Source organism: Impatiens glandulifera, unplaced genomic scaffold (genome assembly GCF_907164915.1).
Source record: "Impatiens glandulifera unplaced genomic scaffold, dImpGla2.1, whole genome shotgun sequence".
In the NCBI taxonomy this organism is placed as follows: Eukaryota; Viridiplantae; Streptophyta; class Magnoliopsida; order Ericales; family Balsaminaceae; genus Impatiens; species Impatiens glandulifera.
The window spans coordinates 61,521-182,843 of record NW_025919459.1 but is presented as its reverse complement, the minus strand read 5'-3'; the positions used below and the strand labels follow the sequence as shown (position 1 = coordinate 182,843).

Genomic DNA, 121,323 nt, shown 5'->3' with positions numbered 1-121,323 from the left:
AATGAAAATAGATGTAATGAGAGAAAATTAATTAGGAAAATATATTGTAGATAAGAGAGAATATATATATATATATATATATATATATATTATATATATATATATATATATGATTATTATTTAAGAAAAAAAATTATAATTTTATTATCAGTTTAATAAATCATATTAAAGGTTATTAAATATATATTATATAAGATTATTTTGTATATTATAAATATTTATATATAAAAATAATTAAATATTTATTATTAAATATAGTGTGATTGGGATGTGGTTTGTCGAAAGATAATAGGATGGTATTAATTGAGAGTGGTTAAAAAATATGAATCAAATATTTGATTGACCAAAATGTGAGATCACGATGTTAAATATTAAAAAATATAAATCAAAGATTTGATTGACCAAAGTGAAAATGTAAGGTCACAAAATGAGAAGTTCATTCGAAAAAATATGTGATGAGATTTGTGAGAAGATAAGTTGTTTTACCGAAGTGAATAAAATATAAAATGAGAACGTTCTATTTTTTATTTTAATATATTATTAGTGATTTATTAAGAATTTTAAACATTAAATACATATTATTATTATTTTTTTATTAAATTTATTTTATTTATATTTTTATCTGTGTGCATCGTACGAAAATCTTCTTAGTAATAAGTAATATTAGACCCTAGTAGATAATTTATATAATTATTCAAAATCTCACTTACAAAATATACACAAAATTATAAAATTATTTCAACAATCATAAGTGGTCTAGCGGTTAAATTGTCAAAATCATTATATATATATATAAACTTAAATGAATTGGTTAGCTGATTTTTTTATATTTTTAAATAAATAATATTAGTCCTAGTAGATAATTTATATAATTATTCAAAATTTAACTTATAATATAAATATATATATATATAAATATATATATATATATATATAAAATTATAAAATTATTTCAACAATCATAAGTGGTTTATTGGTTAAAGTGTTAATATTTCATATTAAAAATCAGTGTTCGAATCCGTCTAAAAAAGTAATTATTATATGTGAGTGCGTGAATATTGGTAGATAAAGCGGATGCGAGAATGTTGGCTCGAATATCGCAAACATTGGTGCGAAAACCTAAAGGCTCGTCCATGGAGGGAATGTTGACTTGAGTAACACAAACTTTGGTGATAAAACCTAAGGGTTTATGCCTAAAGGTGTTTTCGAATGTTTAAGAATGCACCCTCGAATTTGATTATTAAATAATCGAAATCATTATAGATATAAAAAGAATTTGTTAGATGATTTTTTTTAATATTCTTATTTTTTAAAATAAGTATATAATAATAAGTAATATTATAGTAGAATTTTATATTTGATTGGTAATTTGATCCAAAATTCAATGTTTGAAGATTTATTTTTCGAAACTATTTTTATTTTCACCTAATGAATGTTTTTAATTTATATAATTTTGGGTAGGTTAAAAAAAATAACAAAATAATTTTAAATAAAACGATTATATAAATGTAAGTTTTGTCATATTTTTTAATAATTATATAAAAAAATATTGAATTAAATTATAAAATCATATTATTTTAGTTAATTTTTTTTTGGATTTTTATATCATTGCAATGCACGAGTACACGCTAAGCTATTGAGAATAAAGTCTAAGGATGAGTGATGAGATGAAATAAAAGACTATTTAAAATAATGATTAAATTGTTGTCAAAATTTTAGTCAAAGCGAGATTGTTTAAAAAATCAAGATTGTGATTACAATCCAAACAAGCCCTCATGATGATTATCGATTATATTCCTTAATTTCACATTTGACATGTTATTGGTTGATTGGTCCTTTACAGCTCATAGTTTATATATTATGTCATATTAAAATTCATCATTGTGTATGATATTATTGTTAGATAATTCCTACAAGTTTTTAACAGTGTTGTTTGATTTTGGTAATTATAATTTATTTAGTTATGAATTTATATTAAGGTTGCAAATGAGTGAAGTCGAGCTCGAACGAGTTTATAAATTTTTTGAAGTTGAACTCGACTATTTATCTATAAGCTCGATTTCACTCGAAAATTTTGAATAAAATTAAATTTTCAAATGTTTGTATAGTAAAAAATTATTTATTTTAAATTTTAGACTTTAATATTAAAATATATATATATTATTTATTATTAAGCACGAAAAAACTCGACAAGCTTTTGAGTAAGTTTATATGAGTTCGAGCTCGACTCGAATATTAAACGAGTCGGGTCGAGCTCGACTCGAATTTGGTCAGAGTCAAACTCATGTGGGGTTTTAACCTAGCGGCTCACGAGCAACTTGACTCATTTTCAACCTTAATTTAGATTTAAGATCGGACTTGGGCGAGGCGAATTAGGGTCGGAAACCCAAGCCTTTATGAATTTGAATCTAACTATGAAATTTATCGATTGTATTATATTGTTTTTTTATATTTTTAATTATAAAATTCTTAGAAACTAGTACACCGAATATTATAACGAAAAACTTACTTTAGAGTACCGAAAAGACTAAATCGACGTTCTTGCTTTTAAAATCGATTTTTGGGGTTCTAGGGGGTTTGGGTTGTCTTTATTTCGAGGGTATCTAGATAATAATATTTATAAACGAGAAATGATTGGAGGAGTGAATTTGAGAGAGAATGATGTGGCGCAATCTGATTCGCTGAAAAATAACAAATTTTCTCTTTCTTCTCTCTTTCCTCACCCTTTATCATTTTTACCGTAGTGATATAGTGACACGTCATTCCCTCCCTTATTCTCCTTCCCAAATTCCCTCCCTTATCACTCCTCATTTATAAATTACCATAAAAGTTTCAGCCGAAAATTCGAAGCACAACACTCAAATTGCTGGAAAATGTTTTAGGTGACCACAGTTGCTTTCGACTTTGTTGATGGAGTTGTGGTTCTCCTTTAATTGAAATTGCTGGCGAATTTGTATTCTACACACCTATGCGGCGGATACCAGAGCTAAATTCAGAGTTATAACGAGGAAGAAAAACGCGTTTTAAGAAATCGTTGAAGTTTCCACGCGGTTGTTTGTTATTTTTCTAGAAATCAGTTGAAGAACACGAAGAAGAATTGAAGAACAAGACTAGGCTTTTCTCGGTCGAAAACCAGGCCACGAGCCTAGGTGGTTGCTAGGCATGTGGCTCGATCGTTGACTAGCCCGTTGACCGACCTGACCCAATGGGCTCAGTCAGCTGTCCGCCGACGACTCTGCCAAAACCCTCACTTGCAGGCGAACTTTAACCCAATTTTTTTTAAAAATTACCTAAAAGCAAATAAAACCATATTAATATCAAATAAATTGATCAAAATTTATCTATATATCAACATATCATTTATCTTATATATTTTGGTTTATTTTATACAAAAATAATTTTTTCCAAAGCTCGAAACGACGGCTTAAAAATTATTAGTTATTTAATAAAAATACAATATATCAAATATCTCAATTTTTTTCTGTAAAAGACACAAAAATATATTTAAAAATAAAATTGACTATAATATTTAAATATAAAATTGAAAGAATCTATCTATTTAACTAATAACGTGAAGATAAATTAGAGTTGACATAAGGGTAGAATTTTAGAATTTATCGATATGATTGTGATGATATAATTATTGAATTATTCTTAGTTTTTGTTATAATAATAATTACTAAGCAGACAATGGTGTCCTTTATTTAGACTTTAATCTCCTTCAATTTGACATATTCCCACTCTCACGTGTTATTTGTGTTTTTCAAACAAATCTGATAATCAATATTATTGATTCACTTATGAATTTTAACTAATTTTATTTATTTATTTATTTATTAAAATCATGATAATTTTAATCCTCCCTTTTTATTTAAAGTGTTTGAGAATTGAACTAATTTTCATTCATCTAAATAAATTTTTATTAAGATAAATATGAACGAATACATACTTAAGTTAGTATTTATTATCCAATTCTAGTCCGGACTGCCATGGGCCAAAAATTACTTAAAACTTATTAAATGTATAATAATTTTTGAAATATTTCTTATATTATGAAGGGAAATAAAATAAATAGTGATAAGACCCAACTATAATGGTTAAATTGATTGATAGTTAGAATCTCAATTAAATAAAAGTTATTAGACCACTTATTGTTCTAGGTTTCCAAAAAAATGGATCACAAGACCTTAAATTTTGTTAATGGTAAATAAAAGATTGTATTAATCACATAAAACAAATTTAAACGGAATAAAAATATTATTTAATAAATCAAAAATTTTAAATTTATATAAAAAAATAATTTATAAAACAATTATGTACTTGTAAAAATTCAATTCAAATTTATAAAGCAAATTCGGTTTTTTCAAAGACAAAGAATAAAAAGCCGAGACAAGAATAAATGCAAAAGGACTAATGCAATTTATGTATTTCCACTTGAATTTCTCATTCTCGATGGTCCAATCGGTCTCTTTATCCTTGAAATATATTTGTTTCAACCCTTTCTTAGCCTTCTCCCTATCTAATAACATCCATAGACATCCAATTATTTGTAATCGAATAAGATGAGGACACTATTGAGCTCGTTTGAATTCAAAGCGTTGTGGCAACAAGATCAATATATATTTGAAGTTTGATTACTAGGGATGTAAAGATGTTATCTAGTTTCTTATATATCACTCTTACCTTTTTTTGTTGTTGTTGCCCTAATATTGTATTAATGTATTTATAAATGTTGCCGCGTGTTCATAAATGTTTGATTTGTTCTTGATCTATGAAGCTGGCTAAGTGTTGTCTCTTTTAATGTGTCATCTTTACATTTATGTATATTATATGTAAAATTTTCTTATATGTTTACTAATTTGGCAAGCATGCAATATTCTTTAGAAATGTAGGTTTACGAGAGTAACAATGTCCAACGATATAGACCTTACAGATTAAAGGCGTCGTGAAATGCAAAGACGAATCTATATAGTGACTATACTCAAATAAAGTTCAACTCAAAATAATTTTTATTACCAATCAAGTGTGTATATTGTATATATATCAATCTTTTAAAAATAACAATAGTTGTATTAGTTGTCTAGTTGTTAATGTGACAAATGTTTTAAATCATACACTTGTTTGATTCTTTCTAGTTAGATATAATTTTTTTTTTTTGTAGGAGCCTAAATTTTTTCATTACTTCTTTTAAGCCCCCACTAACTTTATTTATGTAAAAGTTAATTAGAAGATTTAATTCCTTTTAAAAAAAAGTTTACAGTGAAGCTCTTATTAGTCTACAATTTGTTATAAATTACTTTGGAAAATTTTGTATTGACCTTCTTTTTTATTGGTCATTTGTGGCCATTTGGATGGGGGGTATGTGCAGGCCTGAAAATTAAGGTCAATTCAAATAAAAATTTGATGATAGACAAAATTAAAAAATATACTAATTATAAATTTTAATAAAAATAAAATATATAAATATGATATCTACTATGTAACAATTTTTATAATATATATTAAAAATATTAATATGATTAAGAGAAAAATATGGTAAATTAATTCATAATATATATTTATTAATTGATTGAATATGAATGAAAAGATACATTTAGGGAGAATAATTCCTCAATGATTACTCTCTAAATTAAATATATATATTTTTGAATATAAATGAAATTTCTTACTAATACATAATTGTGACATTTTTTCATTTAAATATTTTTTTTTTAAATATGTGTAGTTAATTTGCAAAATCAACTTCGTACTTCCTTTTGTTGTAAGAGAACGACACTGAACGAAGATTGGCGGAAGAGAGAAATCAAAAATTAGGTCGGGAGCTTGAAGATGAGATTGAAGGAAGGGAGAATGTATTTTAATGAGGCAATAGCGATTGGTGTGGGAACCAATCACTACTATGTTAAAGGTATAGCGATTGGTCACTTATCCAATCGCTACTAACATTTCAAAAAGGCGGTAAAACATGACGCCTATTTTTCGCGGTTTTTAATTAAGTTTATAGCGATTGGTTTTGTAACAAATCGTCGTTATGTCAAGGTAGTAGCTATACCAATCGCTATTATCAATATAGTAGCGATTGGATTTAATTCCAATCGCCACTACATTGATAATAACGATGACCTTTAGACACCAATCGCTATGTTTACTCATTAAAAGGCTTTTTTTACTAGTGTAATACTCCGACTAAAAGTATTTAGTCAGAATGTTTGTGACGATTTTTCCAATATAGTTTTTTTCGATTTTTCATATAATGTTGTTTTATTTATAAATAGTCTAATTTTAATTATTTTAGAAATCTCGTTTTCAAACTAATTATTGTTTGTTTTAATCTCATATAACGAGCCTATATGAGAATTTCTAAAATTAAATTCTTTGACTTAATATATTTAAAATTATAAAATTTATTGTACACAATTATTGTTATAACATATTTATGTAGGTAGTCTAGCTAGTTGATTATGTGTCTTATGCTTGATATAAAATAACATGGAATATCACTTTTACAAAAGAAAATATATATAAATCTATTTTATGATGTCTTAGTAATATATAAATTAACATTTTTTTAATTCATAAATATAAATTTGAACCTAGATTGCGACTAATGAACATTTTTTTTTTATTTGCCAACAGCCATTGAAAAAATTTACATTCAGACTAAGCAGGCCAAAGCTTATTATTTTGACCCATTTTCAAATAGAAAATCATATCCATTTTGTTTTAAAAGAAAATAACATTGAAACATATGTTTATTCCAATCATACGTTACATCAAACCCTAAATTACAACAAAACATGCATTAAACAATTAGCAAACAGGCACTTGATTTGGAAAATGTCAAACAAATCTAAGTCTTGATATAATCTATTATAAAATATTTAGTAAGAGTTTGTTCTATTTAAGTACCTCCCTAGCTCCAATCTAAACTAAGACAAATCCATTTTTCAAAATGCAGACGAAAAGAAATTCGATTGTCTCGAGTGTTCTTCAATTATGTATTTTCTTTGTCATTCTCCTTAACTGCATTCATGCGCAGAATCGACAGGCAAGTGATTATACTATATACTTTAATTTTAATGTTTTTGATTTGTCTATAATTTCTTTGGTCTTGTGTCAACTGAATTCTATGAAAGAATATAGGAAATAGTATTTGTAATTCTTATTAAAATCCCTTAAAGATAAATCATTGTAAAAAGGTATATTGATTAGCCAAAAAGATTAGGAAACAAGGTATATTAGGCTACAATTTTGTCTTTAATAAAGAACAATCCATGCATGTTTAAACAAAATGGATCAAATTTACAACAATTTTAGCATTTGTGGTCATTACTTTTGATTTGGTTAATTTTTTGACTGCTCCCCCGAAACTAGAAGACGGAAAGATTTGTCTCCAATCGCCAATTAACTTGGTCCAACCAAGAAAGAAATAGGAAAAAGATTACCATCATACCCTCCTACAAAATTTATATTGGAGTTTGTCACTATTTTTAAATCTTTATTTGGCAATAATTTTAACTGGATATATTATTCGTTTTTGTTACAAAATTTATTTGAATTTGTAAGAAAATTATTTAGAGTATTGAAAATTAAAATATATGTTACTAATTACCAATAAACTCTTTCAGTTTTGATAAACAAATCTTCTTATTTGTTTTCATGGCTCAATTAAAGGTTTTTCCTAATAAATAAAGCTATTAAATATTAACATTATTTATTAAAATTGGGTCTTGTATAATTATGGGGAGTGTATAATTTAACTAACACTAGATTAAAAATAATTAAATCATTTATTGTCCCTCCAGAGATCATCTCTAAAATATTTGGTTTTCTTTTTTTATTATTTTTTTTTTAAGTAAAAGACATATCTCAGTATCTCAGAATTTGTTGGGTTAAGATTAAAAAATTATAATATAATTAAACTTTATTTATTTATTCACATTAATCAAATAATTTAATTTATTAATTAAAATAAGTTTTTATTTAAAAAATATATATTTTATCATTATATATTAATATATTTAAATTCTTTTATATCAAAAATTTCCTCTCAAAATTAATACCATGCATCAATAAATCTTAAATAATCTAAAATTTATTCAAATCATTGGATTCAATCAATCCTCATCAACAATTTATATATAATTAAAATTTTGTTTTACACTAAAATTTATTTTAATCAAACATTAATAATATAAATAGTCTAATAAATTAAATAATTCACTATAGTAGTTCAAATAGTATATTAAATTTAATTATCATTTAAAATATTTTAATTTAAAGGGAAGGTAGTGATTGTGAGTTAATATTAACTTTTTAATAAAAATAAATATAAAATATATAATAAATGAGATACAATTAACCATGTAAAAATAAAATAGATAAGAGAAAAAGAGTAAAGAAAATAGATAATTTAGTTGAATAATCAAAATAGTTATCTATTAGTTATTATATACATTAGAATAATATAAATATACAGTCATGTTATATTATTAAATAATAAAATTTTCAATTTTTTGTTTATAAAAATATTTAAGTATTTGATATACTTATTTAAGAAAATGGCACAACAGTTGACCAGATTTTTTTTTTATTTAACAAGATTGTTAATAATTTGGATTAAGAATTTAAAGAATTTAAGTAATGTTATTACTATTAAATAATAATAATATTATTTTTTTATTTATAAAATTCACATATTTAAGAGACATAATTAAAAAAATAACATAAGAGTTTGACATAATTTTTTATTTTAAATAATATTTTCTTGATGTAGCTTCTTATCTAGTCATCATATCCTTCATAAATTTTAACATTATAAACCACATAAATCAGTATAATAATTGATAATACTGATTTTAAAATAACATTATCCAAAAATACTCTAATTAGTCGATTTATTTACTTTAATTTTAACACACTTTAAGCAGTTATCGACGACACGTTTGATGTTTAGTCGTGATAGTTTTGCGTAGTTAATTTTGTATTGTTATGTTTTAAAATGAATCTTGTAAAAAAAAAATATAATTATAGTGTTATTAGTTTCAATAATATTCATTGTCAAATTAAAAAAAAAAGTTATTATATTTGTGCAGGAATATATAGTATACATGGGAGACTTAAAACCAATATTGGACATTTCTCCATCCTTAGTGCATTTGAGCTTTTTACAAAAAGCTATTGGCAGGTAATATTTATTTTCCTTTAAAGAATTTTTATTTTTATTTCTACTTAATATAAAAGTAGTTCTAAATTTAAATTTGTATTTTCTCTTTGTAGCACATCTTCTGCATCAATTATTCACAGTTACAAAAATAGTTTTGATGGATTTGTCGCCCTACTAACAATTGACGAAGTTCATCTGATTTCATGTAAGTTCGTTGATTACTTTTCAAAGATATACAAAATTCGTAACAAAATAATAAATCGAACATTTATATGTATCGGTTTAATTAATTATCAGCAATGGAAGGAGTGGTGTCAGTCTTTCCCAATAGAATCAACCAACTACACACTACAAGATCATGGGATTTCCTCGGATTTCCTCAATCAATCAAAAGAATACCAACGGTCGAGAGCAACACCGTTATTGCCGTTATTGATACTGGAATTTGGCCCGAGTCCGATAGTTTCAAAGACATAGGATTTGGACCTCCACCGAGTAAATGGAAGGGATCATGTAAAGGTTTAACCAGTTTTACATGTAATAAGTAAGTACTTTTTATCATTTTTCAAATAAACCAAATTCAAACAAAATTTGAACAGAACAATAATAGCTAGGTCTTATGATCTGAATACAGCAAAATTATCGGAGCAAAGTATTACAAAATCAATGGAGTCTTCGGCCGAAATGACATCCAATCTCCAAGAGACTCTGAGGGTCATGGAACTCATACAGCTTCAACGGTCGCCGGCGACCTTGTTACTTCGGCAAGCTTTTCCGGTTTCGCCAGCGGCACAGCTCGAGGAGGAGTCCCGTCTTCGCGGATCGCTGTATATAAAGTCTGTTGGTCCGACGGTTGCTCAGACGCGGACATCCTCGCAGCATTCGATGATGCAATCAACGATGGGGTCGACATGATATCAATTTCTATCGGATTCAAAGTTCCTAGACCCTATCTCATCGATTCGATAGCTATTGGGAGTTTTCACGCCATGAGAAAAGGAATTCTTACGTCAATGTCTGCCGGAAACGAGGGTCCGGGAACTGGAACTGTCTTTAATGTTTCTCCATGGGCACTTTCAGTTGCAGCAAGCACGATTGATCGTAAATTCTTAACCAATTTGAACTTGGGTAACACTGCGACTTTTCAGGTAAAGCATGGATACTGTGTTTTTCTTTTTTCTATTGATTTGATTATTCATTCATCTCTATAATGCAGGGAGTTTCAGTGAACACTTTTGATCCGAATGGTTTCTCCCCTATAGTGTATGCTGGTAATGTTCCAAATACAACAGGGAATGTTCCTAGTAATGTATCCAGGTATTACAAAAATTGCATTCAAATAGAATCACATTACAATAGATATAATCATTTGAAAGAAGAGATGTTTTGAGGAGTGAATCTTGTCAATTCACTTATGAGTTATGTTCTGTTTTGTATAAATGAAAGTTATGAGCAAGTGAATGGAATCATTTGTCTTTCCTTAGTCAAATGTTCCATCCCTCTACCCCAAAACAACCATTTTTGAGGAGCAATCTCCACTTATATATAGTTTTCACTGAACCCTGGCTATCTCAACTAAAAACACATATACATTGCAGGTTGTGCGAAGAGAACTCACTAGATGCTACATTGGTAAAAGGTAAGATTGTTTTATGCGACAAATATAATTTAGGGGAAGCAGCTCTTTTGGCTGGTGCAGCTGGTATGGTTGTACGAGGAGATGGACCCAAAGATGCAGCTGACGTGTTTGCACTCCCTGCAACTTATGTTGATCTTAAGGATGGGAGCAAGATCCTTAGCTATATTAACACAACAAGGTACACATACTTGATTCTACTGCAATATTTGGAAGAATTATAAAAGTTTTGGATTATAATTTTGTTTCTTGATTATTTTTTTTGTATGATACAGAAATCCAACTGCAATCATATTGAAGAGCAATGAAGTTCTTGATAAGTTTGCACCATATATTGTATCCTTCTCATCTAGGGGACCGAATCCTGTAACATCTGACATCCTCAAGGTTGTATAAATGTTCCAATTTGTGTATAACTTTCTTTTATTATAGTGTTACTCGATCATAATTTGTGAAAATGATTTCTATCTTTAATAAAATGGAACAAATGTCACTCACTGGAAGAGGAGTGGGGAATTCGAAGATCTGATTTGTTTTTGAGTTTGCTTTAAGTTCAACCATATTTGAATCTGTGATAGATGTGATACAAGGAGAAAAGAAGCGTGTTTTTAAATGTGGATTCTAGTTGAAGCTAGAGATTATAAATATATCTATCTACCATACAAGAAATTATACCAAAATTTTTGCTCTTCATGTAGCCGGATTTATCTGCGCCTGGTGTATACATTTTGGCAGCATGGACACTTGCGAATTCTCCTTCGGGAATACAAGCTGATAATAGAAGACTCCCATTTAACATCATATCTGGCACATCAATGGCCTGCCCACATGCTACTGCTGCAGCTGCTTATGTCAAAACCTTCAATCCATCATGGTCTCCAGCTGCTATAAAATCTGCTCTTATGACCACCGGTATATATGCAATTCATAACTCATTTACTCCCCTCTTTTCCTAAAAGCCTTTTTCATTTTTTTTAATGTGTTTATCAAATCATTCAGATAGACAATGTTAAATTTTAAATGATTCTCTTGCAGCCTTCGAGATGAGTCCAAATACAACTCCGCTAGCAGAATTTGGTTACGGAGCAGGCAACATAAACCCTGTAGGGGCCATTGATCCCGGCCTTGTTTACGATGCCGATTTAACCGACTATGTGAAGTTCTTGTGTGGGGAAGGCTACAGTGACAAGCAGTTACAAATTATCACAGGTGATAAAACCACCTGCTCCAATTTTGGGAGTGAGACTGCTTGGAATCTGAACCTGCCTTCACTTTCCGTCAGAGTACCTGTTTCAACTGCTTTTAAGGTCACCTTCAATAGGAGAGTTACCAATGTAGGAGCGGCATCATCTACTTACATTGTCACGATTCTTGCACCACAGACACTGAAAGTAAAAGTGGTGCCCAACATACTTTCTTTCTCTAGTGTCGGACAAACTCAATCATTTGCGGTGACTGTTGAGGGAAAAATTGTTCGAGGGTTCTCCTCTGCTTCTCTATCCTGGGTAGGTGCCACACACAAAGTGAGAAGCCCCATTGTTGTTTATGCTATTTGAAGAATATGATGTCATGGCATGGGGAATTCTGGTAATAAACCTTTGTTGTGTGAAATAAAATAAGGAAAAATCTAATGAGGGGACTTGAAAATATGTAATGTTAATAGATCCCTCAATGTTTGTGGTGTGTTGTGCTTTGTCGTTAAGTGTTCCCATCGTCGGGGATGTTTTAATCTAAACTGTAAGATGTGTTTTCTTACATTTGGATTGAAGATTGTACGTTTGTAGTCACGTTATATGTATGCAAGTTATGTTATAAAAAAAATTGTGTTCTAAGATGTTACCTTTGTTATTATGTCTTGTTAATTAAGATATGAGTTGTAATTCAAAGTAAATACTAATACTTGGCTATTTGTTTCAAATGGATTCTTACTAAGAACCATTTGATTAAAAGAACCTCATTACTAATATTAGCCACCTCGGATTAAATACACATGTATTAATTGGACTTATTTTAGGAATGTTACTAATCTAAGAATGTTAATTAATTAACTCTACTACTAAGTTATGTGTTTCTATTGAAATAATTTTGGTACAAATTTCTTGTAATTATTTGAAACAGTTTCCTCGTGATAATGTAATGGTATACACAATTTTTTTTATTGAAATTGGAACGATTTTAAAAAGTAATGCTCCTACAAACACAAGGCCATCTTTATTTTATCATTACTCTAAATTCCAAGATATAAAACATAGTTGTTTTTTATAATTTGAAACTTGCATAGACATAAAACAACCACAAATGTAAGAAAACAATGAACTTAACACATCTTAAAGTGTCCCGAAGACAAAGCACAACACACCACACCATGAACATTGGTTCTCTAGGAACCAAGCTTCTTGTTTATATACTAGAAAAAACAACAATGGGGCTTCTCACTTTGTGTGTTGCATCAACCCAGGACAAAGAACCAGAGACGACAGACCCTAGAGTAACTATTCCCTCAACAGTCATCGTGAATGACTGAGTCTGTCCGACACTATTGAAAGAAAGTATATTGGGCACCACTTGTATTTTCAGTGTCGCTGGAGCAAGAACCGTGGCATTGTAAGTAGATGGTGCCAATCCAACATTGGTAATTCTCCTACTGAAGGTGACTTTAAAAGTAAGTAAAGGAAGGACACTGGCAGAAAATGAAGGCATGTTCAAATTCCAAACAGTCTCATTCCCAAAACTGGTGCAGGTGCTGCTGTCACCCGACACAATTTGCAACTCCTTGTCGGTGTAGCCCTGCCCACACAAGAACTGCAAATAGTCGGTTTGATTGGCATCGTACACAAGACCAGGATCAATGGCTGCTACAGGGTTTATGTGACCTGCTCCATAACCAAATTCTGCTTGTGGAGTGGTCTTTGCACTCATCTCAAAGGCTGCAAGAGAATTATTTGAAATTTAAGATGAGTACTTAATTAAGCTTCTCAAAATATGAATATATATATATATATATACCTGTAGTCATAAGAGCAGATTTTATAGCAGATGGAGACCACAACGGATTAAAGGATTTGACATAAGCAGCCGCAGCTGTAGCATGTGGGCAAGCCATTGATGTGCCCGATATGATATTAAATGGAAGTCTTCTATTATCTGCTTGTATTCCCGTAGGAGAAATTGCAAGTGTCCATGCTGCCAAGATGTTAACACCAGGCGCAGACAAATCCGGCTATAATTGAGGTTTAACAAAATCATTTTTACAAAGATCAAGCACCATATATAACATTACAGTAAAAGAGGAAAACTGATAAAAACCTTGAGAATGTCAGATGTTAAAGGATTCGGTCCCCTAGATGAGAAGCCTGCAATATTTGGCGCAAATTCATCCACAACTTGATTGCTCTTCAATATGCTCGCAGTTGCATTGCTGTTTCATAAAAAATAAATTACAATTTCAAAAACGTTTTAGAATTCTTCTATATATACATATATATACCTTGTTGTGCTAATATAAGCCAGGATGATGTTTCCATCGTTAACACTAACGTAAGTTGCTGGTAGGGAAAACACGATAGCATAGTTTTTGGGTCCATCTCCTCGTATCACCATACCAGCTGCACCAGCCAAAAGAGCCCCTTCCCCTAAATTGAATTGGTCACAAACAACAATCTTTCCTTTTACCAGTGTAGCATCTAATGAGTTCTTTTGGCACAACCTAGCATATATAGAAGCAGGCTATCACTCAACTTTACTAGTATTAAAGTACAAGGAATTCACATCTTCTTCATATTTTTGTAATACCTAGATAAAGAACTTGAAACATTTCCGGTTGTATTTGGAACATTAGCACCATACACTATAGGGGAGAAACCATTCGGATCAAAAGTGTTCAGTGCAACTCCCTGTGTTATAGAGACGAATGAATAATCAAATCAATAAGAAAAATAGAGAAAAATCTGTGAATGAAGAAAGGGTTTACCTGAAATGTTGCAGCGTTACCCAGTTTCAAATTGGTAAAGAATTTGCGATCAATCGTGCTTGCTGCAACTGAAAGTGCCCATGGAGAAACATTCGAGATAGTCCCAGATGCAGGACCTGCGTTTCCAGCAGCCATTGACGTAAGAATTCCTTTTCTCATGGCGTGAAAACTCCCAATAGCTATTGAATCACTGAAATAGGGTCTAGCAACGGAGAATGCGATAGAAATTGATATTAAGTCAACCCCATCATTGATAGCATCATCGAATGCTGCGAGGATGTCGGCGTCTGAGCAACCGTCGGACCAACAGGCTTTATATATAGCGATCCGCGCAGACGGGACTCCTCCTCGAGCTGTGCCGCTAGCGAGACCGGAAAAGCTTGCCGAAGTAACAAGATCGCCGGCGACCGTTGAAGCTGTATGAGATCCATGACCCTCAGAGTCTCTTGGAGATTGGATGTCATTTTCGCCGAAGACTCCATTGATTTTGTAATACTTTGCTCCGATTATTTTGCTGCATTCACATCGTAAAACCTAGCTATTAGTTCTTGTTCTTGCTTGTCTTTTATATTTGGTTGTTTGATCTCGGTTTATTTCAAAATAACACTTACTTATTGCAAGTGAAATTGGTTAATCCTTTACACGAGCCCTTCCACTTAGTTGGTGTTGGTCCAAATCCCGTATCCTTAAAGCTATCGGACTCGGGCCATATTCCGGTATCGATTACTCCAATAATGGTGTTGCTCTCCACTGTTGTTGCTCTTTTTACTGTTTGTGAAAATCCCATGAAATCCCACGATCTTGTTGTCTGTATTTGATTGATTTTGTTTGGAAATACTGACACCACTCCTTGTATCGCTGAAAATGAAATTGATACATTTAAAAAACGTGTTTATCATTTTGTTAGATAATTTGTATATCTTTGATAGGTTATGAATGAACTTACATGAAATTCGTTGAACTTCATCACTAGTTAATAGAGCGACAAATCCATTGAAACTAATCTTATAACTGTGAATAATTGATGCGGAAGTTGTACTGTTCAAGAAAAAGAAACAGTAAGAATGTTTTAACAAAAGATAAAATTAATTTTTAAATGAAAAGAAACTATTATTAGTAACATTACCTGCCTAGAGCTTTTTGTAAAAAGCTCATATGCAATAAAGATGGAGGAATGCCTAATGTTAATTTCAAATCACCCATATAAACTATATATTCCTGCATAAATAAAATGAATATAGTAACTTTAGGTTAAACTAGAATTCTTAAAAAAATTGTGATTAGCTTTACATCCTATATACTTTTAAAGCTTTTTTTTTTTGACAAATCAAAATACTTTCTCAAGACATTTTGTTTTCATTCTACATAAATTCTTAAATTTAAAACGTATTTTGAAAGGATAAAAAAGAACTCATTTTACTAATAATGTCTAATAGCGACGATTTATTTATTCGTCGCTAATGAGAAAAGACATTGCATTTGTGTATTAAGCGTCGCTATTGTTTAAAGTACCGTCGTTAACAACGATAATACTATCTAGGCGTCGGTATAAAACCCGACACTAAATCTTTCTAATCGTCGCTATTTCTCAACGTTTTGATAAACATTTATTTAAATAAATTTTCCATGGGTTAATTGCGACAAGAAAGAAAAATCATCGTTAATTTTCGTGGCTTCTTTTTCAAACCAAATGGTAAATGAATTTAAAAGTTGTATTCATGGATTTAATAAAAAAATGGGATGAATTTTAATATACAACATGAAATAAGATTAAGAAAAAAAGAGGATGTTTGATAATCGAATTTAGTGATTCGAAAAAGAATCACTAATTCTAGTCACCCTTTGAAACTCAAAGAACAATAAGTCTATGAAAATGATTCTTTCATAGAATTCAGTTCAAATAACGCTTGAAAAATTATCGTAGATTAAGAATGTTAAAATTTGAATAAAGAGAATAAACGTGCCTTTCGATTATGTGATTCCTGTCCACGAATGCCATTAAAAAGAATGGCTAATAAAATACATAATTGAAAAACACTTTGAACAATTGAATTTCTTCTTGTCACCATCTTTGGAAAATGTTTTTGCTTAATATAGTTTGAAACTTGGAAGGAGGTATTTATAGAATTCTCACTAAATATTTTAAGCTTTATAATAATAAAGAAAGATTCTTAACATTATAAATTATGGAGGCTAATATTTTAGTGGGTATTTTGCAGTTCAAATGATTTTCTTTTGTGGTTGAATAGTTTAGTTTATTGGGTTGTGGTTATATTTTAAAATAATGAATTATTGTTAATTTAATTTTGAAAGATCAAATTAATTACATTTTCAATTTCTTTAACAATTAATTAGTAAACACAAATTGAAAGGAGTTTCTAACCATAATGCTTATGTTATTGAATTGGTCTATTCTATATATATTTGGTGCCTAACAATTCAATTAATATTAAAAAAAGAAGATATGGTCTTTTATTAAAAGAAATGACTTACATTTTTTTTATAGCTTAGAATTGTTTGACATTTTAAATTGAATTATGCAAACATGCATGTTAGTTGTTATTCTTTGATTCAATTTATTATTTGATGTGACATATGATTGGAATAAATATCAAATTAGAAATAAATATTGAAACTAAAATAGATATGAGGGAGTGTTTACTTGTATTATTTTTCTAATGGAATTACTTGTAAAATTGTAATTAAATGCCCATTTGTGTAGTCAACAAAAAAGCTTTTGAAAATTCTAATCGGTACTCTTATTTCTTTTTTTTTTCTAACTAGATAATAATAAATTTAAGAAAAAAATATATTCAAATAAGTTTAATAGAAGCAAAGGACAACCTGGTTATATTAAGTAAATGGAAATTATTTACCTTGAATTAGTCCTGTTTTCAAATAGTCATTACATGGTATGGTATTTATTATAAATAAAAAAAGATCTATATAGATTAGGATGAAACTTAAGAAAATACAAGTCATGAGATTTTTTATATCATTTATTTTTTTTAAGAAAAAAGTATAATTTTATATTGGAAGTAAACTTTGGGTTTTCTCATCTGCTTTTTGAAGAAAAAAATATTAAACAAAGATATTTGTTTAAGTATTATTTTATAATTTTTTTATTTTAAAATTTTATAAATAATATAATTAAAATATTTTTATATTTTAATTGATCGATTTTTAAATAATTTGAAAAAAGAAGAATGATTTATATGGGTCGGTCTAGATTATTCCTAGCCAGATAATTCTGATTTTTTTCAATATCAAATTTGGGGTAAACCCAAAAAGTATAAAAAAAAATCACTCCAAACGCGATTTAGACTTCTTTCATGGATTTCATGTATAAATTAATGAAGAAATAAAAAGTATAAGAATGTTATTATTAGTCCATTACAATAAATTATATATATATATAAATAAGACAACTCGAACTCAGGAATTTAGTTCACCTCTCTTATTGTTGTTAGGTTAGAAGATGAGATAAATTATATATATATTTGAGATGTTAAAATTTTCTAATATATTTTATTCATCAGCCAAATTTAAGAAATGAGAAAAATAAAAAGAATGATGAATTGTTTTCAGAGTATTATTATTATTATTTAAGCTCAAATTCAAAACAATTAATACAAAGAATAAACAAAATAAAAACATACACAAAGTCAAGTAAAACAATCTTGCAAAAAAGACAGTTATAATAACTATATATAAGAATATTCTCAAGAATGTCCACCATACCACTTATGCAAAATAATGTCAAAAAGAGTTCAATATCATCGGAGGCCGGATAGTCTTTACATTTCAAATGATCTAACATTCGATTAAGTCAAATAATTCACCATAAAATAATAAGGGATCGATAATATTTATTGTCTATGTGATTGTTTTAAAAGATTATGTTAATCTTTTTATATATGTTTTTCGACCATGAACACAATTTATTGCCGAAACAAAATTAAACTGAATGGATTTGAATAATTAAAACTTAATTCAAATATTGAAGAGCAACTTAAAAAAAGTCATAAAGAATTATGGTTGAGTTCATAGTTTAGTTTATAAGGTTGTGGTTATATTTTAAAGTAATTAATGTTGTTAATAATTAATTTTAAAAGATCCAATTACATTTCAATTTCATTAACAATTAACTAATAAAGCAGAAACTTAATAAATAAATAAAATAAACACAAATGATAAGGAGTTTCTAACCAATAATGCTTATGTTATTGAATTGGTTTATTCTATTACATATATATTTGGTGCCTAACAATCAAATTAATATTTAAAAAAAGAAGATATGGTCTTTTATTAAAAGAAATGACTTACATTTTTAATTTATTATAAAAACTCATAATTGTTTGACATTTTAAATTAGTTGTGCAAACTTGCATGTTAATTGTTATTCTTTGATGTAATTTATCATTTGGTGTGACATGATTGGAATAAATATCAAATTAAAATTAAAATATTGAAACTAAAATATATATGATTGTTATTTGAGAAGTCAAAATAATAAGGGAGTGTTTATTCTACTTGGTTTTTTTTTTTTTGTCTTATGTCATTATTTATAAATTTGTAATTAAATGTCTCATATTATAATATTTTTGGAAGGAAAAGAGGTAAATTTTATTTGAAATACAAAAACATATATGCTTTATTAAGAATTTGTCAAACTACTTGAGTTTAATTTAAAAAATGATTCATACTATAAAGAAGTAATGTTTAAACACAATTAAAAAAAGTTCAAAATCCTCCACTAAACCCGGAAATCCAACAAAATACAAAAGAATAAATCATGAAATAGAAATAGATAAAAACGAGGGACAATCGAACTCTACTACAAATCAAGCCTAATGAATACGCATTATTTATCCGATACACCATAAATAATAAGATAATTTTTATCGAGATTATGAAGAGCGGTGAAGAGAATAAAAAATAGAGGAAACAAATCCCTTTCATGAAATATTCTCTGGTTTAATTCTCATAAACGATCATGAGTCATCAATTAAATAGAAATTAACATTCTAGAACCAAAAACACTAACCAAAATTACAAATTATGAACAAAATTACTTGATACTAAGAACCACAGCCAGCAAACTTATTTATCCCTAATATCGTCAAGAAAAATCACAATGCAAATATCCGGAGTAACAATGTTTTTCATCCAATTTCCGTTAGAGTAGTCTACAAATATCTATTGAGAATTCTAATTGGCCAACTCTGATTTTTAAATATTTTATTTTTTTCTAACCAAATAATTGATAATAATATAGTTCTAATAAATAAACAAAAAAAAAAAAATCAAATAAGTTTGAACTAGAAGAAAAGGATGAGGATGTGTGAAGGCATCCATATATTTATTAAGTTTGACAACCTACTTAATTATATTAAGTAAATGGAAATAATTTACTTTGAATTAGCCCTGTTTTCAAATAGTGACTACCTTGGTATGGTATTTATTATAAAATAAAATCTATATAGATTAGGATGAAACTTAAGAAAATAAAATAATAAAATCAAAGTCATTTTATATTGAAAGTAAACTTAGGGTTTGTTTCATTTATTTTTTAAGAAAAAAAAATATTTTTTTTATATTGGAAGTATACTTAGGGTTTTTATCATCTATTTTTCTGAAGAAAAAAAATATTAACCAAATTAAGTTTAATTAAAGAAATGATATATTCTGTATATATAAATAGTAAATGAATTGATATATCAAAATAATTTGGGATTTATTTTCAAATGCATAAAATGAGACAAGTTTGATATTATTTAGATAAAACTCCATTTATTATTATTATTATTATTATTATTATTATTATTATTATTATTATTATTATTATTATTATGAGAAATGATATTCTCAACGAATAACTAGCGAAAGCAAGGCCACGAATCTACGTGGCCTTGCCAGCTAGGAGAGAGAAAAAGAAAAAAAAAGAAAAAAAAGAAAAAAAAAGAAAAACGTTTCAGTTTCCTCTTTCTTCTTTTCTCTCTTTCTTCTTTTCATTTACCATTTTCGGCGATTTTTCTCAGGCGATTTTTCTTTGGCGATTTTTCTCTCCGGCTGCGGCATCCCCGACTTCTTCAACTTTATTCATCTTCTTTCTTTCGATCGAAAATGATAGGTCTTCTCCTTCGGGTATTTCCGTTCACTTCACTGTCTGCATTCGTGAATATCTTTTCTCTTTTTCAGGTTGGTGGTCCAGGTACATCTCCATGCAAGACTCCAAAATCTCTAAGGACAAGGTAAATAACATCTCCTTTAGAATCCTAAACATTTTGATGATTTGAAGACCGTTTAGGTTTTTGCGGTTAGGGTTAGGGTTAGGGTTATGGATTTTTATGATTCTGCTGATTCTAATGATTTTAACGATAGAAATGGTTGATTATTTTGTGTGTATTTGCTTCTATGTGATGATTTATGTGATTTTTGATATGTTTGGCTGTTATGGGTCCCGAAAGTGTTATTTCGGGGACCCGAAAGTATGATTATATAGTCCAGAAATTTGATTTTGATATGTTTTTTGAATGAACGGTCCCGAATGTGTGATTTCGGGACCCGAAATGTGTTGTTTCGGGACCCAAAATGTATAGTTTCGGGACCCGAAATGTGTAGTTTCGGGACCCCAAAATTGAATTTTGATATGTTTGGCTGTTATAAGTCCCGAAAGTGTGGTTTTGGGACCCGAAATGGGTGGTTTCGAGACCCATAAATCGGATTTTGTAATGTTTGGCTGTTATGGGTCCCGAAAGTGTGGTTTCGGGACCCGAAATTGGATTTTGATTTGATTGGCTGTTATGGGTCCCAAAAGTGTGGTTTCGGGACCCGAAATGGAGTGTTTCGGGACCCGAAATGGGTGGTTTCGGGACTCGAAATGTTGTTTCGGGACCCGAAATAGGGTGTTTCGGGACCCGAAATGAGTAAATATTTGATTTTAAATGTTTATCTTTATCTGATTATCTGTTTCATGTTTTTTAAATGTTTATCTTTTGTTTTTGTAGGGCAAATAAACGTAAAAGGAATGCCCAAGAAGCATCATCTCCCAAAGCAGTTCCCAAATCCCCAAAAGCTCCCAAATTAGTTCCGAAATCCTCCAGAGCAGCAGCTCCCAAAGCAGCCCCACACAACCTTTTTTTTAACTAGGACATCTTCTTTTGGGCTTTATAATCTTCTGCAACTGCTGTCTAATGATCAAAAGGAGGCTGTGAAGTCAATAGGCTTTGGCCATCTACTTTCATTATCGCTTTCAAAATGCCCCGGGGAGATATCTCGTTATCTAGTCATGCAGTTTGACTGTGATAAATGTTCTTTCACTCTAGAGAATGGCGAGGAAGTGAAAATCGAAGAAGAAGATGTTAAAATAATATTGGGTCTCCCCAGAGGGGAGTTGGACATTGTAGAATATCAGAATAACGAGACTGATGACAAGCTGAAGGCATTTAGGACTCGATGGGGTAACCCTCTTAATGACGCTCCTTTAGTGACTGCTATGCCGACGAAAATGATTGAGAACAAAGCTGCTGACAATAATTTTAAGATAGACTTCGTATTATTTGTTGTCAGCTGCTTTCTCTGGTGTGATCACCTAGGTCAACTATCCAGGTATATCTCATTTCTGTTATTTCATTTGCATGACAACTTATATGACATGTTAATTAATCCTCAAATATGTTTTTTTCACTTGCAGGTATAGAATTCTGAAATCTATTTCAGATGTTCATAATATCAAGAAGTTCAATTGGTGCAAATTTGTACTTGAAGGATTAGTTCAATCATGCGCAAAAGTGAAGGAGAATGAAAAACGACATTTCCAAGGACCACAGACGTTCCTTATTGTAAGTTATCAATAATTAATTTCTCTGTTTACAAAAATAATTGGTTTTAATTAACATATGTTTGTTTTCAGCTGTGCTACGTGTATAGGGTGAGCAACCCTCAACTGGGAGGAGTTAATGACCGTCGATTTCCAATACTGTCATGTTGGAATGACACGACCTTGAAGTTTAGGCTGAATACGGAGTTGGAAAATGGAGGATTCGGACGCGGTAGAGTTGTGGGACGAATTCCACTACCAGGGATGTGGGGGGAGAACGATGAGGAGGATAATGATGTGGGAGAGAACGAGGAGGAGGATATGAATGAGGGGGTGTCTGAGACCCCAAAGGCGGCGGAGGCAGCAGCAGCAGCAGAACCTCGGAAGAGGTCACCACCTCGGAAGAGGCCACCAACTAGGAGGTCAATACCAACGAAATCAACACCTATGAATCAAGGCCTACCACCTATGAATATAACACCTATTAACACGGCAGGTCTGGACGTTGATAAACTGAGTTTTACAGAGAATTTGGCGTGGATTGCTAAATGTACGTTGTTTATTGAAAAAGCCACGAGAAGACTGGAATCTTTAACTTCAGGCTGGGATGCAACGCCAATGTATGACAACGCCATCCACATAATTTATAGAGCAATGGACAGTAATAAACCTTTTAGGGATGCCATGCACAGATACTTCAAAGATCGAACACCCACTGAGGATGATGGGGTAAACGATCAGGACGCTCACAGTGAGGGGACTCACACTGAGCGTGCTCACAGTGAGGGGCCTCACACTGAGGTGGCTCACACTGAGGTGGCTCACACTGAGGTGTCTCACACTGAGGTAGCTCACACTGAGGTGGGTCAAAAGGGTGTTCTCGAAGAGGAAGATGAAGATGAAGATGAGGATGAAGTACCTGAAAAAGATGGATCTCCAAGAAAAAGAAGGAGAAATCCAGTGCGACATATGAAAATTCCAGCACGCCTTCAATCTCCATACATGACGCAGAACAAGCCGACGAAGATCATCGAGTCTGCCCAAATTAATGATGTCGCGGGAAAAGAATTGGTTGCTTCCAAAAAACAGAAGAAATATCCCATACATATCATGGAACTTCCAGCACGCCTTCAATCTCAATATCTGAAAAGAACAAGCAAAGAAATATAGAGTTCTATCATTTTGTCAAGATGGAATACCGAGATGAAGTCGTTGTGGGATTCATTTATGCAGTTGATTCGAATGCGAGGTAAATCAAGATTTCATAGTTTCATGCTTGTTAAATCATGTTTGTTTGGCTGAATTAATGGTCCCGAAAGTGTGGTTTCGGGACCCGAAATAGGTGGTTTCGGGACCCGAAATACGTGGTTTCGGGACCCGAAATACGTGGTTTCGGGACCCGAAATACGTGGTTTCGGGACCCGAAATACGTGGTTTCGGGACCCGAAATACGTGGTTTCGGGACCCGAAATACGTGGTTTCGGGACCCGAAATACGTGGTTTTGGGACCCGAAATACGTGGTTTCGGAACCCGAAATACGTGGTTTCGGGACCCGAAAAGGGTTGTTTCGGGACCTGAAATCTGGTTTCGGGACCCGAAATAAGGTGTTTCGGGACCCGAAAAGGATGGTTTTGGGACCCGAAAGTTTGATTTTTAACTTGTTTTCTTCTTTATCTGGTTTCAGCAAGGAAGTATTCTATGTATCCGAGCTTACCAATATCAACATAGAGCAATGATATATACTGTATATATAAATAGTAAATGAATTGATATATCAAAATAATTTGGATTTATTTTCAAATGCATAGAATGAGACAGGTTTGATATTATTTAGATAAAACTCCATTTCTTTCTATATTATTATTATTTTTCTATAGTTAAAGAAACTAAGCTAGACAAGGAAGGATTAGAATACGAAAATTAACGGTAGTTGAAGTTTATAGTTTAAATGTGCATACTTCGTAGCCATATTTACTTATTTAATTCGAAATATGTTTAATCATATGTTCAGCACGTCGTTGTAGTATAGTGGTAAGTATTCCCGCCTGTCACGCGGGTGACCCGTGTTCGATCCCCGGAAACGGCGTTATTATTTTTTCGTTCATATCTTATTTGATGTTTCCCGCCTGTCACGCGGGTGACCCGGGCGTTATTATTTTTTCGTTCATATCTTATTTGATGTAATTTGAGTTTATTCCATCATAACACAACATAATAACAAAGGGTACATCTTAGACACATTGTTTTTTATAACATAAAACTTGCATACATATAAAGTGACTACAAACATACAATCCTCAATCTAAATGTAAGAAAACCATGAACTAAACACGTTTTAAAGTATAGATTAAAACATCCCTGAAGATGGAGACAAATAACACTACACCACAAACATTGGGGCTCTCTACTACTAACATTACATTTTTTCAAGTATACTCATTCAACTTTTCCTGATTTTATTTCATACAACAACAAAGGTTTATTACCAGAATTTCCCATGCCATAGCATCATATGCTTCTAGTAGCATAAACAATAATGGGGCTTCTCACTTTGTGTGTGGCATCCACCCAGGATAAAGAAACAGAGATTGAGTTTGTCCGACACTAGAGAAAGAAACTGTGTTGGGCAGTGGGCACAAGCACAACTTCTACTTTTAGTGTCCATGGAGACCGAATCGTGACATTGTAAGTAGATGATGCTGATCCTACATTGTTAACTCTCCTATAGAAGGTGACTTTAAAAGAAGTTGAAGCAGGTACTCCAACGGAAAGTGAAGGCAGGTTCAGATTCCAAAGCCTTTCCCATACAAGAACTTCACATAGTCGGTTTGATTGGCATCGTAAACAAGGCCCGGATCAATGGTCCCTATAGGGTTTGTTGCCTGCTTCGTAAGCAAATTCGATTGGTTAGTGGAGTTGTAGTTGCACTCATCGTGAAGGCTGCAAGAGAATTATTTGAAATTTAACATTGTCTATTTGAATGATTCGATAAACACATATCGATAAACACAATATCACAACCTCTTTGAGTCGCTTTTTAATTTGTATGGTGTGTTTGGTAGAATCGATTCATTATGTTCTTGTCGTAGAAATCAATACTAGAGTCTGAGTGAGTATCGTGTTAAGAATTAATTTACAATATTATAAATAATATATATTCATGGTACACAATCTTGATATAAGAAAAGAATATATTCAACAAAAGGAAATTATATCTTTTGGTGTATAATCTTGATATTAGGAAATAAGATTAAAAAAAAGGAAAATAGATCTTTTGTTATGGAAATATAATTATGAAATATGGTAAAAGTATTTTGAAAGCTCTACGAGAGATTTGAACAAGATATTGATATTGACCTAATTGAGAACCTATTTAAATATGCAGTCGGGTACTTTAGAAAGCCAAATTTTTGCCTTGAGAGCATTGTTTCCTTGTGAGTTGTGTGTGAGATTTCATTATGAGAGAAACATTGTAATACTTTTATAACAATATTGATAATAAAGTTGAGAGACTCATGTGCTTTAAAAAGTAAATGTAGGCATATTTTGGCCGAACCACTATTAATGGTTTTGTGTGGAGGGTTGGTGATTTCAAATCTAATAAAATCAATAATGGTGATATTTGCGTTCATGCAAATGATGTTGATTATTATGGACTTTTGAATGAGATTATTGAATTAAAATACCACGATCAATGTTTATGGTTTGATCCGACTAGAGGTAATAGAGTTAATGAAAGATATAGATTGATTTATTGACATAAACATGAAATGGAGATATGATAAGTACGACTCATTTATTCTTGCTCAACAAGTTATACAAGTCCACTATTCGAACTATCCAACCGCAAGGAATGATCATAATTATGAATGATGGTCACAAAAGTTGAAAGAATGATAGAGGAAATATGGACAAATGAAGTGGAGTATCAACTAGAATATTCAACTGTACAATTGTATATCCCCTGAATATTTCTTATGTGAAGTCAACTATTTGAGTGATCCAAATGTTATTATTGTTGAACTAGATATTATTATTTTTTATATCGATCATAATTTTATTTTAGATAATTAACTCTTTTTAAAGAAAAAAATTTCTATTAATCTAAAAACCTTTGTTTTAAATTTTAGGGTAGGTTTAGATTATTGAAATTAAAATGGACATTAGAATTTTAATTCCAATTCTACCCGAATTAACATTTAATTACAATTCAGTTATTATGTTTGAAAAAACTATAAAATTGTCATTCAATTTTAGTTATTATGTTTGAGAAAAAAAATATAATAAATATAATAAAAAATAATTTAAATATATATTATATATATTATTAAGATATTGGTTTGACACAATCTATTAATATAATTTATATGTCGAGAGTTTTTTCTATATAACGATTCTCATTAAAAAAAAATATTCATTTGACATGTTAACTTACTAAATTAAAATAAATATTGCTTCGACATATTAACTTTATATATTAAAAAAACAAAACATCAGTTTGACGTGTTAAATTCCTAAATTCAAACAAAATATATATATATATATATATATATATTAATTCGAAATATTAACTTATTAAATTAAAAAAATATATATATTATTCAACATTTTAACTTCCTAAATTCATTTAAAATAATAATCAGTTCAACACGTTAATTGTGTTGTTCCGAGTTAAAAAAGTGAAATTGAAATTATAAAAACACATTTGTTTGAATTTTAATTTCAATTCCAATTTCAATTTAGATTCATACTGATCAAATTAAATTGAAATTAAATCCTCTAATCTCAATTTTAATTCAATGATTACCTGATACAGCCATGGTATGAAAATTAGGAGTCCAATTCAAATAAATATTTGGTGGTTGATAAAACTAAAAAATGTTATTAATTATAATTTTAAAAAAAATTATTATATATAAATTAAATATATAAATATAATATCTACTATATTCAAATGTTATTAATTATACTTTTTAACAGAATTAATATATTTTTTATATAAATATAATATCTACTATATAAAAATGTCATAATAAATATATAAAAAATATTAATATGATTAAGAGAAAAAAAATATTAATTTATTCATAATATATATTTATTAATTAATTAAATAATTAATTTTATGTTAGAAAATTTAGGAACCATAAAAGTTGGATGATGCAATTGCATAGCTTGCTTCCTTTAACCAACGTTAGCAGAGCTATTCATTTCGAAGCAGGAGCCAAAAACACATTAATTAAGAGGTTAGTAAATCTATAAATCATCTAAATCAGTAAGAGTTGAGAAGTTCTTAAAATAAGTCGAGTATCGATATTTCTTCTTAACCAACAGGATGATCTACGCCTACATCTACATCCACACTATTCGGAGGTTTGAATCCTTCTGTTCCACAATGAATTCTATGGATGAATTCTATTAGGTAGGAGAGTTGAGTCCTGAATATTTTCTCAACAAATTTAAATGTGAAAACACATTTAAGCAACTTGATCAATGACTGTTTTTATAGATCTCATGCTCAAAATTATAACAAAAAACTTCCACATAAAGAAAGTGTAAAAAAAGTTAAAATTTTAATCACTTAATTTTTGGCTATAGTATCCGATCGATGCGTATCATCTATGACATTATTTTTATGAACAAACAAAAATTGATTTTGTCTGTAAAGCCACACGAGTTGGACCATTTATTAGTTTTTGTGATTTATTTTGGTAATTGTTTATCTCCATCTTTCATATATTTTAATTTTTGTACTTTTATTTTTTCATGTTTAAATTTGTTAGGTTTGAATGGTTCTTAATTTTTCATAATACATAGATCATCTACAAAAGAAAATAGTAGATTGAGACAAGTTTACAAGTTCTTCTTAAAGTGGTTCTACTACATTAATTCATCATTTTGTTAGCTTCTTAGGAAAGATAAATGAGGTATACCCTATTTATTAAAGAATATTTTGTGTGGCTTGAGTGTTATCTCATTACTAAATGTACTGGTCAAACAAGTTTTGTATTAATTTATTTTGAGTGTAAATAGGGACTCCTAATGAAGTGTGATAATTAATTAACCAAAAGGATCTTTAACACATATTAAATGTTGAGGTCCTCAAATGGATGTTTGGTGAATTAAATATAATATATGAAATAAAATTGTTACTCAAATGAAATTATTTGTATATTTTTTTAATTTTTCCTTCTTTATGTTGGCTCTCAACAAAAACAAAAAAACAAAATTGAAAAGTAATTTTTTTCTTATTCTTTCACTAACTAATTTTTCTAGAATTGGATTTTTATTTTAATTGCTTAGTCTTAAGTTGAGTTTTGTTGGTTTGGTTTGACATTTTATTTAGTCTAATCAATTTTTCGTATTCAAATAATACTATCATTTGTTGGTGTGTCATTTATTACTCATACACTAAGTTGTGTTGGTCATGATTTCTTTATCGAATCTTTATTCGTCCCCTTCTTAGCCGTAAATGAAACATTAGACACCACATAACAAAAAAAAACGACAGTAAGGGGAATTACTGGAAGAGAAAGCTCAGTCGAATCTTTTAAACTGAAACTATAAATTTATGCTTGATCCGGGATCAGCTATAACACTTTAGGAATATAAAATAAAAGCCTAGTCATGTGTTTAGGTTTGCATTTATCATTAGTAACATATTTTAAAATATGATAAATAAATATATTTTTTAAATGTCAAAAGTTTAAAGTAAAGATCATCCGTGGTAATCCACGTGAGACATAACGTGGATACAATTTCTCATGTGTAACTAAGCACCGAACTAAGAATAAAATCTATAACATGCGTTTATATACGTGAAATATTTTTCTTTCCTAATTTCTCGAGAAATAAATTAGGTAGTGACTCTAAAAAAGTTTAAATTAGCCTAAATCGACATTTTTAAATACATTCTAGTTAAGCCAACCATTTTGGTTCATCGTCTCACTCAAGACTCGAGAACAATGTTAGTTATTGGGGGCACAACTATCGAGTATCAAAAACTTCTTTTCAGAAAGAGTCGGTTTTTGGCATTACACAAACGAATAATCGAATATAAAATTATTTTCCATTTCTTTAAAGAAAGAGTTATTAGAGTTTGATTTTCATAAGAAAACTCTTTTATATGTATCTTAACATTATTTTTTATGAGTTTTTCACTATTTCGCTTATATATGAAAATGTTTCGTTATCATTTGAAAAGAAAATTTTCGACGTTATTTACTAACTCTCAGCTAAAAATATTTTTAACCACCCTTTAAAATATTTGATAGAGATTCTTTCGAAATTATCTCATTGGTTCGTTCAACTTGTTATATTTCAACCATCATCGTTATCGAACTCAAATAAGTTTGCATCATCGTTATCGAACTCAAATAAGTTTGTCTTTCAATTGACCCTCAATAAATTGCTTAATTGTTTTATTTTTGTTGAGAATTTTATTGTATAATTTGATAGTTTGATCATCAATTATTTATTTAAATTTATGTTATTTTTTATTATTTACTAATTATTATTTTTTATATATAACTCCTAAATCAAACTTAATGAGAATTAATTTCTAATAATAAAAATCAAATTTAATGAGAACTAATTTCTAATAATAAAAATCAAATTATTTTTTAAATTATCATTCAATGAGTCCTATATCAATTAATTAAAAAATAATAAAAAGGTAAGAAAAGAAGAATGAAAAATTTTGTTATTTTTTAACTAATTAAATTGCGTCATAATTTATATTATATGTATCCTATCAAAGTAAAAGTAAAGTAAAAGTGTCAAGTTCAATTTCAATTCCACCATGAAATAAAAGTGCTCTTAGTTAGTCAGTCCAAAATTAAATCTGATCTCAAAAAAATAACTTTTAGTTTCATTCTTCCCACATCCTAGAACATATTAATTTCACCCGAAAATAAATTCGAATAGAAAAAAACATAATCTTCTTTTAATTTTTTTCATAATGTGTTAAAAGAATTATCCATTAATTCAAATTGGTAAATATAAATGGGGCTAGGTTATTTGTGAATGGACAATTTTTTATATTTAGAACATCTTTGGAAATAACGTTTTTTAAAACTTAAATCTTGCATACAAATAAAACAACTACAACTATGCGAACCTCAATCCAAATGTAAGAAAACAACTAACTAAACACATCTTAAAGTTTCTCAAAGACAAAGCACAACACACCACAAACATTGGATCTCTAGGAACATTTTCAGGCAACAAATTATAACATCAAGCTTGTTGTTTATATACTAGAGAAAACAACAATGGGGCTTCTCACTTTGTGTGTTGCATCAACCCACGACAAAGAAGCAGAAACGACAGACCCTAGAGTAACTATTCCCTCAACGGTCACAGTAAATGATTGAGTCTGTCCGACACTATTGAAAGAAAGTATATTGGGCACCACTTGTATTTTCAGTGAAGCTGGAGCAAGAACTGTGGCATTGTAAGTAGATGACGCCAATCCAACATTGGTAACTCTCCTATTAAAGGCGACTTTAAAAGTAAGTAAAGGAAGGACACGGGCAGAAAATGAAGGCATGTTCAAATTCCAAACAGTCTCATTCCCAAAACTGGTGCAGGTTCTGCTGTCACCCGAAACAATTTGCAGCTCCCTGTCGGTGTAGCCCTGCCCGCACAAGAACTGCAAATAGTCAGTTTGATTGGCATCGTACACAAGACCAGGATCAATGGCTGCTACAGGGTTTATGTGACCTGCTCCATAACCAAATTCTGCTAGTGGGGTGGTCTTTGCACTCATCACAAAGGCTACAAGAGAATTATTTGGAATTTCAGATGAGTATTTAATTAAGCTTCTCAAAAAATGAATATATATATATACCAGTAGTCATAAGAGCAGATTTAATAGCAGATGGAGACCACGATGGATGGAAGGATTTGACATAAGCTGCTGCAGCTGTAGCATGTGGGCAAGCCATTGATGTGCCCGATATGATATTAAATGGAACTCTTCTGTTATCTGCTTGTATTTCCGTAGGAGAATTTAAAGGTGTCCATGCTGCCAAGATGTCAACACCAGGCGCAGACAAATCCGGCTATAATTGAGGTTTAACAAAATCATTTTTACAAAGATCAAGCACCATCTTTAAAATTACAGTAAAAGTGGAAAACTGATAAGAAACCTTGAGGATGTCAGGTGTTATAGGATTCGGTCCCCTTGATGAGAAGGATGCAACATATGGCGCAAAACCATCAACAGCCTCATTGCTCTTCAATATGCTCGCAGTTGCATTACTGTTTCATATCAACAAATTACAATTTCCAAAAACTTAGAATTCTTCTATCTATATATACATATATATATACCTTGTTGTGCTAATATAGGCCAAGATGATGTTTCCATCTTTTACACTAACATAAGTTGCAGGTAGGGCAAACACGAAAGCATAGTCTTTGGGTCCATCTCCTCGTATCACCATACCAGCTGCACCAGCCAAAAGAGCTCCTTCCCCTAAATTTAATTGGTCACAAACAACAATCTTTCCTTTTACCAATGTAGCATCTAACGAGTTCTTTTGGCACAACCTAGCATATATAGAAGTAGGCTATCACTAAACCATATATTCAAGTTTACGAGTATTACATTCTTCTTCATATTTTAGTAATACCTAGATATAGAACTTGAAACATTCCCTGTTGTATTTGGAACATTAGCACCATACACTATAGGGGAGAAACCATTCGGATCAAAGGTGTTCACTGTAACTCCCTGTGAATGAATAATCAAATCAATAAGAAAAATAGAGAAAAACCTGTGAATGAAGAAAGGGTTTACCTGAAATGTTGCAGCGTTACCCAGTTTCAAATTGGTAAAGAATTTGCGATCAATCGTGCTTGCTGCAACTGAAAGTGCCCATGGAGAAACATTCGAGATAGTTCCAGTTCTAGGACCTGAGTTTCCGGCAGCCATTGATGTCAGAATTCCTTTTCTCATGGCGTGAAAACTCCCAATAGCTATTGAATCGTTGAGATAGTGTCTAGCAACTGAAGATCCGATAGAAATTGATATTAAGTCGACCCCATCATTGATAGCATCATCGAATGCTGCGAGGAGGTCGGCGTCTGAGCAACCGTTGGACCAACAAACTTTATATACAGCGATCCGCGCAGACGGGACTCCTCCTCGAGCTGTGCCGCCGGCGAGACCAGAAAAGCTTGCCGAAGTAACAAGGTCGCCGGCGACCGTTGAAGCTGTATGAGATCCATGACCCTCAGAGTCTCTTGGAGATCGGATGTCATTTTGGTCGAAGTCTCCACTGATTCTGTAATACTTTGCTCCGATTATTTTGCTGCATTCAGATAGTAAGAATTAGCTATTAGTCCCCTTTTTATTTGACATTGGTTTATTTCAAATAATCCTTACTTATTGCAAGTGAAATTGGTTAATCCTTCACACGATCCCTTCCACTTAGTTGGTGGAGGTCCAAATCCCGTATCTTTAAAACTATCTGACTCGGGCCATATTCCGGTATCAATTACTCCAACAATTGTGTCGCTCTCCACCGTTGTTGCTCTTTTGACCGTTTGTGAAAATCCCATAAAATCCCATGATCTTGTTGTGTGTAGTTGATTGATTCTGTTAGGAAATACCGACACCACTCCTTGCATCACTGATAATTAAATTGTTGCATGTAGATAATATGTTATATGTTATAGAGTTTGTATATCTTTAATAGGTTATCAAAAAGCTTACATGAAATTAGTTGAACTTCATCGTTAGTTAATAATGCGACAAATCCATTGAAACTATTCTTGTAACTGTAAATAATTGATGCCGAAGATGTGCTGCTCAATTGAAGTCAAATAAGAAAAGAACAATCAAATAACAAATGATTCTTTAAATGGAAAGATTATTATTAGTAACAATACCTGCCTAGAGCTTTTTGTAAAAAGCTCAAATGCAATAAAGATGGAGGAATGCCCAATGTTAGTTTCAAGTCTCCCATATAAACTATATATTCCTACATAAATGTAATGAATTTTGTAACTTTAAGTTGAGTTAAAATTCTTATAAAATTGCATCCATTTTATTTATCATGCATGGATTGTCTATCAATGATCCAATTTAGGTCTAACCTCTTACAAATCAAGACAAAACCTTATAGGAATCACTGTACCAGGATGGTCTAGTAAAAAGAATCGACTTAAAAAAAATGTCACGAATTCGATTTTTACTGAAAACATTTTGAATTGAGGCGAAGAGTCATGATTGTGTATCATGCTAGTTTTTTTAATTCATAAAAAATAAAAATAAAAAATCAATACAAGTCAAATAGCGGCAATTAAAGTGTCGCTGTTTCTCAAACGACCGTTTCTAAAGGTTTGATAATCGTCGCTAGCTTTTGTCGCTAATCTTTACATAGTTGTGTTATAATTTTCGTCACTAATCCTTGTTAATCATCGTTATTGTTGTAACGCTTTAATATATATTTATTAAAATAACTTTTTCTTGTGTCAATAGCGACGAGAGAAAGAAAAACCGTCGCAAATTTATGTCGCCTCCTTAATGATTTAGAGGTTAAATTCATGGATTTAATTAAAATGGAACAAGATCGTGTTTGTTAATCCGACTCGAGGAGTCCTATATAAGAAAATGATTCTTTCATAGAATTCACTTCAAACAACGCCTGAAAAAATTATCAAATAGGTTAAGAATATTAAAGTTTGAATAAAAGTATAAACGTGCCTGTCGATCCTGTCCATGAGTGCCATTAAAAAGAATGCCTAATAAAATACATAATTGAAGAACACTTGGAACAATTGAATTTCTTCTCGTCTCCATTTTTTAGAAATGATTTTGCCTTAATTTAGTCTTGAACATATAAGAAGGTATTTATAGAATTCTCACTAAATATTTTAAGCTTTATAATAATAAAGAAAGTTTCTTAACATTATAGGCTAAACGGCAGTCGACATTGAATATTTTATGGAGACTAATATTTTAGTGGGTATTGTTCAAATTATTTTCTTTTGTGATTGAATAGTTTAGTTTATTGGGTTGTGGTTATATTTTAAAATAATGAATATTGTTAATTTAATTTTGAAAGATCAAATTACATTTTCAATTTCTTCAATTAATTAATAAACCATAAACTTAATAAATAAATAAAATAAACACCAATTGTAAGGAGTTTCTAACCATAATGCTTATGTTATTGAATTGGTCTAATTCTATATATATTTGGTGCCTAACAATCAAATTAATATTTTAAAAAAGAAGACATGGTCTTTTATTAAAAGAAATGACTTACATATTATTTATTTATAACAACTTAGAATTGTTTGACATTTTAAATTAATTGTGCAAACCTGCATGTTAATTGTTATTCATTGATGCAATTTATCATTTGATGTGACATATGATTGGAATAAATATCAAATTAAAATTGAAATATTGAAACTGAAATAGATAGGATTGTTATTTGAGAATGAGTCAAAATAACAAAGGAGTGTTTATTCTATTTGTATTTTTTCTCTCTTGTCATTACTTATAAATTTGAATTAAGTGTCAATTTGAGTAATTTAGGGTCATATTTATATTTATGGAAGGAAAATAAGTAAATTTATATTTGAAATACAAAAATTAATATATATAAGAAATATATTTAAGCAAAAACATATCTGCTTTATTAAGAAGTAAATTAATTTAGACTTGAGTTTAATTTGAAAAATGATCATGCAATATGTAAAGAAGTAAAGTTTAAATACAATAATTGTAAAAAGAATAAAAAAATGTTCATAATATATGCTTCACAAAGTCGGGCAATCCAACAAAACACAAAAAGAAATAAATCATGAAATAGAAACGAATAAAAATGAGGAACGACTTAAGACTTAAGGTCCTAAAAGAGCCATGAATCCCTAACAAGTCACCAAAGTCATAAGTTTGACGCTATAAATAAGACAAATTAGACAACTACAATTATTAAAAGGTAGTATAATTACGCTTCAATTTAAAAAAATGTGAATGATAGACTTGTTTTTACAAACCGCACGGTTTTAAAAATTAAATGTCATAATATGACGATAACAATAGTGCAAATTAGGTTCATATTTATATTTATGAAAATATACACACAAATACACCTTCTCAAAATGACTGTAACCAAATTTTGGAAAAGAAGATTGACATGGATAAAATAATAATATTTAAAGTTGATATATATATATATATATATATATATGATAGTTTAATTGATGTTAATTTGACACCTTATTAAGGGTTCTTTGAGGTGGTATTTGGAAATGAACTAAATTTTTGAAAAACAAAATAAAATTTGGTTAGATATTTAATCTATTTAGTGAATCGAAACAGTTTGACAAAAATTTGAAAGAAACAAACTTGGTACAAGGAACAATAATCATACAAAAATGATTTCGCTATATCGACAATACAACTTTCTAATGTAACGGTTGTGTTGCTCACTTGAACTCTTACGAAATCAATTATCCATCCAACACGACAATAAAACCAGATAGTTTTTATCAAGATTAAAGTGATGCCCAAAACTATCCAAATTTAAAAATGTTGAAAGAAACAAAAATAAATGAAGAGAGGTAAGGAGAATAAAATAAATAGAGGAAACAAATCCCTTCACATAAACTATTCTCATGGTCTAAATCTCCTAAACAAGTTATCTCCCATTAATCATCCATTAAATCGAAATAAACAGTATAAAACAAAAACTAACAAAAAAAGTTTAAATCCTGAACAAAATTACAAGAATTAAAATCTATAATGCAACCACCCAGAGTAATAATGTTTTCTGTCCAAATTTGCCAAGAGTGGTATGCAAAAAGTTATTGAGAATTCTAATTGGGATGACTCTTATTTTTTAAATATTTTCCTGTTATTTTCTAACTAGATAATCTACCCGATAATAATATAGATAATAATATAGATCTAATAAACAAAACAAAATTTCAAATAAGTTTGACCTAGAAGCAAAGGAGGAGGATCCATATATTTATTAAGTTAGACAACTTCTAAATGATTTATCTTGAATTAGCCCTGTTTTCAAATAGTGATTACCTGCTATGGTGTTTATTATAAAATAAAATCTATATAGATTAGGATGAAACTTAAGAAAATAGAATAATAAAATTAAAGTCATAAGATCTTTTTATATTGAAAGTAAACTTAGGTTTGTTTCATTTGTTTTTTCTTAAAATGTCTATTTTTATAGTGGAAGTATTCTTAAGGTTTTTGTCTTCTGTTTTTATTAAGAAAAAATTATTAAACAAAGTTAATTATTTTAGTATTATCTTTAGCATCTAATATTTTTAAATATTGTTATAAATAATATAATAAGTATTTTATATTTTAATTAATTTATATAGGGTTAGAATGCCAATTTTACACACCAAGTTATAACAAGGTGTCAAATTTACTTATTAAGTATCAAAATTTCATTTTTATGTATTAACTTGTCAAAAAGTGTCAAATATATTTAAAATAACAGAAATGTTAAACAGTGTTAAAAATTTTGTCACATGTAATATCCACATATTTTTTATTTTTTTAAATTGACATTACTTTAATTATTTTTTATTCAAACAAAACATTAAAAACTTTTCTTATTTATTTTCTCTTTCTTTATCCTCACAACTTACTATTTTCTTTAAATATTTCTCTCTCATTTCTCCATCTATGAGTAATTTTATTATTATTAATAATATTTAATTGATTAATTATAAAAATTGTTCTAAAAAGTAACGAGTTATTATGACTTCGTCACAGCACTGACAATTTAGGATTCGGCCAACAAAGACTTCACCACAACATTGACAATTTAGGATTCGATCAATGAATGTTTCAACCAATGATGATGATAGTGTAAGGTTTAACTGAGAAAGACTTGGATTTGGGGGTTACGTCTGGGAGCTGATAAAGTTTAACATGGTGAGTATTATGAAAACTAAAATTAAAACAAGTCGATTAAGGGAGATTTTACCTTGATTCAGCATTGTCCGCTAATGGCGACAATGATTTAGGGTTCGACTAATGAAGATTTTGGTCACAACGTCTATGATTTAGGAATCGGCCAACAAAAACTTCCACCAACGATGATGACTATTTAAAGTTCAGTTAGGGAGCACTTAGAGGTTAGAAGAAAGTAAAAATCCAAAAGAACTTGAGTTAATCAAAGAGAGAAAAGTTAGAAAAAAATGGAGAGTTGTAGAGGGATGAGAGAGAAAGTAAAATAAGTTTTGTTTAAATGGAAAAATAATTAAAGTAATGTCAATTTAAAAAAATAAAAAATATGTGGATATTACATGTGACAAAAATTTTAACACCGTTTAACATTTCTGTTATTTTAAATATATTTGACACTTTTTGACAAGTTCATACATATAAATGAAATTTTGATACTTAATAAGTAAATTTGACACCTTGTTACAACTTGGTGTGTAAAATTGGCATTCTTCCCAATTTATATATTCTCTTCAAATGCGACCTTAGACTTTTGTCATGGATTTATAAAATGACCTCATAAGAGTGGCCCAGTAAAAAGAATTGACATTAGAGACTAAAATGTCATAGATTTGATTCTCACTTCAAACACTTTAAATGAAAGCAGAGGGTCATAGTTGTGGGTGTCATGCTACCTCTCCATAATTCAAAAAAATATCATTATTAATTCATTACAATACAAAATTTAAAAAAGAAATTTGGAATGTTAAATTTTTCTAAGATATTTTATTCATAGCCCAAATTGAAGAAATGAGAAAAAAATGATATTGTTTCAAGAATATTATTATTTTGTAAGTTCAAATTCAAAACAATTGATTCACAGACTAAACAAAATAAAAAAGAGCAAAATAAAAACATATACAAAGTCAAGAAAAAGCATTGCGAAAAAGAGAAATAATATTTTCGAGGGAAGACTGAAGAGCTTCATCGTAATTAAGGTAGAATCGTAAAAAAATAAAAAAGTTCAATATCATCTAAGCCGTATAGACCTTACATCTCAAATAATCTCATATAATTCATTAAAATCAAATGATTCATCGAAAAATAATAGGAGAGACATAATCATTTCTTGTCCAAGAGATTATTTTAAAAGATTATGACAATAATCCTTTTATATATGTTTTTGAATCATAAACACAATTTCTTGTCAAAACAATATTAAACTAACTAATAATAGGTTTGAAAAACACAAACTTCAGTCAAATATTGAAGAGGAACTGTAAAAAGTTACAAGAAATGTTGGTTGAGTTCTTTGTAATGAAATAAGATTGCATTGCATCATTTTTTTTTTTTTTAAATCCCTTGAAACTCATTCAATGATAAATTATATGAAGTCATATGTGAGTATTTAAGGACTTTTACTTTGCCACAAATATGTCCCTAGTTTTTACCTATTCTCATGATAGCTTCATCTAATAAAGACATTGTCTTTGTGACATAATTACTACTAAACATTTAATATTGATGCAAACATAGGCTTTTCATTTTGGTTAGCTTGGAATAAGTTGAAAAAAACATTGGAGGAAAGGCCAATAAATATAAACAAAAAATGTCATCTTACAACTAATTATGTAACGTATTAAACGATTTTACCTACTTTTGCATATGTTATTGCAATAATTCTTAGAAGTATATATTGCTTCTATGAAGATGTGATTTGCAAAGTACTTTTATTTAGTTTTGATTCTCAACATTTTAACACCCAAATATATGTTTTCCTAATTTGCAATGGATTAGAATTAGTAAACCAGATTAATTTGATAAATCAATGTTAGCTTGATTTAATAAACAATGAGATTAATTTGATAAATCATCGTTAGCTTGATTTACAAGAGATCACATAATTAGATATTCATTGAAGAAGAAAAACAAATTAATCGGGCACACATAGATAGTTTGATAAATCAACGTTAACTTGATTAATTTGATAAATCAACAGGTAAATAGGTAAATTCATAATCGTGTTGGGTCCATGTTTATGTCTTGTGAATTTGTACTCGTGTTTGTGTCGTGTCAAACTCACAATCCAAATAAGATATTATTGTTGCGTTTCAAAATCATTTTGTGTCTAATTGTAATAGTCCTACACATTGCCCAAGTTTAGTATAGAAGAAGAGATATTTATTTTTTTAGTTAATCATTTTGGCCCTAAGGACATTTTGATTTTTTTATTCAATCTCTTGTCTCTAGGGTTGATAATTTTGACCTAGACTTAGATTTATGGTCAAATTTACCCAAATCAACTAAACAAAGTTGGCCAACTTTCACTATTTTAAACTTTGCATGCCTATTTATCTTTATCAATTAAAATCCCAAACTGCTTTCTCAAATTAATTTGATATAAATATAAAATTATTTTTCTAAGATTCACTTTGTGATATTTTGAGTTAAATTAGAATGTTATTAGTTTGATCTTTTGAGTCTTTTCCATTTATAATAAATAGACAGACATCTTTATTAGAATTGAAGATAATGAATAAATTAACCAAATTAATGGTCTTGAATTGATTGTAAATAATTTTATTCATGAATAGAGACTTTTTTTTTATAATGGGCAGGCAATTCCACTGCTAATCCCAACCCATCTAATTGCCCAAGATAAATACCAAAATGTTAAATTTTGCATGAAAACTACCAAACTCAATCCAAAGCAACCGTTGTTAAATAAATCACAATCGTGAAGAGTTTAATACATCCACAAAGATATAGCACACCAAACCAAGAACATATGCTCTCGAGAAACATTCTCTGAAAACAAATTGTTCTTTGACAACCCGTCAATAACATAAAATCACACCTTTTCGAATCTCCTCAAAATATAATTACCTTATTTATGTCACAAAATCAATACCATGTAATATCATCATGTTTGTTGTTTATGTAGTAGCAAAAACAACAATGGGGCTTCTCACTTTGTGCGTTGCATCTGCCCATGACAAAGAAGCAGAGACGATGGAGCTCGGGTTAACTATTCCCTCAACAGTAACAGTGAATGACTGAGTTTGTCCGACACTAGTGAAAGAAAGTGTGCTGGGCACCACTTGTACTTTTAGTGTCGATGGAGCAAGAACCGTGGAAGTGTAAGTAGATGAGGCCAATCCAACATTGGTAACTCTCCTATTGAAGGCGACTTTAAAAGTAAGCGAAGGAAGGACACGGACAGATAATGAAGGTATGTTCAAATTCCAAGCAGTATCATTCCCAAAACTGATGCAGGTGCTGCTGTCACCCGTAACAGCTTGCAATTGCCTGTCGGTGTAGCCTTGCCCACACAAGAACTGCACATAGTCAGTTTGATTGGCATCATACACAAGACCAGGATCAATGGCCCCTACAGGGTTTATGTGACCTGCTCCATAACCAAATTCCGCTAGTGGGGTGGTCTTTGGACTCATCTCAAAGGCTACAAGAGAATTGTTTGGAATTTAAGAAGAGTATTCAATTAAGTTTTTCAAAAAATGAATATATATATATATATATATACCTGTAGTCATAAGAGCAGATCTTATAGCAGATGGAGACCACGATGGATTGAAGGTTTTAACATAAGCAGCTGCACCAGTAGCATGTGGGCAAGCCATTGATGTGCCCGATATGATATTAAATGGATGTCTTCTGTTATCTGCTTCTATTCCTGTAGGAGAATTTGCAAGTGTCCATGCTGCCAAGATATCAACACCAGGGGCAGACAAATCGGGCTACATAAAGAGGTGAAACTTTGATATAATTTATTGTATGGTAGAAGCATTTCTAATGTCAAACTTCAACTATAATCCTAATTTTTCCCTTTTTGTTGATTTAGTTGAGGTTTAATAAAATCATTCTTACAAAAATGCAGCTCCATCTTTAACAATACAGTAAAAGTAAAGGTTATAGACAAAGAGGAAAACATATACAACCTTGAGGATGTCAGATGTTAAAGGATTTGGTCCCCTAGATGAGAAGGATGCAATATATGGCGCAAATCCATCAACAGCTTCATTACTCTTCAATATTTTCGCAGTTGCATTGCTGTTTCAAACAAAACAAAATCAAAATCAAATTGCAAAATTTTAGAATTATTCTATAGTAGTAAGAATAGTTAGAGAATATGTTTCATATATACCTTGTGCTAATATAGGACAAGATTATAGTTCCATCGTTAGCGCTAACAAAAGTTGCAGGGAGTGCAAACACGTCAGCTGCATCTTTGGGTCCATCTCCTCGTACAACCATACCAGCTGCTCCAGCCAAAAGAGCTGCTTCCCCTAAATTATATTCGTCGCATAAAACAATCTTACCATTTACCAATGTAGCATCTAGTGAGTTCTTTCCGCAAAGGCTGCAGTGTATGAGAGTAATAAGAATACATTACTATAAAATTCTTTTTATCAGAAGGGTAGTATAATTTGCATACAATTTTAGATAAATTCATAGTTGTAATATACCTGGATACAGTACTAGGAACATTCCCTGTTCTATTTGGCACATTGCCACCATACACTATATTGGAGAAACCATTAGGATCAAACGAGTTCACTGTAACTCCCTGCGTTATATAGACAGAATGAATAATCAAAACGATGAAAGTATAGTATCCATGCTTTGCTGAAACGAGAAGAAATGATAGTGAAAGGCTTCACCTGAAAAGTGGCAGCATTACCCAACGTCAAATTGGTAAAGAACTTACGATCAATCGTGCTTGCTGCGACTGAAAGTGCCCATGGAGAAACATTCGAGACAGTTCCAGCTCTCGGACCTGAGTTTCCGGCAGACATTGAAGTAAGAATTCCTTTTCTCATGGCGTGAAAACTCCCAATAGCTATTGGATCGCTGAGATAAGGTCTAGCAACGGAGGGTCCGATAGAAATTGATATTATGTCGACTCCATCATTGATGGCATCATCGAATGCTGCGAGGAGGTCGGCGTCTGAGCAACTTCCGGACCAACAAACTTTATATACGGCGATCCGCGAAGACGGGACTCCTCCTCGAGCTGTACCGCTGGCGAGACCGGAAAAACTTGCCGAAGTAACAAGGTCGCCGGCGACCGTTGACGCTGTATGAGTTCCATGACCCTCAGAGTCTCTTGGAGATTGGATGTCATTTTCGCCGAAGACTTTATCGACTTTGTAATACCTTGCTCCGATAATTTTGCTGCATTCAGATCGATTCTGTAGCTATTAGGGTTTGTCTTTTTCTTTTTGGATACAAACATAGGCTTGTTCGATCTTGGTTTATTTTCAAATAAACTCAATATTTTTTTTAAAAACATCCTTAATTGATTGTTTTAGTTAGTTGTGTGTATGATCAAATATAGATACTTACTTATTGCAAGTGAAATTGGTTAATCCCGTACACGAAGCTTTCCATTTAGTTGGTGGTGGTCCAAAACCGGTATCTTTAAAGCTATCGGACTCCGGCCATATTCCGGAATCGATTACTCCAACAATAGTGTTGCTCTCTACTGTTGTTGCTCGTTTGATAGTTTGTGGAAATCCCATAAAATCCCATGATCTCGTCGTGTGTAGTTGGTTGATTTTATTTGGAAACACTGACACCACTTCTTGTATCGCTGATAATTATATAAGTTCAATACATTAAAAAAAAACCATGTTTATGATTTTATTATTGGTAAAATCTTTTATACGAATAGACGAGCTTACATGAAATCCGTTGAACTTCATCGCTAGTTAACATAGCGACAAATCCATTGAAACTATTTTTGTAACTGTAAATAATTGACGCCGAAGATGAACTGCTCAAAGAAAAAAACAAATCCCAAATAAATTTGACATAGTTTATATTAAACTATAAACAAACTAAATATTCTTCAATAGAAAATTATTAGTAATTTCACCTTCCAAGAACTTTTTGTATGAAGGTAGAATGCATTAAAGATGGAGGGATCCCCGGTATTAGTTTCAAATCTCCCATATATACTATATATTCCTGTAAAAAGATAATAGTGTAAAATTTCCAATAATCAAAAATAAATTATGGATCACAAATTCAATTTGTATGTTTATAATGCAAAATAAAAATAAAAGATGAGAAATTAGTGGCAAACTTTTGAAATGAATATTGTAAGTTTAGGGTATGCTAAAATTCTTGTAAAATTGTCATCCATTATTTCCAACATGGATTGTTTTATAAATGGTGCAATTTAGGCCTACATCTTAAATCAAGGCAAAGAAGTACCCTTGTTTCATATTAGCCTTTTTAATTTGGCTAATCAAAATGCCTTTTCACAAAAACTTGTATTTCTTCTTTTCTAAACAAATACTTGAATTTAAGAGTTATACACATAGATTTAATTAAAATGGAACAAAATTAGTCAAAATATATGAAATAAGATAAAGAAAAAACACAAAACTAAGGTTGTGTTTATTAAGCGATTTAGATTTAGGAATTCTAATTAAGAAAAAAAAACTAATACTATGATACTCACACCTCTTATATTAGGATGGGTCTTTCATAGAATTCATTCAAACAATGCATGCAAAATCATTAACCGAAATAAATATATTAAAAATGGAGCAAAGAGTAGAACGTGTGCCTGTCGATTTTGTCCATTAGCAAGAAAAATACATAATTGAAGAACAATTAGAACAATTGAATTTCCTCTTGTTTGCATCTTGTAAGATGATTTTGCCTTAGTTTAACTTGGAACGAGGTATTTATAGAACTATCACTAAATATTTTATTTATAATGAAGAAGGATTCTTAACATTATAAGAAGACTTAGAATTGTTTGACATTTTAAAATAAATTTGCTTGCAACTATGGTATTTGTTTTATGCAATTTATGGTTAGATGCATGTGACATATACATGGAATAAAAATAGATATCAAAGTTTAGAAAATTGAAACTAAAATGGATATAATTGTTATTTGAGAATGGTGGTGTGTTTGTTTTACATGTAATTTTTTTTGTCTTTACACTTGTAAATTTGCATTTCAATGTGTATATGTGCAATTTATGGTCATGTTTATATTTATTGAATAACAGAAAGGTAATTTGTATTTGAAATAGGAAATTTATAAATGCATATCGGTTTTTATTATTAACTAAATTACCAAAATCTACACAATTCATAAACTTTTTTTTTTTTTTTTATCAAAACAGATATTCTTAAAATAAAAAATTGATAATCAAGAGTTTTAATACTTTAAAAAATTCATAACAGATAATTTAAATTTAAATCAAAATTCAAAAGTTCAGTGCAAAACTAAGCTAAAGATGAAACACTACTTTATATAAATAGTTCTCAATAAAGGATGAACAACATATACCATATTATTTAAATAATTATATTATTCAATAAAATAATATATCATCTTTTAAATTTAGGCATCATACTATATTTTAATAAAGGAAAAATAGAGAGCACGACTTCGGGGAGCGACTCGTACAGCGAAAGTGACATCGCTGTTATACGAAAGTGACATCGCTATTATACAATAGATACCTCGTCCCTTTGTATAACAGCGAGATCTGTTTTGTATAACAGCGAGGTCACTTTCGTATAACAGTAATGTTACTTTCGTTATACGAGTCGTTCTCCCAAAGTCGTGCTCCCAATAATTTTTAATTTAGGCATCTTATAAACATTTATTTATTTTAAATAAAAATTCAGTATAATCCCAAAAACATTTCTACATTCAAAACATTATTACAAAACATTTATTTATTTTATATTTGCACAAAGAAGAGATTATGATAATAACTGGATTGACCTTTTAAAAAACAATTCTTAAATGAAACGACATATTTTTTTTTTTTTTGATTTTTAGAAGAAAAACAATTTACATTATTACTTAATTAATTTTTCTATAAAATTTAAGATTTGTAACTTAGAAAAATATAATTACTACTTGACCTTAGAAAAATATATAATTACTACTTGAACTTAGAAAAATATATAATTATTAGGATCGATAGTTTGAACGTAGTAATTTCCTTTTAATGTGGTTGCTTTTTTAAAATACACATATTATTATTTAAATATATTTGTATGATTATTAATGTTTTATTAAAACTAGCTTTTAGCCTGTGCATTTGCACGAGTAAGAGTAATAATATAAAAAACCGTGAAAAAAATTACGGATAACATTTTTAATTTTATTTTTAACCATTTTAAGTTTATGGGTGGTCAACACACAATCCGACTCAATTATTCATTTACTCAACATCATTATATATTAGTTAGTTAAAAAGTTGAAATAATATTATTATTAAAACGTCCCGCGTTTATCAAATTTGGTGTTGAATTTAAAATATAAAGTCTTTGTAGTGTAGTTGGTTAAAGAGTTGTACTTGTTTTTGTTAGGTTGCAAATTCGAAACATACCTTTAGCATTTTTAATTTTATTTTTAACCGTTTTAAATTTAAAAACGGGTCAACCCACAATCCGACCCAAGTATCCAAATTAACCACAGCTCTCGACCCGGCAATCCGGACACTTTAAAAATTAAGCATCATTATATATATATAGATTAGTTAGTTAAAAAGTTGAACTTATATTAATATTAAAACGTCCCGCGTTTATAAAATTTGGTGTTGAATTTAAAATATAAAGTCTTTGTAGCTTAGTTGGTTAAAGAGTTGTACTTGTTTTTGTTAGGTTGCAAGTTCGAAACATACTTTTAGCATTTTTAATTTTATTTTTAACCGTTTTAAATTTAAAAACGGGTCAACCACAATCCGACCCAAGTATCCAAATTAACCACAACTCTCGACCCGGCAATCCGGACACTTTAAAAATTAAGCATCATTATATATATATTTATATATATATATTAGTTAGTTAAAAAGTTGAACTTTTATTAATATTAAAACGTCCCGCGTTTATAAAATTTGGTGTTGAATTTAAAATATAAAGTCTTTGAAGTATAGTTGGTTAAAGAGTTGTATTTGTTTTGTTAGGTTGCAAGTTCGAAACATACCTCTAACATTTTTAATTTTATTTTTAACTATTTTAAATTTAAAAACGAGTTAACCACAATTCGACCCAAGTATCCAAATTAAACCACAGCTCTCGACCCGCCAATCCGGACACTTTAAAAATTAAGCATCATTATATATATAGATTAGTTAGTTAAAAAGTTGGACTTATATTAATATTAAAAACTTCCCGCGTTTATCAAATTTGGTGTTGAATTTAAAATATAAAGTCTTTGTAGCCTAGTTAGTTAAAAAGTTATACTTGTTTTGTTAGGTTGCAAATTCGAAACATACCTCTAGAATTTTTAATTTTATTTTTAAAAAAACGGGTCAACCCACAATCCGACCCAAATATCCAAATTAACAACATCTCTCGACCCGGCAATCAGGACACTTTAAAAATTAAGCATCATTATATATATATATATTAGTTAGTTAAAAAGTTAAACTTATATTAATATTAAAACGTCTCGCGTTTATCAAATTTGGTGTTGAATATAAAATATAAATTCTTTGTAGCGTAGTTGGTTAAAGAGTTGTACTTGTTTTGTTAGGTTGCAAGTTCGAAACATACCTCTAGCATTTTTAATTTTATTTTTAACCGTTTTAAATTTAAAAACGGGTGAACCCACAATCCGACCCAAATTAACCACAGCTCTCGACCCGGCAATCCGGACACTTTAAAAATTAAGCATCATTATATATATATATAGATTAGTTAATAAAAAGTTGAACTTATATTAATATTAAAACGTCCCGCGTTTATCAAATTTTTTGTTGAAATTTAAATATAAAGTCTTTGTAGCCTAGTTGGTTAAAAAGTTATACTTGTTTTGTTAGGTTGCAAGTTCGAAACATACCTCTAACATTTTTAATTTTATTTTTAACATTTTTAAATTTAACAACGGGTCAACCCACAATCCGACCCAAGTATCCAAATTAACCACAGCTCTCGACCCGCAAATCCGGACACTTTAAAAATTAAGCATCATTATATATATATATAGATTAGTTAGTTAAAAAGTTGAACTTATATTAATATTAAAACTTCCCGCGTTTATCAAATTTGCTGTTGAATTTAAAATATAATTTTTTTGTAGTGTAGTTGGTTATAGAGTTGTACTTGTTTTTTGTTAGGTTGCAAGTTCGAAACATACCTCTAGCATTTTTTATTTTATTTTTAACCTTTTTAAATTTAAAAACGGGTGAACCCAAAATCCGACCCAAATATCCAAATTAACCACAGCTCTCGACCCGGCAATCCGTACACTTTAAAAATTAAGCATCATTTTATATATATATATAGATTAGTTAGTTAAAAAGTTGAACTTATATTAATATTAAAACTTCCCGCGTTTATCAAATTTGGTGTTGAATTTAAAATATAAAGTTTTTGTAGCCTAGTTAGTTAAAGAGTTGTACTTGTTTTATTAGGTTTTAAGTTCGAAACATACCTCTAGCATTTTTAATTTTATTTTTAACCTTTTTAAATTTAAAAACGGGTGAACCCACAATCCGACCCAAGTATCCAAATTAACCACAGCTTTTGACCCGCAAATCCGGACACTTTAAAAATTAAGCATCATTATATATATATATATTAGTTAGTTAAAAAGTTGAACTTATATTAATATTAAAACGTCCCGCGTTTATCAAATTTGTTGTTGAAATTAAAATATAAAGTCTTTGTAGCCTAGTTGGTTAAAGAGTTGTACTTTTTTTGTTATATTGCAAGTTCGAAACATACCTCTAACATTTTTAATTTTATTTTTAACTGTTTTAAATTTAAAAACGGGTCAACCCACAATCCGACCCAAGTATCCAAATTAACCACAGTTCTCGACCCGACAATCCGAATACTTTAAAAATTAAGCATCATTATATATATATATATTAGTTAGTTAAAAAGTTAAACTTATATTAATATTAAAACTTCCCGCATTTATCAAATTTGGTGTTGAATTTAAAATATAAAGTTTTTGTAGGCTAGTTGGTTAAAGAGTTGTACTTGTTTTGTTAGGTTGCAAGTTCGATACATACCTTTAGTATTTTTAATTTTATTTTTAACCGTTTTGAATTTAAAAACGGGTCAACCCACAATCCGACCCAAGTATCCAAATTAACCACAACTCTCGACCCGGCAATCCGGACACTTTAAAAATTAAGCATTATTATATATATATAGATTAGTTAGTTAAAAAGTTGAACTTATATTAATATTAAAACGTCCCGCGTTTATTAAATTTGGTGTTGAATTTAAAATATAAAGTCTTTGTAGCCTAGTTGGTTAAAGAGTTGTACTTGTTTTGTTAGGTTGCAAGTTCGAAATATACCTCTAGCATTTTTAATTTTATTTTTAACTGTTTTAAATTTAAAAACGGGTCAACCCACAATTCGACCAAGTATCCAAATTAACCACAGCTCTCGACCCAGCAATACGGACACTTTAAAAATTAAGCTTCATTATATATATATATAGATTTGTAAACTAAAAAATATTAACACGAATAAACTTGTTTTTTTATTATTAATTACAGTCAAACATTTAATTTTGTAAAATATACATGTTATTATTTAAATATATTATATAAATTAATTATTTTTATTATTCAAACTTTAACTTAAAAAATTATCAATAACTGTTTTAGTTAAACAAACTCAAAAAAATTGATTAGTGATTTTTTATAAATTTTAATAAAAAATCATTAATTATATAATATATTTAAATGATAATATGCATATTTAAAATATTGAATATTTAGTGTAATTAATAAAAAAATATTATTAGTAATATATTGAATTTAGACCAAACTTTGGGTCAAATTGATTGAAAATAATGAATTAAGCTCCGAATCAATTTTTTATTTTTTTTTGTAAGTTAATTTGATTTTAGATAGAAGTTTAGGATTAAATTTAACCCAAAATTGAGTAGAGGTTGTTTTAAATAAATTAAGTAAGTTTGCAAAAAAATATAATTTATTTTAGTGAAATAACATAAAATATAACTATAGTTAAAAATTTAGTTATACTAGAAAAGATTAAAAAATCGGTTGTTACCTGAATTTAATTTAATTTAAAATATTATCACTTATTAATCAGCAATGTTTTCAAATAGTGACTCCCTAGTATAATAATATGAAAGTCCTAAGGTGTTTTTCTATTGGAAGTAAACTTAGGGTTTATTTGATCTATTATATTGAAGTAAAATATTATTAAACAAAGTTAATTATTTGAGTTATTTAGGTCTTGATGACATAAATTATTGATATTATACTTGTACTGGTTCGTTTTTTAGAAATAATGAGATATTCAGATTTTGGTATGGATTAATAAATAAAAATATTGCCACTATTAAAAAAAGAAATATATACATTAGTTGGAGGATTTGAAAGAATTTGTATTTTAGGGAATTAAAATGTGGGTTGAGGGTTGTTTTAAATAAATTAAGTAAGTTTGCAAAAAATATAATTTATTTTAGTGTAATAAAATATATGAATTTATATATATAATATAACTATAGTTAAAAATTAGTTATACTATAAAAGATTAAAAAATAGGTTGTTACGTGAATTTATTTAAATTTAAAATATTATCACTTAGAATTAATCAGCAATGTTTTCAAATAGTGACTCCCTAGTATAATACTATTAAAGTCCTAAGGTCTTTTTCTATTGGAAGTAAACTTAGGGTTTATTTGATCTATTATTTTGAAGTAAAATATTATTAAACAAATTTAATTATTTGAGTTATTTAGGTCTTGATGACATTAATTATTTTTATTATATTTGTAATGGTTCGATTTTTTTTATAAATAATGCATATCCACATTTTTGTGTGGATTGATAAATAAAAATATTGCCACTACTAAAAAGAATTATATATATATATATATATATTTTAGTGGGAGGATTGGAAAGAATTTATATTTTAATGTTAAGATTTGCTTGAATATGTCTATTTTTTTTTTTTTTTTGAATATATCTAATTTTTATTTTATTTTTTAATTTAGAAAGGTAACCCAACATTAAGAACTTCTTACTTCATCTTAATACCTTTTTTTAGTGGGAATCGAGCATGTGAAATATGTTTTTTTAATTTGCTTCATTAGGTCAACTAGCATCAATTCCCGATAAAAATATATTTAAAATATTATTTATCTATAAATATTTTTAGATAAAATTAATATTATTTAAATTTAATTAATTTAAAACTGATTTTATTGGTAAAAAATAATTTAATCTTAAATTTAATGTTAACATATATTTTATCCCCTCGACACCCCACTTAACCCCTCAATTAACTATCTTGTGACTTACACTTTTTTATATATCTTTTTTATCCACTTGGGAACCACCCATTATTCTTAGTCGACCTAAATTTTGATAACATATTTCTTATATCTCGTCAAACTCAACAACCAATCTTAATTCCGATCTCACACTCGACAAACTACCCATCTGACCTCCAACTCGTGACCTCACACTTTAAAAAATGCTCGCCAAACCAAACACTAATTCCGACCTCACACTCGACAAACCATCCACCACTCGACCTCTGTCTCGTGACCTTACAAACTTTCAAATGCTCGCCAAACCAACATCTAATTCTGATCTCACACTCGACAAACCACCCGACCTACATCTCGTGACCTCACACTTTAAAATTCTCGTCAAACCAACAACTAATTCCGACCTCACACTCAACAAATCACCCACCAATACCCGACCTCTATTTCATGACCTCACACTTTCAAATGCTCGTCAAACCAACCACTAATTCCGACCCCACACTCGATAAACCACCCACCATATGACTTAAATCTCGTGACCTTACACTTTCAAATGCTCGTCAAACCAACAACTAATTCCGACCTCACACTCGACAAACCACCCACCAACCGACCTCCATTTCATGACCTCATACTTTCAAATTCTCGTCAAACCAACAAGTAATTCCAACCTCACACTCGACAAACCACCCACCAATACACGATCTCTATCTCGTGACCTCACACTCGACAAATCACCCACCACCTGACCTCCATCTCGTGACCTTACACTTTTAAATATTTGTCAAACCAACAACTAATTTCGACTTCACACTCAATAAACCATCAACCACCCGACCTCCATTTCGTGACTTCACACTTTCAAATGCTCGTCAAACCAACAACTAATTTCGACCTCACACTCGACAAACCACTCACCACCGACCTCCATCTCGTGACCTCACACTTTCAAATGCTCGTCAAACCAACAACTAATATGACCTCACACTCGATAAACCACTCACCAATACCCGACCTCTATCTCGTGACCTCACACTTTCAAGTGCTCGTCAAACTAACCACTTATTCTGACCTCATACTCGATAAACCACCCACAACCTGACCTCCATCTCGTGACCTTACACTTTTAAATGCTCGTCAAACCAACAACTAATTTCGACCTCACACTTGACAAACCACCTACCACCCGACCACCATTTCGTGACCTCACACTTTCAAATGCTCGTCAAACTAACAAATAATTCTGACCTCACACTCAACAAACCACCCACTAATACCCAACCTCTATCTCGTGACCTCACACTTTCAAATGCTTGCTAAACCAACCACTAATTCCGACCTCACACTCGACAAACCACCCACTACCTGACCTCCATCTCATATCCTTACCAATTAAAATGCTCGTCAAACCAACAAATAATTCTGACCTCACACTCGAAAATCACCCACCACCCGACCTCCATTTCGTGACTTCACACTTTCAAATGTTCGTCAAACCAACAACTAATTCCGACCTCTCACTTGACAAACCACTCACCACCGACCTCCATATCATGACCTCACACTTTCAAATGCTCGCCAAACCAACCACTAATTCCAACCTCACACTCGACAAACCATCCACCATCCGATTTTTATCTCGTAACCTCACACTTTCAAATGCTCGCCAAACCACACTTTCTAAGGTAGATAATTTTGACTTAGACTGGTCAAATTTACCCAATCAACTAGATAAATTTGGCCAACTTTCACTATTTTAAACTTTACATGGTTCCTAGCCTATTTATCTTTATCAATTTAAATCCCAAACTTCTTTCTCGAATTAATTTGATATAAATATAAAATTATTTTTATAAGATTCGGCCTTTGACCTTTATCTTTTAATCAATATCTCATTTTGTGATATTTTGAGTTAAATTAGAATGTTATTAGTTTGATCTTTTGAGTCTTTTCCATTTATAATAAATAGATAGACATCTTTATTAGAATTGAAGGTAGTGAATAAATTAACCAAATTAATGGTCTTGATTGTAAATAATATTATTCATGAATAGCCAGGCGATTCCACTGCTAATCCCAATCCAACTAATTGCCCAAGATAAATACCAAAATGTTAAATTTTGCATGAAAACTACCACGAACATACAAAAATCAATCCAAAGCAATCGGCGTTAAATAAATCACAATCGTGAAGAGGTTTAATACATCCACAAAGATATAGCACACCACACCAAACCATGAACATATGCTCTCGAGACACATTCTCTGAAAACAATTTGTTCTTTGACAACCCGTCAATAAAATAAAAAATCACACCTTTCTCTATAATTACCTTATTTATGTCACAAAATCAATACTATGCAATATCATCATGTTTGTTGTTTATATAGTGGCAAAAATAACAATGGGGCTTCTCACTTTGTGCGTTGCATCTGCCCACGACAAAGAAGCAGAGACAATGGAGCTCAGGTTAACTATTCCCTCAACAGTAACAGTGAATGACTGAGTTTGTCCGACACTGGTGAAAGAAAGTGTGCTGGGCACCACTTGTACTTTTAGTGTCGATGGAGCAAGAACCGTGGCAGTGTAAGTAGATGAGGCCAATCCAACATTGGTAACTCTCCTATTGAAGGCGACTCTAAAAGTAAGCGAAGGAAGGACACCGACAGATAATGAAGGTATGTTCAAATTCCAAGCAGTATCATTCCCAAAACTGATGCAGGTGCTGCTGTCACCCGTAACAGCTTGCAATTGCCTGTCGGTGTAGCCTTGCCCACACAAGAACTGCACATAGTCAGTTTGATTGGCATCATACACAAGACCAGGATCAATGGCCCCTACAGGGTTTATGTGACCTGCTCCATAACCAAATTCCGCTAGTGGGGTGGTCTTTGGACTCATCTCAAAGGCTGCAAGAGAATTGTTTGGAATTTAAGAAGAGTATTCAATTAAGTTTTTCAAAAAATGAATATATATATATATATACCCGTAGTCATAAGAGCAGATCTTATAGCAGATGGAGACCACGATGGATTGAAGGTTTTGACATAAGCAGCTGCACCAGTAGCATGTGGGCAAGCCATTGATGTGCCCGATACGATATTAAATGGAAGTCTTCTGTTATCTGCTTCTATTCCTGTAGGAGAATTTGCAAGTGTCCATGCTGCCAAGATATCAACACCAGGGGCAGACAAATCGGGCTACATAAAGAGGTGAAACTTTGATATAATTTCTTGTATGGTAGAAGCATTTCTAAAGTCAAACTTCAACTATAATCCTCATTTTTTTCTTTTTTATTGACTTAGTTGAGGTTTAATAAACTCATTCTTACAAAGATGCCGCTCCATCTTTAACAATACAGTAAAAGGAAAGGTTATAGAAAAAGAGGAAAACATATACAACCTTGAGGATGTGAGATGTTACAGGATTCGGTCCCCTAGATGAGAAGGATACAATATATGGCGCAAATCCATCAACAGCTTCATTACTCTTCAATATTTTCGCAGTTGCATTGCTGTTTCATACAAAACAAAATCAAAATCAAATTGCAAAAGTTTAGAATTATTCTATAGTACACCATTATATACCTTGTGCTAATATAGGACAAGATTATATTTCCATCGTTAGCGCTAACAAAAGTTGCAGGGAGTGCAAACACGTAAGCGTTATCTTTAATTCTATCTCCTCGTACAACCATACCAGCTGCTCCGGCCAAAAGAGCTGCTTCCCCTAAATTAAGTTCGTCGCATAAAACAATCTTACCTTTTACCAATGTAGCATCTAGTGAGTTCTCTCGGCAAAGGCTGCAGTGTATGAGAGTAATAAGAATACCTTCTGATAAAATAATCACTATAAAATTCTTTTTTCAGAAGGCTAGTATAATTTGCATACAATTTTAGATAAATTCATAGTTGTAATATACCTGGATACAATACTAGGAACATTCCCTGTTCTATTTGGCACATTACCACCATACACTATATTGGAGAAACCATTAGGATCAAACGAGTTCACTGTAACTCCCTGCATTAGATAGACAGAATGAATAATCAAATCCATGCTTTGCTGAAACGAGAAGAAATGATAGTGAAAGGCTTCACCTGAAAAGTGGCAGCATTACCCAACGTCAAATTGGTAAAGAACTTACGATCAATCGTGCTTGCTGCGACTGAAAGTGCCCATGGAGAAACATTCGAGACAGTTCCAGCTCTCGGACCTGAGTTTCCGGCAGACATTGACGTAAGAATTCCTTTTCTCATGGCGTGAAAACTCCCAATAGCTATTGGATCGCTGAGATAGGCTTGAGGAATTGGGCTTCCGATAGAAATTGATATTATATCGACCCCATCATTGATAGCATCATCGAATGCTGCGAGGAGGTCGGCGTCTGAGCAACCGTCGGACCAACAGACTTTATATACGGCGATCCGCGACGACGGGACTCCTCCTCGAGCTGTACCGGCGGCGAGACCAGAAAAGCTTGCCGAAGTAACAAGGTCGCCGGCGACCGTTGAAGCTGTATGAGTTCCATGACCCTCAGAGTCTCTTGGCGATTGGATGTCATTTTGGCCGAAGACTTTATCGATTTTGTAGTACCTTGCTCCGATAATTTTGCTGCATTCAAAGAGTTCTAGCTATTAGCTATTAGGGTTTGTCTTTTTATTTTTAGTTGTGTAGCTTTTAAAATATATACTCTTAAATTATTTAGGATTTAAATTTTACAAGTTTATAAATATTTTTAATTTTATTATTTTAATTTTAAGTTTAAAAAATAAAATTATTATTTATTTAAATAAATTAAGTATAATTTTTTCATATTGTTATTTACATATTATTATTTTTTTTTATTAATTTATATTTAAATATATAAATTAAATAAATTAATTAAATATAAAATACTTAATTATATATATATATATAATAATATATAATTATTATTTTTTTAAATAAAACTCTTATAAAGTTAAAGAAATTTGATGAGTTTACAACTAGTCAATAATTTTAAACAAATTTTCAAAAATTTGGACGGTTTTGTTTGTGTTAAATGATCAAAATATAGATATTTATTTATCCAAATCACTGAAAAATCGAAGGTTTATGTAAAATAATTAATCAGTTTATAACTCATAAAATTTAGAGTTTACATAATTATATGTAATTAATTATTTTATATCTAGTCTATTTTAAAATTTTAAATATATAAATAATAATTAAATAATACTCTTACAAAAATTATATTTATAAAGTTAATTATATGAATTTATTTATTTGAATAAATAATAACTTTTTTTAATTTATAAATATAAATTTGTTTTTGAACGTAAATAATATAAAATTATAAAATTAAAATTATTTATAAACTTATACAATTGTAAAATTTTATTATAATAAATTTAAAAATATTAAAAGTTTACCTATTAAAGAGTTTTATTTATAATCAGACTTGATCAACCTTCTCTAAATTGTAAAATTGTCAATCTTCTCTAAAGTCGTAAAATCACAATATTTTAAAAGTCTTATCAAACAATACTTACTTATTACACAATATTTTAAAAGTCTTATCAAACAATACTTACTTATTGCAAGTAAAATTGGTTAATCCCGTACAGGAGCCTTTCCATTTAGTTGGTGGGGGTCCAAACCCGGTATCCTTAAAGCTATCGGACTCAGGCCATATTCCAGTATCGATTACTCCAACAATAGTGTTGCTCTCCACTGTTGTTGCTCGTTTAACCGTTTGTGGAAATCTCATAAAATCCCATGATCTTGTCGTGTGTAGTTGATTGATTTTATTTGGAAACACTGACACCACTTCTTGTATCGCTGATAATTATATAAGCTCAATTAAATTGATGCATAAAAACAACATGTTTATGATATTATTAGTGAGTTGATAGAATCTTTGATACGAATTGATGAACTTACACGAAATTTGTTGAACTTCATCGCTCGTTAACATAGCGACAAATCCATTAAAACTATTTTTGTAACTGTAAATAATTGACGCCGAAGATGAGCTGCTCAAAAAAAAAATCCCAAATAAATTTGACATTGTTTATATTAAACTATAAACAAACTAAATATTCTTCAATAGAAAATTATTAGTAATTTCACCTTCCAAGAACTTTTTGTAGGAAGGTCGAATGCATTAAAGATGGAGGGATCCCCGGTATTAGTTTCAAATCTCCCATATATATTATATATTCCTGTAAAAATATAATATAATGATAGTGTAAATTTTTCAATAATCAAAAATAAATTATTTCCAACATGTGCAATTTAGGCCTACATCTTACAATCAAGGCAAAGAAGTACCCTTGTTTCACTTTTATTTCTTCTTTTCTAAACAAATGCTTGAGTTTAAAAGTTATATACATGGATTTAATTAAAATGGAACAAAATTATTCAAAAAATAATGAAATAAGATCAATAAATAATCACAAAACTAAGGCGGTGTTTGTTAATCGATTTAGATTTGGGAATTCTAATTAAGAAAAAAAAAACTAAAAAAAAAGCAAAGAATAGAATGTGTGCCTGTCGATCTTGTCCATGAGTGCGGATAGGAAGAATGACGAGGAAAATACATAATTGAAGAACAATTAGAACAATTGGATTTCTTCTTGTTTGCATCTTGAAAGAAAGATGATTTTGCCTTAGTTTAGTTTGGAATGAGGTATTTATAGAACTATCACTAAATATTTTATTTATAATGAAGAAAGATTCTTAACATTATAATACTTAGAATTGTTTGACATTTTAAAATCAATTTGCTTGCATATATGGTATTTATTTTATGCAATTTATGGTTAGATGCATTTGATATATACATGGAATAAACATAGATATCAGTTAAGAAAATTGAAACTAAAATGGATAAAATTGTTTATTTGAGAATGGGTCAAAATAATAAGTATGTTTGTTTTACTTGTAATGTTTTTTTTTGTTATTACATGTAAATTTTTATTTCAATGTATATGGGACAAATTTAGGAATTCGAGTTGGGTGGCTTAAAAATAAATTGAAATATACTTATAAAAGTAACTAGAAAGTTATAGATAAAAGTAAAGTGGATAAAAGTAAGTTTTATCTTTTAAAAAAAAAATAGATAAAACAATTAGTATATTAAATTAAAAAAATTAGAGATAATGTCAAATTTGTAAAAAAAAAAAAATAGAAAAAATAGAGAATGTGCAATTTATGGTCATATTTATATTTATTGAAGAACATAAATGTAATTTATATTTGAAATAGGAAAATTTATAAATGCAGTTAGGTTTTATTAATAATTAAATGAAAATCCGCACAATTCATTAACTTGCATGATTTTTTTTTTTTAGAAAGAAATATTCTTATAATAAAAAATTAATAATCAAGAGTTTTAAATTTTATAATAAAATATGTAATACTTTATAAATTCATAACAAATAATTTAAATTAAGTAAAATTATAGATGAAACACTGATTTACACAAATAGTTCTCTATATAGGATACCATATTATTTAAATAATTATATTATTTAATAAAATAATATATCATATTTTAAATTTAGGCATCATACTATATTTTTAATAATATATAATTATCTTTAGAACTATTACAAATGAACAATTTTAATCTAGGATTTTCAACAATTAATAAAATTATAACCAAAAATATTAATAATATGATTAAAAAAACATATATATTAATATTTCATAGATTAATAATTGTTATATATTATAGCCTACAATTAAGTTCAAATAATAAAATAGGTAATATTTTTAATAGTATAACAAAAATAATTAAATATAATAATTATGCAAGCAATCTAGTTAAAATAAAATAAAAAATTGACGCATACTCTTTTAAAAATTATGTACGTACAATTTAAATATTTTCTGTAATACCAATCAATTTATGGTTATTAAAAATAATAATAATAAAATCACATATGTTTTAACAAAAATAAATAATACTATATTTACACTTTAGATATGTTTGTTAAATTTACATCTAAAAATACACCATTTGTACAATTAATCTGGTAATTTTTTCACATATTTACAAAGTTGTCAATTTTTTACCCTTTTTTATATATTTTATTTTTATTTTCATTTCATTTATATTTTATTTTTTCCAAATTTTTTATTTATTTAAAATAGACTTTTAACTTAATCTTCCATTTTTAAATTAATGTTTTAAATTGATCTCGTCCCAATTTATTTATTTTTATCAATTTCGATCTAAGGTCTTGTTCAAATTGGGGTTTTTTAAATAACCTAGAGGGAGAAAATAATAATGATCAGTGATAATTTTGAGGAGGTGATGTTTATTTTTGGTAAAATGACTTAAAGAATATTGATATATATAAATAAAATAAAAAATAATAATTTAAAATAAAGAGTATTTTAGTTAATGAAATGAGTGATATTATGGTTGAGAAATGATTAACTGGAAAATTAATTTTGATTAAATTTTTTTAAAACCAAAGGAGAACCAGGCCTAAAATATAATCTTAAGTTAAAAAATAACTAATATTATTATAATTTTTTTTATATGAAACATATAATAAGTATTATGAATCTAAGTGTTTAACAAAATGGTGTATCTATCTACACATAAATAATCAAACAAATAAATAATATATATATTTAGTTATTGAATTTTTTTTTTCATAAAAAGCGTATTAAAATTATATTTTTAAAAAATGTAATTTTTTTATAATTTTTCTTATAAAACATTTGTTTATTTATTTATTTTTAATATAAAAATTAGTATAATCCCAAAAAACTTTCACATTCAAAACATTTATTTTCATATTTGCACAAAGATGAGATTAGGTTGGTAGCTGGATTGACCTTTTAAAAAAAATTGAAACCATAGATTTATTTATTTTTGTTGAAATTTAGAAAAAAAAAAAAAAACAATATACATTATTACTTATTTAATTTTTCTATTAAAATTAAGATTTGTAACTTAGACAAATATAATTACTACTTGACCTTGAACTTAGAAAAATATATAATTATTAGGATCAATATTTTTTTATTACAAATATATATCCACAAAGGTAGTATTTTTTTTTAAAAATACACATATTATTATTTAAATATATTTGTATAATTTATTAATATTTTTATTAAAAAAATTGTCAACTAAAAAAAATTAACACCAATCAACTTTTTTTCTTTCTTCTTTTTTATTAATTACATTTAAACATTTAGTTTTGTAAAATATACATGTCATTATTTAAATATATTATATAAATTAATTGTTTTTATTATTCAAATTTTTAACATAAAAAATTACCAATAATTTTAAATGATAGTTACTCAAACCAAAATTTTAATTCTTTAAGTTATAAATTTTAATAAAAAATCAATTAATTATATAATATATTTAAATGATAATATGTATATTTAAAATATTGAATATTTAGTGTAATTAATAAAAAAAAGTATTAGTTATATATTGAATTTAGACCAAACTTTAGGTCAAAATTGATTGAAATAAATAAATTAAGCTCCAAATCTATTTAAAACAATGTTTTTAAGTTAATTTGATTTTAGATAGAAGTTTAGGATTAACCCAAAGTATAGTTTAGGTTTAATGTAAATTAAGTAAGTTTGAAAAAAATATAATTTATTTTAGTTAAATAAAAATAAAATGTATGAAATATATATAAAAATATAACTAAGTGCGTTATTAATATAGTTTTATATAGGAAAAGATTAAAAATGTCAACACCATTTTATTTTAATTTTAAATATTTTTAATTCGAATTGAATATTAAACTTATTACCTTTAAATAAATACTTTTTTTTTCTTGTTGAGTTATTATTGAATTAAATATATTTTAATTTGTTTTTTGTATATGTAATATTTTATTATATATATAAAAGTTAGACTAAGTGCTTGAATATCATTTAACTTGAATCAACAATATTTTCAAATAGTGACTATCTAGTATGATATTAATTAGACAAAAAGCTTTATAGATTAAAAAGAAACATAAGAAAATAAAATAACACAATTAAAGTAAGAAGTCTTTTTATATTGCAAGTAAACTTAGGGTTTATTTGATCGGTTCTTTTGAAGAAAATAATTATTAAACAAAGTTAATTATTTGAGTTGACATAAATTATTTTTATTATAGCGCCCACATTATTCCGTTTCTCATTCCCTCCCCTATCACTTTATATATATATATTAGTTAAAAGATTTGAGAGAATTTTTATTTTAATGTTAAAGTTTGTTTGAACATTTTTAATTTTAGTTTTATTTTTTAATTTATAAATTTAGTATATATATATATATATATATATATATATATATATATATATATATTAAGTATGAATGGAATTTGTAAAATTTGTTTTTTAATTTGCTTGAATATGTAAGATTAATTAGAATATTTGGATTGACTTGATATGTTAATGTATTTAATATTTTAAAGGTTTGATTATTAGGTATTACATGGTGTTATTGTGAATTAGTTAGTTATGGTCTTTGTTTTACTTTTTCATTTTTGTTGTTGCATCCAACTTTTTTTTTTTTTTTTTGGCTAAGAGAAGTTTAATCTACTTTATTTTTTTTAATAATTATTTTATTTTTTCAATTTTTGGTTGTTGGGTTCAACTATATACTGTTTTTTAAAGAGATGTTTAATATATTTATTTTATTTTTTCAATTCTTTAAGGGTTATGATGATATTTTAAAAATGAAATTAATTAATTCAACTCAATGATAAATGATAAACTAAAAAAAAATGTGTTTTTATTCTTCCATTTCAATTTAAGTTGTTCTAAGTCGGAATAAAATATTATATAACATTTGGTCTTTTATAAAAACACTTTCGCAACAAAATTGTAAATTTGTTCATTTTGTATAAATTCAAAATATTCGTTACCACAAAATTATGAACTTTTTCGTTATTTATTGTTCTTCTCTATAAAAATTTTGAGAAAAAAATTATAAATTGTATAAGATGTTTACAAATTTTAAGCCTCCATTTCATTGTTACAAGACAACTAATACAATATTTATTGTTTTAAGTCTAAAGTAGAATAGTAATAAGACAATAAAATAAGTGGTTTTAAATCTCCATTTGGTCAAATATCAAAACAACCAATACAATACTCATGGGTTTAATCTTAAGTTTGGTCAATTACAAGATAATCAATACAACCAATATGTATTGAACATTTGAGGACTTTTTCTTTCTCACAAATATTTTCTAACCTTTAACAAATATCATGACAACTTCTTATTTTACTAAGGAAATGGACAACTAAATATTTAATTTCAAAGCAACATATTTTTTTAGTTTTGGGTAACTTAGGGATGAGGTGAAAAAGACTTGGAGATTTGTTGGAAAGGTCAATCATTATATAACTGTCATTTTGCCACTAAAATTTCAAGATATTATTGTTTTAACAACATTTTTATTGACTTTACCTAGTTTCTACAACTTTTATTGTAACATTTCTTGAAAATGTTGCATGTATGAACTTCAGGCTCGGTCTTGATTGAATAAAGCCACGTATATTCTTATCATCAACAATAAGTAATTAATTTGTGAAATAATATAGGAGGGTATATGAGAGGTACGAATGACCGAGGCAACGATATCAAGTTTCAATAAGAGCATGATGAAGTATCTTTAGAAAAAGTCCATATTTTAAGCATCTTATGAGAATTTCCACTTTCATAACCTTTAAAACACACTAGGTTGGATAAAACTTAGAAAGTACATTATTATATGTGATAAATCTCATTACACTAAGGCACATGTAATATTGCAATGTCATAAGCTTGTTTGGACTTTTAATTACAAAAAACTCTGACAAAAGTTATATATACTTTTATAAATTACATCTCTTAATCTATATTTTATTTGAAAAATGATAGGGACAATGAAAACAAGGTCATGAATCCGACGTGGCATGTCACATCACCCACATCGACCATTTAAAAAAAAAAATTATATATATTTTATATTATTTTTTCTATTTCCCCGCTATTTTTTCACTCTTTTCTCTTCAGCTCCCTCTTCGGTGATTCAACGATTTCTTCCTTTCAGCTATTTATGCGACTTCAGCGTCTTCTTTCTTCTTCAGCTTAAAAGTTCAAAATTGTAAGTCTACAAGTTTCTCCGCTTCTATTATCGTCCGTCTGCCCTTTCATTTCTCTTCGTTTCTAAGATTATGTCTCTTCATTTCGGGAGAAGCTTATTCCTACAATTGCATCCAAGTTTGTCGAAAAGATTCGAAGATAAAATCCCGAATATTCCTACATGATTTGCTCTTATTTAGACGTGTCCCAAAAATGTCCATATTCGGGATGTTTTTCTTTAGCGATCAGAGTTTAGCGATTAGGGTTTTGCGATTAGGGTTTTGCGATTAGGGTTTTGCGATTAGGTTTTTGCGATTGGAGAATAACATCTAGAACATGCACATTTTCGGGAGAAAAACATTCCGAACATTAACATATTCGGGACGTTTTCTCTCAAAAATGTGCATGTTCGGGGACGTTTTTGACCTCAAACATATAACACTTCCAATGTACTTTCTTCTTTGTTGGTTGGCTGGGTGTGTGTATGCTTGCTGCATCACCTCTAGGGGTAGTTACTTGTCATGCAATTCAAATATAAGCTCTTAGGTTATACATCAACCTAGTTGTCAGTTCTAATTGTTAAATCACGAGCAAGGCTAGCAATATATACATTTGTAGTCTTTAATGTTTTTATATATCTTTAGCCATTCCTTTAATCACATTTTCAATAGGGGAAGGGTTCATTCTATTTATCAACTATTTTCTTTTCATATATTGCTCTAGCAAGAGATACATTTGTAGTCTTTAATGTTTTTATATTATCTTTAGTCATTCCTTTAATCACATTTGTAATAGGGGAGGGGTTCATTCTATTTATCAATTATTTTCTTTTCATATATTTCTCTAGCAAGAGATACATTTGTAGTCTTTAATGTTTTTATATATCTTTAGCCATTCCTTGAATCACATTTGCGATAGGGGAGGGTTCATTCTATTTATCAATTATTTTCTTTTCATATGTTACTTACTTTACTGTTATAAATTGTGTAGCATGATTCATTTATTTGTTTTTTTAGAGTATATAAAAGGAATGCCCAAAAAGAGACAACAACTACAGAGAGTACAACTACAACAACTACAGCTGAACCCCTAAAAATACCAAAAGTTTTCCACAACATGTTTTTTTACTAGGACCTCGTCGATGAGATTTTACAATCTTATTCAACGACTATCTGATGAACAAAAAGAGGCCGTGAAGGCCATAGGCTTCAGAGGTCTTCTGTCACTTTGCCTTTATAAATGCCCCGACGAACTCTCTCGATACCTCGTCAGGTTATTTGATTGTAGTAGGTATGGGATCATCTTATGGAGTGACGAGAAAGTCAAAATAGAAGAAGGGGATGTTCAGTACGTATTGGACATCCCTAGAGGGGAAATAGAGATTGTAGAATTAGTTAGAAATGAGACAAGGTGCCTCGAGTACTTTATCAAATTGATGGAGTGGAGGAGTCGAGAATTACACATAACAATGGCGGTCTAAAACAACCGAAATACAAGAGAAGATCTTGTAGAACACAATAACTGACAATAATTTTAAGATTGACTTTGTACTATATGTTGTCAACAACTTTTTTTGAACATCGCAGAGTCAACAATCCAAGTATAGAGTTAATCCCAAAACCTACATTTCAAAGCATCATTCATTTATATACACTTTTATGCATTGTTAATAATCCTCAAATCTGTTTTTCTACTTGCGGATTTAAAATTCTCAAATATATTTTTGATGTTAATAATATCCCAAAGTTTAATTGGTATCAAGTCATACTTAACGAATTATTTAATTCCTACGAGAAGTGGAAGAAAAACGAAAAAAGTAATTACATATACCGCAAACATTTCTTATTGTAAATAATCTTTGTCATCAGGACTTTATTTTGGTGGTTTATTCAAATATAAATGTTTATAACATATTGAATATATATATATATGTTTTCACTTGTGCTACTTATATAGAGTTTGCAACCCTGAACTCCAAATGTTTTCACTTGTGCTACTTCTCATGCAGAGCCTATAAAAGGCTACAGGAAAAAGAAAATATCCCCGAGAGTGGCTTTCAAAATAGATATCAAGAAAGCTTTTGACTCTGTTAGATGGGAAGCCATTCGAGACTTTCTGATTGTTTTTGCTTTTCCTATGATTTTTATCGATTGGATTATGCAATGCGTTTCATCATCCTGCTTTGTTGTTAGCGTCAATGGAGTCCACAGAGGCTATTTCAAGGGTGAAAACGGGGTAAGGCAAGGGGACCCCCTCTCTTCTTACCTTTTCGTAGCTATCATGGCGATCTTTGAGAGCATCTTCGCGATGTTCCGAAAGAATCGTCCATACATCTTTCACCCATTCTGTGAGGTAGAGGAGGTAACACATTTATACTTTGCTGACGATTTGTTCATTCTAGCGCACGCGGACGTTGATTCCATTAAAACTATTAGGGCTGCACTAACGTTCTTTTCTGAGGTAACAGGTTTAACTATTAATGAAAGCAAAAGTGTGGCATTTTATGGAGGCGTGAAGGACGAAACAAAGCAGGACATCTTCAACATCATGGGCATCAAGGAAGACAGATTTCCCATAAGGTACTTAGGAATTCCGTTAACTGCGAAGCAGATCGAGATCTCACACTGCAAGCCGCTGATTGAAAAGGTAAAAAACACGATATCTAGCTGGGCAGCGAAAAAACTTTCTTATGTAGGGAGGATCGAACTTATCAAAACCGTGGTTATGGGCATAGTTGGCTATTGGGCGCAGCAAATGGTCATTCCGAAGAAGGTAATGAAGGAACTCGACACACTGATGAGAAATTTTATCTGGGGTAATAGTGGAAGAGGAGGAAAGAAAGTCAAATGGACCGCTCTCTGTAAACCGAAGGACGAGGGAGGCATCGACTTGAAGAACTGTATCGAGTGGAACAAGGCTCTAACCTTCAAGTATCTGTGGGCTTTGGAGCGCAATCAGGAGTCACTATGGATCAAATGGGTGCATACGAAATTTATGAAACACGAAACCAGCATCTAGACCTGCAAAATTCATGAAGGTATGAGCTGGTCTCTAAAAAAGATTCTTAAACTAAGAAGCGATATTGCAAATCTTTATGACATCCGACTAGGGGACGGGAAAGGCACTCTATTCTGGCACGACCCTTGGTTTGAAAACCAGCCTATCATCAACAAGGAGCAGTTTCAAAATACTCGTATCAGAAGGGACTGCGCAAAAGCGAAAATCAGAGACATCAAATACGGGAATTGGAACTTGCTCTTGAGAAGAATTCCAGAAGGAAAGAGGATACTTGATCATATAAGTAACATACAACTACACGACAGACCGGATATTCATGAATGGAAAGCTGAGGACAATGGAAAGCTGGTATTGAAGAAAATATGGGAGGTAATCCGGGAAAAAGCGCAGAAAGTAGAATGGGCTCCTCTTGTATGGTCAACGAAGATTATCCCTCGACACCAGTTCATCCTATGGCTCGCCTTCTGGGAAAGACTCAGCACACGTGATCGTATCAGTAAGTATATGAGCATCCCGGACGCGAGCTGTCTTCTATGCATAGGAAATGAAGAAACCATAGATCACCTATTCGGGAACTGTTGTATTGCTTCGGAGCTTTGTGACAGATTCTATAAAAGCCTGGAGCTGATCAGTTTCCCGAGCAAATGGAATGAAATCAAAGAAGCGGCACTACTCAAAGCCAAGGGAAATAGATTTGCAACAAGCGTGTTCAAGTGCGGCTTTGGAGTAGTGGTGTATAACATTTGACAAGAACGGAATGCAAGGGTATATGACAGAACCCGTAGGAGCATTGACAAATTATGGAAAGATATTGTATCGGATTGCAGCGCCCTCGCGGGAACGTGGAGAGGAATTCCAAGCACGTAGCAGAACTGGAATATCTGTAGGAACTGGAATTTACCATTTTTTAAACTCACTAGAATTGAAAGCATTGTAAACAGATAATTCATTTACGTTTTTAGCTTTTATTCAGAATGTTACGACTTCAAAATCATTCTAGGCCTGTCTAGAATGATCTCTTAAACTCGTGGTTTTTTTCCCGTTTTTGGGAATTTTTAATGAAATGAAGCTAAGTCGTTTTCCCAAAAAAAAAATAATGAACATGGATAACTTCCCGATAAATAAGAAAAAGAATAACTTGTTGCAAATAATTGTCGCGGACAATTAAAATTTTAGCTGTGATGGACTAAGGAGAAGTACAATTGTTGTGTTCTTAACAAAGAGAATTAGCACACGAAGAACCTACCTTATGCTAATTCCACAAGAACTATTAAGAAGAGTTTGATCTGTTGAGTTATAAAGTCTACGCTTATAATAAACTTTACAAGTGTTAATTAGAGTTTATTGGGTTTGTATTTGGTTTTGGGCTTGGGCCTGACCAAGAGTTATTTAGGTTTATTAAATGAATGTTTACCCTATAAATATGTGATTATTAAGGGCTTACAAGGTTGAGATATAATTCTAGAGAGATAAAGTGTGAGGCAAAAACTTTGTATTCCTTTTTCTTCTTTTACATAGTGAAATCTAGTGGTGGCTGAAGTGGACGTAGCTCAATTTGAGTGAACCACTATAAATCTGTGTCTTCTTGTGTTATTTTTTCTTGTGTTTTTACAGATTGTTTCAAGCAGGTCGGATTTGGGAGATACAAATCCTAATAACTGGTATTAGAGTAGCTATGTTAGATCTGAGCATCGAAAACAATGACAAGTGAGAACAGTATAGGACATGGGATTGGAAGATTTGATGGGACAAATTATGCCTTCTAGAGAATGCAGATTGAAGATTATCTTTATGGAAAGAAGCTTCATGTTCCTTTGAGTGGGAAACTAGAGAATACGAATGAAGCTGAATGGAAACTCCTTGATATACAGGTTTTAGGAGTTGTCCGATTGACGCTAGCCAAGACGATTGCTCACAATGTAGCAAAGGAGAAGATCACAATGGGTCTGATGAAAGATCTTTCTGATATGTATGAGAAACCATCTGCTAACAACAAGATACACTTAATGAAAAGACTCTTTTACTTAAGAATAGTTGATGGTACTTCTGTCACTACTCATTTGAATGATTTCAATATAATTGTGAATCAATTGCTATCTATTGAGATTGATTTTGAGGATGAAGTTAGTGCCCTGATTTTGTTAGCATCTCTACCAAATAGCTAGGAACATATGAGGACAACAATTAGTAATTCAGTTGGAAATGCTAAACTAAAATTTGTTGAAGTTAGATATCATATTTTGTTGAAGAGGTTTGTAAAATTGATTTTGGTGAAACGTTCAAAGATTCTGCCCTGAATGTGGAAAACAGGGGTATAAGTAATGATAGAAATTTCAACTGAGGTAAGAGCAAATCTATGTCGAGGAGCAAGAGGAGTCAGTCCTAGTCTGGACGGATATTTAAGTGTTGGAATTGAGGTGAACAGGGTCATTTGAAGAGAAACTTCAAAGCACCGAAGAGAAACAGTGATGATAAAAATGATGCAGCCAATGTTGTTATAGAAACTGTCACTAATGCGTTACTTATGTCTGTTGATAGCCCGATAGATCCATGGGTTTTGGACTCGGGAGCATCTTTCCACACCACTACCACAAAGAATTAATGGAGAATTATATGGTTGGAAACTATGGGAAATTTATCTCGTAGATGGTGAGCCACATGATATTGTTGGCATGGGGACATCAAATTGAAGATGACAAATGGTTATGTTTGGAAGATTAATAAGGTGAGACACAGTCCAGGTTTAATGCGCAATCTGATTTCTATTACACAACTTGTTGAAGAAGGTCACAATTTCTGTTGTGGAAATGGTGCATGGAAGGTGACTAAAGGAGCAATATAGTTGTTGCTCGATGTCACAAAATTGGAACATTATACACGACTTCAAGTTGTAGAGAAATAGTTGTTGTTGTAGTTGATGACTCGAAGAACAGTGAGCCGTGGCATTGCAGGTTGGGCCATATGAGCGAAAAAGGGATGAAAATTCTTTTGAAGAATAGAAAGATTCCAAAACTGAAATCTGTTGAACATCAGTTATGTGAAAACTGCATTCTTGGAAAACAGAAATGGGTGAGTTTCTTAAAAATTGGGAAGGAGCTCAAGAAATAAATGCTAGAGTTGTTACACACTGATAGAAGGACCTGCACCTGTTACTTCTATTGGAGACAATATTACGCGACGTTTATAAAATGATTCGAAAGAAAGGTAGGGGTATATTTTATGAAGCACAAGTCTGAAGTATTTTCTATTTTCAAGAAATGAAAGGTTTTGGTTGAAAATGAAACAAATCAGAAAGTTAAGTGCTTGAGATCCGACAACGGAGGTGAATATATCAATTCAGATTTCAAAGAGTATTGTGTTGTGAATGGGATCAGTATAGTGAAGAATATTCCCCGAACGCCTCAAGAGAATGGAATAGCTGAACGAATGAATCGAACATTGAACGAGCGTGCTAGAAGCATGAGATTGCATGCAGGGCTGCCTAAAACCTTCTAGGCAAAAGTTATCAATACTGTTGCCTATTTGATAAACAGGGGACCCTTCGTTCCTCTTGAATTCAGAATTCCTAAAGATGCCTCGTAAACCTTTCTTATTTGAAAGTGTTTGGCTGTTTATCATATGTTCATATTAATGAATGTGATAGGAGCAAGCTTGATCCAAAGTCTAATAAATATTTTTTCATTGGTTATGGTGATATCGAGTTTGGTTATTGTTTCTGGGATAATCAAAATTGGAAGATTATTCGTAGTAGAAATGTTATCTTCAATGAACAGGTTCTCTACAAAGAGTGTGTTGGGAACACATCAAATGGTGATTCCAAGTTGGAAGAGACTGATACAGTCGATTTGAGAGAATTTTCAGTTGAATATATACCGACTGTCGAAAAAGAACAATGTGTTGTTGAAAATGAAATCATTGAGAACGTGGCCCTAGAGGTAAATTAACAAACACCGGTTATACAGTTGAGAAAATCGTCAAGAAATCGAAAACCAGTTGAGAGGTGGTCTCCATCTCTGAACTATATCTTGTTGATAAATAAAGATGAACTTGAATGCTATGAGGAAGCAATACAATCTGATGAATCAGTTAAGTGAGAGTCTACAATGAAAGATGAGATGGACTCTTTGACGTTGAATCATACTTGGGAGCTCACTGAGCTACCAAAAGGTAAGAAAGCACTTCACAACAAATGGATCTTCAGGATTAAAGACGAACATGATAAAACCATGAGGTACAAGGCAAGGTTGGTTGTGAAAGGATTTCAATAGAAAGAAGGTATTGACTACAATGAGATCTTCTCTCTAGTAGTTAAATTGATGACAATTATAACTATTTTGAGTTTGGTTGTGAAAGAAGACCTTCATCTTCAACAAATAGGTGTCAAAACTGCTTTTCTTCATGGTGATTTAGACGAAGAGATTTATATGCGACAACTAGAAGGATTTGAAATCAAAGGAAAAGATGAGCTTGTGTGTAAGCTTCAGAATAGTCTGTATGGTTTGAAACAGGCTCCAAGGAAATGATACAAGAAGTTCGATAGCTTCATGAAAAGTAACAATTTTCTGAGGTGTGAAGCTGATCATTGCTCAGATCTAGCCTAGCTTCTCTGATACCAGTTGTTAGGATTTGTATCTCCCAAATCCGACCTGCTTGAAACAATCTATAAAAACGCAAAAAGAAGAACACAAGACACATATTTATAGTGGTTCACTCAAATTGAGCTACGTCCATTTCAGCCACCACCAGATTTCACTATGAAGAAGAAGGAATACAGAGTTTTTGCGTCACATTTTATCTTTGTAGAATTATATATATCCTCCTTGTAAACCCTTAATAATCACATATTTATAGGGCAAACATTCAGATAATAAACCTAAATAACTCTTGGTTAGGCCCAAACCCAAAACCAAATACAAACCCTATAAACTCTAGTTAACACTGGTAGAGTTTATTATAAGTGTAAACTCCATAACCCAACACTTGAGCTTTGCACATGAAGATGCGATTTCCTGAAAAAAGATTCTTGATAACCAGATTCAAGAGATCTTGAAAATTGTGCACGAAGATGCTACTTTCTAGTAAAAGATTCTTGACCACTTGTTTAAAAAGATCTTAAAAATTGCAAATGAAGATGTGGCTTTCTAGTAGAAGATTCTTGATAATTGGATTCAAGAAATCTCGGGAATTGAGTATGAAGACACGTCTTTTTGACAGGAGATTCTTGATAATTAAATTTAAAAGATATTGAAAATTGCGCATGAAGACATTTGGGGATTTCTAAAAATATTGTGAATTAAGGTTAGACATGCCTCAAAATGAATGATGCTGGAGACCAATATCTAATTTTTAGTATTTATTCAATCATGAATTAAATTTATAGATAATATATAATCATGTAAAAACATAAAATATTCAGAAGAGTTTATGTTATAATATAAGAATAATATATTTATAAGATATTATCAAAATATGATAAATTATTATATTATATTAATTCCTTATAAGTCTAATTTAATATTTATTTATTAGACATAATCTATGTAATTTAATATAATATTGTGTTACGATCCTCGAATAAGAAAGCGCACCCTCCTCGGTCCTATGGAACAATTGGGCCAGCTTTATGTTCCGTGTAATAATTCATCTTTTATCTTCTCTTATATTTCTTTAAAACTGAATTCTGTTATTTTGTAAGTTGTTTAACAAATTTGTAACCGACTCTTGGGTACTTCAGCCTCTTTAAATGCTGATGCCCACCCCACTTTTTGGGGCTATGAATTGAATATTTTGGAACTTGGTGCTCTAAGTTATCTCTCGGCCCTCCTCCCCCTTCTTGGACCGCTAGGTGTAATCTAGTGGTATTTCTCTCCTCCCCTCGGCTCTTCTCTCCCTAACCTCGAATTCTCCTCTCATTCTATGTCCACTGCGCTTGAGTGTTGAATTCCATCATCAAGAACCCGTTTCTTGAATTAAAGAACTTGAAAGGCTCGATCATAATTTAAAGTCTAACATCTTGGTATCAGAGCTGGTCGATTCTCAACATGGTAGAAACTCGTCAGCAATCAGAAATGGATGCGCTCAAGGCCCTTATTGAAAACCTGTCCCAACAAACAGTCGCGATGCAAGCTTCCATAGACCGAAGATTTGATGCGGCTGAAGAAAGAATGGCAGCCTTTGAGAGCGGGGCATCTGGAAACGTGCAAGAACCCCGCCACAGACCCTATGATGATAATTCTTTCCATGGTCCTTCACCATTTAGGCCCCCGCACCCTGGCCAGAACCGCGACCAACACTATGCTCCTCCTACTCGGCTAACCAAGGTCGATTTTCCTCGGTTTGATGGGTCGGATGTCGAGGGCTGGCTAATATCTGCCGAGCAATTTTTCAGGGTGGATAAAACTAGGGATGCCACGAAACTAGAAATTGCACCCATTCACTTTTCTGGCGAAGCAAGAATGTGGTATGGATCTTATCTACAGAATCGAGATCATATGGAGGCCCTATCTTGGGAAGTGTTCAAGAGAGATCTTATGACGCAATTCAGACCCTCTATAAACGACACTCCAATGAGACAGTTGATGAATCTGAAACAGGTTGGGTCGGTTCAAGATTATAATCTACAATATATGTCGATCTCTCAAAAACTCTACAACATGCCAAGGGAGTACGTCATAGATTGTTACTTGTCCGGTCTAAGGGAGGAAATTACAAACTGTATTAGGTTGCGATTCCCAGATTCTCTAAACGAAGCCATGGCCATGGCTAAAGTCCAAGAAGCAACGTACCGGTCTTTAATGAGCAATGGGAATTTGTACAGCGACGAGCCACCACTACTGCCCAATCCGAGCATCGTCAAACCAAGTTGGCAAAGCACGAACAGAGCCCCATACATCAAGCCGAGCTCGTCATATGGGTCTTCTTCGAGTGCAAATCAGGGCCATGTTAAGCAATTAGACCCAGCCTCAATGGATGAAAAGAGAAGGAAAGGCCTATGCTACACTTGCGACGAAAAATGGCAACCAAATCACAGGTGTAAATCAAAGTTATTCATGGTCTCGGCCAATCAAGAAAATCAAGAACCCGACCAAGAACCTGCTCCGGAGGTAGATCTTGATGATTCTCTTTTGTAGCCTGACGTAGTGGAAGAATTAGCCATATCCTTACATGCATTGACGGGTTCTAAAACCTTTCAAGCGCTCTAGATTCTTGGTAAAATTGGGAACCTACCGGTCGTGATCTTAATTGATACAGGCAACACTCATAATTTCATTAATAGCAGGATAATGAAGAATATTAGCCATGACATACTTCCCACCCAAGTGCTCTCGGTCCGAGTGGCAGACGGCTCTAACATTCTATGCTCTAGTTTCTGCCAAGATCTGAAATGGTCTATGGAAGGCAAGTTTTATCAAGCAAATATGAAGGTATTGACAATGACAGGGTATGATATTGTGCTGGGAATCGAATGGCTGATTACTCTAGGCCCTTCAAAATGGGACTTTGAAAAATTAACACTCTCTTTTAAAAGGGAAGAGATAACCACGGTCTTGCAAGGCATACCCCATACACAAATCAATTTAATGAAGGGTGATCACCTAGAGAAGTTATTAAAGAAAGGCAATGTTGCTTCCATGATCCAAATAAGAAGTAAAAACGAAGCACAATTTTTCTCGCTCTCTACAAGGCCACCAGATGATATTCCTGAAGACCTTCAGCAAATTCTAGATGATTTCAGCCCAATATTCCAGCAACCTGAGAACTTACCACCCGCCAGGGAACAAGATCACCGTATCCCATTAAAGGAAGGCACAGAAGCTGTATGCATGCGTCCCTACCGATATCCTGCCCTGCAGAAGACAGAAATTGAACATTTGGTCAACGATATGCTAGACAGGGGAGTCATAAGAAGAAGCCACAGCTCTTTTGCCGCCCCTGTGGTGTTGGTCCGAAAGAAAGACTTATCATGGAGAATGTGTATTGATTATAGGCGGCTCAACTCAGCAACCATTAAGGATAAGTTTCCTATCCCGGTCATTGAAGAGTTAATGGAAGAATTGCATGGGTCCAGGTTCTTTTCCAAGCTCGATTTGCGCTCAGGATTCCACCAGATAAGGATGCACCCAGGTGATTGCCACAAAACAGCATTCCGTACTCACGAAGGCCTGTATGAGTTTTTGGTGATGCCCTTCGGCCTAACCAATGCACCGTCCTCCTTCCAAAGCTTAATGAACGCGACCCTGAAACCATTTTTAAGGAAGTTCGTGCTAGTATTTTTTGATGATATCCTAGTATACAGCCCGAGATGGAAGAAACATATCCAGCACCTACATAAGGTACTTTCAATATTGCAACATAACGAATTATTCCTTAACAAGGGGAAATATAATTTTGGGTGCAAGCAAATTGCCTATCTTGGCCATATCCTTGACGAGAATGGTGTAGCCACAGATCCAGCAAAGTTAGAAGCAATGAGCACATGGCCAGTTCCAGAATCTCCTAAGCAATTGAAAGGGTTCCTTGGTCTGACCGGATACTATAGAAGATTTATAAAAGGCTACGGCTCCATAGCACGACCACTCACGGCCCTATTGAAAAAGGGTCAGTTTGAATGGAATAAAGAAGCTGAAGATGCATTTCTATTGTTGAAACAACGTATGCTTTCCCCTCCGGTCCTGGCGCTTCCAAATTTCGATATTCCCTTTGTAGTAGAGACCGATGCAAGCGGAATTGGTATAGGGGCAGTTCTAATGCAAGAAGGTCGACCAATTTCATTCATAAGCAAAGGGATTGAACCAGAAAAGTTACCATCATCCACATATGGAAAAGAACTCATGGCCTTAACCTTTGCGGTGGAGAAGTGGCGATCTTACCTTAGGTACAAGCAATTTATTGTAAAAACCGATCATGAAGCCCTTAAATACTTGCTGGAACAAAGAGTTCAAACCCCGGCTCAAGAGAAATGGCTCTATAAATTGGTGGGATATGACTTTGTTGTTCAATATAAAAAGGGAAAAGAAAACTTGGTGGCAGATGCTTTGTCTAGGCGGGTAGTAGGTGTTCAATGTGCAGGAATTTCGGTCTATCACACTGCTGTCCAAAAATAGATTCAGGAAAGCTATGAAGAAGATCCCAACTTAACCAAAGTCATTTGTGAAATTCTGGCTAATGTTGATTCTCACCCAGATTGCTCATACGACCACGGGTTATTAAGGAAAAGGGACCGGCTGGTGGTGGGGAAGAATAACGACCTCAGAAATACCTTAATTGCAGCTATGAACTTGGGAGAAGAAGGGGGGCATTCGGGGACTCTGGTCACCCAGAAGAAAATGCAACTTGTTTACTATTGGCCAGGTATGCTTAAAGACATTAGGGAATTTGTCCGGACCTATGAAGTTTTCCAAAAAAATAAATCTGATAACTTAGCATATAGGGGTCTGCTTCAGCCCTTAACAATTCCCAATCGATTCTGGGAATCGGTCTCCATGAATTTCATTGAAAGCTTGCCTAAGTCAAAAGGTAAAAGTGTTATATTTGTGGTAGTTGACAGACTATCGAAGATGGCCCACTTTATGAGTCTGCAACACCCCTTTTCTGCCCGGATAGTAGCTAAGTTATTTGTGGACAACGTTTCCAAGCTCCACGGAATGCCAACAACCATCATTAGTGATCGGGGCAAAGTGTTCTTAAGCACCTTTTGGCAGGAATTTTTAAGTATACAAGGAGTAAAACAAGCTTTATCTTCAGCCTATCACCCCCAGACGGATGGCCAGACCGAGATAGTCAACAAATGCTTGGTCACTTATCTACGCTGCATGGCTGGCCAAACACCGAAAGATTGGGTACGCTGGTTGCCTTTGGCTGAATGGTGGTATAACACTAATTTTCATACAGCAATACAAACAACTCCTTTTGAAGCTATATATGAATATCCTCCCGGTCCACACACCGTATGTAGCAGGTGACTCGAGAGTGGAAGAGGTGGATGTATCGCTAACGGCCAGGGAAGCCTCACTCCAACTCATAAAATTCCATTTGAAAAGAGCCCAGAATCGTATGAAGCAGCAGGACAAGAAGAGGAAAGATGTCACGTTGCAAGTGGGTAGCTGGGCATTGGTGAAATTACAACCATATAGACAACGTTCTGTACAGAAGTTATTCCACAAGCTCTCACCAAAGTATTTTGGGTCATTTGAAGTGTTGGAAAGGATTGGGGAAGTTGCTTACAAGCTGGAACTCGGGGCCGACAACAGAATACATAATGTCTTCCATGTCTCGCAATTAAAATCATTCAAAGGTACCCATGCTGTTGTAGAAAATATTCCCCAACTTAGCACACAACCAAAAGGACCGGAAAAATTGTTGGTGAACAAGACATTATGGTGCAAGGAAAAATGAAAAAACAGATGCTAATCAATTGGGATGGGACCCAAACAGAAGACCAAACTTGGGAAGATGCAGAAGTTATAAGTATTCAATGCCCAGAGATGCTAGCTGCAAGGAGGCCAACAAGACAACACTCTCTTCGTCGGGGTCGACGAACTTCTGATGGGGGAGATGATGTTACGATCCTCGAATAAGAAAGAGCACCCTCCTCGGTCCTATGGAACAATTGGGCCAACTTTATGTTCCGTTTAATAATTCATCTTTTATCTTCTCTTATATTTCTTTAAAACTGAATTCTGTTATTTTGTAAGTTGTTATAACAAATTTGTAACCGACTCTTGGGTACTTCAGCCTCTTTAAATGCTGATGCCCACCCCACTTTTTGGGGCTATGAATTGAATATTTTGGAACTTGGTGCTCTAAGTTATCTCTCGACCCTCCTCCCCCTTCTTGGACCGCTAGGTGTAATCTAGTGGTATTTCTCTCCTCCCCTCGGCTCTTCTCTCCCTAACCTCGAATTCTCCTATCATTCTATGTCCGCTGCGCTTGAGTGTTGAATTCCATCATCAAGAACCCGTTTCTTGAATTAAAGAACTTGAAAGGCTCGATCATAATTTAAAGTCTAACACATTGTAATAAAATTTCTCTTTATTCTAATATTGTATCAAATCTAAAGTTTTGTTCTTGAGATACAAAATTTAGTGTTCCGCTGCCTTCATCAATGGTTACTATAGTCATTGATGACAGACTCAAATAATGCTCTATTAATTATTTTTATATTTTAATAATATTTTTTTCTTTCAAATAATTATGCTTATGTTCTTATTTTCTTCGACAATCATACAAGTTTTATTTTTAGTTGATTATTGCCATAGTTTTATTGGTCTTAATACAATTATATGTGCTTCTTTACTTGTTATTAGTCAACAATGTCATTTTTCGTTAGGATGAGTTTATCTTCAGGTGTTGTTTCACCCCAACATTTTATGTCCATGGGATTCTACCTTCTTCCCTGGTGTTCTTTTATGCAACACACTGTCTTTCGTTATTGGATGGATCTCGAGACTCACGAATAACTTCGGAGTTTATTCGGTTATTGTTTCACCCCAACATTCAATGCCCATGAGATTCTACATTTTCGTTGATTTATCAGTCAACACACTATCATCCTCTAACTAGATGAAATTCACGAGTTTCTGAAGTTTGAAGAATACATCATCAACATTTCAACATCTCGTCTTCAACCTCAAGTTTTTCAAGTCCTTTCCATCTTGAGTTTGAGAAGAAATGTTATAATATAAAAATAATATATCTATAAGATATTATGATAATATGATAAATTGTGATAATACCAATATTATATTATATTAGTTTCCCTATAAGTTAATCTAATATATATTTATTGGACATAACATGCATAACTCAAAATATCATTAAATACAATATTTTTCTCTATATTATAACAGTTTAAATTGTTAATTTTTTTATAGTAAAAAAACTTATTTAAACGTATATACTTGTAAAACTAGTTTAATTACACGTATAAACTAATAAAAGATTATTTAAACATTCGTACTATTAAAAATATATTGATTTAGCATATGTTAATAAACCAAGTTAATTTTTTTTAATTTATATATTTATTAATTAAATATTAGTACATTTCTCTCTCTTTACAGTTACTCATCTCTTAAAAAAAACTTATAATCAAGAATAGAATTGGATAATAATAGCGACTAATGTAATAATCAAGATTAAATAAGAACAATATTGAGCTCGAAAAAAAAAACAGATAAAATAATAAAGATAAAATAAAAGAAAGAGAAACTAATATATAAATAATAATAAATTAATAAATGAGATAAAATTAGATAATTTAATTAATAAAAAAAGAAAGAGAAAAAGAATATATTAATATTTAATTAATAAATATATAAATTAAAAATTAAAATTAACTTTATTTACTGACTTAGTCTAAATGAGCTTATTTTTTTCATAGTAAATATGTTTAAATGATTTGTATTAGTTATACTCAAAGTGAGTTAATTATATAAATACATAATTTTAAATGCATTTTTTTTTTCTATTTTTAAAAATAAAATGATAACTATTAACCAAAAAGTTAAATCGAATATTAATTTATCTTATTTCAATTGAAGAAAAAATGTTCATAAAAATACTATGATATTATTAAAAAAAATGTCTTAAAAATGTAATATTGAAGTTTTTCTTCTATAAACAAATATTAGTATGGTAGGAACTTAATAAGAAAAAAAATTATGTCCCGGTACAATTGGCATTCGGTCCATATATTGAATTGTCCCAGTTTAAAAAATGTGAAATTATATTATGTTATAAAAGAAAATTAATTTTAATAAGATTTAAACCTATATAACTTAATAAAAGTTCTTAATTTTTATATTGGTGCTATACCATTTTTTGTTTAAATATATAATAAATTTAACTAAATATCTTTAGTATTTTATTGGTTGTCCTAGCTCTAAAACATACATTAGGCCACCCTCAGCCTAACCCAACACATAAAAACATGAGTGAAAACTACAATAAAACCCAATCCAAATGTGAGAAAACCATGAAGCAGAAATAAATCATATATTGAAGTTTAGGTTAAAACATCCACACATATATAGCACACCACACATAGAATATAGGTTCTAGATGTACATTCTTCTGAAATAAATTATTCTTCGAGAACCCATCATTACCATAAAATCACATCTTTTAAGTCATGTATGCTTGTTTATGAAGAAAAAATAACAATAGGGCTTCTCACTTTGTGTGTTGCGTCTACCCATGACAAAGATGCAGAGATGGAGGAGCTTGGGGTAACTATTCCCTGAACAGTCACAGTGAATGACTGAGTTTGTCCGACACTAGAGAAAGCCAGTGTGCTGGGCACGACTTGTATTTTCAATGTTGCTGGAGCAAGAACCGCGACATTGTAAGTAGTTGGTGCCAATCCCACATTAGTAACTCTCCTATTGAATGTGACATTAAAAGGAATCGTAGATAACACGCGGGCAGAAAATGAAGGCAGGTTCAGATTCAAAGAAGTATCATTCCTAGAGCTGGGGCAAGTGCTAGTGTCACCCGTAACAATTTGCAACTGCCTGTCGGTGTAGCCTTGCCCGCACAAGAACTGCACATAGTCCGCTTGATTGGCATCATACACAAGACCAGGATTAATGGCCGCTACAGGGTTTATTTGACCTGATCCATAACCAAATTCTGCTAGAGGAGTTGTTTTTGGACTCATCTCAAAGGCTGTAAGAGAATTATTTGAAATTTAAGGTTTCTATATATTTCATTAAGTTTCTCAAAAAAATTATATATATATACCAGTGGTCATAAGAGCGGATTTTATTGCAGCAGCAGACCATAATGGATTGAAGGTTTTGACATAAGCGGCTGCACCAGTAGCATGTGGGCAGGCCATTGATGTGCCAGATATGATGTTAAATGGAAGTCTTCTAGTATCTGCTTGTATTCCCGTAGGAGAATTTCCAAGTGTCCATGCTGCCAAGATATCTACACCAGGCGCAGACAAATCCGGCTACAACACTAAAAAACCATTTGCACAAAGATCGAGCTTCTTCTTTAGCATTATGATAAAAAAAACAAAAGTTATAGACAAAGAGGAAAACATATACAACCTTGAGGATGTTAGGTGATATTGCATTCGGTCCCCTGGATGAGAAGGATGCAGTATATGGCGCAATTCCATCAACAGCTTCATTGCTCTTTAAAATACTTGCAGTTGGATTGCTGTTTCATAAAAAAACAAAGAACAAATTTATAATTGCAATATTTTAGAATTCATCTATAGTATTAGGACTATACCTTGTTGTGCTAATATAGGTCAGGATGAGGTTTCCTTCGATATTGCTAACATAAGTTGTAGGGAGGGCAAACACCCTAGCGATATCTTTGGGTCCATCTCCTCGTATCACCATACCAGCTGCACCAGCCAAAAGTGCTGCTTCCCCTAAATTTAATTGGTCACAAACGATAATCTTACCTTTTACCAATGTCGGATCTAGGGAGTCCTTTTGGCACAGCCTGCAGTGTAGTTCAAATATTGTTAGTTCACACAACCATTCATGTTACGAGTTTGAAGATTCGAATCCATGATCTTTTCCACGGAAGAATTTATGAATCAATTTGTATACAGATTTAGAATCCTTTTGCAATACCTAGATACAGTACCAGGAACATTCCCTGTTTTATTTGGCACATTACCAGCATAGACTATAGGGGAGAAACCATTTGGAACAAACGTGTTCACTGCAACTCCCTGCGTTAAAGAGACAGAATGAATAATCAAAACGATGAAAGTATAGTATCCATGCTTTGCTGAAACGAGAAGAAATGATAGTGAAAGGCTTCACCTGAAAATTCGCAGCGTTACCCAGTTTCAAACCGGTAAGGAATTTACGATCAATAGTGCTTGCTGCGACTGAAAGTGCCCATGGAGCAACATTCGAGATAGTTCCAAGTGCTGGACCTGAGTTTCCGGCAGCCATTGACGTAAGAATTCCTTTTTTCATGGCGTGAAAACTCCCAATAGCTATCGAATCGCTGAGATAGGGTCTAGCAGTGGAGGATCCGATAGAAATTGATATTATGTCGACGCCATCTCTAATGGCATCATCGAATGCTGCTAGGAGATCAGCGTCTGAGCAACCGTTGGACCAACAAACTTTATATACGGCAATCCGTGAAGACGGGACTCCTCCTCGAGCTGTACCGCTGGCGAGACCGGAAAAGCTTGCCGAACTAACAAGGTCGCCAGCGACCGTTGAAGCCGTATGAGTTCCATGACCCTCAGAGTCTCTTGGAGATCGGATGTCATTTGGACCGAAGACTCCATTGATTTTGTAATACCTTGCTCCGATAACTTTTCTGCATGCATTCAGATTGTAAAATAAAAATATGAAAAATGAATTATTGTCATATGTTTAAAATGATAAAGAATTGTATTAATGATAAAGATTTGTAGAACAACACTTACTTATTACATGTGAAATTGGTGAATACTCCACATGAACCTTTCCACTTAGTTGGTGGGGATCCGAATCCTATATCCTTAAAACTATCGGATTCGGGCCATATTCCGGTATCGATTACTCCAACAATAGTGTCGCTCTCGACAGTTGTAGCTCTTTTGACTGTTTGAGGGAATCCCACAAAATCCCATGATCTTGTTGTTTGTAGTTGATTGATTTTGTTGGGAAACACGGACACCACTCCTTGCATAGCTAATAATTTTATAATAATTAAACGATAAACATAGAATTTGTATATATATATTTATAAGTAATCAACATAAGCTTACATGAAATTAGTTGAACTTCGTTACTAGTTAATAGAGCGACAAAACCATTAAAACTGTTTTTGTAACTGTAAATAATTGATGCTGAAGATGTGCTGCTCACAACAAACAAAATTTGACAAACTTATATTGAATATCATTTTTATTAAACTATAAACAAATGAGATTAATTTTTTTATAAATAAAAATGGGTAAATATTAGTTACATTACCTTCCAAGAGCTTTTTGTAAAAAGCTCAAATGCATTAAAGATGGAGGAATGCCCAAAGTTAGTTTCAACTCACCCATGTATACTATGTACTCCTACATAGGCATAATATCATGTTATTATGTAAACTTGACAATAAATACATATAAATTGTTGAGGACATTTTCAATTCTTTTGAACACTGTTTTTATATTCTCACCAGATAGATTAAATAATTATTTTTTTGTAATTTTAATACTTGAAGTTTTATGAGTTAGTCAAGATTCATAAAATTATATAATTTTGAGATTGCTGAGAATAATATTTAATTTAAAAGAAATAATTGGGGGAGGGAATTTGGTGAATGATTGAGATAATGAATAACGTAACACAATCTGATTTGACTGAATTGCACAACTAAAAGGAGTTCGTAATTGTAATCTGTTATTAAGTAAACATAATTGTCAATATTTTAATAAATTTTTTTTTTCAAATTCTAATAACTTTTAAGGTATGTTTGGTAATCCTGAAATTGACATTAAGAATTCAAATTTCAATTCCTAAGTTTGGTAAACCTTTTAATATTAAGAATTGGAATTGGAATTATAATTCTAATGGAATTTAATAGAGTGTAATTTTATAGTTTTAATTTTATTCTTTTTAGATCGGAGGTGTAATTCCAATTTTTTTTAATGTTTTTTCAAACAAAATAACTTATTACTTTATCATTTAAAACACGAAAAAAAATTTTAATCGATAATTTTTTTTTAATTTAAGATGTCAAATTATCGAACCGATGTTTTTGTTTTAGTAATTTAACAAATGTGAGCTAATATATATATATATATATATATTAATTTAAGAAGTTAATATGTTAAACTCATAATTTGTTTTTAAATTTAGAAAGTTAAAATATCGAATTGATATATTTTGTTTTTTAAATCTATAAAGTTACAATGTTGAACCGATATTATTTTTAATAAAAATCGAAATCTAAAAAATCTTTAAACACTTGAGCTATCATAATTGGTTATATCAAAGCAATAATTTAATAAAATAGATAATACATATTAAAATTATTTTTATTATATTATTTTTTTTTAAATAGAAATTGAGATTAATTACAATTTTATAATTTTCTAAACATAAGAATTGAATTGTAATTTAATGTCAATTCTCATTAAATTGAAATTACAATTTCAATGTCAATTCCAATTCCAATTCCACGCATCCAAACATACCTTAAAGATTACCTCTATATGAAAATAATTCTTATAAACGAGGTCTAAGAAAATTTATCAAAAATATATACCTGTCGATCTTGCCCATGAGTGTGGGGAAGAAGAATGGCAATGAAAATACATAATCCAAGAACAATTGGAGCAACTGAATTTCTTCTTGTCAACATTTTGTGAGATGTATTTGGCTTAGTTTAGCTTGGAAGGTGGTACTTATAGGAGTCAATTATATATTGTATATTTCCTTAAATTTTAATAAAGACAAACTAGCTTTAACATTTTAGCACGACATATAATTGGTTGACATTTTGAAACCAATTGCAAGCCTGTTTGGTAATTGTTTTATGCAGTTTATGATTTGATGTGTCATATATATGATTGGAATAATAGTAGATATCAAAGTTAAAAAAAATAAAAAATAAAATGGATAGTGTTGTTATTTGAGAATGGGTCAAACTTGTAAATTTGTTTTTTTTTGTCACTGCTTGTAAATTTGTAATTCAATTCAATTGCCATTTATGCAACTTAGGGTCATATTTATATTTATGGAAGAAAACAAGGTAAATCTATATTTGAATTTAGGAAGATTCATTTTATATGAAAAAAAGTAATTTGTTGAGACAAAAATACACAAAAGTTTTATTAAGAATTTATAAATATTAAGATTTATCAAAATACTTATGTTAAACTCATAATAACAAGGGTGTGCTTGTTTATTTTCATTTTAAAGTTATAATATTTTATTAGTCACCTTATTAAAGAAGATATCATGAAAATACCAAAAATTTGATAAAACCCAAGTTATTACACTTTTGTCATAAATTGTACAAAATAAAAAAAAAAAAATCATTCAAAAGTATATAAAGATGATTGATTGCTCTTGATTGGAAGAGTAAAGATCAAGATGGATCATAACTCTTCTTGAAAACCCTAGGCCAAGTCTCCCTCCCTTTCTGCCATCATAGTTGATTTAACTATGAATTTTATAGTTCTCATTCTCAAGCTTAAATTTAACAATGTTTTTTTTCGCCACTTTGGTTTGTTTTTCATAATTTTTTCATTGAGTTTATTCTCATTTGTAATCTTGCCCCACTTCATGAGGAGTGACCTCGCACATTTAAGCAGCCGTTCATTCTTAATGCAGTTCACCCATTTCTTGTGTTCTTCGTAGGAAATTCGTCTGGTTCTTATCAAAGTGTTTTAGCTTCTATGTCAACCTACATGTATATGTTTGTCCTCCTATAGTACGTGTTCGCAAAAATAGATAAAATTATGTGTAATGTTTTTTTTGGGAAATATTAGACTACTCATTTTTTTCATTTTGTAAGTTGGAAAAAGGTTAAACTAATAAAAATGAGGAGTGGACATTCGGAATATTGTGGTTTTTAATAAAATGTTATTACCTAAATAGTGTAATAGATTTGTGTCGGAGCAAAAACTTAAGCTAAATTGTTCAGATGCATGCAAGTATGGTGAATATAGTGTTGTTTTTGGCACAATTAGAATCCCACATCGGAAGAAGATGGGAGTGAAAGAAGTTTCTTAGTATATAAAAGAAATTATATTCACAATTAGTATAAATCCCACGTCGTAAGATGATGGGAGTTGGGGAAGTTTCTTAGTGTATAAAAGAAACTCTCCCCTCTTTGGTTTATTGTACCCAAAATTTGTATCTCTTCTTCCTTATTAATTGATAGCCTTAGTGCTCGGAGACGTAGACAACATTTTGGCCGAACTCCGTTATCAAATTCTGTTAGTGTTTTTCAGTTTATTTTCTTCTTTTGTGTTTCTGTCAAGAGCTTTTCCTAACAAGTGGTATCAGAGCCGATGGTTCGTCCTTGGCATGGTGGAGTCTTCAAAAGGGGCGTCAACTCCTTCGTCATCCTGGACGAGGACACCAATGTCGAATTTGAAGTTTGCGGTGGAGATCTTTGATGGAACTGGGCATTTCGGCATGTGGCAAGGTAAGGTTCTAGATTGTATTTTTCAGTAGGGTCTAGATGTTATTATTGAGGTCGGAAAGCCAAATGGTATAGAAGAAAAGGAGTGGAGTATCATGAATCGGTTGGTGTGCGGAACAATTCGATCGTGCCTGTCCAGAGAGCAGAAATATGTTGTGTAGAATGAAACTTCTGCACAGAAACTGTGGCAAACATTGGAGGATAAATTTCTGAAGAAGAGTGGTCAGAATAAGCTCCTTATGAAGAAGCGACTGTTCCGGTTTGATTACCAATCAGGTACTACTATGAATGAGCATATAACTAAGTTTAATGAATTAGTAGCAGATCTGTTAAACCTTGACGTTAAGTTTGAGGATGAAGATCTTGCGTTGATTTTGCTATCGTCCCTTCTGATGAATTTGAACACTTAGAAACAATGTTACTTAATGGGAAGGAAAATGTTTCTCTTGATGCTGTAAGTTCTACTTTATATAGTTATTAATTGAGAAAGTAGGATAAAAGGAAAATGAAAGTAGGTACAGCAGATGAAGCACTGATGGTTAGGGGACGTCTGCAGATCAAATAAAAAGGAAAAGAAGAAGATCTGAAAGTAGAGTTGCTAAAGATGAATGTGCTTTCTGTCGTGAGAAAGGACATTGGAAGATTAACTGCCCAAAGTTGTAGAAGAAAGAGAAAGATTCTGAAGATGCGAATGTTGCAGAAAACAAAGGTGATGCAGATTCAGAATACTCTTTATCGATGTCACACTCAACATCACATCCTGATGCGTGAATATTGGACTCACCCTGCACTTATCATATGGCACCAGTTTGAAAGTTTTTTTTTTGACTTTAAGGAGTTAGATGGTGGAGTTGTTTACATGGGAGATGCTAATACATGTAAAATAAAGGGGATAGGTTCAATCAAGCTGAAGAATGATGACGAATCCACCAGAATTATTAGAGATGTTCGGTACATACCGAATATGAAAAAGAATCTCATTTCTTTGGGGGCCTTGGAATCGAAAGGCCTACATGTGAAATTGGAAAATGGAGTTCTTAGAGTAATATCTGGAGCGTTAATGGTGTTGAAAGCTATCAGAAAGAGAAATAATTTGTATTATTATCAAGGTAATACAGTTAATGGGACAACAGATGTATCAACTTCTGAGAGCAGTAAGGAGTTAGAGGCATCAAAGTTATGGCATATGCGATTGGGGCATGCTGGTGAGAAATCTATGCAAACTCTTGTCAAGCAATGATTATTGAAATGTACAAAATTTTGTAAGTTAGATTGTGGACATTGTATTCTGGGAAAACAAAAGCGAGTAAAATTTGGCACTATTATTCATAACACTAAGGGTATTTTGGATTATGTGCACTCAGATGTGTAGGGACATGCCAAGACTCCTTCTCTTGGAGGTAGACATTATTTTGTTACTTTTATTGATGATTTTTCCAGAAGATTTTGGGTGTTTACTATGAAGAACAAAGATGAAGTGCTTGAGATTTTTCTTAAATGGAAAACTCAAGTTGAAGACGAGACAGGAAGAAAGATCAAAATTCTCCGGACTGATAACGGTGGAGAATACAAGAATGTTCCATTCCAGAAGTTATGCCAAGAGTGTGGCATAGTTCGACACTTCACAGTCAGAAAAACACCACAGCAGAATGGAGTATCGGAACGTATGAACAAGACATTGGTGGAGAAAGTTCGATGTATGATGTCTAATGCTGGGTTAGACAGGAAATTTTGGGCAGAAGCTGTGTCATACGCTCAATATTTGGTAATCGCCTACCATCATCTGCACTTGGTGGCAAGACTCCATTAGAGGTATGGTCTGGAAAACCTGCAACTAACTATGATTTTTTGCATATTTTTGGTTCTACTGTATATTATTATGGAGTTGAATCAAATTTGGATCCACGAGGAAAGAAGGCTCTTTTTATGGGATTTACTACTGGAGTTAAAGAATATAGCCTCTGGTGTTTGGATGCAAAGAAAACCATTATCAGTAGAGATGTTACTTTTGATGATTATTAAATGATGAATAAGGTAACACCAGACAAGAATGATTGTACTCCGCAAGAGGTGAAGTTTGAGCAGATAAAGATAAGCTCAACTGTAAGTGACTCTCTAACGACAAACGAAGAGTCAAATGAGGAAAAAGTTCCAACCCATGAACCTTCACAACAACGTGAATCAATTGCTGTGAACAGACCAAGACGGGTTACTCAAAAACCATCTCGGTTTGTTGACATGGCGGCCTATGCACTTCTAGTCGTAGATGATGTTTCATCCACTTTTTCAGATGTCAGTCGAAGTACTGAAAATGGAAAAAGGAGAGGTATTATAGAAGATGAGATGCAATCTATTCAGAAGAATGAGACATGCAAGTTGACGCATCTACGAAAAGGAAAGAAGGCTATTAGTGGTAAATGGATCTTTGTTAAGAAAGAAGGATTTTCCGAAAAATTTGACGTTCGTTACAAGGCAAAATTGGTAGCTAAAAACTACGCTCAGAAGGAAGGAGGTGATTATAATGAGGTACTTTCTCCTGTTGTTAAACACTCTTCCATTAGAATTTTGTTGGCCTTGGTAGCGCAGATGAATTTGTAGCTAACTCAACCAGATGTGAAGACCGCAGACATACACGGTCATTTGAACGAGAAAATCTACATTTATCAATCAGATGGATTCAAAGTTGATGATAAAGAAAATTGGGTTTGCAAGTTGAACAGATCATTGTACAGGTTGAAGCAATCGTCGAGACAATGGTACAAGCGACTTGACAAGTTTATGATGGAGCACAAGTACACAAGAAGCAGATTCAGTTCATGTGTGTATTTGCGCAAATTGAAAGATGAGTCTTACATCTATCTATTCTTATACGTTGATGATATTTTGATAGCATTAAAAAACCAATATGAAGTTGATAAATCGAAGGCTCAATTGGGTAGAGAGTTCGAGATGAAAGACATGGAGAAAACCAAATATAATTGTTTAGATTTGGTAAACATCTTCCGCGTTTGAGTCGGCGCTGAAGAGCGTCAATTGGAAGTACTGAAGGTTTATTTTTTAATATTGAAGATTAGTATTTGAATATTGTGCCAAGGTGGAGATTTGTTATTTTTGGCACACAATTAGAATCCCACATCGGAAGATGATGAGAGTGAAAGAAGTTTATTAGTATATAAAAGAAACTACATTCACAATTAGTATAAATCCCACATCAGAAGATGATGAGATTTGAGGAAGTTTCTTAGTGTATAAAAGAAACTCTCCCCTCTTTGGTTTATTGCACCCAAAATTTGTATCTCTTATTCCTTATTAATTGATAGCCTTAGTGCTCGGAGACGTAGGCAACATTTTGGCCGAACTCCGTTATCAAATTCTGTTAGTGTTATTTCAGTTTGTTTTCTTCTTTTGTGTTTCAGTCCAGGGTTTTTCCCAACATATAGGTCTAGTTGATACACCAAGAAAGCATATAGTCTCATGAGATGTAACATGTGATGGTATCTACAATAGTCTTTAGGGAAGATTCGTTTTTCACTATGTCTGATGGATATTTGATCCATTTTTTAGATAACACTTGGTGTTACCATATGTAGAGATGTCTTAGTCAAAACTATATTTTATATTCGGTCTAGTAATTTTGTAACATGTACTTTCATGTCGATCTGAATGAATCATCCTTTCCATGGAGGTAAATCTTTGCCTGGATATCAAGTGTTCATCACGGAAGGAAGGACTCAGTAAGCCGGGATCACTAACTAATATAAATCTAATTAATACTAATATAATAGAAAAGAATTGTCTTTCACTTTCTCTGTTAGGCAAGAGGATATCAAGTTAGCTCATCACAGAAGAAATTATCACTCACTAAGCCAGACTAACTAATACGAATCTATCTAATATTAATAGAATAGAAAAGAACTGTATTTTCTGTATACTATCCCCAATTTCGTTGTTACCGTGGGATTTACGCAATCGATCGGATCATTATAGATATCCTTTTAACAAACATAGGTCATCGAAAGGATCTCGGAGACTCACCAAAGCACGAAAACCAGAATCTTTCAAAAAAAAAAGTCAGATAAATTATAAAAGATTGAATAAAGAGAAAAACATGCCCTAACATAGTATTGTTCATGATTAGTAATAAGAAAGTAAATCCGCCTGCCCCGGATACTATGGCGACAAGGTTTTGGATTATTATAATGTTAGACATTATTACATTTTGTTCAACAAGATCATCTTTGTTGAAAAATATTTTGCTAGTCTAATATGTACTAAAATCTCTTTAGTTTGAGTGTCATTTATGGTGATATTTTGAAAGTAAGGACAGAGTTAGGATTTAAAATTTACCCTAACTAGAATTTAATAATTTCAAACAAACAAAATATACCTAGGTTACTGTTGCTAAATCCTTGTAGTGACGGAAAATATCAATAACATTGATATTTTCCTGTCGTTATTGTCATTTACATGCAAAATAATTTGATCGGAAGAAAGGTATAGTCATTGATAGAAGTTGATGTATTTGTCCTAAGGAAGTGGAGATATCTCTCAATTTTGTTTGTATTGTTATTATTATAAGAGTATATATTTGGAGCATTTTTTGAAATTTGACCAATGAATCATTTTCGTGGACAGTTGGTTGTTGATGAGAGAAATAGATTGGGACAACTAAAAGAGTGAGACAAAAAAAATCGATCTTTATCTTTATTATTTTCTTGTGTAATGTCTGATTAAAAGTAAATCGAAAATATTTAATAGACAAAGCAACCTTATAAGAATAATTCACCTTAACATTATCATGACATCGTCTTTATTATATTTATGGTGTAGTATAGTATATTCTTATAGAATTTGTCAATTTATTTTATAAAATCGGATACAAAATAATTTAATGTAAGGATCGATATCTATATATTTATTAATCCAGACCAATTCATTATAATAAGTTGGAGAGCATTTCTTGAATCAGCCATGTTTCAAAATGATTGGTATTGATTATTAAAAAAATAAAAAAATTATAAATTAAGAAGAAACATAAGAAAATACAACTATATAATTAAATTCATAAGGTCTTTTTATATTAAAAGTAAACTGTGGGTTTGTTTGATCTTGTTTTTTTAAGAAAAAAATATTAAACAAAGTTGATTATTTGAGTTATTTAGTTGATAACATAAATTATATTAGAATTTGATATTTATAATATTGTAAATAATTAAATAGTTATTTTTATATTTTAGTTGAATTGAAATGATTTTGAAAAAAAGAAGAGGGTTATCCTTATATTCCCATCATTAATCATGATGAATAGTGGATACATGGTATAAACTAGAAAGTGGTAAAAAAAATAAAGAACTGTCATCATTAGTCCATCACATTACAATTAAAAAAAAAACTAAATTGTGATTTTAAATTGTTCAAAAATACTTTCTTCATAATCAAATTGCACAAATGAAGAAAACAAAAAAAAAATGATGAATTATTCTAAAAATATTATTAATTATTATAATGTGAACAAATGTCAAAAGACCTGAAAAACAAACAAATCAGGAGTTCAAAGTCATAACAAAATAACTAAACAAAAGATTAAAAGAATGTTAATAGAACAAAAGTAAACACAAAGCAAAAAAAAAAAAGATAAAGGTATCTATATTTCTCAATGATGTAAACGAAAAGATTCGGAAAGTCAATTCACAACTTAGCCATAGTCATGAAAACATAGTTAAAACTGTTACGTAAATAATAAATTAGACGTCGTTTAAAACTGTTAAGACAAAATATCATCTTTTATAACTTTAACAATAAAAAAGATCCAAAATGTAAGATTTAAAAGAAGAGATTTGAAATTTCAATTGTTCCAATAAGAGGCACAATTTGTCAATTCGTCATTTCATACTACATAAAATAAATTTTAATCTTGTTATAGAATAGTTATAAATTTTGATTTTTTTTAATAATGTTTTTATATATAATACTTATCTTATTATTGCAATTATATTATCTTTTCATTAATTTTATGTTTCAGCTCATCTAAGTTGAGTTCAAATTGAAGTAGGAGTGCTTCTATTAATTGTAAACTTTCTTGCACAAATACAATTTCATGTATTCTCGTCAACAACTAGATATTAAAATTGTTCGAAGGACTCCTGGTTCGATAAAAGAAATTGTTGATCGACAAGGATGAATGCAAATGCATGCTAGCTTGGACTAGGCCACAAATATGTAATAACATATTCTCGTTTTATTCCTCTCAATTTGTTTGTATTTCTTGTATTCATACCTCATGGTGTAAATAATTTTTGCTTACCATTGAACTAATTGTATAAACTCTCACCAGAATATTATGCCTGGGAAATTATAAATAAAACAATGCATGCAGGGGCCGAATTTGATCCCCGGTCTCTTGCCTCTTTCTCTCAAAATTAGCATCCAACTCATGACATCCTTCCTATCTCTATCTCTACTTATATATCTTCTCAATTTTATCATTGAACTTGCTAAAGTTTCCTTATCCACTCATAAGGCGCTTCTCGAGCCTAGCCACAGTAGTCCGAGCCTACCTTCTGTGTCCTAACATTTGGATCCATCGAGCCTGTGGCAAGCCTCAAGCGTCGATCTGCGCCCGAACTGGACCTATCAAACATGTGTAGCACTCAACAGTCTCCCTTAAGGCTCTACTTGCTTTTTTATTTCATCATTTTAATTCTCAATTTAAACATCTAAACATTTTAGAAAAATTCCAAAAAAATAGTAAATGATTAAGAAAATTTTTCTTAACCAAAATAAAAATTCAACAATTTATAGCACACGTTTAAAATAATTCTCAACGTCCATCACCTTCGTGATATCATCACTTGAACTCTATAACTCTAAAAATCACAAGAAAAATTCATACATGCATTTAATATTTTTCTAAACAATTCTACACGGCAAATTATGGGCAAGTTTGGATTTTATGTTTCTTCTTATGCTCCATCATTATTCAAACTTCGTCTATCACTTTCATTTTCAACCTCGTCTAATACTATGAACATCCTAGACTATTTTTTGGAACGAAATAAGCATAGTCCCTATAAACTTAGACAACAATCCTTACGCGAACACTCAAGTTTTTAAGCTTAAACGTGTAAGAATCTTCATGTTTGAAAAGGCCAACCATTTCAGAGTATAGACCGGATGGGCGTGCGGGCTATAGTGTCATGGGCCTTTCCCACATATCACCAAGCACTGAAGTCTCTAAACGAATATTTTCTCTTTACTAATTTTAAAAAATAAAAAATTAGGTATAGACTCAAAAGTCGAAAACCGATCAATAGTTCGACCATTTTAAACTAGTCTATTTCCTAACGCATCAATCGATCGACACTATACAAACCAATCCCTCCATTTTTTACATGTACATTTTTTGATCATGGGATGCTCCGTTGGCGTTTCGTATATATTTCGACCGCGTTTGGTGACTCGTGCCTTAGACGTTAGCCTAGACATTGGGTTTTCCATTTGGTCAGTTGGGTGTGTGTCTATGCTCCGAGTGACTTGGGGCTGGTTTGATTTGGGCCAAACGGATATAGCTTCTCCTTTCTTTCTTTTTTTTTCTTTTTTATTTACGCGCAAAATATTCAAAATTAATTAATAAAGATAATTTTTTCCCCCTATTTTACTTATTATTTTATCTATTTTAAGACTATTTTTAATTAATTTTGTATCTAATTGGCTACAAAAGTTTTCCAAATAATTATATAATTTATTTAAGCCCTAAATTTTAATTATTTTTGGATTAATATATACAACATTTATTTTCTAAAATAATTATTTATTTTATTTTTTAACCTTATTTTAATTATTTTGGGTTTATAATATAAAATTTTACCTAAATAATTATTATTTCATTTCATTTAGATTTAATAAATACGATATTTATTTAAAATAATTATTTTATTTTTCACTCTTATTTTAATTATTTTAAATTTAATGAATACAATATTTTTCCAAAATACTTATTTAAAATTTATTTTTATCCATTGATAAGATTATAATTTTAGATTTTAATAACTCGAGATTATTTGAATTTTTTTTGATAAATTAGGTGAGATAAATTTTAGTGTCTACAATAATATTTTGTTAATTATTTTTAATATTTAGTCATTATTTTTTACTATCTTAATTTTCATTTTTTTGGATAGCAAAGAGAAATTCATATATATATTCTTTAAGTTATAATATCCACTTAATTGGTTAAATAAAATCGACTCCAAAGACTACATATTTATATTTTGTCTACTTCATAAATAACCAATGCAACAATATTGATATATTTATAACTAAATTTCACTCTTTTTTTTTCTCATTCCAGATACAAATTAGATATGAGGTTAGAGATGAATCAGGAAATACATTGTTTTTTTTTACAGTCAATAAGTTGGTTAATTTATCTATTTTAGATTATTGTAATTATATCTGAATTGTAATAATAATTTGTCATTGTCATTATCATATATGTCATCGTGAAAGATTGTATTTTATAGAAGTGTTTGATCCAAGTTAATCACTCATTTTTCAATAGATAAACATATTTTGGATGTATCTATGTTGGTAGTTTTATACAAATTTGAAACGTGACTTTTATATTAAATTAATTTTTTATTAGGAGAGCATCAACTTCTGACAATGTTATTGAAGATTTTATTTTTCAATTTTATGTCATCAAATAAATTTGTTTATAATATTGTTGTTTAATATGTTTAATGTCTACGTTATTAAAACTACAAACAAATCTATAGATTCTTGCTCGACCATTGACAATTTACTATAACAAAAACGACAGTAAATTTAATTGTTTTTAGTTTTTATTTTTTAATTTTTAATTTTGTTTTTTCAAACTTTTTTTAATTTATATACGCACACGAGCATTTTGCTACTTTAAATTAAAGATATATATATTGTGCAGTCACAAGGAAGAAAAAGAGAATAGAAGAAAAGAGAAGAAAACACAATAAAAAAGAGAAAATATCTTTGAAATTAATAAAGAGAATAAAAAAGAGAAAATATCTTTGAAATAAAAAAGGGAAGAAATAGAGAAAGCAAGGAAAAAAAAAGAACTCTTGTTTCTTTTGTTGTATTTTACTTATTTATATATTATTTTTAAGCTATAAAATATCTTATTTTATTTTATATACTAACAAATAAGTAATATATATTTTAAAAGTTAACACAAATATTTAGATGTCTATTTTTTACTAATTTATTTTTCTGCTTTTTTTATTGAACTTTTTCTTATTTATTTTTGTAGGGAAAATTTCAATAAAAATAAATTAAAAATATTTAAAAACTCAAAAATAAAATAGTAAAAAATATTTAAATTAAAAGGAAAAATTAAAAAATTATTTAATTAATAATGTATGGGAGGATTGAGGAATAGTTTTCAGGCATTGGTTTATGGTTTCATTTTGGTGTCAATTTGCATAATTTGTTGAATTCTCTCTATTTTAGATTACTATGATTTTTTTGGTTGCGAAGGAATGCTAGGACATATGGTTTATTTCATATTGGGACAATGGATAGTCAAGTGTCCTTTTGGTCATCATGAATAACCGAGAGATATGTGAAAATTATTTTGGTATGTAGATTGACATGATTTTCTTTGTAGTCGGTTCGGAGTTCTCTCAATGTGTGTATTTTTTTTAGAGTTGTGTTGCGGTGTAAGAGTATCCATCCTAACTCTATATTCACATAATCGACACCTTACAATTCGAATATTTAATGAAAAGTCTCGCATTTAAAACAAAACAAAAAATAAAGTTAATGAACAATGTATTTCAATTTATTAATCATTTTTCTATTTAATAACTCTTATGTAAAATTTGTTGCAATTATAATAGGCTATAGCGTTTACTCTATTTTCCACTTGATCTATTTTTTTTTTTTTATATTCTTTCTTATTGATATTCCATTGAGTTCTTTAAGGGCAAAAGACCTCTCATCATATGGATAAATTATCTAAATGAGTGTCTAACCATAATTTACATATTTATTAACCATAAAGATGTGGTATAAGATATGAGTATAGAATAAAGAAAATGGTATAAGACATGAGTATGTATAAATCTCTTTTTTCTTCTTTCTATTTCTATTTTTTTTTTATTATAGGGAATTAATGTAACCCCACATAAATATAACCTCATATTACATTTATTTATGAACCTCTTCGTTTAGAAATAATAGTGTTAATTTCATCTTTATTTTTGGTGCTTATGGCTTAGTTGAGGAATCTTTGTTTGTGATGTGTAAAAACCGCATACCTAGGTTTTTTAAGAGAAGTTTATAACAATGTCCGACACAACCAATGCATAAAAACATGCCTTCAAACTACAATAAAACTTGAAATAAATCACATATTGAAGTTTAGGTTAAAACATCCACAAAGATATAGCATAACACACCACACAAACATAGGTTCTCGAGAACATATAATTACCATAAAATCACATCTTTCCAAGTCTCCTCATTCCTTCTTTTCCTTACTTTAAGTCATACTTTTTATGTTGTAGAAAAAATAACAATAGGGCTTCTCACTTTGTGTGTTGCGTCTACCCATGACAAAGAGGCAGAGACAAAGGTGTCTATGGACAATGTTCCCTCAACAGTCACCGTGAATGACTGAGTTTGTCCGACACTAGAAAAAGACAGTGTGCTGGGCACGACTTGTATATTCAATGTTGCTGGAGTAAGAACCTCGACACTGTAAGTAGATGATGCCAATCCCACGTTGGTAACTCTTCTATTGAATGTGACGTTAAAAGGAGTTGAAGATAACACGCTGGCAGAAAATGAAGGCAGGTTCAGATTCAAAGAAGTATCACTCCCAGAACTGGAGCAAGTACTAGTGTCATCCGTAACAATTTGCAACTGCCTGTCGGTGTAGCCTTGCCCGCACAAGAACTGCACATAGTCCGCTTGATTGGCATCATACACAAGACCAGGATTAAGGGCCGCTACAGGGTTTATTTGACCTGATCCATAACCAAATTCTGCTAGAGGAGTTGTGTCTGGGCTCATCTCAAAGGCTGTAAGAGAATTATTTGAAATTTAAGGTTTCTATATATTTAATTAAGCTTCTCAAAAAATGTTTATATATATATATACCAGTGGTCATAAGAGCGGATTTTATTGCAGCAGCAGACCATAATGGATTGAAGGTTTTGACATAAGCGGCTGCACCAGTAGCATGTGGGCAGGCCATTGATGTGCCCGATATGATGTTAAATGGAAGTCTTCTAGTATCTGCTTGTATTTCCGTAGGAGAATTTCCAAGTGTCCATGCTGCCAAGATATCAACACCCGGCGCAGACAAATCCGGCTACAACAAAAAAAAAACATTTTCACAAAGATCAAGCTTCCTCCTCTTTAACATTATGGTAAAAAATACAAAGGTTATAGACAAAGAGGAAAACTTATAAAACCTTGAGGATGTTAGATGATAAAGGATTCGGTCCCCTGGATGAGAAGGATGCAGTATATGGCGCAATTCCATCAATAGCTTCATTACTCTTCAAAATACTTGCAGTTGGATTGCTGTTTCATAAAAGCAAAAATCAAAGAACAAATTTATAATTGCAATATTTTAGAATTCATCTATAGTACTATATGTATACCTTGCTGTGCTAATATAGGTCAGGATGAGGCTTCCTTCGACACTGCTAACATAAGTTGTAGGGAGGGCAAACACCCTGGCGATATCTTTGGGTCCATCTCCTCGTATCACCATACCAGCTGCACCAGCCAAAAGAGCTGCTTCCCCTAAATTTAATTGGTCACAAACGATAATCTTACCTTTTACCAATGTCGGATCTAGGGAGTCCTTTTGGCACAGCCTGCAGTGTAGTTCAAATATTGTTAGTTCACACAACCATTCATGTTACGAGTGTGAAGATTCGAACTTTTCCAGTGAACAATTTATGAATCAATTTGTATACAGATTTAGAATCCTTTTGCAATACCTAGATACAGTACCAGGAACATTCCCTGTTTTATTTGGCACATTACCAGCATAGACTATAGGGGAGAAACCATTTGGAACAAAAGTGTTCACTGTAACTCCCTGCGTTAAAGAGACAGAATGAATAATCAGATCGATGAAAGCATAGTATCCATGCTTTGCTGAAACGAGAAGAAATGATAGTGAAAGGCTTCACCTGAAAATTCGCAGCGTTACCCAGTTGCAAACCGGTAAGGAATTTACGATCAATAGTGCTTGCTGCAACTGAAAGTGCCCATGGAGCAACATTCGAGATAGTTCCAGATGACGGACCTGAGTTTCCGGCAGACATTGACGTAAGAATTCCTCTTTTCATGGCGTGAAAACTTCCAATAGCTATCGAATCACTGAGATAGGGTCTAGCAACGGAAAATCCGATAGAAATTGATATTATGTCGACGCCATCTGTGATGGCATCATCAAATGCTGCGAGGAGGTCGGCGTCTGAGCAACCGTCGGACCAACAAACTTTATATACGGCGATCCGCGAAGACGGGACTCCTCCTCGAGCTGTACCGTTGGCGAGACCGGAAAAGCTTGCCGAAGTAACAAGGTCGCCGGCGACAGTTGAAGCTGTATGAGTTCCATGACCCTCAGAGTCTCTTGGAGATTGGATGTCATTTTCGCCGAAGACTCCATCCATTTTGTAATACTTTGCTCCGATGATTTTGCTGCATTAAGATTGTAAGACCATGCTATTAGTCCTTGTAAAGTTTGAAATGAACTGATTATTTTAGAATAAAAATCATTTGATGAAAAATTAATTATTTTTGTTGTTTTGGTCAAAGGTTCAAAATAAACTTAGTAGTTAAAAAAATTATAAAAATGTATTAATGATAAGATGATAGTTAACTTTTCAAATAATACTTACTTATTACAAGTGAAATTGGTGAATACTCCACATGAACCTTTCCACTTAGTTGGTGGGGATCCGAATCCTATATCATTAAAGCTATCGGACTCGGGCCATATTCCGGTATCAATTACTCCAACAATGGTGTCACTTTCAACGGTTGTAGCTCTTTGAACTGTTTCAGAAAATCCCATGAAATCCCATGATCTTGTCGTGTGTAGTTGATTGATTTTATTGGGAAATACAGACACCACTCCTTGCATGGCTAATAATTATATGATTAGATCGATTAACATAGAGTTTGTATATATTTATAAGGAATCAACGAACTTACATGAAATTAGTTGAACTTCATCACTTGTTAATCGAGCGACAAAACCATTAAAACTGTTTTTATAACTGTAAATAATTGATGCCGAAGATGTGCTGCTCACAAACAAACAAACAAAATGAAACTAAAATAGGATGGCATTTATATTAAACTATAAACAAATAAAATTGATTTTTTATATTACAAAAAAGGGCAAGTATTAGTTACATTACCTGCCAAGAGCTTTTTGTAGAAAATTCAAATGTAATAAGGATGTTGGAATGCCCAATGTTAGTTTTAACTCTCCCAAGTACACTATATACTCCTACATAGGCATAATAACATGTTATTATGTAAATATGACAATAATTAAAAATAAATTATGAATTACAATTTCAATTCTTTTAAACACTGTTTATATTCTCACCAATATATTTTAAGATCTTTGTTAATTCTACTAGGTGTCTGTATACTAGTTTGTTATAATAATAGATTTAACACTTCTAACTTTTAAGTTTAATGTTTTTGTTTCTTTAATATAAAGTTTTGATATATTAATTAAACTGTTTTATATTATAAATTAAATGATTAATTAAAATAACTCTAGTATAATTAAAAATATTAATTTAATGTTTGAAGTATACAAAGTGTTTGTCAGATTCATACAATTCTATAATTTTGAGACTATTGAGAGTATAATATTTAATTTAAAAGTAATAAAAGGAAAATATGAAACTACTGACTTAATCTGAAAAGAACCATATTGTCATCCAATTAGAAGTTAGTGTGACATTTTATATATATAATGTTAACCTTTGATAACTTTATTTAAATCACACTACTAAAATTGGTTTGTATAACATGATTTGTAAGTGTGATTTGTTATTAATTAGTAAACATAATTGTCAATATTTTAATCATTTTCTTGCAAATTCTAATAACATTTAGAATGAATAATAAGTATTGTTAAAATTATTGCGATATAAAAGATGAAAATTAGTGGTAAATTTTCTAAATGAATCTTGTAGCTTTAGGCTAAGCTAAAATTGATGTGAAATTTACATCCATTTTTTCTTAACATGGATTGTTCTATCAATGTGGTACAATTTAGGTCTACATCCTACAATCAAGACAAAGAAATCTATATCATTGTTATATGCAACTTAAAATAAGATCAAGAAAAGCACATAACTATGTTAATTGGGTTTTTAAGGGATTCTAAGAAGAATCACTAATACTTGTATCATTGGACATTAGATCTATATGAAAATGATTCTTACATAGAATCCCCTTCAAACAAGGCCTAAGAAAATTTATCGAAAATATTAAAATGGAGTAAAGAGTAGAAATGCATACCTGTCGATCTTGCCCATGAGTATAGGGAAGAAGAATGGCAAAGAATATAGATAATCCAAGAACAATTGGAACAATTGAATTTCTTTTTGTCAGCATCTTGTGAAATGTATTTTGGTTTAGTTTAGCTTGGAAGGAGGTACTTACTTATATATTTATATATAGGAGTTAACTAAATAATATTGTATAATTGCTTAATTTTTAATAAAGAAAAAATAGCTCTTAACATTATAGCTAGCACGACATATAATTTATTGACATTTTAAAATCAATTGCAAGCCTGTTTGATAATTATTTTATGCAATTTATGATTTGTTGGGTCATATATATGATTAATTGGAATAAACGTAGATATCAAAGTTAAAAAATTGAAAACAAAATGGATTGTGTTGCTATTTGAGAATGGGTCAAACATAATATTAAGTTATTCTACTTGTAAATTTGTTTTTGCTTTATTTTGATGTCATTATTTGTAAATTTGTAATTCAATTGCCATTTGTGCAACTTAGGGTCATATTTATATTTATATAAGAAAACAAGGTAAATTTATATTTGAATTCAGGAAGATTCATTTTATATGGAAACATTAATTTATTGAAGCAAAAATACATTTATTAAGAATTTATCAAAGTACTTAGGTTAAGCTCATAATATCAACGGTGTTCTTATTCTTTTACTTTAGTTATAATTTTTTTTATTAAACGTCTTATCAAAAAGATTGAGATATCAGGAAAGAAAATTAATAAAAACAACGAAAAAAATCAGAGTAAGTTCACGAATCAACGCGGCATGTCATGTGGGTACAAAAGAGAAAATGTTAAAAATGTCCTGAAACGCACGTGTATAAGAGAGAGAAAATTAAAAATGTTCCGAAACGCAGCGTTTTCGGGACGTGAGGACAACCTGACAGGCCACGTCGTTTTCATTGACTTACTTTCGCTAATTTTTTCGTTGAGTTTATCCTTCCTCATCATAACAGTACCAAAAATATGATAAAACCATGAATTATTACATTATTTGTTATAAATTATATAAAATAAAATCATTCAAAAGTATAAAAAGATGACTCAATGCTCTTCATTAAAAAAAACAAAGATCAAGGTGGATAATAACTCTTCTTGAAACCCCTAGGCCAAGTGTCCCTCCCCTTCAGCCATTGTAATTGATCAAACTATAAATCTTATATTGTCTCATTCTCAAACTTAAATTTAACAATGTTTTTTTCTTATTTAGAGTGTGATTTTTCATAATTTTCTAATACTAATTGAGTTTATTCTCGTTTGTAATCTTGCCCCTTTATGTTTATGTGAAGTAATCTCTCTTAATTAATGAATGCAGTTCACCTATTTATTTTTTGTGTTCTTATTCTTATCAAAATTGTTTTTACCTTCATGTCAAACTACATGATGTATATTTTTGTTCTCCCATCGTGTGTGGTCACAAAGATAGATAAAATTAAATGTAATTATTTCTGAAAACAATAGACTACTCGTTTTTATTTATTTTATGAGTTGAAATAAAATTAAACTATAAAAAACAATGGTTGGACATTCAGGTTATTGTGGCTTTCAATAAAGCCTTATTACTTAAATAGTGTAATAGATTTGTGTCGGAGTAAGAACTTGAATTAATCATATGCAAGTATGGTCAATATAAGTCTAGTTGCCAGAAGTCTTATTGTCTAGTGAGATTTAAAACTTGGGATGATATCTACACCATGTGGAAGAGTTTTGGGGAACATGTTTTTTCACTATGGTAATGGATATTCTATTAGTTTTTATTACTATTTGTAGAGATGCCTTAATCAAAGCTATATTTGACGTTCGTCTAGTGATTTTGCTAGCGGATTCAGATATAAGAGAAGAATGGGCGGATACTATGCAGTACCGAGCTTTTGAATAATTTCAATGTAATTATTACACTTTGTTTAATAAGGTCATATTTGTTGAAAAAGATTATGAGAGTCTAATATATCTTCTAAGATATCTTTTTAGTTGGAGTATCATTTATTGTGATATTTTGAATATGATAGATGTATACGAAAGGGTATAATCATTGATAGACGTTATCACTCTAATGTCTCGTCCAGGTCGAAGAAGTGAAGACAGACTCTCAACTTCGTTTGCATTGTCATGTTAAAGTACGTATTTGAAGTCTTTTTTTTGGAATATGACCAAATCCAATGAGTTTTGATGTGGGCTGTTGTTTCTTAGAGGAATGGACGGGATGGCGAAAAAACGGGACTAAAAAATAGGTCTATATTTATGTTATTTTCTTATGTAATATCTTATTAAAAATAAATCAAAAATATGTAATAACCATGCAACCCGTTAAAAATAATTTACATTATCATGAAATTTTCTTTATTATATTTATGGTGACTATAGTAGTCTTATAGAATTTGTCAATTTATTTTATAATACAGAATAATTTAATGTAAAGATAGATATCTATTTATTTATTAAGCTTTACCAACTCATTATAGTCAGTTGGGGAGCATTTCTCTTGAATCAGCCATGTTTTCAAAGTGATTGGTATTAATTATAAAAAAAAAGCTTTATAAATTAGGAAGAAACATAAGAAAATACAATTATATAATTAGATTCATAAGGTCTTTTTATATTAAAAGTAAACTTTGGGTTTGTTTGATATTGATTTTTAATAAAAAAAAATATTAAACAAAGTTGATTATTTGAGTTATTCAGGTCATGACATAAATTATCTTTAGCATTTGATATTTATATTAATACAAATAATAAAATAAAGTTATTTTAATATTTTAGTTTATAATTTAAATAATTCTAGAAAAAAGGGTTTTATTCAAACCACCAAACGTAACCTAAATATTCCCATCATTCATCATGATGGATAGTGGATACCAAGTATAAACGAGTAAGAATAAATAAATAAATAAATGTCATTATTAGTCCATCACAATACAATTAAAAGAAAAAGTAAATTGTGATCTTAAATTGTTCTAAAATACAGCTTGCTTTAAATATTTTTAATCTTTTATTTTTTTGAACTGCACGAACGAAACGATTGGCACGAATGGAATGATCGATAAGATATCAAGTTCACGGTGTGCTTGTTGTGTTCGCGGTTGCTAGTCGTTTCGGGTCTCTTTCGGCACAATCGGTAAGAACGACACGAACATCACGGTAACTCTAATAGCTATCTAGGTTGTTCATTTACATGCAAAACTTGGTTGGAAGGTTAGGGTTTCTAATTTACACAGTTCTGTAATAGTTAGAGTTTAGGGTTTAGGGTCACACCTTTGATATAACGCTTCTAGCCAAAACCATTTCAGAAATGAAGATTGTTCTCTCAAACGATGGCAGCTCTATCAGATTGAATGGGAAGAAGAAGGCCCTAAAGCCGCATTTCATCTTTTTAAACGATATTGTGGCGAAAGCTCTTCAGGCCAGGGTAGGTTCGTTCGACCTATACAGTCAGGACCGTTTTGACTATATGATGGTTGTTTCTAAATGTATGGAAATCAACTGGGCATCTACGTTATTCTCTAATCTTTGCCAGTTGATTTACTCAAGAAAACAAGTAGAGTGTGGGCTTCTCAGCCCAACTCGACTGGCTTATGGAGCATTTGGGTGTTCCTATGGGCGAGGGTGAGGCTATTAACCCGAGTCGCATATTCACCAACTTTTCTGTGAAGAGAACCCTTGCGAGTTTGAAGCTCTCGAAGGACTTGGTTTCTGGCTCATCTAGCCAACAGACAGGTGGCCAGTCGGTTACTCGGTCTAAGCGCCCAACTACATCTATTCACTCTATGGGGGCTATAAGAGCCAAATCAGTCATGGAATCTGCGGCTAGCACAAATAACCAAAATAGTTCATTAAAAAAGGATTCTGGAGCACTTGACTCCAGGGCAAAACAAGGTATTCTTTTCATTGCCGCTATTCCTATCTCGTCCCTTTCGCTCATCTCCTAGTCCAATGAAGAAGCATGATAAGTCTTCTGATCCTGTTGTTGATCAGACGAAGGTGTCCAAGGCGTCTAAAGTATCTAAGTCGTCTAAGCCATCCAAAAAGTCTACTAAGGTAACTTCCTCCTCTCCTCTGGCCGTAGTGCCTAATATTGATGTTCATGTGATGGAACAAGCTGAAGGGCCGACTGTTGAGCCAGTTGGTCCAAATAGTGAATTTTTTGATAAGGTATTGTCGCTTGTCCTCCCCAAAGAATCAGTAGCTATTGAGGCTACTAGTATTGTCGAGATTGTTACTGAAACAGAGCAGGTTATTGCTCCAACTCCTGTTGCGATTACACCCTCTAAACAAGCTCCCATTCAGCCGAATGTTGAGCAACTTATTGTTAAAACTGATAAAGAACAATCCGACGTTAAGGAAAAGGGCGTAGTGTCTTCTTTTCCAAAAGGGGCCGCCCCCGAAGGTCCTATCTCCTCATGATATTATGAGAGAAGCTAGGGGCCCTCGTGGCATAACCATCGGAGAACTCTTGCCCACTCCTAAACCAGTTGTGGTTCCTGGGAAGGGAAAGAGCATTGCTACAGAAACTCCGGAGAAGGTTTTGGAAGCTAGTTTTATTGTTAACCTTATGATGGAGCAAGTTTAAACGAAAATAACTAAGAAGATCGATATCTTCGACACATGGGTGAATAACAAGTTAGTCAATCAGTTTGATGAAATCATTTCTGAAGGCGGCATTGGGAAAGAATGGAAGAAGCTGATCAAGATGGAGAAGAGAGTCCTGAAATGGGCTAAAACTGATGAGGTCTCTAAAACTCTCAAAAGAAAGGATTTAGTGGTGTCCAATATCAGTGGACGTATTCTCTTTCCCATGATTGAGGCAAGAAAGACCAACTTTAATTCGCTCAACAAGAATGCTCCTATAGAGCAGAATGTGTTGAAGCGATTAGACCTGATTATGAACAACTATTGCTCAATAGTTCTTCAACACGTTCACGGCACCGAGTCTTATAGGTTAAATCTATTTGATGATTTGTCTAGTCAAGACGGATGGAGATTTTTGAAGATGATCAGATTATTTCGGAAGAAGAGAAGCAGGCCGTTGCCCATCTTGTTGATCTAGCCAATCTTTCTATTAAAGAAAAGTGGTTGATGGCCCAACGTATTGTTGAACAGAGCCCGGTCTTGGTTCAATTTGGAATTAATTTGGAAGAAGAGGAGATTGTTGTTGAAGCTCTTCAAACACCTATTCAACAGAAGGAGACATCTGAGGTGGCTCCTCCTATTCTTGAAGTAGAACAAAGCAATGATTGCTGATCAGTCTCTTGAATCAAAAGCAAAGGGGAAACCCTTGAAGGAGGCAGATTCCGAGAAGATTCCCTCTACTGAGGGGGAACAATCTGAAAAAACTAGTCTTCATCCTCAGAAAGATTAGCTTTGGAAGAATGTTTTATTCCTTCTTCACCAGTTCATTCGATCATCTCCCATCAAAACTATGGCATATGTAATTGATAACGTGGCTGATCTTCCTCTTCATTTTGAAGACATTTCAGAGCGTATTCATCAGGTATGTGTCGACATTCAAAAGGAAGAAGATAAGTCTAAGGATGGATCAAAGGCTCTCTCCTCTTCCCCTCCTAAACATAAAGAACCATAGCATTCTTTACAAGTAAATACGCATGTGAGTCCCATTCGTACTGCCCCAGCTTGTTCCCAAGCCATATCATCGGCTGCTCGATTTTCTGAAGAAGCTTCTCCTGGAGGAGCAAACTTTTGTAATTCTAAGTTGGATGCAATGAATTCTATTCAACAAAACATGCTGGATATGCAGTCCAGATTGGCTACTCTGGAAAATTGGTCTACTCAATGTAAAGAAGATATGTCTTCCATCCTAGCTACCCAAAGAGAAACAGAGAAAGCCCTGAAGTGGAATACATACGAAATAAACATCTTGAATACTACGTACAAGAAGTTTGAAAAGAACTTCTTTAATCGTCAATCGGAGCAGTATGTTGAAACCAAGACTTTCACTCTGAAGCTTCACCAAGATATTAGATCAGGAATGGAACTCATTCGAGCTCAAATAATGGAAATGTAAAACTCTTTGAGTAGAGTAGAGGCTGAGCGACTGGAGCAGGGTGACACAGTTGCAAGGGAATGCAAGCTAGAGAAGAAGCAGAAGTTGCTGCTGAGAAGGAAAGAGCTCTCGTTGTTGCTGCTGAACCTGATAATATTAAAAAGGGAGAAGGAAGCACAAGAGGTAGAGGAAGAGGAACTCGATCAAAATCAAAGTGAAAAGTTGTTGTTGATGCTGAAGATGACGAAGACAGTTGTAGACCAAGAAAAAGAGGTCCAGGTCGTGGAGGCGACACATGTGGTGGAAGTGGAGGCCAAGCGATCACTCGATTCCATAACATCCTAATTGGTGAATCATTGCCTGAAGGCAATGCAGATCCAATAGTGAAAAGGGAAGGATCCTAAATCCCCCAAATCTTTCTCTCTATTTCTTTCGTACTTTTAAACTTACGCTTGAATATTTTAGTGAACTTCTTTGATTTCAATCTTACATTTATAGGTGTTTATTTTGCTTCATTAAGGTTGCATAGTTTTAACATCATCAAAAAGAGAATTTTTTTGGATTAAATCATGAACTCATCTGATTTTGATAATTAAGCTTAAATAATCAAAAAGGGGGAAATTGTTGGAAAAAATTAAAAACAAAGTAAAGAAAAAAGAGTTAATTAACTTAGAAATAAACGAAAATTATGAAATATTAAACAACTGAATTTTGATGATGTTTAAATATGAATGAAGATAAGTTGTCTATTTGTTTATGTGCAGGTGCATTAGACTATGCTAATTCAGACGTGGTCTAAGCAGGCTAATAGACGTGTTACGTAGTTAGACGTTATAGTCTAACTCCATTAGACGTGGTCTAATGGGTAACGTAGTTAGACCCTGTAGTCTAACTCCATTAGACAAGGTAGTCTAATGGGAATCGTAGTTAGACGTTGACGTGTAACTCCTTCGGACAAGTCTGAAGGGATGCGTAGTTAGACGTTATAGTCTAACAGATAAGTAGTTAGACGTTATAGTCTATCTTCATTAGACAAGGTAGTCTAATGGGTAACGTAGTTAGACGTTGTAGTCTAACTCCATTAGACGAGGTGGTCTAATGAGAAACGTAGTTAGACATTGACGTCTAACTCCTTCAGACAAGTCTGAAGGGATGCATAGTTAAACATTGTAGTCTAACAGATACGTAGTTAGACGTTGTAGTCTAACTCCATTAGACGTGGTAGTCTAATGGGAAACATAGATAGACGTTGACGTCTAACTCCTTCAGACAAGTCTGAAGGGATGCAAATTTAGACGTTGTAGTCTAACTCCATTAGACGTGGTAGTCTATGGGATGTGTAGTTAGACATTGTAGTTTAACAGATACGTAGTTAGACGTTAACGTCTAACTCTATTAGACTTGGTCGTTTAATGTGATACGTAGTTAGACGTTGTAGTCTAACTCCATTAGACTCGGTTGTCTAATGAAACACGTAGTTAATGTGATACGTAGTTAGACGTTGTAGTCTAACTCCATTAGACTCGGTTGTCTAATGAAACACGTAGTTAGACGTTGACGTCTAACAAGATTAATATTGAATCGTTTGTCATTAGCTGTTATCGTTTGTCATTAGCTAGCACCGATCCTATCATAATTAATAGAGTTTTATTAGAGCCTTCCATCAATGGTTAAAGTAATTGTTGATGAAGGCAATAAAAGACTAGATTTTGTAGTTTAAGAATAAAATTTTGGCTCTCATTTCTTGTTAGAATATAGAGAAATTGTATTCAAATGTTATATCTAGAATTATATAAGTTATGTCTAATATATAGACATTAGATTATACTTATAAGAAACTAATATAATATTGATATTATCTCAATTTATCGATAATATCCTATCGATATATTATATTATCGTTATAATATAACTGTTAGGATATAAGTTTTTGTTTATTTATTGAATATCTGAAAACTGCTTAATATTGAAGATGAATAAAACATATTTAAATGAAGGAATAAAAGATAATGAGTAAAGGATAAACCAACATATAAATTTTGTTTGAAAGCAAAAAGTTTAAAAATAACAAATAGTGAATGTGAGAAAAAAAAAAACTCAATAAGACTTTTCATAAATAGCGTTTCTTAAATTTTTTAATTTCTCTCGATTATATGGATCGAGTTATTTTAATATAGTTCGATTGTCGAGAATCAGATTTCACAACAACTCGCTCTTGTTGGGTAGAGGGTTTTTTAAATAATATGTGTAAGCATGAAAATATAGCATACCCTAATTTTATAAAAATATTACTAATTTATAATAACATTAAAATAATAGTTTGAAATTTTAAATTCAAAATAACCCAAAAGAGATTGAAAATCAAATTAGCTTTAATTATTGTGATAATTAAATCCTAATTAGAAAAAATAAATATAAATCCAAAAATAATTTGAGGTTAATATATTGTATATATTTTACCCAAAATAAACTCAAAAGAGATTAAAATTATATAATTATGATTTTAAACATAAATTATGTATAATTTATGGCTTAAAATAATTAAATAAATACCAAAAAATACTAAAAAAATAAAATAAGTAATCATAATTTTAATTATGTTGTCAAAAATATTTTTGTGTATTAATTTGGTGAAGAAAAACGCAAGAGGGGGTTAAAAATTCGATTTTAAATAACCCTTTTATTAAAAATATAAACTAATAATAATGTGTGGTCGAAATTATGTTTAATTTTAGCAGTAAGGAATTCAGCCATCAGATCAGCGTTAGATTTTCATCCAGCGCCCAGGAACGTGCCATGCATCCAGTTGTAATAGAGGTAGTGCGCGCTCGGGTCCACACAAAATCAATTAACGGGGAAGCTAACCTCGTTGGTCCAAACACTTCAGCGCCAACGAAACGCTGACAGACCGCCAACGACGCATTTTAATTAAACAAAACGACGTTGTTTTTTTCTTCTTCAAGAACGTCGGAGGTCGCACTCGACGTCGGCGACCTTCCAGAAGGCTTATCTCCGCCATTTGTCATCCTTATCCATCCGTTCTTTCACCCATGTGCACGTCTTCTCCTCGCCGTTATTTTTCTTAGGTTTAAAAGGCAAATCCTACTCTAACATAGGTTGCTAAGGATAAAAGAGAAACGAGGGAGAAGAACTTTCAGTGGTCAAATTGAAGTTGAATTCGTTCACCATAACCGACCTAGCTTGGTATAAATAGTCTCTAAGAAATGTTCTTCCAATCCATCAAACTATCACTAAACATTCACTAGTAAAAAATGTGTTATTAGTGACGAAATTTAACAGCAGTATATAAAACTATAGTTAATATCTTACATATAACTGCGGTATATAAAACCGTAGTTAATATCTTACTTTTAACTGCGGTATATAAAATTATAGTTAATAGTCATATTTTTAACTACAGTATATAAAAAACCGCTGTTAAAAGTCTTACATTTAATTGCGGTATATAAAATCGCAGTTAAAAGTCTTATATTTAACTACGGTATATAAAATCAAAGTTAAAAGTCTTACATTAAACTGTGGTATATATAACCGCAGTTAAAAGTCTTATATTTAACTACGGTATATAAAACCGCAGTTAAAAGTCTTACATTTAACTGTGGTATATATAAAAACGCAGTTAAAAGTCTGTAGTTAAAAGTCTTACCTTTAACTGGGATATTATATACCATAATTAAAAGTCTTACTTGATATATAAAACCATAGTTAACGTCTTATTAAAATTATAAAATATAAAATATCTTATTAATAAATCTTAGTTTGTATTATTTTAGAAATTAATTGGATACAAGATAAGCTTCTTAAGTTCTATTATTTTAAAAATTAATTATGATATAAGTTTGTAAGGATTTGTGTAGATTAAATTATAAAGTAAATGATAAAGTATTTATCATCAATCAAATAATGTATAATAAATTCTCTCCCAATCATTTCTCATATATATATATATATATATATGAATATTTTTATTAAATTATTAGAAATATATATTACTAATATTATTTATAAATGTGTTATATTATTACAAATATATATAAATTATTTTATTGATTATATAAATATAATTTATTATTATTTTTTTTAGGGGGGGGGAGAAATCCCAAAATGGGAGGGTTAGAAATCAAAGCTGACAAATCCTAACTATGATTTAGGATGACAATCAAAAGATCATAAAAAAAATTGATGGGTAACATTCATACATTCTAAAAAAATAGAGATTACAAACAGAAAAGACATTCAAACTTAACTATCTTAGCCTAGCATTTTCTAATGTCATCCGTTTTCATTGAGAAACCTTCTTCCCTTTCCTCTTCCTTTTCCCGTTCCTCTAACGATGAAAAGAGGTTGTATTGAAAATGACGATGAGTATTGTTGTTTCTCATTTCGAATTCTCTATTTGTACGAGTCCGTTTTGATTTGATAAAAAGAGTTGTTTTTGAAAATTTCAGGGTTTTATCTTTGTTATCTTAAACTTGAATTTCTGTATTTTTGTCTTCATTATCTTCGGCTTCAACTTCAGATTCCACATTGGTTTTGAAATATTCTTTATCGGCTTTAGAATTCTCTGTTTCAGCTTTGGATATCTTTCTCTTGAATTTCCTTAACAACAACTTGAGGTTCATCTTCCATTTCATTCTGATACTGCGCATTATAGAAAAAAAATTCCTCTTCACCTTGATTCCCTGTACTTTCTTTTCTTCACGCTTTCCTTTTTCTCAAAATCTTTTTCTGTTTCATTTTCCTACTTTTTTTTTCTTGGGCTTATGTTGGATATTGAAGAAAGCACACTTTTTGGTCTCCATTCAAATATTATTTATTATTATAAATTATGCACAGTTATTATTTAATAATAAATGTAATTTTAATTAAAATTTATAAACTACAAATTATATTTATTTAATTTAAATATTATTAATAATTGTAATAAAATAAACTTAAAATACAATTTATATATAAAATAAAATAAAAAATTACTTATAATATAAGTAAATATATAAAATAATAATTAATAAAATTATCGTTATAAAATAAATAAATATTTTTTAATTAAAATATTAAATTATTTTAAAAAAATATATTTAAAATGATTATATATAATAATAATAATAATAATAGTAAAACTAAATAAAATATATTTTATATATTATATAATAATAAGTTATATATAAAAGTAAGTTGAAAATAAAATTTAACTTATAATATAAGTGATTTTAGAATGTTAATCGATTTTAAATTTCTAATTTTAACTATTTTATAATTTAATTGGAATATTAGTTGAAAATGTAAGAGTGTATACAAAATTATTTACTATAAATGTTTACCCAACACAAAAATGATAAAATTATTTTCAATCAAAATATATGAATATTATTATTAATATTATAAATATATATATATACATATATATATATATATATTAAGTGAATAAATTATTTATAATTATATTAATATAATTTTTAATAATAAAAAATAAAAATATTTGTACAATTGTTATTAATGTAACAAATCATATAGTTTTAACTTATACATAACTGGTTAAGATTTTTATTATTAATTAAATTCTTATTTTATAAATTAATTAGTGATGAATTAGTCTTTTCATTATTATTAGTTAAAGTATATTTTTTTATTTAATTATGAGAGATAATTATGATAAAAAAAAACAATTCTCTATATTATTATTGATAATTATATATCCAAATAATGAATATAAAATTTTAATATAAATATGACCTTGTAATATTTTAATATGAACTAATTTTTTTAATTAATTAGTAATGAATTAGTATACTCATTAATCTTTTAATATAAACTAATTTTTAAAATTAATTATTATAAGAATTAGTCTACTCATAAGGATACAACTAATTTATTTAAAGTTAAATAATTTGTATTTAATTATGAGAGAAAAATATGAATAAGATTTTTTTTACTAATAATTATTCGTTGTTATATTCCTAAAAATTATTTTAAATATGTATAATAAAATAAAATATATTATATAATGAATATATGAGTTATATATAATGAATTGTGAGTGAGAAGAAAAAATATATTAAAAAAGTGAATTAATAACTATTAATAAATTTGACTAACATATCAAAAATATTTATAAATATAATATATATATATATATATATTACTTAAAAAGAAAAAATGAATTATTAAATAATTATTAATAAATTTGTGACTTAAAATTAAAATGATGAGATGTCTTAAAATGAAATATATATATATATATATATATATATATATATATATATATATATATATTATTAAATTTTTAATTATATATACATTGTAAAATATATACTTATATGTGATAAAATAAAATTATATCGACTAATTTTTAATATTTAGTCAAACAAAAATTATATATAATTTTATTTTTTTAATTTAATTAAAACAACTCAAAAAATATAAAATTTATAATTATATATTTTTACTATTAAATCTAGAAAAAGAGATTTCCTCTCTCTTACCTATTCATCCTAACTCTCTAACCTCCCCTTCACATCTCATCTTATGTTTATTCTCAAAACTTCTTATACTACCATATTTTAAAAAATTAAATTAAAATATTATATATATTCAATTTGAAATATGTGAGATGATAAAAATGTTGCACAAGAACTCTAAATCAATAAGGGATGATTTCGAACTCCAAATCAATAAGGTATGATTTCTTTTATGATTATTCTTTTATTTTTTTTATTAATATAATAATTTAAATAAAATAAATGTTCTTTTATCATGAATCATAATGAGAAGATATGTTGAGATTTTATGTATAAAATAATAATTTATTTTAAGTTTAAAATAATGTTTATTTTATGATGTAATGTTATTGAATATTTATAATGTGCATGAACTTAAAATTTATGCTCATTTTTATAATTTTGATATTATTTGGTTGTGAAATTATTTATATTGATTATGTTTATTAAATGGTTAAATTTATTAAAACATTATGTTTATATAGGAACTAAATGATTATTTCTTTTTATAAAACTTATTTAAACTAGTTACAATTGTTAAATTATAATTAGTTGTTAATTTTTAAATTTTTATAGGAGAATGTTTTATAGGTTTTGAAAAGTTGAGCATCTGTTCAATCCAACCCAAAAACAAGAAAAAAGAGAAATTGAGAAATTATTATAAATTTTGGGAATGATATTTTATTTTGATTGGTTATGTTAATAAAATCAAATTCTATTATAATAATATTTTGATATAATTATACTTTTATAGTAATATAAACTATTTTGTGTTATTTATATAATACAAATATTTTGTTGAATGATTTTTTTTTAAAATATTAGTTTTAATGTTTATTTTATAGATTATTGCATTAACTATGATAAATTTAATGTAGTAAAAGTTTTTCTATTAAAATCATTGATCAATAAAGATGATAAAAATATTGTAGTTAATAGTATATAACGGCGGTTTTATAAACTGCAATTAAAGACTATTAACTAAGGGCGGTAAAATTATCGCAGTAAATAGTCTATAACTACGGTTTATAAAACTGCAGTTAAAACCTATTTACTACGGTAATTTTACCACAGTCAACCGTAGTTAAAAGTTTCGTCGTTAAAAAAATGTTACTTAATAAGGGCGGTAAATTACCGCAGTTGGAGACTATAAATTACGGTAAGTTTACCGCCCTTATTGACAAACATATCTTTAACTACGGTTTTTAAAACCGTAGTTAGAGACTATTAACTACAGTATTTTTCCCGCCCTTATTGATTATTATTCTTTTAACGGAGGAACTTTTAACAGGAGTTGACTATGGTATTTAAACCGAAGTTAATAGGCTTTAACTACGGGAAATTATCTTTTAACGACGGTCAAAATTGCCTTTAAATATGATTTTTTTACTAGTGATTACAACCTAATTCAAAGAATCGAAGAACTCCGGCGAACTAGATTTTTGTAAAAAACTCTTCAGCAAGCTAAGCTTCGATCTAGGGCTTGAGAAAGCTTCATACACATCATTGGATTGTCCTCCAATCGTTGGTAAGTTTCCAGACTTGTTGTAATTCAATTTATAATTCAAAATTGGATTTTTCCAAGTTTGATCGGGTTGATCATATTTATGGTTCAATTTTGTGTTTTCTTTGTTTGAAACCAATCCCTAGATGATTTAAAAGCTTTCTATCGAAAGAGATTTAATCAATTTAACCTTAACCGAAAAAACCCAAATTTGATTTGAAAATCTAGAAATTTTAAATTTCGTGTTCTTGAGTTTTTAGGCTTGAATTTTGATTAATATAATTGTTAATCATGTTTATTAACATGTTAGGATGATTTCCAAATCATAAAATCAACATCCCAACCATATTTGATCCAACTAATTTTTTTTTTTTAAATTGAATTTGAATTTCAGTTTCAAAAGTTGTTACCGAGCTTGATTGATGTTCTTGTTTTAGTTGTGTTCGACTATAGTCATCATTTCAAAGTTGTTGGAACAAGAATTAGACCATGAGATGGCCTAAATCAAAAGTTCCAAAATTTTGCTCTAAAAATAATTTTTTTAAAAATCAATTATTATAGAGTTAGATTGATCGTGTTTAGGGTTAGGGGTTATGTACATTCTTATGAGTTGTTAGTAACTTACAGATCATGTTTTCATTATCTATATCAAAAGATACAAACCTGCAATCTTCATACTAAATGAAGAACACTCGATCCCCGATGACCGAGTCATGTAGAACCAAGACTAAGAAACATGACCGAGAACTCTCGATCATGACCCTGACCGAGACTAAGGACCAAGAAAACAGACCTAGGACCAAGACCAAGGACCAGTGTTCTTGATTTAGGATCGAGACCAAAAACTAGTGGTCTTAAGTTAGGACCGAGGCATAGGACTAGTGTTCTTGAGCAAGGATTGAGGAATCCGACCGAGAATTCTAACTTTGGAAATGGAGGTTTGACTTGGGACCGAGACTCCCAGGTCCACGACTGTGGAAGCTAGATCTAGGATCGAGCCTCCCAAACTTAGGACCGAACAATACGAGTTTAGGACCGAGCCTCCTAAACCCAGGGTCGAACCCTTCGGTCTCTTAAACCTAGTGTCCCGAGCCTCAATCTAGACCACCCCGGTCTAGACCAAGTCCGTACGAGCCCAGATCGGTAAAAATAGACCAAAGCCCTAGGACTCCGGTCCTAAGGCTTGTTTGGTTCCACTTTTTAAAATCCAAAATTATTTTTGTAATTTTAGAACCCAATAATTTTTAAAGGTCAAAAAATGATATGAAAATATTTTCGGACATTTCCCAAACAAATATATTGGCTAAGGCCCCGTTTGGAATTTATTTTAAATAATAACACTTTTCTCATATTTTTAGGTATTATACTCAATCTTATATCAATGCAATCGCAGGTACATCCTTCTAAATAATTTTGTACAATTATTTACGTAATTTAAACATATCATTGTTTATGACCCATGGACTACTAATTAAAATAAATATAAATTTTGTAATATCCAGACTTTTACTTTTGAATAAAACCGTCATTTGATGGGTGCAGAGAACATAGCGCCAATAGCGGATGCACTCAGCGGGTTACGGTGGGCAGTAACCCAGTGTGATTTTTTATATATATATATATATATATATAATATCTATTATATACAGCTGGCTAAAATATAATATTTTATATAAGAATATGATCTATCTATAATAATATATATATATATTATTATTATATTATATTAAATTATATTATTATTATATTATATTATTATTATATTATATTTTTTTATATTCATACTTAAACTTTCATATTTTTTTATTTATTTAAAACATAATCATTTTAAATTTTTATGATTGTTTGGTTTAATTTCTCTACAACTATCCTTGGTCTCTCTTTTGAATCTCTCGGTTAGTTTTCTTTACCCTTTCTCAATTAATTTTGTTTATAACATAAGATTGTATAAATTATATATTCTTATTTTAATTCTATATTTTTGTTAATAGGATTACAATGGATAATGAAAGGAGTAAAAAAAGAAAGACATTATTGTCGTTTTTCAAATATAAAGAAAATTCATCTACATCTACGGTTAACGAGGTAAATCTTCAATCTTATGCATCTAATACGGAAGAAGAACAACCTGTTTTAAATTTTCCAAGGGTTGAAATTGATCTTAATAATCTTGAACGAGATCCCGCAATTCGGATTCCTATATGGCAACATCCAATAAATCAACAAGATGAAATTAGGCGGTCTTATATTAGAATGGGTCTGTATCAACCTAAGTTAGATGAGTATCCAAGAACTAAGTTTGGATCACAAACTCAGTATCGTAGATTTCAATACTCGTGGTTTGAAAAGTTTCCTTGGATAGAGTATTCTTCATCAAAGGATTTAATATTCTGTTTTCCTTGTTTTCTTTTCCAAAAGAAATCACCTATTAATCCTTCATTCACTATTGATGGATTTAATAACTGGAAAAGGGTTAACGATGGAGTTAAATGTCCACTTTTAATTCACGTGGGAGGTTCTACTTCCTCACATAGTAATTCAGTGAAATATGTTGAAGATTTGATGAAAGTAAGGGGACATATTGACAACATATTGAATGCCCAAAGTTTAGATGAAGTTCAGAAAAATCGATTACGACTTAAGACGACAATTGAGAGTATTCGATGGCTTAGTTTACAAGCTTGTGCATTTAGAGGTCATGATGAATCTTCATCTTCTAAAAATCGTGGTAATTTTATAGAGATGATAAAACTTATGGGTCGATTGAATGTTAATATTGGTGATATAGTATTAGAAAAAGCTCCAAGAAATGCAACATATACTTCACCAACTATTCAGAAAGAAATTTTGCATATTTTTGCAAATAAAGTAAGGAAAAAAATACGTGAAGAAATTGAAGATGCGAAGTTCTGTATTTTAGTTGATGAAGCTAAAGATATTTCAAATAAAGAGCAGGTGTCAATTATTTTGAGATTTGTTGATTGTTTGGGTATATTACAAGAGCGTTTCTTTGATATTGTTAATGTTCCAAATACTACTGCTTCAACATTAAAGAAGAGCATATCAGATGTTCTTTCTCGACATAATTTGAATGTCACCAATATGAGAGGGCAAGGGTACGACGGTGCTAGTAACATGTCTGGTGCTTGGAATGGACTTCAAGCTCTATTTCTTCGAGAGTGTCCATATGCATATTATATACATTGCTTTGCTCATAGGTTGCAATTAGCATTAGTTGGAGCTTCTACAAAAGAGATTTCTGTTTGGCTATTTTTTCAAAATTATCCACCATTATTAATCTTATTGGTTGTTCCTCCAAATGGCATTCTGAGTTACATTCTGTTCAAACTATTGAAATTGATCGTATGATTACTTCGGGTGAACGGGATACTGGTAAAGGAATGAATCAAATTGGTAAATTACATCGTAGTGGATCAACTCGATGGAGCTCTCATTTTGAATCTATTTGCAGTTTAATTGATATGTTTGGTGCAACTATTTCTGTTCTTGAAAGTATTGTGGAAGAAGGATCGTCTAGTTCTTTACGTGGAGAAGCATGTGGTTGTTTGATAAGTTTGAGATCTTTTGAATTTGTTTTCACACTTTATATGATGCAAAAAATTATGGGAATTACAAACCTGCTTTGTCAAGCTTTGTAAAACAAATCTCTTGATATTATAAATGCCATGGATCTAGTATCAACTACTAAAGCACTACTTTTCAATTTTAGAGAAGAAGGATTTGATCATCTCCTAGAATACGTGCAAATGGTTTGCACACAACATGACATTGAAATTCCGGATCTGAATGCTTCATACAAAAGTGCAACAAGACGTTCATGTCAACAAAAAGATTCGTTGACAATTCAACAACACTATCATTTCACTATCTTCAATTCAGTGATAGATTTTCAACAAGAAGAGTTGAATTCCAGATTTAGCGATGAGGCAGTAGAGTGTTGGGTTTTGTTTTCCTTGGTCAATGAGGAAAAGCCCAGCAAATATGTCCATTTGGGCCCCCACTTGATTCACTTATTTGGGAGTAATATAAAAGGGGAGAAATCTTCTTTTGCAAGAAATAAGAGCAAAAGAAAGAGAGAGAAAATCAAGAAAGAAAAGAGGGGAAAAACTTCAATTTCAGCAGCCTTAGTATTTTGATGATTGCCGGAGTTTGCACCGTTGGATCGTTCTAATATTTGGACAGCAGCTTCACAACTTCTGGGCCAACATTCTGGACGGTGGAGATCGGATTCTGAGGTCTGGAGGTTGGGGTTTCGTTACCGGAATAGTAGCAGTTGTTTTTGGTGATATTCTTCTTTTCTTGTTCTTTGATTATTTCTATATCCTTGATGTGCATGTTTCTAAGGGTATTATGAATTTGTATGCCTCTAGTATTGTCTAGAGAAGACTTTTGTATTGCTCTCTTACTGGTGATAGTGGATTTTAAGCGGCACTAGGTGTCCCGTGGTTTTTACCCATTGAGGGGTTTTCCACGCTAAAATTTTGTGTTGTTTGTGTGTGCTTTCTTGGTGTATTACTCACTGTTTTAGGGGCTGTGTTGATTGCATACCTATTTGTTAGCTTCCTCACAGGTTTAAACGGTTTGGGAAAGCGTTGTCAAACGTAGGATAACTTCCGCATTTGTTGTTTACTGTTGTGGTGCATTTCCATCAAAGTGGTATCAGAGCCTTGGTTGCTTATTTGTGAATTGAACTGTTTGAACGATGGAAACTAATACAAGTAGGATGATTAATTTGAATGGTTCTAATTATCATGTTTGGAAGGCAAAAATGGAAGATCTCCTATATGTGAAAGATTATTACTTACCTGTTTTTGCTACTGATAAACCTGATAATAAAACAGATGCAGAATGGACTATTTTGCATAGACAGGTTTGTGGATATATTCGGCAATGGGTGGAGGATAATGTACTAAATCATATTATTGGGGAGACACATGCTCGTACTTTGTGGAACAAGCTTGAACAGTTGTATGCTCGGAAGACTGGGAACAATAAATTGTTTTTGATTAAGCAATTGATTAAGTTATAGTACAAAGATGGCACTCCTATTACAGATCACTTAAATGCATTTTAGGGCATTGTGAATCAGCTTTCAGGAATGGGTATCAAGTTTGATGATGAGATTCAAGGTCTATGGCTACTTGGTACATTACCGGGTTCTTGGGAGACTTTTAGGGCATCCTTGTCCAACTCTGCACCGGATGGTATTATCACCATGGAATTGGCTAAGGGCAGTGTTATGAATGAAGAGATGAGAAGAAAGTCATAGGGTTCCTCTTCACAGTCAGATGTCTTGGTCTTTGAAAAGTGGGGGAGAAGTCAAAGTAGAGGTTCGGGTAATAAAGGAAATCAGTGTTGTACTAGCAGCTCCGGTAAAGGGAAGTATGCTAATATTGAGTGTTACTATTGTGGTAAAAAGGGGCACACAGTAAAGTTCTGCAGACAGGCAAAGAAAGAGAACAAGAAGAAAAACTACAACAACCAGAACAACAATCAAAGGAAAGATGACGATGGCAGTGACAAGGTTGAAGTGAATACTATCACTAATGATTTCTTTGTTTGTTGTGATGATAATTTGGTGAACTTTGCACATGATGAGGCGAGTTGGGTTATTGACAGTGGAGCTTCGTGTCATGTTACATCACGAAGAGATTTTTATTCATCTTACACTCCAGGTGATTTTGGGGATGTCAAGATGGGTAATAGTGGGCTATCAAAAGTTGTTGGCATTGGAGAAGTCTGTTTGAAATTTAATACTGGGATAGAGTTGGTTTTACAGAATGTAAAACATGTCCCGGATATGAGATTAAATTTGATTTCTACAGGTTTACTTGATGATGATGGGTACAATAACTACTTTGGTAATGGTTTATGGAAACTCACGCGTGGTTCTTTGATTGTGGCAAGAGGTAAAAGGTGTTCAAAGTTGTATGTGGTACAACCAAAGATCTCCAAGAGCATTGTTAATGCTGTGGAGAATGTTGACATGACTGAGATATGGCATAAGAGACTTGGTCATATGAGTGAAAAGGGCATGGCTTTGTTGTTAAAGAAGGAAGTGTTATCAGGTGTAAATAATGTCCAGTTGAAGAGGTGTTCTCATTGTCTTGCAAGTAAACAAAACAGAGTTTCCTTCAAGAGCCATCCTCCCTACAGAATAGAGAACATACTTGATCTTGTTCATTCCGATGTTTGTGGTCCTATGAAGACAAAAACACTTGGTGGTTGCTCATATTTTGTCACATTTATTGATGATCACTCCCGGAAGGTATGACTTTATACTTTGAAGTCTAAAGATCAAGTTTTAGATGTGTTTAAGCAGTTTCATGCCTTAGTTGAGAGAGAGACTGGAAAAAAGCTCAAGTGTATTCGGACAGACAATGAAGGTGAATACATTGGGCCATTTGATGCTTACTGTAGAGAGCATGGTATTCGGCATCAAAAGACTCCTCCAAAGACACCTCAGTTGAATTGCTTAGTAGAGCGGATGAACAGAACATTGGTTGAGAGAGTCAGATGTTTGCTTTCACATTCAGGGTTGCCGCGTTCCTTTTGGGGTGAAGAATTGAACACGACGGTACATGTTATTAATCTAACCCCGTGTGTTCCTTTGTAGTTTGATGTTCCTAACAGGGTTTGGAGAGACAAAGATGTTTTTTACAGTCACTTGCGAGTCTTTGGATGCAAAGCATTTGTGCATATTCCCAAAGATGAAAGGTCAAAGCTTGATGTGAAGTCTAAGCTTTGTGCGTTCCTCGGTTATGGCGATGATGAGTTTGGATACAGGCTTTATGATCCAATTCAGAAGAAGCTTGTTCGAAGTCGGGATGTTGTGTTTATTGAAGATCAGATTTTGAAGGATGTTGAGAAGATAAAGACAGTTCCTCGACATAGTGATGATCTTATTGATTTGGGTCCAGTTCCTCTACAACATGTTGACACACAAGTTGGAGATGATGTTCCTATTGATGACCATGGTACTGATGATGTTGATGCTCAAGAGCAAGATGTAGATGAAGTTGTTCATCCAGAGTTACCAGTTCCAGACATGCCACCATGTGTTCCACTCAAACGGTCTACGAGAGATCGTCATCCTTCTGTACGTTATTCTGCAAATGAGTATGTTCTTCTTACTGATGAGGGGGAGCCTGAGTGTTATGCAGAAGCTATAGAAGATGAGCACAAGAAAGAATGGGCTGAAGCTATGCAAGATGAGATGGATTCCTTGTATAAGAACAATACTTATGAGTTGGTGAAGTTGCCTAAAGGCAAGAGAGCATTGAAGAACAAGTGGGTTTATAAGGTGAAGACTGATGAGTTCACCTCACAACCCAAATACAAAGCTAGATTGGTGGTCAAAGGATTCAGCCAGAAAAAGGGTATTGATTTCGATGAGATTTTCTCTCCAGTTGTGAAGATGGGTTCTATTCGGGTGGTTCTCGGTTTAGCGGTCAGTCTTGATCTTGAGGTTGAGCAGATGGATGTCAAGACTACTTTCCTTCACGGTGAATTGATAAAGAAATCTATATGGAGCAGCCTGAAGGGTTTCAGGTAGAAGGTAAAGAAGACTATGTGTGTAGACTTCAGAAAAGTCTATATGGGCTGAAGCAGGCACCGAGACAGTGGTATAAGAAGTTTGAGTCTGTTATGGGGGAGAAAGGCTAC

The 121,323-nt window shown here is 31.0% G+C and overlaps 8 protein-coding genes across 8 annotated transcripts; 2 read left to right on the top strand and 6 right to left on the bottom strand.

The window, feature by feature from the left end:
* Positions 1-9,110: 9,110 nt before the first annotated feature.
* LOC124918017 (cucumisin-like) lies at positions 9,111-12,636 on the top strand. Its single transcript, XM_047458286.1, has 9 exons — positions 9,111-9,187; positions 9,280-9,371; positions 9,464-9,710; positions 9,801-10,314; positions 10,383-10,483; positions 10,765-10,983; positions 11,078-11,189; positions 11,501-11,714; positions 11,838-12,636. The coding sequence occupies exons 1-9, from the start codon at positions 9,111-9,113 to the stop codon at positions 12,356-12,358; spliced, it is 2,097 nt and encodes a 698-aa protein (XP_047314242.1). The 3' UTR covers positions 12,359-12,636.
* A 412-nt stretch (positions 12,637-13,048) lies between these two features.
* Positions 13,049-15,975, bottom strand: LOC124918016 (cucumisin-like). The gene is made up of 9 exons (XM_047458285.1): positions 15,899-15,975; positions 15,719-15,810; positions 15,384-15,630; positions 14,773-15,286; positions 14,595-14,695; positions 14,290-14,508; positions 14,109-14,220; positions 13,809-14,022; positions 13,049-13,729 (listed from the first exon to the last, which is right to left on the bottom strand). Exons 1-9 carry the CDS (start codon positions 15,973-15,975, stop codon positions 13,203-13,205), a joined length of 2,103 nt encoding a protein of 700 aa, XP_047314241.1. The 3' UTR covers positions 13,049-13,202.
* A 14,730-nt stretch (positions 15,976-30,705) lies between these two features.
* LOC124918015 (cucumisin-like) lies at positions 30,706-33,571 on the bottom strand. Its single transcript, XM_047458284.1, has 9 exons — positions 33,495-33,571; positions 33,319-33,410; positions 32,989-33,235; positions 32,401-32,914; positions 32,234-32,334; positions 31,932-32,150; positions 31,748-31,859; positions 31,447-31,660; positions 30,706-31,373 (listed from the first exon to the last, which is right to left on the bottom strand). The coding sequence occupies exons 1-9, from the start codon at positions 33,569-33,571 to the stop codon at positions 30,847-30,849; spliced, it is 2,103 nt and encodes a 700-aa protein (XP_047314240.1). The 3' UTR covers positions 30,706-30,846.
* A 6,674-nt stretch (positions 33,572-40,245) lies between these two features.
* On the bottom strand, positions 40,246-43,515 carry LOC124918014 (cucumisin-like). The gene is made up of 9 exons (XM_047458283.1): positions 43,439-43,515; positions 43,245-43,336; positions 42,907-43,153; positions 42,222-42,735; positions 42,027-42,127; positions 41,705-41,920; positions 41,499-41,610; positions 41,084-41,297; positions 40,246-41,002 (listed from the first exon to the last, which is right to left on the bottom strand). The coding sequence occupies exons 1-9, from the start codon at positions 43,513-43,515 to the stop codon at positions 40,476-40,478; spliced, it is 2,100 nt and encodes a 699-aa protein (XP_047314239.1). The 3' UTR covers positions 40,246-40,475.
* A 9,456-nt stretch (positions 43,516-52,971) lies between these two features.
* LOC124918013 (cucumisin-like) lies at positions 52,972-72,817 on the bottom strand. Its single transcript, XM_047458282.1, has 9 exons — positions 72,639-72,817; positions 56,739-56,830; positions 56,390-56,636; positions 54,914-55,427; positions 54,736-54,836; positions 54,401-54,616; positions 54,216-54,327; positions 53,800-54,013; positions 52,972-53,722 (listed from the first exon to the last, which is right to left on the bottom strand). Exons 1-9 carry the CDS (start codon positions 72,815-72,817, stop codon positions 53,196-53,198), a joined length of 2,202 nt encoding a protein of 733 aa, XP_047314238.1. The 3' UTR covers positions 52,972-53,195.
* A 6,250-nt stretch (positions 72,818-79,067) lies between these two features.
* Positions 79,068-83,256, bottom strand: LOC124918012 (cucumisin-like). Its single transcript, XM_047458280.1, has 10 exons — positions 83,161-83,256; positions 81,873-81,964; positions 81,665-81,756; positions 81,341-81,587; positions 80,718-81,231; positions 80,523-80,623; positions 80,170-80,388; positions 79,983-80,094; positions 79,669-79,882; positions 79,068-79,593 (listed from the first exon to the last, which is right to left on the bottom strand). The coding sequence occupies exons 1-10, from the start codon at positions 83,254-83,256 to the stop codon at positions 79,070-79,072; spliced, it is 2,211 nt and encodes a 736-aa protein (XP_047314236.1). The 3' UTR covers positions 79,068-79,069.
* Positions 83,257-95,580: 12,324 nt separating this feature from the next.
* On the bottom strand, positions 95,581-99,693 carry LOC124918011 (cucumisin-like). The gene is made up of 10 exons (XM_047458279.1): positions 99,598-99,693; positions 98,475-98,566; positions 98,266-98,360; positions 97,950-98,196; positions 97,236-97,749; positions 97,041-97,141; positions 96,696-96,914; positions 96,504-96,615; positions 96,187-96,400; positions 95,581-96,107 (listed from the first exon to the last, which is right to left on the bottom strand). Exons 1-10 carry the CDS (start codon positions 99,691-99,693, stop codon positions 95,581-95,583), a joined length of 2,217 nt encoding a protein of 738 aa, XP_047314235.1.
* A 15,942-nt stretch (positions 99,694-115,635) lies between these two features.
* Positions 115,636-117,006, top strand: LOC124918010 (zinc finger MYM-type protein 1-like). The gene has a single exon (XM_047458278.1). The coding sequence runs from the start codon at positions 115,636-115,638 to the stop codon at positions 117,004-117,006; it is 1,371 nt and encodes a 456-aa protein (XP_047314234.1).
* Positions 117,007-121,323: the final 4,317 nt, after the last annotated feature.

Bases quoted from the DNA above. Each gene is read 5' to 3' on its own strand.
- LOC124918017 (XM_047458286.1), top strand. From the start codon at position 9,111: ATGGGAGACTTAAAACCAATATTGGACATTTCTCCATCCTTAGTGCAT. The intron at 10,315-10,382 runs GTAAAGCATGGA...TCTATAATGCAG, and splicing joins GTAACACTGCGACTTTTCAG to GGAGTTTCAGTGAACACTTT. The intron at 11,190-11,500 runs GTTGTATAAATG...CTCTTCATGTAG, and splicing joins TAACATCTGACATCCTCAAG to CCGGATTTATCTGCGCCTGG.
- LOC124918016 (XM_047458285.1), bottom strand. From the start codon at position 15,975: ATGGGTGATTTGAAATTAACATTAGGCATTCCTCCATCTTTATTGCAT. The intron at 15,631-15,718 runs GTAAGTTCATTC...TTTCATTTTCAG, and splicing joins TGAAGTTCAACGAATTTCAT to CGATACAAGGAGTGGTGTCA. The intron at 14,696-14,772 runs GTAAACCCTTTC...TCTATAACACAG, and splicing joins GTAACGCTGCAACATTTCAG to GGAGTTGCACTGAACACTTT.
- LOC124918015 (XM_047458284.1), bottom strand. From the start codon at position 33,571: ATGGGAGACTTGAAACTAACATTGGGCATTCCTCCATCTTTATTGCAT. The intron at 33,236-33,318 runs GTAAGCTTTTTG...TTTAATTATCAG, and splicing joins TGAAGTTCAACTAATTTCAT to TGATGCAAGGAGTGGTGTCG. The intron at 32,915-32,988 runs GTAAGGATTATT...ATCTGAATGCAG, and splicing joins ACCAATTTCACTTGCAATAA to CAAAATAATCGGAGCAAAGT.
- LOC124918014 (XM_047458283.1), bottom strand. From the start codon at position 43,515: ATGGGAGATTTGAAACTAATACCGGGGATCCCTCCATCTTTAATGCAT. The intron at 42,736-42,906 runs GTAAGTATCTAT...ATCTGAATGCAG, and splicing joins ACCAATTTCACTTGCAATAA to CAAAATTATCGGAGCAAGGT. The intron at 41,611-41,704 runs GTATATATGAAA...TGTTTGAAACAG, and splicing joins TTGTCCTATATTAGCACAAG to CAATGCAACTGCGAAAATAT.
- LOC124918013 (XM_047458282.1), bottom strand. From the start codon at position 72,817: ATGTATGGGGCTCTGTTCGTGCTTTGCCAACTTGGTTTGACGATGCTC. The intron at 56,831-72,638 runs GTTTGTAATTTC...TTTTTTGAGCAG, and splicing joins GGGAATCGCAACCTAATACA to CTCATCTTCGGCGTCAATTA. The intron at 54,014-54,215 runs GTTGTATATGTT...CTCTTTATGTAG, and splicing joins TAACATCTCACATCCTCAAG to CCCGATTTGTCTGCCCCTGG.
- LOC124918012 (XM_047458280.1), bottom strand. From the start codon at position 83,256: ATGTTGACAAGAAGAAATTCAGTTGCTCCAATTGTTCTTGGATTATGT. The intron at 81,965-83,160 runs GTATATATTTTT...ATGCCTATGTAG, and splicing joins CTCATGGGCAAGATCGACAG to GAGTACATAGTATACATGGG. The intron at 81,588-81,664 runs GTAAGCTTATGT...TAAAATTATTAG, and splicing joins CGAAGTTCAACTAATTTCAT to CTATGCAAGGAGTGGTGTCC.
- LOC124918011 (XM_047458279.1), bottom strand. From the start codon at position 99,693: ATGCTGACAAAAAGAAATTCAATTGTTCCAATTGTTCTTGGATTATCT. The intron at 96,616-96,695 runs GTATACATATAG...TTTATGAAACAG, and splicing joins ACCTATATTAGCACAGCAAG to CAATCCAACTGCAAGTATTT. The intron at 96,401-96,503 runs GTTTTATAAGTT...TTTTTGTTGTAG, and splicing joins TATCATCTAACATCCTCAAG to CCGGATTTGTCTGCGCCGGG.
- LOC124918010 (XM_047458278.1), top strand. From the start codon at position 115,636: ATGGATAATGAAAGGAGTAAAAAAAGAAAGACATTATTGTCGTTTTTC.